The sequence below is a fragment of the Lutzomyia longipalpis genome, chromosome 4 (genome assembly GCF_024334085.1).
Source record: "Lutzomyia longipalpis isolate SR_M1_2022 chromosome 4, ASM2433408v1".
Classification (NCBI taxonomy): domain Eukaryota; kingdom Metazoa; phylum Arthropoda; class Insecta; order Diptera; family Psychodidae; genus Lutzomyia; species Lutzomyia longipalpis.
In genome coordinates, this window is record NC_074710.1 from 8,886,700 (window position 1) to 9,025,744 (window position 139,045).

The 139,045-nt window shown below is 34.8% G+C and overlaps 17 protein-coding genes and 2 long non-coding RNA genes across 27 annotated transcripts in view; 10 read left to right on the forward strand and 9 right to left on the reverse strand.

The window, feature by feature from the left end:
* Positions 1 to 10,601: 10,601 nt before the first annotated feature.
* LOC129796207 (protein C1orf43 homolog) lies at positions 10,602 to 15,679 on the reverse strand. Its single transcript, XM_055837990.1, has 3 exons — positions 15,045 to 15,679; positions 11,281 to 11,367; positions 10,602 to 11,179 (listed from the first exon to the last, which is right to left on the reverse strand). The coding sequence occupies exons 1-3, from the start codon at positions 15,677 to 15,679 to the stop codon at positions 10,909 to 10,911; spliced, it is 993 nt and encodes a 330-aa protein (XP_055693965.1). The 3' UTR covers positions 10,602 to 10,908.
* A 70-nt stretch (positions 15,680 to 15,749) lies between these two features.
* Positions 15,750 to 25,222, forward strand: LOC129796027 (uncharacterized). Its single transcript, XM_055837675.1, has 6 exons — positions 15,750 to 15,919; positions 15,981 to 16,092; positions 16,152 to 17,966; positions 18,050 to 18,184; positions 20,270 to 22,072; positions 24,954 to 25,222. Exons 1-6 carry the CDS (start codon positions 15,750 to 15,752, stop codon positions 25,149 to 25,151), a joined length of 4,233 nt encoding a protein of 1,410 aa, XP_055693650.1. The 3' UTR covers positions 25,152 to 25,222.
* Positions 25,169 to 26,760, reverse strand: LOC129796149 (CAAX prenyl protease 1 homolog). The gene is made up of 2 exons (XM_055837916.1): positions 26,547 to 26,760; positions 25,169 to 26,476 (listed from the first exon to the last, which is right to left on the reverse strand). The coding sequence occupies exons 1-2, from the start codon at positions 26,634 to 26,636 to the stop codon at positions 25,223 to 25,225; spliced, it is 1,344 nt and encodes a 447-aa protein (XP_055693891.1). The 5' UTR covers positions 26,637 to 26,760; the 3' UTR covers positions 25,169 to 25,222.
* A 1,686-nt stretch (positions 26,761 to 28,446) lies between these two features.
* Positions 28,447 to 49,779, forward strand: LOC129796025 (uncharacterized). 4 transcript variants are annotated; one of them, XM_055837670.1, is made up of 10 exons: positions 28,464 to 28,623; positions 28,720 to 28,917; positions 29,388 to 29,478; positions 29,573 to 29,937; positions 30,012 to 30,107; positions 34,067 to 35,866; positions 39,823 to 40,520; positions 45,051 to 45,906; positions 47,632 to 48,204; positions 49,280 to 49,779. In XM_055837670.1, the coding sequence occupies exons 2-10, from the start codon at positions 28,768 to 28,770 to the stop codon at positions 49,364 to 49,366; spliced, it is 4,716 nt and encodes a 1,571-aa protein (XP_055693645.1). In that variant the 5' UTR covers positions 28,464 to 28,623; positions 28,720 to 28,767; the 3' UTR covers positions 49,367 to 49,779. The 4 variants fall into 4 exon arrangements, with proteins under 4 accessions (XP_055693643.1, XP_055693647.1, XP_055693646.1 ...); XM_055837668.1 differs by having other exon boundaries at positions 28,447 to 28,623; positions 47,632 to 49,779; XM_055837672.1 differs by lacking the exon at positions 30,012 to 30,107 and having other exon boundaries at positions 28,447 to 28,623.
* Positions 49,780 to 53,157: 3,378 nt separating this feature from the next.
* Positions 53,158 to 59,832, forward strand: LOC129796098 (protein 5NUC). The gene is made up of 5 exons (XM_055837820.1): positions 53,158 to 53,414; positions 53,519 to 53,829; positions 56,389 to 56,602; positions 56,684 to 57,359; positions 58,849 to 59,832. The coding sequence occupies exons 3-5, from the start codon at positions 56,394 to 56,396 to the stop codon at positions 59,737 to 59,739; spliced, it is 1,776 nt and encodes a 591-aa protein (XP_055693795.1). The 5' UTR covers positions 53,158 to 53,414; positions 53,519 to 53,829; positions 56,389 to 56,393; the 3' UTR covers positions 59,740 to 59,832.
* On the reverse strand, positions 59,802 to 60,558 carry LOC129796256 (peptidyl-prolyl cis-trans isomerase-like 3). The gene is made up of 2 exons (XM_055838046.1): positions 60,468 to 60,558; positions 59,802 to 60,399 (listed from the first exon to the last, which is right to left on the reverse strand). The coding sequence occupies exons 1-2, from the start codon at positions 60,468 to 60,470 to the stop codon at positions 59,917 to 59,919; spliced, it is 486 nt and encodes a 161-aa protein (XP_055694021.1). The 5' UTR covers positions 60,471 to 60,558; the 3' UTR covers positions 59,802 to 59,916.
* Positions 60,559 to 61,353: 795 nt separating this feature from the next.
* On the forward strand, positions 61,354 to 69,895 carry LOC129796056 (7SK snRNA methylphosphate capping enzyme bin3-like). The gene is made up of 4 exons (XM_055837742.1): positions 61,354 to 61,375; positions 64,452 to 66,420; positions 66,499 to 66,645; positions 69,006 to 69,895. Exons 2-4 carry the CDS (start codon positions 64,498 to 64,500, stop codon positions 69,636 to 69,638), a joined length of 2,703 nt encoding a protein of 900 aa, XP_055693717.1. The 5' UTR covers positions 61,354 to 61,375; positions 64,452 to 64,497; the 3' UTR covers positions 69,639 to 69,895.
* Positions 69,896 to 72,328: 2,433 nt separating this feature from the next.
* LOC129796166 (sprouty-related, EVH1 domain-containing protein 1) lies at positions 72,329 to 92,859 on the forward strand. 2 transcript variants are annotated; one of them, XM_055837937.1, is made up of 6 exons: positions 72,329 to 72,669; positions 79,828 to 80,005; positions 80,154 to 80,322; positions 82,914 to 83,069; positions 83,148 to 83,466; positions 89,512 to 92,859. In XM_055837937.1, exons 1-6 carry the CDS (start codon positions 72,653 to 72,655, stop codon positions 89,837 to 89,839), a joined length of 1,167 nt encoding a protein of 388 aa, XP_055693912.1. In that variant the 5' UTR covers positions 72,329 to 72,652; the 3' UTR covers positions 89,840 to 92,859. The 2 variants fall into 2 exon arrangements, with proteins under 2 accessions (XP_055693912.1, XP_055693913.1); XM_055837938.1 differs by having other exon boundaries at positions 72,340 to 72,669; positions 82,983 to 83,069.
* LOC129796171 (putative nuclease HARBI1) lies at positions 87,610 to 89,049 on the reverse strand. Its single transcript, XM_055837946.1, has 3 exons — positions 88,859 to 89,049; positions 88,278 to 88,791; positions 87,610 to 88,200 (listed from the first exon to the last, which is right to left on the reverse strand). The coding sequence occupies exons 1-3, from the start codon at positions 88,915 to 88,917 to the stop codon at positions 87,664 to 87,666; spliced, it is 1,110 nt and encodes a 369-aa protein (XP_055693921.1). The 5' UTR covers positions 88,918 to 89,049; the 3' UTR covers positions 87,610 to 87,663.
* A 6,564-nt stretch (positions 92,860 to 99,423) lies between the features above and the next one.
* On the reverse strand, positions 99,424 to 101,151 carry LOC129796292 (uncharacterized). The gene is made up of 2 exons (XR_008751209.1): positions 100,826 to 101,151; positions 99,424 to 100,754 (listed from the first exon to the last, which is right to left on the reverse strand). It is a non-coding gene; the product is annotated as an uncharacterized LOC129796292 (long non-coding RNA).
* Positions 101,152 to 102,352: 1,201 nt separating this feature from the next.
* On the reverse strand, positions 102,353 to 109,523 carry LOC129796187 (cathepsin L). Its single transcript, XM_055837963.1, has 4 exons — positions 109,104 to 109,523; positions 108,671 to 108,777; positions 105,531 to 105,736; positions 102,353 to 103,260 (listed from the first exon to the last, which is right to left on the reverse strand). The coding sequence occupies exons 2-4, from the start codon at positions 108,767 to 108,769 to the stop codon at positions 102,540 to 102,542; spliced, it is 1,026 nt and encodes a 341-aa protein (XP_055693938.1). The 5' UTR covers positions 108,770 to 108,777; positions 109,104 to 109,523; the 3' UTR covers positions 102,353 to 102,539.
* Positions 109,524 to 109,571: 48 nt separating this feature from the next.
* Positions 109,572 to 110,110, forward strand: LOC129796267 (uncharacterized). The gene is made up of 2 exons (XM_055838061.1): positions 109,572 to 109,745; positions 109,819 to 110,110. Exons 1-2 carry the CDS (start codon positions 109,608 to 109,610, stop codon positions 110,029 to 110,031), a joined length of 351 nt encoding a protein of 116 aa, XP_055694036.1. The 5' UTR covers positions 109,572 to 109,607; the 3' UTR covers positions 110,032 to 110,110.
* Positions 110,045 to 112,302, reverse strand: LOC129796245 (trafficking protein particle complex subunit 5). The gene is made up of 2 exons (XM_055838031.1): positions 110,283 to 112,302; positions 110,045 to 110,217 (listed from the first exon to the last, which is right to left on the reverse strand). The coding sequence occupies exons 1-2, from the start codon at positions 110,880 to 110,882 to the stop codon at positions 110,119 to 110,121; spliced, it is 699 nt and encodes a 232-aa protein (XP_055694006.1). The 5' UTR covers positions 110,883 to 112,302; the 3' UTR covers positions 110,045 to 110,118.
* A 2,889-nt stretch (positions 112,303 to 115,191) lies between these two features.
* LOC129796244 (mpv17-like protein 2) lies at positions 115,192 to 116,355 on the reverse strand. The gene is made up of 2 exons (XM_055838030.1): positions 116,208 to 116,355; positions 115,192 to 116,131 (listed from the first exon to the last, which is right to left on the reverse strand). The coding sequence occupies exon 2, from the start codon at positions 116,105 to 116,107 to the stop codon at positions 115,526 to 115,528; it is 582 nt and encodes a 193-aa protein (XP_055694005.1). The 5' UTR covers positions 116,108 to 116,131; positions 116,208 to 116,355; the 3' UTR covers positions 115,192 to 115,525.
* LOC129796247 (39S ribosomal protein L12, mitochondrial) lies at positions 116,353 to 117,067 on the forward strand. The gene has a single exon (XM_055838033.1). The coding sequence runs from the start codon at positions 116,427 to 116,429 to the stop codon at positions 116,982 to 116,984; it is 558 nt and encodes a 185-aa protein (XP_055694008.1). The 5' UTR covers positions 116,353 to 116,426; the 3' UTR covers positions 116,985 to 117,067.
* An 839-nt stretch (positions 117,068 to 117,906) lies between these two features.
* On the reverse strand, positions 117,907 to 134,785 carry LOC129796060 (macoilin-2). Of its 3 annotated transcripts, none has more exons than XR_008751178.1 (10): positions 134,518 to 134,785; positions 130,902 to 131,046; positions 130,608 to 130,734; positions 130,315 to 130,441; positions 125,393 to 126,583; positions 125,168 to 125,326; positions 123,029 to 123,164; positions 122,762 to 122,933; positions 122,053 to 122,671; positions 117,907 to 120,715 (listed from the first exon to the last, which is right to left on the reverse strand). XR_008751178.1 is itself a non-coding variant. In XM_055837747.1 (9 exons), the coding sequence occupies exons 1-9, from the start codon at positions 134,592 to 134,594 to the stop codon at positions 122,262 to 122,264; spliced, it is 2,547 nt and encodes an 848-aa protein (XP_055693722.1). In that variant the 5' UTR covers positions 134,595 to 134,761; the 3' UTR covers positions 122,117 to 122,261. The 3 variants fall into 3 exon arrangements, 1 of the variants encoding a protein (XP_055693722.1); XR_008751177.1 differs by having other exon boundaries at positions 130,902 to 131,049; positions 134,518 to 134,758; XM_055837747.1 differs by lacking the exon at positions 117,907 to 120,715 and having other exon boundaries at positions 122,117 to 122,671; positions 130,902 to 131,049; positions 134,518 to 134,761.
* Positions 128,746 to 129,657, forward strand: LOC129796289 (uncharacterized). Its single transcript, XR_008751206.1, has 2 exons — positions 128,746 to 129,023; positions 129,094 to 129,657. It is a non-coding gene; the product is annotated as an uncharacterized LOC129796289 (long non-coding RNA).
* A 25-nt stretch (positions 134,786 to 134,810) lies between the features above and the next one.
* Positions 134,811 to 135,729, forward strand: LOC129796235 (probable elongation factor 1-beta). The gene is made up of 2 exons (XM_055838019.1): positions 134,811 to 135,001; positions 135,080 to 135,729. The coding sequence occupies exons 1-2, from the start codon at positions 134,922 to 134,924 to the stop codon at positions 135,660 to 135,662; spliced, it is 663 nt and encodes a 220-aa protein (XP_055693994.1). The 5' UTR covers positions 134,811 to 134,921; the 3' UTR covers positions 135,663 to 135,729.
* Positions 135,730 to 137,036: 1,307 nt separating this feature from the next.
* Positions 137,037 to 139,045, forward strand: part of LOC129796254 (lysozyme 2-like) — a 4,695-nt gene continuing 2,686 nt past the window's right edge. The window contains exons 1-2 of one of the 3 annotated variants that reach the window (XM_055838042.1): positions 137,037 to 137,210; positions 137,281 to 137,405. In XM_055838042.1, the coding sequence (XP_055694017.1) occupies positions 137,324 to 137,405 (82 nt within the window). In that variant the 5' untranslated portion in view covers positions 137,037 to 137,210; positions 137,281 to 137,323. Of the gene's footprint in view, positions 138,570 to 138,645 lie in introns of all 3 variants that reach the window. The other 2 variants (XM_055838043.1, XM_055838044.1) reach the window with 2 other exon arrangements.

Sequence of the window (139,045 nt, forward strand, 5' to 3'; positions counted from 1 at the left end):
AAAGATGGTGAATTTGTATGGTGAAAAAAGAAATGTGGGGAAAATGTAACATTAATGGCGGCAAAAATTAAAGATAAAATAAGGAAGACAAAGCCAAGGGACACAAAGAGATTTTGCTGTGAAAAAAGTGAATTATTAGTATGAAAAAAAGGTAAATTTTTGAACAAAACCTTTGTAAATTCTTCTTGAATTTTTCAAAGATTTTTTTTTAATGTTGAAACAGTTAGAAACTTACTTGCTAACCATTATGCAAACATTCAAATTCCTCTCTAGATGCCTTTGACGGAGATCAGCAATTTCTGATGCATCTTTCCACACTAACTTGTCGAAATATTCAAAAATTTCCCAAATTTTCTCCTTATTCACAATCATAAGACTCAAATAGACCACCATTGATTGGTAGGCAATGAAAAAGTAGATTACAGTGAAGGCAAGATCAAGGAGATCATTGTAGGTTTCAATTTGAACAAATAAATGCCAAAGCACACAAAATGTCCCAAAAAGCAAATGAAGGGGAAAAAGCAGCAATTTAACGTTCACTACACCCCAAAGGGAATTCGGTAAAAAATCACAGCGACAAATTTTAAAGAAATTAAAAACAAACTTCTTCAGTTGATTATGATATTCCGGGAGCATTTTTTTCACATTAACCAGACCTTCCCTCGTCAATGACAATCAACACTATGGGTAGAAAAATCAGCTGGAAGCTTTCTTTTATTCCATTTGAAGAGGAAAAACTTATTAAAAAATTATAAAGGAAACACCAAAAATTTTCTTTTTTTGTCTATTTAATTAAACTTAATTAGAGAAAAGTTGCAGAAGTTGTTTGTGGCACGTGCATTGATTACAAGAGTGTGAATGGCTGATAGACACAAGGTGGGGAAGTTTCAGAATCCTTCATGTCTTCATTATTCGTTGAAAGCAATCCTTCAAAGCTTTTGAGAGCTTTTAAATTAAATTTTCTACAAGAGTAAAAATTCTCCTAAAAGGCACTAAATCTAGTACAGTGATGTCTTACAGGCACGTTCTTCATTTGTTTCTCTTTACATATTTTTAGTTCAGAAAATTGATTAACCAAGGAAGTAGTAAAATTAATTAATTGCCTAATTGCATCAAAGATAAATCAAAAATCGATAGGTATACTTTTTTTTTAGAAAAATTAGAATAAAAAAAACATAATATTGCAATTTGCCTCCACTGTTAAGGAGAACTTCTGGGAAAATTCACAATCAATTTAAAGATTTTCCTTGTTCTTTTCTTAGGAGTACCAAAAAATACTTTTGATTCTTTTCCTTAAAGTAACAAAAAACTTAAAAAAGCTTTCAAATGAAATATTTTTATACACATAGTAGAGAAACATACTTCAACAATTGTCTCAACTCTATTGAACCTTCAGTTTACACACACTTTCAGGGTGTATTGATGGAAAACTTCCACCCACACGCTTTCATTCTAGGGGAGTTTATCTGAATAAAAGTCTTCGGATTTTATCGAAAGATTATCGAAAAATATCGAAAGATTCGCCAGATAAACACTAGGGCATGAATTCTCTAAAAGTGAAAAACTCCCGAGATAAACTCCCGAAGGCTTTTTGCAGGGAAAAAAGTGAGGAAAACTTCACGTGTGCATGATCCTCTAAGAAAAATAATGCATACGTGATAAACTCCCGTAAGATTTTCACGGTTTTTACGTTTTTTTTTTAAAGCGCTAAAGCCTTCGGGAGTTTATCACGAGAGTTTTTCACTCTTATTGAATACAGCCCCAGGGCATGAATTCTCTAAAAGTGAAAAACTCCCGTGATAAACTCCTGAAGGCTTTAGCGCTTTAGAAACGTGAAAATCGGGAAAATCTTACGGGAGTTTATCACGTATACATTATTTTTCTTAGAGGATCATGCACACGTGAAGTTTTCCTCACTTTTTTCCCTGCAAAAAGCCTTCGGGAGTTTATCACGAGAGTTTTTCACTCTTAAAGAATACAGCCCCAGGTGGGGAATTATCCCAAAATTCATTCCTTTTCACTCTAAAATCAACAGGAGAGCCAGAAAACGCAAAAAAACTATTTTAACAACCAATGAACCACAAAAGACATTCCTAGAACATCGCTGTAGAACGGAAATTGAGCGTTTCATAAAAAAAACTGTTTTTAGTCAAAGAAAATTTATGGAAAATCAAAAATTATATATCGAAAGATTCGCCAGATAAACACCCCTTGCTTTCATTGATGCTTAATGCAAACCTACCTGCCCACTCTATAATGCAGATGAATTCATTATGAAATAAGCGTGACGCATATATTGGAAAAGTCAGCAAGAATAGCAAATAAAATTATCCAAAATGTGACCTAATTTTGAATATTTGTCATGAAAATACAAATATATGTACAAGAGGAACTGCACAGGGGCTCAATTTGAATTTTATGTTAACAGTAGGAGAAAATTCAGGGCATTTAGTCACGTTTACATGCGTTTACATATTTTCCACTCATTAATATCTTTTCAAATACTTTTGGAGCTTTAAAAAAGCTTATAGTACATTTTTAAAGAATTTTATTAAACTACAATTTTTTCACAAAATCTTTTTCATTCTATTTTGAAACAAAAATATTTAATTTCGGGGAAACTGGGGTAATTCGGTGAATTTTTGGGAGATAATTTTTCCTGAGTTCCATGGAAATATTTGAGATTTCCCATGAGAACTATCTTATAGGAAATTTTCCGGGCTACAAGTTTGTCTCACACGATTTTTCTCTATCTCAATGGGAAAATGCTTTTTCAGGCCATTTTCCAAACCCTTCCACATTTGCCTGTTCCAAAAATCCTGGGGTAAAACGGTTAATTGCGTTTTTTGTTCGCTAATCTGAATTTAATGAAATTATTTTAGCAAGGCACTATAATATCTATTGAGAATGAGAGATTTGTGTACCAATTAAAACTTTTTTTTAATAAAAAAAATACAAAAAAAATTTAAAAAAAAAAAACGTTAAATTTAAGAAATTGCCTTTTTTTATTTTTTTAGTTTATAAAAATTGGTAATAGTAAGTAATTAAACATCCCAAATTGTATATAATAGTTATACTAATTAAGGGAAATTATTTTTTCAAAAATTTTAAAAGTTATTTTAAAAAAAACACCAAATTCACCATTTTGCCCCAAGCGGTACTTTTTACTATCAGTGTTTTACGGGAAAACTCTGAAATTTTTTCGGAAAATTCAGATTAGATTCGTGTTTTGCAATAGTTACTCTGTCTAAAAATGCATTTGGATCAAAAAAAATTGCAGAGAATTTCGCCAAAACTGAATTTGTAGTTGAGTGGTCAGACTAACTTTGAGGTTCGAAAAATTTGTTTTTCAAATAAAAGCCAAAATATTGGATCAATTATTATGAAACTTTCTAGGCTTAGGCAGGGGTATGAAGTGCAACTACTGACAAAATTAGACAGATTAGCTCTCATTGCTTCTTGAGTTATTAATTTTTATTTTTTTTTTTTTCAAATTCACCATTTTACCCCAGTTACCCCTACCATTTTTTTTATTTTGAAATCCGTGTGGCAGTTAATTGAGGAGGACGCTTCCACGTTAATTCCACGAAAAACACGAAGGTGCAGCCGGTCAGTCCCAGGACAAGGATGAAGAAGGCCGTCTGCATGTCCTCCAAATTGAATGGCTTCAGTGAGTTCTGTCGTCGATCTGTGATTCTTTTGTGCATTAAAATCGCATTTTCCGTACTTTTGTACCACATATTAATAAATCCTGCAAAACAATATTCTCTATTTTTTTTTTAAATATTATTTTATTAAATGGAATAATAAAATGAAAATTAAACTCAACAAATTAATTTTTATTTATTAATTTTTTTTAATTTACCACAAAGGCATGTTTGATTAATGAGTTTTCTCTGTAATATTTATAAAAAAAAAAACTTAACTATGTGTGTATAAAAAATAATTTGCTTTATTTTATGCCAGTTTCAGCTAACGAATTTAATTAAAAAAAGAAAATTTTATTTATGAAAATTAAAAGTTGATTTTTTCACTGTTATAATTGAATTTTTGCATGGGAAAATGTGCATGCAATGTAGATCAATGAATTTTATTATTTCAATTAAATTTAATCACACAAAAAAACTAAAATTAAATTTTAGAAATATATAATTATTTTCCACCAACCTGCTTCCCGAAGACGACTGAGGATGGTATTGAAGAGTGTCGAGAATGCCCATCCACGACGAACAATGTAGGACATGTGGTAGTTTCGAGGACATTCTTTGACAACGTGATAGGCAGGAGTACCATCGGGTTTTGTGTATTCCCTCTCGATATTTAACGTACTATCGGACATTCTGGAGATGAAAACGGGCCTATCATCCGCTATTACTCTATCAAATTCCTCCCTCTCCCTGAATCTCATTTTACTCTTCAACGATTCCAAAACTTTCGATCCTCCATCTCCGAATATATCCATAAATCCTCTTAAAAAAATATGTATGAATAATTATTTTTATCTTTTAAGTTATTGAATTTGTATAACTAACTCTGAGGGCATGAAGATCAACAAGCCAGATTCATCCACTTCCTGCATCGTATTCATATCCTTGTAGCTCGTTGGTGTACTAATTGACGTCACCAGGGAGCCCTGAAACGTACCCGTGAAGATGACATTCATCAGCAGGCAGAAACCCACAAAGGATCTCTCAGCCGATCTCCTTGGGAGCAAAATGGACGGAGAAGACATCATGATGTTCCAAGTTTCAAAGAGAATCCTACTCAGAGGATGCGTCTTCCCTTTCCTCCACCTAAGGAGCTCCTCCCAGCATTTTATCCCATACCTCACAAAGCCACAAATGAGATTAACAACAACAAACAACGACCACACATCAACGGTGAAGCATTTAAATATTGCCAACCATTTTGGCTTTAGTTGAGCTTTCGGGGCAAATAGGCAGAACTGATCCGTCATGATTGCATAGAGAAATTCAACGTCGCTCTTGTACTTCATGACGAATCTATTGTTGAAGGATAAATCCGTTTTCTTGTACACAACATCCCCAAGGGTCCCCGTAACGGTGCCGTTGTCCATTTCAAAACCAAAATCCATCTTAATTACTTTCAGCACAACGGTAAAGTTAAGTTTGTCCGCCAACGTACCCAAAACTAGAGCATCCAAGCCACCGAAATCTAATTTTGATTAATTAAAAGAAAAAAACTAATCAAAAATATTTAAAAATTAATAAATAAAAGAATTATTAAGTCAAAATATTTAATATAATATCCTTAAATAAAAAGCAAAGAGAATTTCAATACAAAAAAACGAGACTACTAGCACTCTTGGGAAAAAATTTGAGAAACCACAAAAGAATAAAAAAAGTATAAGGAAAATTGAGAACAAGCGAAAAATTCAGAAGACACGAAACAATTAAAGAGAAAGTAAAAAAATAGAAGAAAAAGAGTCCCCTTAAAGAAATTGTGAAAATAATAAACAAAACACGAATAAAAATGAAAAAAAAAGAAAGATTTTTTAAAGTAAAAAATTTATTGAGTTATATATATTGCTCATAAACATACGCGAAGAACTTTATGCTTGACTCTATGGCAAAAGAATGCGAAAAGATTAAGCGTCGAAAAAGTAAAGATTTATTTCTCGATTAATTTTTAAAAAATCTTGTTTTTTTTTACAAAACCTAAAGGAAGACCTAAAGGAAAAGAAAAATTACTTAAATAAAAATAATAATAAAAGCATAATGGGCCTAATTCAGCGACCAAGAAACCCTTGAAATCTTTAAATTTTGTACTGAAATTTCAAGATTTCAAGCGAATTTCAAGGGTTTCTTGGTCGCTGAATAAGGCCCAATGTCGATAAATAATTTCAAAGAGCGGAGTTTTTAATTTCTAAATAGCGGAATATTTTTAAGTTTTCTGTATTGTCTAGGTGTCATCAGTAATCATTTATCATCAATGATTTAACTCAAAGATCTTTAAAATAGAATTTTTCTTTCTTGATCTTCAATCTCTTCAACTCATTATAATTATTTTAAAGACATTCAATAGAACCGATTTTTTCTTAATTATTCCGTATTTTTATCTTTATTTCTACTTTTTTCTTTTTACTATATTTTTTTAATTTTTATTTATTTATTTATTTTTGTAATTAATAAATTCTAGTTTTTTCTTCTAGTATAAAAAAAATGCAGAAGAAACAAAATTAAAAAAAAAAAATAGGGAAAAAGTGAAGAGAAACACACAAAACGCTTGACGGAACATTTTACGAAACCTACGAAACGCAGCAAATTCAGAAAAAAAAGATTTAATGAGATTTCTATCCAAATAGAAACAATAAAAATTGTGAAAAATTTGAGAGAAAAAACTGACTCACTCCTGGGTGTTTTGGCACTTTTCTGGACGTAGGATGTGCGGAAAAAAGGTGGCAATTCGTTCTGCTCAATCATTGTTGGGTACTTCATGAAGATCTCACATTTAATGGGATATCCCCGAAAATTCCCATCCCCATGCCAGAGATCGGAATTCTCACTCGGCTGATGCTCCAGCTCATTCTCATGCACCCACTTCATTTGTCCCCATGACTCCCCATTGGCCACAAAGGGATCCAGGAAACCCACCATGCGCGACATATCCTCCAAATGGGCAATACCTTTCAACTGAGCCGAGATCTCTGTACAGGGCATCATGATCATGAGATTGAGAATATTGTGGCGCGTCCAGAGCTTCGTAACGAAGGTCTCTGTGGCATTGCGTGGTGCCTGATTGAGGATGATGAAGAGGAAGTTGGATTTGGAACTTTCAACGAGATCTGTGGGTGTGTGCTGGAAGAAAGTCACCAATTCGGCGAGATTCTCCGCAATAACCAATACCCCAATTGATCTTGAATTTGGGATAATTTTGAAGCCTCTTTTAATGTAGAAATTGAAAAGAATTGTTGGAGATGGAACTAAGAAAAAAAGATTAATTTGTCCGTTAAAATTTTTCCATTCAAATGCACGAAGAAGAATTAAGTTAAAGTAAACCAAACCTGTGTGAAAAAAATTGTTAAAATGATTGGTGGCAGAGTTAAGTTCATCCGCAGCACCGTCTCCGTGAATTGCGGCGACAATGACGATGCCCCCATTGGCAAAGTACCATTTAACCGTGTCCCAGAACCTCCTACCCATCCATCCAATGCAATTACCATCATCTTGAGGCGCGAGAAGAACTTTCCTCCCATCCACGCTAATCGCATTACCACCATCGGCAGTTCCATCATCGACATTTCTTGGCGTTGTGAGATCAAATTTCGTCCCAATGACATGGGGAATCAAGTGCAGGAGCACCACGACGAAAACTTTCACCCTAATGGCCATCGTCGTCGTCGTCTTTGCTAGGATATCTCACACCACTGAAAATTCTTCGGATGCGCCTTTTTTTGTATCCCTCTCACAAAGGGGGTTAATAGCTTAATGGCCTTTGATCTGCCGTTTAATTTAGAATTAAATCAATTTATTGAACTTTCTGGCCCTTGATTCTAATTGAATGATTTTCACTTCAGAACTTTTAAGAAGAAATTAAAAGTCGATATAACTTTAGAACTTCTATGCCTGTATCCCACCGCTGCCACCAATTGTCACATTGGACCCACCTCGGAATTCACGGTAAAATATCACGCCGTGAAAAATGGGAATACAGTCATAGCCCGCATAATCAAGTCGAGGTTATACTCTTCTTACGCATTAAAATTAATGGGTGAGAAGAGTATAATAGGGCTCGGACTTTCGATCTGAACATCGAAGCTTCGGTGATTCGAAGCATCGAAGCGTATTCGAAGCACTGCAAAAGAACTGCTTCGTTTTTAAAATGCTTCGATTATTCGAATAATCGAAGCATTTTAAAAACGAAGCAGTTCTTTTGCAGTGCTTCGATTTTTTCTCAACACTTCGAAGCATCGAAAAGTTCGATTTTTCGGAGCCCTAGAGTATAACCTCGACTTGATTATGCGGGGTATGACTGTAATGGGGTAGAGTTAATTGTTAAAAATTTAATATTTTAAAAGTCTAATCTTTCAAGTTAGCTTGTCTTTCACGAAAAATATATACTTTTTACTAATGAAAACTATATGTAAATAAAGAATTATATATTGAAAAATTTATAATTTATTCAATTTTTTGTGAAAAGTATCATTAAAAATTGAATTGAATGAATTTTATTTTTCCTGAGAAAACTACTTCGTTATTATTTTATTTTTAAAAAGTTTTCCCGCAAAATTACTATGCATTTCTTATTGGAATACTTAAGAAAATTCTTAGTAGAATTTAATTACTATTCAGCAAAAAAGCCCGATTCTTTCGCTCATATCATTTTCGCTTTTTAATTCTATAAAAAAAATCTCAGAAAAAAACATTTCCTATCAGTTCGACTCTTGTTAATTAAGAAGGAGCATGGTCTAATTCGTACCTGTTTAGTGGCTTTTTAAAAATCCACTAAAATCTATTAGGCAGTTGGTTTTATGACGTTATTGTTGGACGAATTTAAAAGTAAAATCTATTAGTTTTAAAATGTAGAAAATTATGAGAATAATTAAGGAGTGAAACGGCCTTTACAATTCTACCAAGTTTAAGGGTAGGGGAGAGCGGGGTTAAAAAAGTCACTTAAGGGTTTAGAAAAAGCTCAAAATATCATATTTCCCAAACAGATAAAGCGAAATGTATAGTCCAATTCTTTAGGATATTTCTTGCCCTACAACTCTTTCTAAGATCATTTTGTTCTATCTAGATAGGAAATATGATATTTTAAGCCTTTTCCAAACCCTTAAGTGACTTTATTACCTTTATTAGCCCCGCTCTCCCCTAAAGATTTTTATTTAATGCTATATTTCTTCCACTCTTAGCGAACCTTTGGCGGTCCGAATTGGGTCACATTCCGTTATACTAAAAAAAAAGTTTAGTCACTGTTTATATGCTAATGCCTCGTTAATATTTTTGACAAGATATGTGGCATATGTGGCATACTTTGAAAGAGACAAAAATCAGAAGAATAACGTCATTTTTTACATTTTAAAGCAAAAATTTGTCTGCTTTTCTCAGATGATCCCTACAGTGTGGATATGGGGAAGTCTCTTTGGTGAGTTTTAATACTCCTTCAATAATTTACAAGATTAACAATAGTTTCCTTATGAATAAGCAATTTTCTCATACATAGATGGTTAAACTCCTATCCACATTGCCCTCGTTCTCCTCTAAATACTAATTTTAATTGAAACTAAAGAATTTTCCCCGGAAAAAGGTAAAAATCTCCTGTAAAATATCTACATTACCACAGGCAAAGACCTCCAAAAAAGTTTTTTCTTTTCATTCCTGCAATCAGTTTAATTAAAAAATAATATGTTGATAAAAAATTAATTTCTATCATTAACCCTTTCGCGTAAATTGGGTCAAACATTTTATTTTCCCAAATTTTACTCAATTTAATTGTTTTTCCAACTTAGTAATGGGTTAAATTAACGTAAATTAGGCTAAAAAAAAGACGAAATAAAAATCGCAATAAAAGTAGCACGCTTCTGTGTTTCACGTGGACGCCCAGGGGGATGCCCAACCCCGAGAAATCAGTACTTTTCGTGAGGCAGCAGATTCTTCCGATCAAAAGAAGGGATCAGTTTGCACAATTCCACTTGCAATCGAAAGTACATTTAATTAGCTTTCGATTGATCCCTACCTCATTATCGAAATAAAATTATTAATATAAAAAAAGTTAAAGTGTTTCTCGGGAATCGGTCGAGATTGAGCGAGATTCGAGAATTCCTCATACATTTTGTTCAACAAAAAGTAACTTTTCTTCACAGAAAATGAAGTTATACCATCCCCTTGTGGACGCCAAAGGGTTAATGCTTTTCTAACGTACAATATATTGAAAAGCTCCCACTTAATTTGCTTTCAATCACTGCATTTTATTCATTCTCGCGAAAATATTTCAATTTAAAGTAAACAAATTAAAATAGAAAAAAATCCTTTTTTGTGGGTGTGAAAAAAAAAGTTGTAGCAATTAGCCCCTTGGTGGTGGGAAAAATTAGCGTACTTTTCACCACATTCGCATGGAAAAATGCAAACGATGATTTTCACAATTTTTTTTTTCACTCGCGGGGGTTGGGAAGCTCGCGCGTCTACTTAGCGTGAACACCTAATTGATTTTGCTCCTTACCACACGGATGCCTCGTGAGGGATCCCACAAGCGGAAATTGTCTGTTTTTTTCTGCTACTGCTGCTACTCACCTTACTTCCTTTCAAATGCTGGTATAGCTGTTGCTGCTATTTTTTTGCGGCGAATAAAGAAAAATTGTATAGAACTGAAGAGGATGTTGTACAAAACCAACGTTAAGGCACAAAAAAAAACTGCTGATGTCGCAGGAGAAAATTGTATAAAGGTTTTCACGTGAAGAGGGAGATTTTCTCTCTAGCCCCATCGGATGGTATTTAACGTTTTCCTCCGCTGATGGTGATTTATATTATTTTCCTCACTTTACTATTAAACTCACGTTTTCATTTGTATAATTTTCCTTGATGAAAATCAAATAAATATTTGCTTAAGTTCTGTATTCCTCAAACTCCACCACATTCTGTGTCTTTGATTAAAGAGTATTTTACTTTATTATAACCCCAACCTCGACATACAGAGAGAATGGGTAATTGAAGGGAAAAAGCAAAAGCAGGAGGCTGGAAGGGTAAATATGTGGGAAAATTTTGCAGGAGGAAATTTTCTGTTGGGCACACACACACCGAAATAATTTTCTATTTACATCCATCGTCTGATTAAATAGAGCGTCCTAATTGCTGCGTACCCAATTGGTGGTGGGGCGGGGAATCCACCAAGCTCACCCATTCATCAATCACCTCCACGGAGGAATGTTGTGAGCCCCCAGAGGGCGCGCCGCTAAGGTTTCTCCTCATGAAATTGCGGCACCGTGAGAATTTCATTCTCACCCAAATCCCCAACTTGATCCAACTGCTGCTGCTGCTGCAGCTGCACCCCCAATGACAAATTTATCCGTGTATTGCTCTCAGTCAGCCCCGATGGTACCATTGGGGGTGGCCTGAGGCGCGATGGATCCAACAAGGATTGCATTTTTGTCTGCTGCTTCTTCACCGGTGTTCGACTTGGGGACGATTTGCGACTATTGCAGAAGTTCTTAAGCGACTTTGCTCTGTTTTTTTTTCGTTCAGAATAAAATAAAATGCGTGAGTGGGGGGAATTTTATTATTTAAAAAAAAAAGAGAGAAAATTCAGTTGAAGAAGAAAACTCACGCGTCAATCAATTTCATTAGCATTCGATGGTAAGCCTCGTATTCCTCATTCCCAAATTCACTTGGATCGTGGCGAGCGTGCTCGTACCTTAAGGAGGAATAAAATGTATCAAAAAGAAGTTTAAAAAATTGATTTTTCCATCAAGAATAAATTTATTTTTGGAGGAAATTAATGAAAAACTTGAAAAGAAACTAATGATTGGAAGTCTTTGGAAAAGAAGCCCAAAAAGAGGGAAGAAAAATTGCAAGAAAAAGTATATTTTCTTAACTTTTTGAATTGATTTTCTTTTGCATTTTCTCACTTTTTCAACAATTTTCATTTAATATTTTTTTCAGCTAAAATTCAGCTAAAAATCTTTGCCAAAATTAACTTTGAAAAAAATCATTATTTTAGTTTGATCCCCCAATAAAACAATTAAACGTTAATTTTCATTTTTAAAAAATTCATAGAATTTTTAAGAATTATAAAATAAAATTAAAATAATTTTTAAAAAAATCAAAAAGGAATTGATGGCGGAATGTATGAAGGATGATCCTCTATCGCAGAACAATTTTAACCCATTCCATCTTGTAGAGGATCAAAAAACATTGAAGAATCGCGAGAGAAACTCCCCAAAATCCACTGGGATCACATCGAAAAGTGCAAATAAAAATTGCCAAAAAATTCAAATATTGCGACGCCATTCGACGTTTTTTTCCCTATAAAAAATGTTTCAAAAGTTTTCTGTAGACTTGTCGCTCATTTTCTGTAGAGTTTTTTTCTAGTCAAAATAAATGTTTATTTTTTCGTTTCTGGAGTGATTTCTACATCTGAATCTGTGAAATCTTCTGCTCCTTGGAAGTCTGTGCATCTAATGATACTCTCAAAGCACTGAGAAAACAAACTAATTGCGAGTTTATTGCTGTGAATAATTTCATGAGACTTCCGGATGTCTTGACATTGCAGCCTCCTCGAGAGTGGATGCAACAAGGAGGAGGACATGGAATTTCTGTTCACTACCCATTGATTCAATTTCAATGTGCCGGAGCAAATCTTTCGCTTCCGGAAGTCCCAATTTCTACAGCAAAACCTCGTGGGCATTCTGCAGAAAAGAACTCTGAGAGGCAAAATGAGAGTTGAGAATCACTTTTGTCAGCTCCAGGAAGTCATTGCTCTTGGGAAAGATGTATGGGAAGACGGTGATGAAGATTTTGTGGACTTCCTCAGTGTTACAATCCGCGGAAGGAGACTTTCCGGAGGAATCCCAGAATAGCTTTGAGGGCAGTTAGTTCTGCGACTCTCAGAAATGTCTTCCGTGCTGGTCATGATTTGCTTGATGACTCCGTCGAATGTTTCCGGATACTGACTACTAAACTGATTTCTACATCTGAATCAGGTATATTGCGCTGGATGGGATTCAACTCGGTAAGATTTGCTTAAATTCTCACTGCCAAAAAGGCCCAAAAAAATGTAAAAATATTTGTTTTGATTTGCAAGGGGCTGGTTCTATCAACCTCCCTCAGCTTCATTTCGCTGTGGATCACTTGATTCAGATGTAGAAATCACTCCAGAAACAAAATAATAAAAATTTATTTTGACTAGAAAAAAACTCTACAGAAAATGAGCGACAAGTCTACAGAAAACTTTTGAAACATTTTTTATAGGGAAAAAAACGTCGAATGGCGTCGCAATATTTGAATTTTTTGGCAATTTTTATTTGCACTTTTCGATGTGATCCCAGTGGATTTTGGGGAGTTTCTCTCGCGATTCTTCAATGTTTTTTGATCCTCTACAAGATGGAATGGGTTAAAATTGTTCTGCGATAGAGGATCATCCTTCATACATTCCGCCATCAATTCCTTTCAAGGGCTGTTTATCTGAATGGAAACATTCGGATAATTCGTAAAAAGAAATCAAAGTATTGGGTAGATAAACCTTAGATTTTAGTCTCAAAAAGACACAGATTAAGTAGCAAAGCCCTAGGTAATAAAGTTCTTAATTCAAGCGTAAAAAGAGTTAAAGTCTAGCTCAAAAGAAGCTAAATTCAAGCCGGAAAGAAGCTAAATTTGAGTTCAAAAACCGTTAAATTTAAGCTTAACCGATTAAGGTTTTTTGGGTCATACGCTGACCCAAACGTGAAACATTTTATTTTTTCAATTATTTATGAATATAATTGTTTTTCCATGTTACAAATGCATCGAATTCACGCATAAGGGGTCAAAGAAGACGTTCTGATTGAGAAAAGTCCTCTAAAAAAATCATACAATAAAAATCGCGATAAAAGAGCGCATGTTTCAATGTTTTTATGTTTCACGTTGGACGTTAAAGGGTTAAAAAGGTGCTAAGTTCACATCTAAGAAGTAGGTACTATAAAATTAAGTTCAAAATGTACTAAATTCAAGCTAAAAACAAATTTAAGTTTTCAGAAAGTGATTAAAAAGGAAATATTCAAATGATTCGCCAAAAACAAACCCCAAAAAATTCGCCAGATAAACATCCGTTGTAAGCTTTTTTGGTGGGAGCTGAGGTGCTCTCTTCGGGGGCGTCAAGGGTGCGTGTCAATCCGAGAAAAACACAATTTTTACCAGAGCTTTCGGCGAAACACCTCGCCTTCTTCTGTGGTCAATTTTTGTCTATTTTTGGATTCCGTCAATTTCTTTTTCTCTTTCAGGCAGTATAATGACCGGATGGCGATATTTTTCCGGGGATTTTTCATGGGGATATTTTTATTTTTTTTATGTTCTGTGCTCTGGGAAAACTTGAGAAAAACCCGGAAAAATATCGCCATCCGGTCATTATACTGCCTGAAAGAGAAAAAGAAATTGACGGAATCCAAAAATAGACAAAAATTGACCACAGAAGAAGGCGAGGTGTTTCGCCGAAAGCTCTGGTAAAAATTGTGTTTTTCTCGGATTGACACGCACCCTTGACGCCCCCGGAGAGAGCACCTCAGCCCCCACCAAAAAAGCTAAATAAACCACGTCAAGAAAACAACCATCAAACAACATCCGTTGTAAATTATTTAAAAATTCTAAAAAAAAATTGTCATATTTAAGGGTACCTACTCAAAATAGCTTTAAAAAATCTTTAAAAAAAAATGTAAGACACATAAAAGTAAAAGTTCAAAAATGAATAAAGTCCTTCTTAGTACGAAAATTTTCCTGCCATAAAATTTCCTTCACATTTCTTCTTTCATTTGCCATGAATTTTGCCTAATACCATTCATCAGAAGCTAAGAAAAATTAAATTTTATGCTAAAATATGAAAGAAGTTAAACAAAAAAAAATTCAAAATGGTGTCAGGAAAATATTTTTTTATTCACGTTTAAATAAATTCTTTTTATTTTCCGAAAAAAAAATTCTAAAAGATAAATAAGATGGTCTTAGTATTGTCAAAGTCAGGCTAAACGATTTGACAGGTAAGGAGAGGAATTAACAGCTCTTTAATCGAATAAAGAACAGCTTCAATGATTTTCCATACTAGATTTAAGCATTTTTAATCCTAATATATAGAAATTTTATAAAATCTTGTCAAAACTGTCAAAATCTTGAAAATCTTGATTTTCTTTATGAAATTCTTGAATTCTTTTATCCAAAATCTAACTTTTTGAATTTTAAATGAAAGGAAATTCTTCAGATTTCTCTTCCAGGTCCTAATTATGACCGTAAAAAGCCAATAAGAACCAAAATGGAAGCCTCTGGATTCTTCCTGATCAATCCCCAAGATAATTTCAAAGATTTCCCCGGAATTTCCCAGCAACGGAAAAAAGAAGAAAATAAACTCACATATCGCAGAATTGATGAATAAGCCTCTGCCCTGATCCATTGAGTGCCACTGCCAGTGTTGTGAGGAGGAATGACCGAAGATTCTCCCTTGGTTGCCGGACACTCCCCTCCTGGCGCGCAATCTCCCTCTCGAGCACTTTAATGTCATCCACTGCCTTCAGGCGATAGTAGAATGGTGGCAGGGTGCAATCTGGCCTGAGGATGTACCGATGATCATCCAGAAGGAGCTGTGGCTCATGGGAGATCTTCTCAATAGCCTCAATCCTGCGCTCAATCTCCCTCTTGAGGGATTTCTCTGCATCATGCCCCACTGGGACATGGGGGCCCCGCCGGGAGCGCAATGTGAAGCGCATTATTTGTCGTTTGGCAAAGATAAAGAGGATAATGAAGGTCAATACACCTCCGCCAATGATGAGAATTGCTCCTGCTGAGGAAATATTTGTTTTCCCCGAGGAATCCGTGGATATTTCCGGCAATACTGGTTCCTGGCGTACAGGAGATATCTTAACCTCCTCGATCTGCAATGGTGTGGTAGCTGAAGTCATTGCTCTTCCGTTTTCCTGGGCAATTTTCACGGAGATTTTATTCACAAAGTTTACAAGCAAAACACTACAAAAGTCTCCAAAGTCATTCATAGAAAAGTCTCCAAAGTCATTTACAGAAAAATGTCTCCAAAAAAATCAGCTGATCGTATAAACAAAAACAATGTCGAGTGATTTTGTGCGGGAAGATTTAGTGGGTGAAAAGGTGACGAAAATCCCTGTAAATTGCCCACAAGATGTTGCAATGGAAGATCTGGAAGGACTCTCAAGTGATTCGGATAATAAATTAACAATTTGCACGAATTTACCTGTGAAAAAGAGACGAATAAAGAGGTGAGGTGAAAGTTCTCCCTCCAAATTTTGTCATTTTTCCATGAAATTTCCATCTTTTCAGTCGGAAAAAGCCACCGGAAGTTGATGCAAAGCCTCAGGAGGAAGTAGCAGATGACACAGAACAGAGTGCAATGAAAAATCTCTCTCCGGGGGAAATTAGAAAGATTCTCAAGGTATGACATAACCTCACTTTATTCCCGGAAAGACGTTTATTTGACCTTTTCTCACACAGAAAGTTGTATCAAATGATCACGTCCTGGCCATGGTGAGACTAAAGGAGGAGGAAACAGAGGAGGAGATAGAAGTTGTGCGGGAATCTGCAGATTTAATGCCAAAATTAACGAGATTGAAGGCAAAGGAACTCAATAAACACCTCCCGTCGATTGTCCCGTTAACCCTGAAGGCTACTCAGGAGGAATCTGAGACAGCAATGCTCATGAAGGATCTGGCGGAAGAGGATGAGGATGATGAGGAGTACAAACCCTCCGAGGAGGACTTTCACTCAGATGACGACACAAATACCTCAATTTCGGACATTGATTCCCAACCATCGACTCCAGTGTGGAATTCAATGGCCACCCCAGATGCCAAGGATGGCGTGGAGTACACAAAAGATGGCCTCTTCAAGATCCCACAGATTTGCGCTACTCCGTCACCGTGCAAAAATGCCCAGGAACCCTTTAGGCCACCTGCCTTGGGCACCAGATCGAAAATTTCCCTCGCAAAGACCCCAATTGAGGATATTGAGGAGACTTTTGTCCCTCCGGACATCACGACGGACATGTATGAGTTTGATTGCGACATGGATAATGTTTGGCAGGAATTTCTCAATCAATTCCGTCGCCCATTGACGCTCAATGAGACCCACGAGGAGGACGAGGAAGCGGATCCGGAATACGTGGCTGTGGATCAAATTCCGCTGGACAAGGAGGAGTTGCGTGAAGTGAAGGTTAGCCGGAAGGAGTTGAGTGATCTAATGACGGAACTCTTTGATGGGATTGACGACGATGTTTCCACACCAATTCTCTGCCCTCTTATCAATGAGGAGGATGAAGCTGGTGGGGCAAGGACAAAGCCAACACCAACAAAGTACCAGAAGAATCGCACGGAAGCCTCTCCGGAACCATCAGAAGCCCTCCAAATGATGACCCATTCCACCCCAATGGCCTACGGGAATGCCCCAGAACTCGATATGTCCAGCGTCCTGGACAATTCTCTGGATATTGAGAGTCAAAAGGCACGAAGTTTCACCTATTGCGAACCTTTCACAGAGATGGCTAATCTCTCCACAATGTCATCACCCAAAGAGATCCTGTACAAGGCGATTGAGCTGAAATACCAGCAGATGGCCAAAGTACAGCCGGTTGAGGTATTTGAGCCACATCATGTGGGCTTTACGGACTTCCAACGGCAGATCTTGGCACAGCAGCTCCGGATGCACGTTCAGCTAAACACTCAGCACTACATTCAAACCTATTCCCATCCCCGGTTGTGGCAGGAAGCGGAGAAACCCAGGAAAATGCTTCAGGAACTCTGGGATGTGGCCAGGAATAACAGGCATTCCACATTCAATGCCATCAACTTGCAGGGAGCCATTGAATTGTGTGATTCCTGGCGCAGGGAGATTGATGTGGTCAATGAGGACAATACCACACTCATGCGAGAGCTGCGGGATCAAATGAGCATTGAGGAGACATCCAGGAATCTTAGGCGGTGGAATAAGGAAACATTCAATAGTCGCATTATGAATCTCATGCTGAATTCCACGGTATTCCTATACCCAAAACTCCTGCCAAACATCCCATTTAGGCTGTATAATTTCCAGTACAACTTCCATCATCACGAGGCGGCGATCATGATGCATTTCTACGATACCATCAAAACAGATCTCGAGGAACAAGCGAAGAACCAAAAGAAGAACATTGAGCTAAGTCGAAGGAAGATTTGTGATAAAATGCATCTCTACATCTGCCCATGGAGGACACCAAAGCAAATTTATACAGTTATCGAAAGACAAAAGAAATCCCCAGTCATGAATCCCATAAAGGTAAGAAGATTTCTGAGAAGGAAGCTTCCGGAATGATTTCCCGGAGAAGACCTTAAAACGAATTTTCATTTTTTTTCCTTCAGTTCTACTTTAAGAACAAACGTCTTCTACCTGTTTGTCATGTGATAGAGAGCATCAATCCAAATCAAGTACTCGCGGATCTGCCCATTAGCTGCCTGCCCAAAAACTGGGAAACGTATTTTTTGGCGCAAAAGAAGGTAAATGTTTAACATAACCTCACTTATTTTGCTGCTGCAAAGGTTTTTTTTTTCATATGGAGTTTTGAGAGTTATACGACAAAAGTAGCAACAAGCGACGATATTTGCAGTGAAGAAATTAATTTTCTCCTTTTTCCTTAATTTTTCACAACCTCTGGAACAAAATTCCAGCAAATTCAATCGATTTTATTTAGACGAATGAATTTTTAGTCAAAGTAGCCTTTGCCGGGCTTCTGCTGCAAACTTCACACATCTCAACGATGAAGAAAATCATTTTTAGATCAATTTTTCTTGAATTTCTGTAATTCTAAGCTTCTTTATTAAAAATTCTGATAAAATTATTAAATTTTCATGGAAAGAAAAATAATTTTCAATACAAAAAAAAGTCAATCATAACGCGTCCAGTTATTAGAGTTGGTATACCACAACGCGGAGGGGTCAGTCTAAGCGTTGTAATTGTAAGTTTATTTTTTTTATGAAATTCATCAAATTAAAAGACAAAAAAGCTCATATCACAACTTCTATTAGACCTACAGAAATTTCGTGACTAATTATGGAAAGGTATTGAAATAAGCTATAATCTGACATATATTTCGATACGAGGTAAATTGTCGCTTCGCTCCAATTTACCTCGCCCCGCTTCGCGGGGATTTGTTGCGCTTCGCGCAAATTTTAGAGGAAAAAAATTGTGATGTTTTGATTCAGGCCACTTATAAATCCCGGAGAAAAATTTCGGAAAGAGAAGAAATCATTTTCATACAAAACTTTAAGCGCCAAATTCAAAAATTCGCAAAAACTGCATGAAATCTCTATGGGGGCTACCTGAAGGGGGGCTTTGGGGGGAAAATGAATACGGCCACTCGAAAGCGCCTGATATAAGGAGCCTCTGTACCAAATTTAATCGCGATCGGATAAACGGTGTGGATTTGTATAAAAAAAAGTCGGAACGACGATTACCAACAAACAGACCTTTCTTTATTATATATAAATATTTCAAGGTCACCTCCAGAACACAAAATTGCGGATTTTTGTTTTACAAAATCAGTTTTATGCATTTTTTTGGCCTGAAGGAATAGTGCTAGAGATTTCTGATGTTTCAGAAAGTTGTAGAGAATTGCAAAACCTTTAATTTGATACTAATTTGAATACAATCGGACAAGCCGTTCAAGAGATATGGCTCTTTAGAACTTTTCAGATTCAAAAATTTTTCAAATGGTTATATTTTCTAAACGGCGTCATAGATTTTCTTCATTTTCGAGCTGGTGAAAGATATGGAGTCTAGCTACTACACATCAAAATTTAAAGAAAAACAATAACAGATGTTCGGAGATATTGGGCCTTATTCAGCGACCAAGAAATCCTTGAAATTCGCTTGAAATCTTGAAATTTCAGTACAAAATTCAAAGATTTCAGGAGTTTCTTGGTCGCTGAATAAGGCCCATTACACCTTAAAATTAGGCAATTTTTGTTTTTGATTTTAGTGCCTTAAGCGGCAATTTTTGAAACTTGGAATGTTCCACGCAGTTGTAGGGCTTTCTAAAACCTTTCATTTGAACCTGAGTTGGTCAAAATCGGTCAAGCCGTTCTCGATTTATATCGAAAAAACACTTTTTGCTTTATGTCGCCATATTTGCTAAACCGCTTGACCGATTTTCAAGTATGAATTGTTGATGAAAATGTCTCACTCAGCTCTACAACATATTAAAATTTCAGGCCTCTAGCTGCAAGGGAACTGGTTGAAGGTATTTCAAAATGGCGGACGGCGGCCATCTTGGATTTTGAAAATGCGAAAAAATGAAATTTTACACTCACATTTCTTTTGAAAATTTCAAACCGAGGTCTCTATCTTTACCGTTCTCGAGCTATAAGGCAAACCACCATTTTCGTATTGTGGGATGTCTAAAACGTGCTCATACCAAGTTTAAGCATGATCTAAGGGGGTCGATTTTTCCAACGATTACAATACTTGGTGTTGGCCACGATTGTGGTATACCAACTAATAATCTGATATGAAGCAAACTTCATACCAAAACATTGTCCAGCTGAGTGTGAAATTTTGTAAACAACCACAATTAATTTTCATAGGAAAAACTAAAAGCCCAAAAAGTCCTCGAAAAAGACAAGGAGTTGTTGACAAAGAAGCGAAAGAGAGTGAAGTTAATTCAGCGAGTGAAGGCACTGAAGAAGAATCCGGGAAACATTAGCAATATCTCGTTGGAATCATCAGAAGACGACGAAGGTGATCCGGAGAAACAGGTGACAATCTTCTCAAATGAATCCCTGGCTGTGAGTATTGGTGAGAAGTCCTTTGAAAAATCCCAAAAGGAAGAGCCCAAAGTCGGGCTAAGGGGGAAGTTTGAGAAATTCCTGCAAGACTATCTTCGGGATTTGGATGTGAAGCTCTCTGCGTTCCAGGATCGAACGATTCTATCGAAAATCTTCACATTTATCTGGGAATTTGATATTTTCCTCCGGATTCTGCATAAAACAATGCAAGCAGATAAGAGGTTGAGTGATTTGATGGAGAATCCCGATGATGGGGATGAGCCGAAGAAGGTGAAAGTGGAAGAAGATGAGAAGCCAGCTGTTGAGCAGAAGCGACACAAACATCGCCTACATGATAGCAATAGGCTGCTTCTCCTTCCGGAACGCAGTGAGGATCTCATGCAGCGTGATTCCGTGTATTCGTGGAATTTCTTCGAGAAGGTTGAATGTACGTTCAAGGCTGCGAGGCAATTTGATAAATTTGAGAGATTCCTCACGATTCTCAATACTTTCAAGCCTGGGAAGGAGGAAGTGGCTGATTTGTACTACAGACTCGAAGATTTATTCCTCCCTGATCATCCGGAATTGGCTGAGCTGTTCCTCACACTCCTCCTACCGGGGCATGCTTCACAAGTTGGGAAGTTCTTTGAGCATTTTATCCTCACAAATATGCACACATTCCTCACGCGGATTAACATCTACCTGGCCAAGCAGCCGCATCAGCTGAAGAAAGTCTATGCGTGCCTCAATGAGTTGACGCGCGAAGAAGGACTCACAATGGATAAGATTAAGGCGAAATTCCTGCCACTCCTCAAGGGGAATCAACTCCTCACCGATTGGTTTTTGCAACTTTTCCCCACTGAACGTCCTCCGGTGAGTGATAATGATGAATTCGAGGTGATTTCCCTGCGAAAACCCGTCACGGAGGAGGAGCAGGCACAAATGCATCTCACGGAGGAAGTGCACGGGGAACGCATGAAGGATCCCTTTGAGAACCCTCCGTGTTCCATTAAATACATGCAGGGACGGATTTACTATGGGAATCGTGTTCTCCTCCCTGCGGAATTATCCTTCATGGCCAGTCAGGAGGTGGACAATCGCCCGCATGACCGTGAGCCGCGCAGCCCAACAAGGTGTGTTCATGAAATTCGCCAAGCGTGGGATTTGAAGATTCAAGAGGGGCTGAAACTCGTTGATGCTGGTGCTGCGATTGCTTCCACATCCACAGATGGCACAAAAGAGGGTCATTCTGGCGAAAGTCCAGCAAAACTCTGTGACTATGCTACGCTTAAAATGCACACATACCGCCTAAATCCACATGCAATCACCACGGAAATGGTGCTGGCGTGTCAGGAGAATGCCGAGGAGGTGGCTCAGGGGAAGCAATCGCCGAAGAAAGCAGCAGGAGGGAAGAAAAATCCCACATCGCCCAAAAGGAGCAGCGGAAAGGGGGCCACGAAGGCGCCAGAAACAAATTCAGCCGTTGAAATGGCTCGGAGGCTAAAGATGTTCCTCACGGCAGAGGAGAAGCCACCCAAGCAGAAGAGGACGAGACAGAAGAAGCCCCCAGAGGAGGAGGAAGGAGAAGAGGAAGAAAAAGGTGAAGAGATCATCCCTGAAAAGGTAGGAAACTTATTAAAACTCTTTATTTCTCATCAAGGGGTGCTTATCTGGAATGCAAAGAATGCATATTCGGGTTTAATGGGGAATTTATTCGGAATCAGGGGCGTAATTAGGAAGGGTGTTTGGGTGTCTAAACAATCATATTTATTTAGGTCAGGCAGTTTTATGCTTTATTAAGAAAAAATTAAAAGAATTTTTTTAAATAAATAAAAAATGTCAAAAACGTTAGAAAAGAAACGTCAATTCATAGCAAAAACGCTAAATGTTTAAACAAATGGCAATCTCTTAAGCAAATCGTGAAATGCTAGAAAAGAAACATCGAACGTTAGAAAATTTTGCATTTTAGAGTAGATACAGAAGCTATGGCTCTTTGAAGAAAGAATTACAACTGAGAGTTTAATATTGAATCTAATAATCTCGAAATTTAGTTTTTTTTTTCTTTTTCATTCGTTTGGAAAAAAAAAGTTGAACGTTAAAATTAATGTATATTTATTAACAACTGTTGGATATTTGTTGAAATTTATTCAATCGGCATCGCAGTCGAGAGGAAATAAGACGCAACAAATGTCCAACAGTCGTTAAGAAATCTATAATACAGAAATTATCCCTCGGCTTTCCCCCTTCAGTTAAAATTAATGTCAAAAGTTAAAATAAACTTCAAACAAACGAACGCTTTACGATTAATAAGGAAATATTAAGTGTTAGATCAGACGCTCAACAGTTTAAATAAATGACAAACTTTAAAAGAAATTTCAAACATTATAGTAAATAAACGTCAGTTGTTAAAGTAAGTGTCAAACGGTAAAATAAATGTCAAGCGTCAAAAAATGCATGTCAAACATCAAGGTACGTTGAACGTCAGAGCACAAGCATAAGGAGAAAAACATTAACACGTCAGAATAATCGTAAAATGTTAGAAAATAAACGTCAATAGTTAAAAAAAAATACAATAGTTAGAATCAGAATTTAAAACGTTAGAATTACACAAATAAATGTTAAAAAAAAGAATCCAATGGCTGATATTCATTATTAAGTACCTTATTAATCGTAATTTTAATAGATTTGGACTCCTAAAGTCATTTTTTTTAATTAATTTTATGGTACTTTGACATTTGGAGTATCGAGATTTCTAACCTGAAAACTTTGATCCTAATTTTTTCACAAAAAGTAATTTTTTTCCCAAGTTTTCCTTAGACGATCTTGTAGTAATTAAAATTCCCTACACACATGTATAATATGTTGAATTTATCACAAAATATTCAATAGATTTTTATTCTGTCTGTAGCGATTGAAAAAAAAAAGTAGAATTGGCCACTATGTCCAGCAAAATCCTCCAAAGGTTAAGTAGAATTTTAAAAAAAATCTTAAACCATCCCTTAGAATACATTCCTAACGACGCTCCTGTTCGAAATATTTCGCAATTCTGGGCCATATTCAGCATAAAAAAGCTGTTACTTTTATTTTATGAACTTTAAAAATCGTCAAAAGAATCTTTTATAAGATAAAAAAATATTTTACGCAGAATTATAATTTTTTACATCATTAACACTCGGAGGACCGGGCAATTTTCACTTACGCGGAGGATGAAATTGGACAGAATGACCAACGGTTTTTTTTCAAATATTTCAAGGAAATATGGAAGATTGCATTTGCAAAATAACTAAGCGTGCATATTTTATTCAATTAATGGGAGGATTTATTGCGCTTCGCGCAAATTTTGGATAAAAAAATATTATAATAGAAGATTGAAATCGATAGACAATCTGAAATATTGGTTTTTATGGGTGCGCTGAAATCACTTATCAATCTCAAAAGAAAACAATTTATGGAGGCTACCTGAAGGGTTTTTTTTAGATTAATCCTTGTATTTGCTTATTTTAAGTATTGAATTTTTCGGAGTTTTTATGTAAAAAAAAAGTAAACAACACTTTGACAATTGTGCAAAAGAGTATTTCGACGTGCCCGAAGATTATGAACCATATTCCTATCTTTTAACACAGGAGTATGGTTCATAATCTTCGGGCGCGTCGATTTTTTTCGAAAAAAAAACCGTTGGTCACGGTGACCATTTTCATCCTCCGCGTATATTTTCGACTTTGACCTTAATTATCTTTTAAAAAGCAAAATATTTTCCGGATTTTCTTTAGCCTAACTTAAAGTAATTGAAATTCCCTACACATAGACGTGGTATTTATCACGATAGGTTCAATACATTTTAATCTATGACGATTTAAAAACTCGAAATGGACACGGTGTCCACATAAATCCTCTAAGTGTTAAACGGCATAAAATAGCTTAAAACGCTCACAGAAGGACCTCCAAAACTCACTTTTATCATAAAAGAAAAAAACAACTCGATAAAAACTTTTACCCTGAATTCCAATTCTATTTTATTTCCTTCTTATTTTTAGAGACTTTATAAAAGTTTGGAGACTAGTTCTTTATGATGAAAACCAAAATTATTTTATCTTTTACGCGGAATACCAAAATGACCTTTTATCATAAAAATAAAAGAATTTTTTTACGCTGAATATGGCCCTTTGATTAATAAATTAAAAGATCTTTTTCTTTCTATTCGATCAAAACTCCCAAAAATGGCAGGAATGACGTCATTATTATGATTTCTGTCTATTTCAATTTATGAAGCTAAAAACTACTGAAAAAAAGAGATTTTCTTGCTAATTAATTAAGAGTTTCTCATTAATTCGGAATACAAAGAAATGTTCGCTTCTAGAACACAAATTATTCGCCAGATAAGACCCCTTTACACCACACGAGGCTTATGAATTATCACAAAGTGATAAAATAAAAATTCCGCAAAGAGAGAGATAAAGAAGACTTTACTGGAAATATTATTAAGGGGATTACTTTTTGCTTTCAGATTGAACGCGAAGAAGACGTAACGTGGACTCGGGATCAGGATAAAATGATTCTGGAAGTGATAAATGGGGAATTGGATTCCGAGGAGGAGGTCATTGAGAGACTTGTGGAGCTAATGGGGGATCGAACGCGCGAACAGATAACAGTGCGCTTCCATTTCCTCCTCAATGTTCTGCGGAAGTTCCAAACAGACGACTAAAGCGGTGCGGCGGAAGATTTATTTTTTAGGAGAGTTTTTTTATTTATTTATTAAATGCTGAAGTACACAGATCACTTGGTTTTCTTGTCTCCGGCAAGACGATCCAGTCGCTGAAGGAGTGTGGGATGGGAGTGATTCCACACGGAGTAGAGCCAATCGTAGATGGGAAAGCCAAGATTGTCCACGTGCAGCTTCACGAGGGCCTTACCGAGTTCCTTTGCAAAGCCGAGTTTTTGGGCAAAGGCGTCGGCTTGGTACTCAAAACGACGCGATAGGATGGTCATGGCGAAGCTGATGATGGCATTGTAGGGTGCCAGGACGTAGGTGAAGACAACAAGGAGGCCAATGAGTATGGGTTGGACACCTTCGGGGAATCCGAGGGCTTGATACAGGACAGGTGTGCGGAAGAGGAAGGCAAAGGCGGCAAAGAGGAGGAAGAGGTGAATTTGCATGATGATGAGGTTCTTCGTGATGTGTCCGAGTTTCCAGTGACCCAATTCGTGCCCGAGAACGGCCAGAACTTCACTATCTTCGCACCCTTTGCCCTTTTCTTCCTCCTTGAGACCCTCATCCGTGGGGGCGCCCTTGTTGAGGAGAAGTGTGTCAAAGAGGACGATTCTCTTGGAGCCCCAGAGCCCGTAGAAGTAGGCATTGCTGTGGGCACTACGTTTGGATCCCTCCACGACGTAGAGTTGCTTCAGGGGGAACTTCAGGGATGCCGCGAGGTCTTCAATGCTCTTCCTCAGGGGGCCCTCATCGAGGGGTTTGTACTTGTCAAATAGGGGAGCAATGACACTGGGGTAGATGGTCATGAGGAGCAGGGTGACGGCACTCGTGAACACCCAGAGCCACACAAAGAAGAATTCCCCACCACTCTGGACAATAGCCACAACAGCTGCAACAATGGGAGCTGCCAAAGCACTGGCCACTGCCAATCCCTTCAGTTGATCCTTCACAAAGAATCCGGGAGTTTGCTTATTGAACCCATGTCGTGCCTCCAGGACGAAGGTTTTGTAGATTTTAAAAGGTAAATCCTTGCAGAAGTTAATCACATTGAGCACAAGGACAAACATGCAGCTGACAAAGACCTCACTCCTGCCATCCAACCCAATGGCATCCGTGAATCTCTCCGAAACAGCCCAAATGTACGCGAAGAAACCCAAATAGAGCTCCAGCGGTACAACAAGCAGCTGCATGATGATTGATTGGAAAACAGAGAATTCCTCCTTGTCCTGCCCATAAACACGAGCTTTGTGGAATGTTTCCTCCGTCAAGACACCCTCCAGCTCCCGTGGGATCTTCTTTGAGGACTTGTACACGCGAATCTGCGGGAAAATAAGCAGGAAAACATTGCATCAGAACTTCCGGACATCTGGAAATGTGAGGTTAGTTCACCTGCCGCAGGCAGAGATAAATCTCAAAAGCATTCTCAATGAGAATTACTCCAAGGATTGAGAACAGGGCTACTTCACTGGACACAGTCATTTTTCTCTTTTTGGTAAAATTTTACTACAATTGAGGCTCTTGTGCCAATAATTTTCTTCCTTTTCTCAAGCAAAACACGACAGCAGCTGTGCTGGAAAAAATTAATACGTTCTGTTTGGTAAATGTGGTAAAACTTGGTAAGATTTATTAGTATGTAAATTAAAAATTTTACCAAAATATTCAGTAAAATTGATTTAATTCTTTTTATAACATCGTTCGTAAAATATTTTTGAAGAAATAAAACACGGAAAGATCTTTTAGTGAGGTCAAAAGTCCTTGCGAATGAGACAAAGTGATCATGTAGGTCTAAACTTCAAGGAAAAAATTGATTTTTTTTGTATTAGAAACTTCCCTTTGGCACATATCGATCGGCCACATTGACGCACCTGTAGGTACGGAATAACCTAAAAATCCATTCAGATTGGCTCCGAAATGAACAGGAAAGCCAGAAAATGCGAAATTCTGTTTTCAGCTAAAATTATGTCTTTCAACTTTCAAGGAAAAAATTGAAAATTCTTATTTTTTGTATTTGAAACTTCCCTTTGGCACATATCGATCAGGCTCATTGATAATAATAGAATTCTCAGATCATGACTGATTATTTAATCTGATAGGTCTGGTACAAGTTTCGTGAAAATTTCATTTTTTTTCCTTAATACCGGAGGACTTTACTGGTACTTGCTACCAATTCGATTCTTAAAATTGCCATAGAATAAAATCTATTGGACTTATCTCGATAAATTTTGCATCTATGTGTAGGGAATTTTAATTAAGGGATGGTCACGTTATTTTGGAAACTCGGGCGAACAAAATCGATCAAAAACTGTTTTTTTCGGTGTTAAATCTTAATTCAGAGTATCAGCAATCGTGGCGCTAGTTGTCAAAAATGTGAACAAAGTGATGTGTCACGTGGTACGGTGACGTCATTGACTACACAGCAAAATGGTATTTTAGCTCGATAGAGTTTCCAAAATAACGTGACCATCCCTTACTTTAAGATAGCAGAAAGAAAATCTCGAGAAGTCTTTTCTTTGGAAGATAATTGAGGTCAAAGTCAAAATCCAACGTGGAGGATCAAATTGGTACTAACTACTAGTCAAAATCCCATACATTTTAGCCATTGTTTTGAGATTATATTTCCCCATCCCAAATAAAGTACTCTTGTTCACTTTTCCTCGGTGAAAATCATTAATATGGACCATATGGACTAATTTTATTGCCGGAAGTGACTAAAATGTTACTTTAAAAATCAAAGTTTGTGATGATTTAGGCGCAATGATAAATTATGTAAAATTGTAGCTAAAAAAGTCGTTTGAATTGGCAATTTTGCATCGATTCTACGCAATTTTTTTTCAGTGACGATGTGACGATTTTCTCAATTAACCCTTTAAGATTTTTTGGGTCATATGCTGACCCAAACGTGAAACATTTTATTCTTTCAATTATTTATGAATGTAATTGTTTTTCCATGTTACAAATGCATCAAATTCACGCAAAAGAGGACAAAGAAGACGTTCTGAGTGAGAAAAGTCCTCTAAAAAAATTGATAGAATAAAAATCGCGATAAAAGAGCGTATGTTTCAATGTTTTTATGTTTCACGTTGGACGTTAAAGGGTTAAATATTTAGTAATTAGGTGTAGGAATGCTTGAAGGAGATCAAGAATTAGTATTATTCGTTGTGCCAGATGTTGGGTCCATCAAGTGTTAATATAAAAAAACGACATTGTGGTAAATACAATAAAATACTGAATTTACTAAATTGGTAAATTGAGTAAACTTGACATTTAATTTACCACATTTTACCAACTATTTATCTGCGAGAAAAATGTTTGTTTTTGTTCGTGTGTGAAATTTATGTTGATCAATTTGCAAGTTTTCAGGTGAAAATTCTTTCCTTATCGTGGAAAATTCTTTGCTACTGTACTCTGTGAATGCTCTGAAAGGTTCTGGAGTTGAAGTTCTCAGGATATTTTTACTGGGAGCGAGGTAATTTTGTGTTGAAAATCGAAGGAATTTTTCATTGCCCACAAAGATGGATTCCATTGATTTTCCTTTTACAATTTCTTTTTTTTTCTTTCATAGATTTGGAAAAGAATTTTCTTCCGGTGTGTGGGAAATTGGGAGTGAAATATGGCTCCGGGTGCGAATACAAACAACAACGGTGGTCAGGGCAACGGAAAGCGACAGACGGGAACGGTGCCAAAGACAAAGGCGAGGAAGAATTCGAGTGTTCCCCAAGAGGTTGTCGTGCCCACTCGTCGCGATCTTCAGCATTTAAACGTGAGATTTTCCTCTCTTAATGCTCTTTCTGCTCTTCTTGCTCCTCCTTGTGCTCCTGGCGTGGTGCTCCAAGGTGTCGTCATTGATTTTTCACACGCGAGAAAATTGATTTTTCCTCTCCCGGAGAGATTTCTATTTTTGCCACTTTTGCACCAAATTCCTCGCATACAGTGATGGTCGTTGAAATGGAGTTTTTTTCCGGAAGTGATTTTTTGGGGGAGTTTTTAGTAAATTTTCTTTATTAGTTTATTTAATTATCAAAAAAATTGTTCTGAAAATATTTTTGGAAGGAAATTATGCGAAAAATGATGAAAGATAAAACTTTGAGTGCATTTGCACGACCCTCACTGTGGGATGGGAGGAATTTGTGTTTCATTTTTCGTGAAAAGTTCTCTTTTAGTCTTCTCTCGATCGCTTTTCCGTGCGGATCGTTACAATTTTCTCCCTTCTTGTCTCTCTCTCTGTGGCAGGATCTTGTGAATAATCTCCAACCGGAGGAGGTGAGCTTGATAAGGAGTCGCAATAGACGAACACCTGGTGAAGGGGGCTGCTACGAATTGGGTGAGTAATGAGGGCAGATTACACAGTAGTGCCCCTCAAAAATTGCGCAAAAATAGATCAAGAAAGTGATCTTCTTCTCTCTTTTCTTGCGTAGAAAATATCTCACTTCAAGAGAATAGTCGCTTCATACCCGTTCGTCCAATTTTGCGTCGTAATCTCCTGCATGATGACCTCACAGATCAGCACCCATTGAGCCACAATCCAGCAAATCCCGCAGCAATTGGTGTGGTCATCCCCACGACCCCGAATACAGTGAACGAAGCTCCGAGATTGGCGCAGGAAGCTCACAGAATAACCGAAGGAAGTTCCCCGCAAATCCCAACGAATCTCCCCGCAAGGCACGCACTCAATGAGCGAAGTCTCTCAGCAATTCGGGGGAATATTGAGGAGCGTCTGAGTCAAATTCAGGACTACATTCAGATCACATCCGGACTCATTACTTCCATTCGCACCGACAAGGTGAGTCACTCCTTTAAGCCCCCTTTTAGAGAGCTTTCTTAACCCTTCATCATTTGGGGGATTATTTCACAAAGTCAGGACACGCGGAGATGGTGAACGTGGACCAAACGCCCGAACCCATTGACTCCACAAACTTGGAGACGATCGCCAACAGTGGCAGTGAGTCAGAGGTGATGAGTGGCTCGCGTTGCGCATCTTTCTTTCCTTCCACCTTCTCTCTTCTTGTCCCATTAACATTTTCCTCAAGCGCGCGTGCTTCCGTGTGTTTAAACTGTGCTGTTTCTTAATGACCTTCCACCTCCCTCTCGGCCTTTAAACAATCTTTTCATGCGGATTAAGGACTCAATAAGGCAGAATTTCAATTTAAAATTACAACATTTTGGGGATTTTAATGATTTTCTGATAATTTATCTTCTGAAAGATTTTTTTATTGAATCATTCACTTCTTGATTCTTTTTTACATTTAAATTCTTTGTTTGTAAAGAGAAATAAAAAAAAAATCTCTTGAAGAGGAAGCAAAAGAATTTGGAAAATAAATTTTTGGAGATTGAATAGGGGAGGACGGGGTAATTTGGCCACTTTCGATTTCTAAAAATGGTATTACCGCTAATGCTAGAAAATCCATTTCTTCACAGTTTATACTCCCTACAGGGATAACCAATTGTACCAAGTTTGGGGAAAATCCGATCATTAGATTTTCTTTTATTTGATAAAAACCATTTTTTCCATTTTCAAGTGCTTTTGGCATTTTGGAAATTCGACTCTTCCGATAATTTTTTAACGCTTAAAAATTAGTTTATACGTCACTAAGGGCCATTGATTCCCCATAAATACGATAGTGACATCCATTTTCCGATATCTCAAACAGATTTTCCTGTGGAAATGGTTTTATCCGGAAAATTGGAGTGGGGTAATTTGGCCACTTGAGTTTTTCCGGCACTATTTTCCGACGCATGTTCATGATATTCACTATGGTTGTGCCTTTTAATGATTTATTTATGATTATAAACAATTTATACCAAAAAATTTTAGCTAAAAAAAGTAAGTTACGAAAATCTGAAAAACGGCTACTTTTAGTTTTTGCTCGTTTATGGTTCAGAAAATGTTAAAGTTTGAGGCTCTGTTAAATATTTTTATCTGGCAAATTACTGGAAATGAATCTTAGATAAATGTCCTATCTTCCAATAAAATAATCGGAAAAATAAAATTATTTTATTGTCCAAAAATTTTCATGTTTAATAATTCATGCGCCAAAGTGTCCAAATTACCCGTGCTCGGGGTAATTTGGCCACTAAGCTAAGGGTCCAGGAAAATGGAAAATTCACCCATTTCTCATAGAGATAGAGAAAAGTGTTATATGGGAAAGTTTTAGGCCGGAAAATTTCCTACAAAATAGGGCTATTTGTTTTTCTTCGTACTACCACACTTGCTTGATATATCCCAAAAACCCCCAAAGTGGCCAAATTACCCCGTCTTCCCCTAATAAGTTTTCTCTTTTGAAAAATATTTTTTCTTATGAAAATTTCAAGGATTTGAATTATAAATTTCAAATTTTTCAGGAAAATTTCAGTCCCTGATAAACTTTTTATAGCAGTAATTGAAAATTTCAAAGAATTTTGTCTTAAATTTCAATGACTAAACGCAAAATTTCAATGTATTGAAAATTTCAAAAATTTAATTCTTAAATTTCAAACCTTAAAAGGCAATTTCAGCTCCTGATTTTTTTTCAATTAAATAATTGAAATCATAATTTTCAATGATTTCAAAAATTTCAATGTCTAAAAAATTTCTCAGATCTAAATTTTATATTTCCAGTCAGAAACAAAATTTTAAATTTCAGCCACACAGAATTTCAAAGAGCAATGTCTTAAATTTAATTGCTTCAATTTATAATTAAACTAACTATAAAATTTCAATATCTAAAATTTCAAATTCTTCAAGATAATTTCAGTCACTTAAGTGCTTTCAATCCTTTCAATGAAATAACCTGAAATTCCAACGATTTAATGTAAATTTTCAATGTCTGCAAAAGTTCCAAGATTTATTTTAAATCTCAGAATTTATTTTATTGCAATATTTGAAAATTTTGAAATTTTCGTAGGTCAATGATAAATTTCAAAGGACTTATTCTTAAATTTCAACGCCAGCAAAATTTCAAGGCAATGACTTGTAAAAAAAAGTCATTAAAATATTTCTGACAAAATTTCGTGTCTTAAATTTCAAAATTTCAGTGTCTGAAAAAATATTTAGTTTTTTTAAATTTTAAAGACTGCACATTACTTTTCCATCTGAAGAATTAATTTCATAACTAAATGTTACATTTCAATATTTAGTAAACTTCAGTGGAGTGATTTGAAAACTTCCAATTTTTCATTTTTAAATTTTAATAATGTAAAAAATTAAGTTTTCAAAGTTTTAAGTTCTATTGCATAATTTCTTTAAGGAGATTTTTAAAAAAAAAAGTTTTTTAATTTTTTTATTACTCTAACGCAATTTTTCAAATATTCGCCAGTCAGGTAATTATATAAAAATATTTTTCTTTACGGTAATATTACAATTCAAACTTTTTCCTTTGAAACATAAAATGATTTTTAATTTAAAAGAAATTTCAAAACAAAAAAAATTTTAATTCTTCAAATAAAAATATCAAGATCATGGGAAGAATGAGGCAGTATGGACCAGCCGGGTTAGCATTTTCTACCTCGATTACCTATTTATTACATATTATTACGTATTATAATATAATATTATTTTTTTTATTACATAGGGGTAACTGGGGTAAAATGGTGAATTTGAAAAAAAATAAAAATTAATAACTCAAGAAGCAGTGAGAGCTAATCTGTCTAATTTTGTCAGTAGTTGCACGTTATACCCCTGCCTAAGCCTAGAAAGTTTCATAATAATTGATCCAATATTTTGGCTTTTATTTGAAAAACAAATATTTCGAACCTCAAAGTTACTCTGACCACTCAATTACAAATTCAGTTTTGGCGAAATTCTCTGCAATTTTTTTGATCCAAATGCATTTTTAGACAGAGTAACTATTGCTAAACACGAATCTAATCTGAATTTTCCGAAAAAATTTTCCGAGTTTTCCCGTAAAACACTGATAGTAAAAAGTACCGCTTGGGGCAAAATGGTGAATCTGGTGTCTTTTTAAAATAACTTTTTAAATTTTTGAAAAAATAATTTCCCTTAATTACTATAACTATTATATACAATTTGGGATGTTTAATCACTGACTACTACCAATTTTCATAAACTAAAAAAATAAAAAAGGCAATTTCTTAAATTTAACGTTTTTTTTAATTTTTTGTATTTTTTTTATTAAAAAAAAGTTTTAATTGGTACACAAATCTCTCATTCTCAATAGATATTATAATGCCTTGCTAAAATAATTTCATTAAATTAAGATTAGCGAATAAAAAACGCAATTAACTGTTTTACCCCAGGATTTTTGGAACAGGCAAATTTGGAAGGGTTTGGAAAATGGCCTGAAAAAGCATTTTCCCATTGCGATAGAGAAAAATCGTCTGAGACAAAGTTGTAGCCCGGAAAATTTCCTATAAGATAGTTCTCATGGGAAATCTCAAATATTTCCACGGAACTCAGGAAAAATTATCTCCCAAAAATTCACCGAATTACCCCAGTTTCCCCCACCCACTTTTAGCTGTGATTCTTTTAAAACGTTGCAAATCGATAAATATCAGTGGATGTTTTTTACATCGAAAAACTACCCGTTCGACGCCCTGAGACTTCCACAGTGGCCTTCAAAGGGTTAACAATACTGCGCATAATTTTCCTTCCATGAACTGTTGATTATAAATAAATTAAAAATAATTTGATTAATCAAGAAGTTGAAAGTTTCAGGAAGTTTCCCGCCCAATTTTCATCATCTCATGGTGTGTGTTTTCTTCCCAAAGAGATTTTCACTTTCCCAAAAATAGATTTCTCCCCACCCACGCATTACTTTATCTGTGTTATGTGTGGCACTAGAAATAGCTTTGTGATTCGTGTTGATCATGTTTTTCTTTCCTCCTCTCGCCGGGAAAATTGCGAGAGAGAGAGAGAGAGAGGGAGGAGAATAAGAAGAAGAAGAGGAGGATGAAGGTGAAAATTCCTTTTGCAGATCAATGGGCCACGACCGCAGTCAGTGACGAGTATTCACTCCACACCGGATACACCGTTGCTGGAGGATCTGCAGCAACGTCTTGGGGTGTCAAGTAGGAATATGCAGAACATTAAGGAGCAACAGCAGCAGTTGATGCGCCTGCAGCAGGTGGCAAAGCAGCAATTGCAGGAAATGGAGCAGATTCGTGTGCAGAATCCTCTGGCACAGACGCAAGGGGGGGGTGGTCAGGGGAATTATGATTCAGTTGAGGCTGTGCAGGATGATGTGTCGAACTTGATGACACGCATGCAGGCATTGACGAATTTTATTCATGGGCAAAATGACATGGCATCCCTACTGGGGGAGGATGCTGCAGTAGCCATGGCGGAGCAGACGATGCTGCAGAAGAAGCTGCAGGAGTTGAAGGAGCGCAAGAGTCAGATGGAGAAGCTCGTGAGTGAGTTGCAGAATATGAATGTTGAAGCAGATCGGGCATTTGGGGATGTGCAGCAGCAGCAGCAGCAACATGTGGCCAATGGGGATGCTGCGAGAGTTGTTCCCATTTCCTTGGAAAGGATTGTTCCGATTGAACTCCTTCCGGGAGCTGTGGGGCAGACAAATGGGGCCCTACAGCCGTCAGATGTTGAGTCTGAGACGGAGAATGCGGAGCTGGAGGGGTTGGATGAGGCAGCAGAGGCAGGGAATAGTGAGATTGGTGATAAAATTGCTGAGATAAATGCAATGAAGGATCAATTGAATCGCCTCAAGGATATGATGGAGACGGTGAAATTGATTGAGATGAAGACAAGCATGGGGGAGGATCCCGATGAGGATGTTCCAATGATGGCACAGAAGCCGGCGCATGTGGAGAATCTAAATAATTTATCCGGAAACTTGCAGGGTGGTGCTAAAGTGACAAATGCAGACTTTGATCGTCCACAGAGGGATGAAAGTGTTCTGAGTGATCGTGTTCAGGCACTTCATGCCATGACACAGGATCTCCGTGCGCAGGCCCTGTCGCTTGTGTCCGAAAGGGAACGCTTGAAGAATATAAAGGATGAAATGGAGCGTCGGAGGGATGATATGTTGGAGAAGACGTCAAATCAGAGCGGAAGCACCATCAGGGAAGTGAGTCCTGCACCACAGGAGCAACATAGGGAGCAACAGCGACAGCAGCAGCGGGAGCAGCAACGTCTCAAGGAGGAGTATGAGTCAAAGAAGAAGGAATATGAGAAGATTGTGGAGAAACTCCAAGCTGAGCAACAACGGCAAGTTACGGGGCAGCACCAACAGCCACCAAGACGTGCAAATCCCAAACAAATGAGCACAGAATCCACCGACAGTACCATCCCAATTGATGCGTCAAGCCTCAAATCCGGCAGTACGAAGAGTCTTCAGCAAATTGGGATGGATCGTAGTGCAGCAAGTGGGGCGAGTGGTGGGGGGGCGTGGAGGAAGATTTCTCGGGAAAATGTGGAAATGTCTCCCGGGAATGCAACTCCACATCCCCTTTCCCTGCCTGCCAATCACTTCTCCCCATGCAACTCCTTCTACGCTACTCCCGCACAGAACTTCTGCCCACAGACGCATGCGGGATTCAATGTGGACCATCAGAGTCCGCAGTGTCATCATCATCATCTCGCAGCAAATGATCCTTTCTGCGGGAGTGTCTACGCAGGGAGTCGCGGAGGGGATTCACTGCTACTGCAGCAGTTTATCCAAACACAGCAGATGCTCATTAATTCAGTGTCGCAGTGCAATCAGCTGCTCTGGTCACAGCAGAGGGAGCTCAATAATCTCAACAATGCCGTTCTCTTGGTGAGTTTATTTTAGCTGTGTTTCTTTCAGACACAGCTTTTGTGTACCGAGCAAAATCGAAAGTCGTCAGATCGGTCTCAAACTTGGGATGAGCACGAATTAGGGTCCCCACATTCCAAAAAACGTATGCGCCAAAAATAAGTTTTTTTCCGGCCGGCCGTCCGTCCGGCCGTCCGTCCGTCCGGCCCTCCGGATTATAAACTTAAATTGCAAGAGAACGGTGATAGATAGAGACTTGCGGTAAACGGCAAAGTTTAAATATCGACATGAAGAAATCCGATTATGAGGTCAAATGCACCCCCCCACCCCCCCATCCGCCATTTTGAATAACCTCAAAATTTTGTTTTCGCTATATCTCAGCCGCTATTATAGCTAGAGGGCTGAAATTTTGATATGTTGTAGGGGCCATCAAGACCTTTCCAACGATGCCTCATTTTCGAAAATCGGTCAAGCCGTTTAGTCAATATGGCCGCCACAATTTTTCATCGAAAATCGACCATAACTCGAAAACGGCTTGACCGATTTTGATCAACCCGGGGTCAAATGAAAGATCTCAACAAACCCTACAACTCTCTAGAACATCCGAAGTTTCAAAAGTGACCGCTAGGGGGCCAAAAATCAAAAACAAAATTTTCGATGAGTTTTCGATGAATATCTCGAAAACGACGACATAAATTTTTTTCATTTTTTGATATGTTGTAGCTGACCATATTATCTAGCTTCATGCCAAAAATGAAGAAAATCTATGGATCCGTTCTCGAGATATAGCCTTCCAAAGTTGGCATGTCATATCTCGGGTTCTACAAGTCCGATCTTGATCAACTCAAGCGCAAATGAAAGGTTTCGAGAAACCCTACAAATGTCTAGAACATTGCAACTTCGAGAAATGACCGCAAGAGGCGCTAAAGTCAAAAACAAAGTTTTCGAAAATTTCGAACTCGAATTTTTCGAAAATGGTGACATAAATTTTTTTCATTTTTCGATATGTTATAGCTGACTTCGAGACCTTTAAAACAAAAGAAAATTTATGAAAATCTATGAATCCGTTCTCGAGATATAGCCTTCTAAAGATTTCTTAGGGTATGACTTTTCTACTTTTCCCGACTTTGCGCGTATTTAAATTAATTCGCGTTCTAGTTTGCTCTCACAAAATTGGTACACTGAAAGAAACACAGCTCCCGTAAGCTTAGTCAGCTTACCAGTACATTTTACTTTTTGTTGTCAATTTGTCCCCAAACTTGGTATGAGCACGAAAAGAATAGTTAAATCACTGTTAAAAATACTTTTGCTATTTTAACAGAAATAATTGTCAAAAATCTTTCATTAAATTCTGTCAAAACTTTGGTAATTTTTGACTAATTCAATTGGTGGAAGATGTCAATTTTATTGAAGTACTTCGATCGTTTTGATTAATTTATATAGTTGAAGCACTTCGCCCAATGTGATTTAACTGAATCATTCTGTCAAGTTTATTGAAGAACTTCTATCTTCTTGACCAATTCAAAAGATGAAAGAACTTAACTGAATCATTCTTTCCATATTTTTCATCAAATGTATTGGTTTGTCCAATATTTACACAGATTTCTAACCTAAGTTATTCACATAAATTCAGTACAATTTTGATTTTCTGTCTCATTCATCCCCATTGAATGTAATGGTAAAAATGTTAGGTTAGAAATCCGGATAAATATTGGACAAACCAATACTTCTGTCTTAACTTCTGTTTTTTTTTTTACTTAACGATTTTTCCAGACACTGAATTACTTTTGTTATTCATGCTTTAAAAAAATTGTCTAAATGACTGAAGTAATCAGTCATTATCTTTCACCATTAGAATTGATCAAAATGATCGAAGTACTTTTAATGGTTGCAGTACTCGCGCAATATGATTTAACTGAATCATTCTGTCAATTTTATTGAAGTACTTCGGTCGTTTTGACTAACTCTAATTACTGGAAGATGATGACTGATTACTTCAGTCATTTAGACAATTTTTTAAAGAAAGATTGTTGTGACCAGTTAAATGGACTGATTCAATTTGCTATAGTATCAATTCACTGAATAACTTTGGGTTCTTTGACTGTTTTTTTTCGTTATTTTAATAAAATAACTTTTGTTGTTTTGACTGTTTCATATTTTTGACTAAATAACTTCAGTCATTATAACTATGGAAGTATTTAAATCTGAGTTTTTGTTCTTTCACCGAATAACTTCTATCAAATAAGCTGCTAAAGTGTCATTTCGCTGATTACTTCAATCATAATCAAAGTTTTTTAACACTCGGAGGACTTTACTGGTAATTGGTACCAATTGAAACCTTAAAATCGTCACAGAATAAAATCTATTGGACTTATCTCGATTAATTTAGCATCTATGTGTAGGGAATTTTAATTACTTTAAGATAGCAGAAAGAAAATCTCGAGAAAAGTCTTTTCTTTGGAAGATAATTGAGGTCAAAGTCAGAATCCAACGTGGAGGATCAAATTGGTAATAACTACCAGTCAAAATCCCATACATTTTTGCCGTGGTTTTGAGGTTATGTTTCCCCATATTTCCCAAATAAAGTACTCTTGTTCACTTTTCCTCGGTAAAAATCATTAATGTGGACTAATTTTATTGCCGGAAGTGACTAAAAAGTTACTTGATGAATCAAAGTTTGTGATGATTTAGGCGCAATAATAAATTATGTAAAATTGTAGCTAAAAAATTCGTTTTAATTGGCAATTTTGCATCGATTCTACGCAATTTTTTTTCAGTGACAATTTTCTAAATTAAATATTTAGTAATTCGGTGTAGGAATGCTTGAAGGAGATTGAAAATTAGTGAAACTTTCGATCCTTGTTCAATAAACTGATTAATAATTAATTATTGAGCATATTTTATCAGCTGGTAGTTATTACCAATTTGATCCTCCGCGTTGTGCCAAATGTTGGGTCCTCCAAGTGTTAAAGGTAAAGTTTAAATACCGACAGGATGTCATTCGATTTTGAGGTTAAATTCAGCATTTGCCATTTTGAAACACTCGCAAAAGTTTGTTTTATCTCAGCCCCTATAAAAGTTAGAGTTTAAAAATTTTGATGTTGCAGCTCTCTTAAAAATAAAATTTTATTAAAATCGCTCAAGTAAAGTGATCAATGAAAAGACATTTTGACGGAATATATCATTTAAGTAATATAACGGATTTTATGAGTGAAAATGATAGAAATATCAATGAAAAGAGAGAAAAAACAATTTGAATGATCAAAAACGCAAAAATTTGGTTAATATTATGAAAGAAGTTATTCAGGTAAAATGACAGAATGAAACACTCAAAATTAAATAATGAAAAAACTAAAAGCACAGAAGTTTTTAAGAGAAAAATTAAAAAGAGCAGATTAAAATAGTTCTAGTTGCGCTTTCTATTATTTGAATTAATCAAAAATACTGAAGTATATTGATGGGAGTTGTAAGATAATACGATTCGGTCAAATTACTTTTTCACCAAAGTTCTTTCCATCTATTGAATTGGTCAATTATCCAATAATTAAATTGGTTAAAAAGACTAAAATTTCATTGAAGTTCTTTGTTGGAAGATATTTAGCAGAATAATTGGTGTTTTTAACTGAAATTTATTTAACAGTGACAGAAGCTTATCAAGGTCCTTCCAACGATAACTTTGATCAAAAATCGGCAAAGCCGCTTAGCCAATATGGCCGCCACACCTTTTCATCGATAATCGGCCATAACTCAAGAACGGTTTGACCGATTTTGATCAATTTAGGCTCAAATGAAAGCTCTTAAAAATCCCTACAGTTTTCTAGAATATCAGAAGTTTCAAAAGGGACCGCTAGGGGGCCTAAGATCAAACACCAATTTTTCGATTAGTTTTCGATAAATATCTCGAAAACGCCACTATCGATTTTATTCAAATTTCTGTTCAAGCTGATCTTTAAGAAAAAATGAAATCTTTCCCACAGCTTCAGGAGCGTCTTCTGAAGCAAGACCCAACGCATGAGGGTGTTGGCATTGGGAATGCATCAATGCGTGCTGAATCCGTACCGCCAAATGTTGCCACAACATCAACTGCTGGCAATCAAATGTCCACCTTCCTGCAACGAGCTCAATCGGAGCAACCAACGTACTTTGCGGGGGCGCAAAATCAATTTCCACCCCCACTTAGTCCGGTACGAATCTACCCGAATTATCAGAATCAGCAAATGCTGCGGAATCAGCCGGGGCCACCGCAGAGTAGCAATAATGCTGTGAATAATCGCATTGCACGTGTTGCTGGGAATGTGCAGCAAGCGCAAGCAAATGGGGGTGGGTTCTATCAGCAGAGCACTGGGAATGGGGATGGGCAGCAGCAGCAGCAGCAATTATTTGGGAATCTCAATCCCTTCACAACGGCCAACAATGCAGCAACGCAGGGCAATCAACAGCCGGTGCTGCTCAACAACAACCCCAATTCCCTGCTGAATGCTCAAACAACATCCACGCCAATCTTCATTCATCACAACAACAACACAAGTGGGGGGAATAATGCGAATCTGCAGCATCATCAGAATGCCACCACTGTGGCCAATACGGCCTTTGCAACGCATGTCCCTCCACCGGCGCTCAATAATCAAGTTGCTCCTGGGAATCGTGCCAACAACTACTGGGACAACTTCCGCAGGTAAGTTCTGCAGTTTCCCCTTTTCCCCCACTCTCTCTCTCGCACACTTTTGTATCTTTCTCTCTCTCTCAGTCACATTTAGTGTTTCCGCCGGCCCGCATCGAAAAAAAAATTAATTTCCGTTTTTAGTTTTACATCGAAATTCTGATTTACAAAAAGAAAGAAAAATTGAATTGACTAAAAGTGACCACCCGGTGGGGAATTTTTCAATGAAAGAAAAAGAAAAGAAAAAAGAAAAAAAAGAGTGAAAAAGGGTAAGCCAAAAATGTTTTGGCGTTGCGCATGTAAGTTCACAAAATGCTTTGTGAGTGACTAAAATAGCGATGATATTTCAACAAGAATTCTTCTCTATCTAAAAAAAAATGTTTTCTCATTTCTATTCTCACTTTCCACATACATTCTCTCCTTTTTCTTCTTTTGCCTAAATGTGGGTTTTCTTAACAAAAAAAAATATAAACAACAAGCTGGGAAAATTTGACGCAGTTTTTTGCTAATTAACAGGAGATATTTTTCTTTGGGAAGGATTTAGAATAGGTACTATGACAAGATTTTTTTTTTTAAATTTCTTGTAAGACAAAGAATTAAGCTTTCGATTTTAGAATGTTATGAAGATAAAAAAAAATTAAAAAAAATATCGTAGAAAAGCAAAAATGATTTTTAGAAAAATGAATTGAAACTTTCAGAGCCTTAAATTGAACAATTCTTAAAGATAATTTAAAAAAAAAATTCAGAGAATAAAATTCAGAGTTCAGAAAATTTAGTGAGAAGCTCACAGAAGATAAACAAAAAAAAGAAACTCAATTTGAAATTTTGGACTAAAAAAAAATGAAAGAACAAAATTTCAAAAGCTGAAATAATAAATTGTGAAAAATTGAAAAAAAAAAACATTTCGGAAATTGAAATAAAATATCAAAAAAACTGAAATTAAAATTTCCTGAAACTTGACTTAATTTTTTTTAGAAAGCTTTCAATAAACTGAAAATGAAGATTCAGAGTTTGAAATAAAATTGTTCAGAATCTTAATTCTAAGAATTCTAAAATTCAAACACCAAATATCAAATTTCAAAACCTGAAATTACAATTTTTTAAAGTCGAAATGACGTTCGGCCCTGTACAAAACCAAAAAAAAAACGAAGAAGTTTAAAAAACTGAAATTTTTCATAAAAATTGAATAATTAGAAGTTGAAATAAAAATTAGGAAACTAACTGAAATAAAAAAAAATCAGAGAATAAATTTTATCTTCGAAAACTGAAAGGAAATATTGAGAAAAAAAATTCAGATAAATCAGAAAAATCTTGAAAAATTTGAAATTTCAAACTTATCAACTACAATTTTAGCTAATACAGCCAATATTTTACCAAATATTGGCCAATGAGATATTCTTATTTTAAACCAATATTTTCTTTATTTGCTTTGTGGCTTATTTTAAATTTCATAACATTTTTGGCTTCTTAACCCCTTAAGGTTTATTGGGTCATACACTGACCCAAAGACTCAATTTAGAAAATATTTCATTTTGTAATAGTTAATTTTTAAAAATTGAGACAAAATTAGTACAAGACCAGGGGCGTAGCCAGAACAAAATTTGAGGGGGGGGGGGAGGGTAGAAATTTCTTCTTCTTCATTTTTAATTGTACGGCTTTTGAACTCCTTCAAGATTCATATAGCCAAAATGGTTACAAACTTTTGATTTCACTTTTTGTAAGAACAAAATGTTCTCACAGTACCGATCATTGGGTGAAATTCATTAGTCATATTGTCTTAAGATCTCTAAGAATTTCATAAATTTTCTTAAAAAACTTTTTTTTTTAAAGAATTTCTCAAGTTTTCTTAAGAAAAATTTGAGTTTTTTTTTTAATGAAAATATAGAATTTCCTTAATTTTCACAATCGAAACTAGAATTTCTTTAATCAGGCTGATTCGGTTCAAATTCATATTTTTCGAAGATCTATTCTGATGGTTTTCAGGCATCTAAATTAGTAAAAATCATCGAAAAACATGCATTTTGCTCGATTCAAACTGAATTAAAAAATCTTAAGATTTTTTGAGAAAACTTGAAAATTCTTAAGAAAAATTAAGATTTTTACTCATTGTTTGAATTTAAATCCTCTCAGCCTTAAAGGTTTCAATTTTAAATCAAATATTACGACATTTTATAAGTTTCCGATTTAAAAAAAAAAAAGGATGACAAGTATTTTTTTTAGATCGATTTGACTATAATATATTTGTGATGATTTTTACGAATTTCAATGCCTCAAGACGATCAGAAAATGTAATCGAAAAATGCATTTTGCTCGATTTACTTTAAAAATCTTAAGTTTCGTTTAAGAAAGCTTAAAAATCTTAAAATTTTTCTTACGATCTTAAGTTTTTCCTTAAGGATTCGTAAGAAATCTTTTGAAAACTTTACACATTCTTAAGAAAACTTTTCAAAAATCTAAGTATTTCTTGAGAAAACTTAAGTCTGTCTGACTAATGCATTTCATCCAATATCAAATGGATTTTGAGTGACTCTTTTCAAAAAAAAAATAATATATAAATAAAATTTTCAAGAAACTTTCTGATCAGTGAAGTAGAAAATAAAAATTTTTGTGGCTATTAACAGTATATTGGTAGCTCTAAATTCTTGTTTTTTTTTTTTTCTTTTAGACATTTATTGATATTAAGTAAAATGTAAATTGTGAATGCTTAGATAAAAGAAAGTGAGAAAAAACGATCCCAAAATCGAAAATTTTAGCGATTTTTCTGATACTTGATCAAACTGTTCTTGAGTTAATTTGGCTCGACTCGAGGGGGGGTTATAACCCCCAAACCCCCCCCCCCCCCCTCTCGCTACGCCCCTGTACAAGACTATGTCTTAACAATCCCTGATCATTTTATGACCACAAAAGGACATCCACAAGGACTCACAGGATCAGGAAGGACGAAAAACCGAAAATTTTTGAGTTAAGATTTTTTGCTAAAAATATCTTATTTAAGCTCAAAGGAACCCATAAAAATTATTTTAATTTCAATCACCTCGCTAGATTGATCGCGGACCTAAAAGGGTTAAAAAAAAAAAGCAAAGAAATTGAATTGAAAATTTTCGGACAACCGTGCAATATTGATAGTCTGTGAGGAAAGAAGGCTAGTCATTCTAGTATGAATCAGTCCCCAAGGAGGTAACCAAATTTTGTTTTTAAATTATCGTAGGGCATTGTCAAAGACTCAAGAAAAGCTAGGTAATTTCCCGGAAAAGCGCTGGGAAATATACGAATTTTCACATTTTATGTCAAATCGGGTGCAAACTTCTTTGATTTTTTTCTTAATATCTAGTTATTCTAGAAAATTCCTTTCTGTGCCATATGAAAGCTATTTAAAGGCCTAACAATATATATTTAAACCATTTTCCTACGGTGGAAAACTCGCGAGATTTTCCGGCATTGAACTTTTCTTTCGCTTCCCATTTCTCCAATATTGAACGTGACCAATTTTAAAATATCTCATTTTGTAGCATTTTTAATTATCTTTTATTTGGTATAACACTTGCAGGGGAAATCCGCTGGGAAAACTCGCTACAGAACGATTTTCCAAAGTTAAGCACGTTTTCACGTTGGAAAAAAAGAGATAGGCAATTTCTCCTCTTTGATGTTTCCAGAATGTTCTAAGAATTCCCCTAGAAAAAAATTGGCCATCTCTTTTCCTCCAACGCGAAAACGTGCTTAACTTTGGAAAATCGTTCTGTAGCGAGTTTTCCCAGCGGATTTCCCCGGCAAGTGTTATACCAAATGAAAGATAATTAAAAATGCTACAAAATGAGATATTTTAAAATTGGTCACGTTCAATATTGGAGAAATGGGAAGCAAAAGAAAAGTTCAATGCCGGAAAATCTCGCGAGTTTTCCACCGTAGGAAAATGGTTTAAATATATATTGTTAGGCCTTTAAATAGCTTTCATATGACACAGAAAAGAATTTTCTAGAATAACTAGAAATTAAGAAAAAAATCAAAGAAGTTTGCACCCGATTTGACATAAAATGTGAAAATTCGTATATTTCCCAGCGCTTTTCCGGGAAATTACCACGATTTTCTTGAGTCCTTAGTAATGCCCTACGATAATTTAAAAACAAAATTTGGTCACCTCCTTGGGGACTGATTCATACTAGAATGACTAGCCTTCTTTCTCAAGGAATTGTGGGAATTTATGCATCAATACAAAATTATGATCAATGGCGCACGCAATGAACCGGAAGTAATGGATCGAAATTTCATTTTAATGCCCACACTGATCGTACAGCAGACAAAAATACTAACATTGAAGTCTTTTGCCGCACTTTTTGGCTTCTTTTTTTAATTTAATTTAATTTATTTCAATTCCGTATTTCTTTATTGTTGTTGTTTTTTTGTTACGTTCTTTCTTTGCGCTGGATTTTCGTTAAATTCGTTGATTTTCTTTTTATTTGTTGTGTCCAAGAAGCTCTAATTAAAGAAGAAAAAGATCGTCAAAAGGTGGGCTCAATAAAGATTCCTTTTCTCTCCACGTTGTTTCAGCTATTCTCGACAGAATTTACTTTCTGGCAATAGTTGCAAGAGCAATGAGGATTCTTGTAGTTCCTCCTCGTCGAATTTCCCCTTCAATACGGACCACAGGGCGCCGCATTTTCGCAATCAACCAAATAATTTGCCCGTGTTGGAGAATAAATTTGAGCATCATCGCTTCCGGAATGAGGTGAATCAGGTGAATTGTGGGGGGATTATGGAGCAACAGCACGTTGAGCAGCAAGTACAGATGATCCCAACAACTGTTGGTGGGGATGTGCTGCAGCAGCAGCATCCGGTGAATCCAATGTCAGACGTTCTGGGCTTCCATACGAATCCCATTAATTTGGGCGTGAGTGAATTCAGTGCAAAATCCAAGACACAAGCAAAGGGAAATGGGAACAAGAAGCGTTCAAGGCGCACAATGGATCGAAATATTTTGACTGTAAATCCCGATTCTGTGGCGAGTGATGATAGAAACCTCGCTAGTGCATCATCGGGGCGAAATACAAAGTCCACATCGAAGTTCTTTGAGGAGCTAAAGGAGAATGTCTACATGGAGGTGTCTGCCCTCATTGCGGCCAATGAGCTACGGCCGTACTTCCTCATACAGCTCTTCCGGGATTTGCAGCTAATGTCATCGGATCCAATGCGACAGCAAACACTTCAATCCATTCAAGAGCTCTACAATCGCTACGTTGAGTCGACAATACACGTTGAGGCTGAAGCTTATGGGTCAGCAGATGCCGCAAATCCCGCAGATGGGGACAATGTCAGCAATGTGCAGGATCAGGAGGAGCAGCAGTTGCAGGAGAATGCAAGGACGGAGCATTTTGACTATCAATCATCCACTCAAAGCACACCAGCTGTAAGTAAATTCTTTAATATTACTTCATTTTTCCTTTTATTTTTTAACTTTTTAGGTTTTTCTTTTAAAAATTTTAATTCATTAAAATAATGTCCTTAGGAAGGTCATGGATTGTCTTGTGACAATTTAAATTCCTATACAAACTTGTTTTCGGACTTTTGAAATTTTTCTTTCAAAAACTTATTTCATTAAGAAAAGGTCCTTAGGAAGGTCATGGATTGTCTTGTGACAATTTTAATTCCTATACAAACTTGTTTTCGGACTTTTGAAATTTTTCTTTCAAAAACTTATTTCATTAAGAAAATGTCCTTAGGAAGGTCATGGATTGTCTTGTGACAATTTATACACCTGCAAACTAGCAATGTTGGAGATTCGGTCAATTTACAAATGTTGTGGGAGTCAAAACGCGGGATCTGACCTTTAGAAAATACTCTTTTATTATTTCTGCGACGTTTCGGAGCTTTATTTCTCCTTCCTCAGGCATTAATAATTGAGGGTATTTTTGTCAAATAAATTTTCACTTTCTGCATCCACTTTACATCAATTACGGTTCTCATCACCATGGCTTTTTGACTTGGACCAAGTCAAAAAGCCAAAAGCCAAAAGTCAAAAGTCCAAGTCAAAAAGCCATGGTGATGAGAACCGTAATTGATGTAAAGTGGATGCAGAAAGTGAAAATTAATTTGACAAAAATACCCTCAATTATTAATGCCTGAGGAAGGAGAAATAAAGCTCCGAAACGTCGCAGAAATAATAAAAGAGTATTTTCTAAAGGTCAGATCCCGCGTTTTTACTCCTGCAAACTAGGTTAGGGAACATTAAGACTTATTTTTTGTGACTTTTTAACAGTAATTCTTTCGCTGTTCAGAATTGAACAAGGCTTTTATTAAATATTTTAGGTAAATCGCAAACTCCAGGCAAAATCAAGCCATAGCGTATAATTTCGGACTGTAATACTTAAAACATATTCTTAAATCTCACTAATTTAAATCTCCTATTCAAACACTTTTTCAAGATAATTCCCCTCCTATATTGGGCTTTGTCTGCCTATCTTTTCTCTATCAATCTTCTAATTTCCCTGAAATTAAATTACAAATTAATCTTCTAATATTGAACTTCAATCCATTTCTCTTGCTTCTAACCTCACTTTTGTCCGTCTCTCTTTTCTTCAACTTTTCTGGGCATTTTCCTTCTTCCTTTGATTTTCTCTGTAATACAGATTCATCTTGCTCTACTAATCATTCTCCTTGTAATTTTCTCTACTTACATTCAATAATAATCAATAAACAATTCTAATCTAACTTGCCTGAAGTATGCGCTATTCAATACAAATTCAAAGGTTTAAATTAAATGAACTAAAACAATCTTCAAAATTCGCTTTACTAGAGATCACATGATCGCAAGTTTTTGTTTACCTAAAATCTTAAAATTCAATTTTCCTGATAAACATCATGCTAAGAAAATGTCATGTAACATTTTGTGACAAAAAAAAAGTCAAAGTTTTGCTATAATAACATCATTTTCCTCATGAGTTTTCTGTCTAAAATAATAAAAACAATTAATTTGTCTGATTTGATTACAAAATGTCAAAGAAAATTACCCCATAAACTCACAAATTCAATAAAATTTTAACTAATTGAAGATAAATAAATCCTATAAAATGTCACGAAACATTTTGTGACACTTAAAATGATTATTAAAAGAATCGTTTTATTGTCACTACAGCGCTCTGCTGAAAATGCCGTCCAACCGGATTATGATATGTTACGAATTGTGGCACAAGAAGTATCTGAATTCCTGCAAACAGTTGAAATTGTCAATGAGGCTGCCCTACAGCGTATTGGGACAATTGTTCTCACCCACCTAAATAATACAATTAATGAGAAGCTAACACTCAGCAAGTACTACATAAATCAGGAGGACTTTATGCATCATCTGTCGACATATAGTCGTTCGGGTGATAAAGAGGAACTCCTTGCGAGTATTGAGAACTACCTCACGGGCCTAATACTCCCAGCAGCGCATGAGGTTGTCCTCCATGAGGGTGCGGAGTGCGTTGAAGGTGCCGTTGGGGGTGATTTAACGTCACATCCGGCCGAAATGGAGGGTTATTTGCAAATTGTAACACCACACAGGGGTAGTCAGGACAATATTGTGGATGTTGGGGGTGTTTTTGGGAGTATTCCCTGCAATGGGGATCTCGCAGAAGCCGATCAAGTGTGCAGCAGTGAGAGTCTTTACGAAGAGGAAGTTCAGACAACTCCACAGGTGGTGCCGCAAAGTGATCAGAGGCGTGAGGTGAGTCCAAAAATTTTGTTTTTTTTTATTTTTTTGCAAATTTTATTGTTTAGTGTGCAAAGGAATCTCATTTTGGGCATCCTTGAAGACCTATTTTTCCTACGGTTTTATTCAATACAAAAATCTGGTGAAAATGAAAGTTAAAATATGATGATTTCCGTAAAATTCCGGATATTTTTGTATTATTTCAAGAATATTTATCGAATGTTTTGAATTTGAGCTCTTCATGAGCTAAATAATGAATTTTCAGTAAAAAAAAATTATCAAAGGGGTCGATTATGATAAAAATATTTTCTTTTCTTTTCCAACAACTTAAAAGTTTTTGGAAGATTTTGCTAGTTAATGTTTTTAAATCATTTTATTGTCGGTATATGATATTGCCTCGACACGATATATATATTGTTGGTCTATAAAAGAAAAACAAAGAATTGGTCGTTCCAGAAAACATTCAGAAAGATCTTTAAAGATTTCTGGAAATGTAATTTTTCTTCAAAAACACGATTAAAGAGAGAAATAAAATGTCGAAATCTTATAAATTTTTTCTCAGAATACCAAAAATCTTACCACTGAGGAATTGCAAGAAAAAAAGAAAAGATTTGTATCAGAATCAACTGATCAGTCATCAATTTTCTTATGTTGAAAAGAAAATCAGAGAAATTGTCATAGAAAAACTTCAGTTTGGATATTTTTAAGGAGAATCTCATTTTGTTTCCATTTTAAAGCTTTTGGGGCTTCCAAAAATGGAGAAAATTATACGAATATTGTATTTTTATAATAATTTTGTTACTTTTAGCTATTCTGCTATTTTTTGACTATTTAACTTGCAAAAAAAGCTACCCACAAGATAACTGATGAATATTACCCTGTTTCGTGACATTCCGGGACGAACGACCTGCTAATGTCCTACGAATTGTCTCGTGCTGTCGTGTGACTATTAATATTTTTTCGCTTCTATTTTATTTAATTTCTTTCGCAAAACTTTAGCTTGACAAAAAACGTTTAAAGTGTTGTTAAAATAAGCCCTAAATTGGAGGCAAAAAAAAATAAAATATTGAATGAAGAAAATCCTTTTCAGGAGGAAACTGTCTGGATATCGGATGAAGAAGTAGAAATTCTCTCAACAAATGGAAATACTTCAAATAGTGCTGAGGGAAAGCATTAAAGGAACTCAATTAAAATTGTCGGACTTTAAATTCAAGAAAAAAAAATTATTTGTTTTAAAGAAATTTTCATTTAATTTACGAGAATGTTGCAAAAGACAGCCTAGTGATGAATCTCTTTTTTCTTTTCTCTTTTAGTCAATAAGTCACTTTTAATTAATTCAATTAGAAATTATTAATACAGTAATACAGCATTTAACAAGAATAATTAGCACCACTCTCCAGAGATTACAAATAATTAATTCTCTTTCCTTTTTTTGATGAAAAATACAAATATTTATCCAATAAAAAATATATAAAAATAAAACATTTGTGTGACAATTTCACAATCTCCTCTAATAAGTATACTGTATAGAGTAATTGTTATAATGAAAATTGGGGATTTGTGAATAAAATTAGCAATGTTTTACAACAATTTGTACGAAGAGTTTTTATCTTTCTCTCTCACTGCAAGTAAACCAGCATTGAAACAAACAGCAGCGTTGGTAATTGAGTTGGCGATAAGGCCACAACGAGGTATCATCAAAAGTTAACATCGTGATGATTTTTTTCTTGCCTCTATGTTCATTTTTATTTATTTATTTATTTTAGCATGCACAATTTATGATTTTTCTTGTTCTGTAAAGAAAGAAAGGTGGGAGAACAAAACGATTCTCAAACTAAAGGCAAAATTTTCTCTTTTTTTCTAAAGTAAAGAAGAGCTTTTGTAACATAGGCACTTAGTGATAAGATTTATTGTCTCACGTGCACAGAAAATAATTATATACCTGGCAGACCTCGTTAAGAGTACCTACCTGTATGAATTATTTGTTTGCCAAAGAGGGGTTTTGTTGTGTGATAAATCCGATAAATAACTTCCGGGTAGATGAGTTTGATTTTTAGACACTTCATTTTCTTTAAAAAAAAATCGCAAAATTCATTGATAATTGAGAGATTTGATACGTCCAAGAAAAATCAGTTCATTTTTAGAACATTTAGCTAAGACACCTTTCGCAAAGGAAAATTTTCTGGCAAGAAATTCGTATTACTTTTGTGGAAAATCTTTCTTGCAATGCAAAGATTTTAAAATTATTTTACAACATTTTTTGAATGATTTGTTACATTTTAGAACTTTATATAAAATGCATTTAGATAGATCGCTTAGCCAAGACACAAATCCCTTTCTAAAAGATAAGGTTTGCTGTAAAAAAAACAATTAGAGTTGATTTTGCAGGACTTTTCATACAATACGTAAAGTTGTAAAGCCTTAATTTTGGAAGATTTTAAAATTTTAGAACATTTTTAGACAACTTATCACAGGCTCATTTTGTATTGAAAATGATTAGTTTTGGTTTTAGTACTCATTCTGATAGATTTTCTTTCGATTAAAGACATAAATTCAAATTTATATTGCAGATTTTCTTTCTTGAAAATTGCTTTAAATTACCTAATAATTCTCATTAAATAACGATATTTTGTGAGATTTGATAGTTCTAAAAAAATTATTACTACATATTAGAACACTTATCCAAGGCACATTTCATCCTATAAAAAAATGTTAAAACATGTTAATTATAGTAGAAATATAGCTAGAAAATAAATTATTTTGAAAATTTTTGGAATTTTCTCCGGTGAGCGCTGGGTAAAATTCGATTCAACAATTAAAACATTTGAATTGCCAGAGCTTTCGACACTCTGCGTGTCATCCTCAGTGGTCAAATAACTTCTGAATTAATTGTGAAGAAGAAGTTATTTGACCACTGAGGATGACACGCAGAGTGTCGAAAGCTCTGGCAATTCAAATGTTTTAATTGCTGAATCGAATTTTACCCAAAGCTCACCGGAGAAAATTCCAAAAATTTTCAAATTGATTCATTTCCTTCACGTCGGTTTACTACAATAGTAAGAAAATATTTTTTCAATCTAAAGAAAACTTTATTCCAAGGTTAATATCTTTTTACTTCTAAAGTTTAAACACCTTTAGACACATACCTTTAAAATATTCATAATTTTCTCATTAATAATTTACATGCAGAATTCTTGCAGAAAATATAATAATTTATAGGGATAGCTAAAAAACGTTTAGCCAAAGTTTTAGAAATGTCTTTGTGCAAAAGAAAATCTTTGTACTAATAAGGTGACTGTTTGATTTTTGCAAAGGTTTTTGCAATATTCGAAAAAGAAATATTTAATTAAAAAATCATATTAAAAGCTCCTTATCAACGAAATAAGAAAATTATACCGAAATTTCCAAAAATTTATATTTTCTTACATATCGTGAAATGTGCCTGAGCTAAAGGTGTACTAAAATAGTTTAAAGGTGTACTAAATTGGTGTAAAAGTGTACTATTTCTGTTCTAAAATTCCTAACGTAATTCTTTTCTACAGAATACGATACAAGATATTGTCTTCAAAATCAAGGCATGAATTAATTGATACCTATATTTTTTAGAAAGTAAAAGAATTAAAATAAAGCCAGGTCATCAATTAAAAAAATTAAATATAGCATGGATGGAACAGTATAAAGCGAAAGAACGGTAAGTAAAACTTACGGGCTGTGATTCTTTCTTTGTCAGTGAAATGTGAAATTGACGGAAAATTGGGGATGGGCAAATTTTGAGGAAGGCTTTCTCGCGTACCGAATCACAGCCAACGCGCAGATAATTTGTGGGAAGCCTTAATCGTGGGCGTTGGCTGTGATTCGGTACGCGAGAAAGCCTTCCTCAAAATTTGCCCATCCTCAATTTTCAGTCAATTTCACATTTCACTGACAAAGAAAGAATCACAGCCCGTAAGTTTTACTTACCGTTCTTTCGCTTTATACTGTTCCATCCATGCTATATTTAATTTTTTTATTTTTGCAGTTTATATATATTTATCTTTGCATTTTTATATGTATATATAATGTATATATCTATGCATTTATATATATTTTATTTAATTTTATATGTGTATATATAAAACGCCCCACTTCGCGGGGCGTTGGACTTATGTAATTCAAGAAATGACATGTTAACTTTAAAACGCAATATCTCCGGAACGGTTACATAGATTTTCTTCATTTTTGGCATGGTGATAGATATTATAGTCAACTATAACATATCAAAATATGAAGCAATTCTATAAACCGGTGCTCGAGATATTCATCGAAAACTCATCGAAAATTTTGTTTTAGATTTTAGCGCCTCTTGCGGTCACTTTCGAAACTTGCAATGTTCCAGAGAGTTGTAGGGCTCGTTAAAATCTTTCATTTGAACCCGAGTTGATCAAAATCGGTCAAGCCGTTCTCGAGTTATGGCCGATTTTCGATGAAAAATTGTGACGGCCATATTGGCTAAACGGCTTGGCCGATTTTCGAAAATGAGGTATCGTTGGAAAGGTCTTGATGGCCCCTATAACATATCAAAATTTCAGATTTTTAGCTATTACAGGGGCTAAGATATAGGCAAAACAAAATTTGGGGGTTATTCAAAATGGCGGACGGGGGGGTGGGGGGTTGGATTTGACATCATAATCGGATGTCTTCCACCCGATATATGAACTTTGCCGTTGACCGCAAGTCTCTATCTATCACCATTCTCTTGTAATTTAGCGAAAGGTTCCGGACGGACGGACGGACGGCCGGAAAGATTTTTGGCGCCACCATTTTTTGGAATGTAGGGACCCTAATTCGTGCTTATCCCAAGTTTGAGCCCGATCTGACGACTTTGCATTTTTGAGTGTACACAGAAGCTGTGCTTCTTTGAAGAAAGAATCACAGCTAAAATCTTCAACATCCAGATCTTTGTGGGGAATTCTTCTCTTTTTTTATGCAAAAGAACTGGAAATCCCAAAGTTTAATATTCATCCAAAGCACGTGCCTGATAATTATGATTTTTTTTGTCTTGCAAGAAAATAGTGCCATTAAACACATAATTGACCCATGTCTCACAGGTAGGTGTAAGTGTTCATTGATGTGAAAGAATAAAATTTTGAGAAGCACTTTTAGAGGCATTTGCCCTTCTAAAAGCACAGAAAAAAAAATCATTTAATTGAAAAACTGCAAAAACAGCAGAATGGCCAAGAAGTTTGGTGAGTTATTTGCAAATATAATTTAATATCTAACTGATAGCTCTGCTAATTGCGCGCTCTCTCTCTTCTCTTCTGTCTCTCACTGTGTATTGTAAATTATGTAGGTCTTGCTGGAGGGAATTCTTCTTCAGGGGGTTTTATCCACGTCTATGCTGCGTGTCGAGGAGTGAGTGTAATATGTGTGAGGCAGAAAGCACAGCGGTTCAACACAATACTTTTAGTCATTCTCGATCACTTGATCGCTTCGGAACTCTCTCCTCTGTTCGTCTTCATCGAGTCTGGTTTTACTAATTCGTGGCCACGACGGGGTTTTGCGAGGAGAAATAAAAAAAAAACTCAACCATTGAATGTCGTGGGGAATTTTTTATGTGTAATACAAAACTTTGGAGGTGATCGTCTGTGAGCAAATATTTAGGTGAGTCTTATGCGGTAGAATCTTCAATATTTGCATGTTTATTTGCAATTTCGCGGTAGTTACAAGAAAAAATAAAAACTCAATCCTCCCTCCCATGCGATTTATTGTGATAAAGTGGATTGAAATCCCATGATATGTGGAAGTAATTTAATTTGTGAGGTGCACATAATGGCAAGAAGTTGATGATTTTCTGTGCATAAAAAACTGATTTCTTTTGCTTTCTCAAGAAAACGATTTAATTGGGAAAAGAATGAGAAATGTCCATGATCTTTGAGATCAAAAATTGCGTGCCAGAGAGTTTCTAACGTCTCTAACAACTCATTAATTTTCTTCTAAATTAATATTTTTGTGTCTCCAACTGGGAGTTTTGCCATAGTTTTTTTTTCTGTTGCCAAAAGAAGTGAAAAGTCACAAATTGACGAGGATGATAATTGATATGATGTTCCCATGTTGGGGTAAAGTAGAGAATGTTCATTTAAAGAGGGATTCACATGATAACCAATGGCAAGTGTGTTGAAATTTAATTACATTGCTTTATGGCAAAATGTTATGAAATTATAGTTTGTGTCGAGACTAATATCAAAAAGATATTTTCATACTATAATGCAACATTTTTGCATAAATTATGCCCGCCTAAAATACAAAAAAAAGCATTTAAGTTTTGCTATAAAAGTTTAACGATTCAGTTAAGAACGATGGGAAAATAAGAAAATTCAGAACTCACTTATAGGAAACCAACCATAAAACATTTAAGATCAATCCTCAATTGCTATAAAATGCTGAACTTTTGAAACTCCCCACCACAGGCGCATACGAAAAGTGAAGGCGCTATTTGTTAATTTTATAGCAAATGTTGTCACCATAAAATTATATTTGATTTTTAGTATGTGTCTAGGCTAGTGGAAAGTCCCATAAAATGTTAAATTTTCAGAATCCAGCACCATTTACAAAAATTTCGCTTGTTTGTCAATTTTATAGCAATTTACTATAAATTCTTTAACATTTATAGTATGTGTCTAGACTGTTCAACCGTCCTCAACTGCTATAAAATTTGCAAACTGCGCTATTATCTTTCCTGGACGCCTATTGCAAAACGAAGTTAGAAAGTTCAATATGTTGTGTCAATTAGCGCTGCTTGTTGATTTTATAGAATTTGTCTTTGTATAAAAATTTAGATAATTTAAATAATAATTTTCATATAAATTACCGTTCTTGAGAACAACTTTCTACTCAAGCAAATTGAAAATAAGCTTTTAGTGAACTGTCATAAAAAAAAACAATGTTTTTCAACAGTTTTATAGCAACTTCAATGTCATCACTTTTTACATTTTCACTAGTTGCTATTGCTACAAAGAATAATAAAATTAATGTGCTCTTGTGTGCGATTCTTTGAATAAAATTATAATCAGATTGAATTAATGAACTGAAGAAACGAATTTATTAGCATAATTTTTATAGCATATAAAATTAAATTTTTAAAAAGAAATGTTTGTTTGTTATCAGTATTCCAATTGGTTTGTTTTCCACTTTTTTTACTGTCTCAATTTATATTATTTTATTAAATAGGTAGGTACATACTTAAATAGCTTTTTATGGCATATTTTCTACGACATTATACAACTACATGCAGAAATGTATATTTTTAGCAATTCTTTAAATTTTCACTGCTGGAAAATATGTGTAGTTCTGGTTTTTGCTTACTTTCCTATTGTCTTATTATTATTATTATTTGTACAAAAGGTTTAGTCGTTTTATTTTTCAATTAATAATTTATTATGTACTCTAAACATAGCCCAAATTTTCTTCTTGAAAATTAATTAATACCTAAAATTTTTAGTTTTCTTCTTCTTTCTTATTTATCTGAATTTTTTAATTAAAGTTTACTACACTATCAGCAATATTTCAATTAATTATGTTTTTTATAGCATCTAGTGCTGTGTCTCTGCTAAAATTCTTTTTGACCAATATTAAAAATGCGGTTTTATTAATTTTTCGATTGTTTTTCTTTCGAAGTAATTTAATTTTAACTTAATACTATGAAATAATTTTTAATATATTGTTTCCTTTTTAATTCATTTATTAATTTGCCTGTTACTTTGTCGTATAATTATAGGTGAGTGTCCTCACTAACTGCTATAAACAATTTTTTATGTTTAAATCGATTTTTAATATTTTCAAAAGTCTTTTTTTATTATTTTCATCAAATTTTCGTCTTAATTTAGTCATTAAATTAAAAGTTAATTCAAATTCTTCCCGAATACAGAAGCAAGTATTTCAATGAAGAATTTCTTTTTTACCGCCAAACAATTTCAAGAGCTGATACAACGAGGAGCCTATCTATTGTAATCTCTCTCTCAGGCCTTATCTCTTTATTATATTACTTCAAATTGAAGTCAATTCATGTACTAAAAGGACTGAAAGCCAATCAATTGGTCGTCTATCCATTCTTCCTCACAAATATTCACTTCTAATCTCCCCTCGTGGGCGAATGATAAGAGATTTGCGCGTGGTTATCAAATCATTTTATTTGAGAATATTTTTTTTGGGGATCTTCTGCAGGTGTGATGTTCCTGGTGAAGTTTTTGGTGCTTCTGTCCAGCGTGGGACTGGCGCATTTTGCACCATTCCAAGAGGGCAACTATGAGATCATCATCCTCCACAATAACGACATGCACGCGCGCTTTGACCAAACCAATGCTGGGAGCAACACGTGCCGGCAACAGGAGGAGCTGGATTCCAAATGCTACGGAGGTTTTGCGAGAGTTTCCACAATGTGAGTTTTTTTTTTGGCTAAATTTAGAAAAATCTCCTTCGCATGAATTTTCTCGTAATTTTCCCGCGCTTTTGCACGCAGAGTGAAGAAGTACCGAAGTGAGAACAACAACGTCCTGTTCCTCAATGCGGGTGACACGTACACAGGAACCCCGTGGTTTACCCTGTACAAGGATACCATTGCCACGGAGATGATGAATATCCTCCATCCGGATGCAATTTCCCTAGGAAATCATGAATTCGACAATGGCGTCGATGGGCTCGTACCATTCCTCAATCATGTCACATTTCCCGTTTTAGCGGCCAACTTGGATCTCTCAAAAGAGCCCACAATGGCCAATGCGACCTCCCTGAAACCCTCAATGGTATTCACAGTGGCTGGGCATAGGATTGGCATCATTGGCTACCTCACGCCCGATACAAAATTCCTTTCAGCCGCCACGAATGTTGAGTACCTCCCTGAGATTAGCGCCATCAACGAGGAAGCTCAGCGGATGCGACGGGAAGACAATGTGGGCATTATCATTGCTCTGGGGCATTCGGGATTGGCAAAAGATCGCGAAATTGCGAGGAATTGCCCCGAAGTGGACATTGTTATTGGAGGGCATTCGCACACATTTCTCTATTCAGGTGATCAACCCGATCGCGAAATCCCCGAAGATGTCTATCCGGTCGTCGTGACGCAGCCCAGTGGAAAGGAAGTGCCCGTTGTTCAAGCATACGCCTACACGAAGTACCTGGGGTACCTCAAAATAATGGTGAGTGGCCTTTTATTGTTTCTTCTTTTTCTATTTAAAATTTTAGAAATTATTCTTTTTTTATTTTTAAATATTTTGGTTTTTAATCAGAAATATTTTTTTCTTAATTATTTTGTTTAATTTTACAAAATTGAAGAATATTTGGAGAGAAGTTTAAAAGATTTGGGGATTTTTTACGTGATCTTACTGTGAGGATCATCTAGTGATCTTCTGTGAAGATCATTCAGAGATCTTCCATAAAGATCATTCAGAGATCTCCCGTAAAGATCATTCAGAAATCTTCTGTAAAGATCATTCAGAGATCTTCTGTAAAGATCATTTAGAGATCTTCCGTAAAGTTCATTCGGAGATCTTCCGTAAAGATCCTTAAACTTTCACTCGTCAACGATCACTAGCGATCTCTTTCAATAAAAATAAAACATGATCTCACAAAAAAAAATCTTCAGAGCACTGGCAAAGATCTTGTAAAGTTTTACAGCAAAGATCATTTAGCGATCTTACAGCAAATAAGTTCTTCTGAAAAAGAAATCATACAAAAATTCAAGCGAATCTCATTAAAAGATCATTTAAAAATTTCTTCACAAAGATTTTTTTAAACCATTTGTGTGTAAAGATCTTTTGAGATTTTTCTCCAGAGATCGCTTAAAGATCCATGTCCAATAAATTCTTAAACAATTCTTTCAAAAATCTTTTGCGATGATCCTAAGAAAATTATACAAGGTGGGCCAAAAGTTAATGTATGTGTTTGATCGTCTATATCTTTTGACTGGGTTGAGATATCTCAATGTGGAAAAAAGCAAAATGTAGAAAAACTCAAAAATTTTCATTTGCTTCCGATTTGAAGGCGATTTCTCAAAAATTGTGGGAGCTAGAGCCAAAAACGTAAAAATGAAATTTTGTATTTCAAGGACTTTTAGCGATCGCTCTCCTAGCTAAGCTCATTAAAAGATCTCTCAATCTCAAAGGATTTTCCTAGGGGATCAGTTATAATTTTAGAAGTGAGATTTTCTTACGATTATCCCAAAGAGATCGCTAAAGATCTTTTGAAAGAATCTTTTAAATTTTTTGGAGAGATCTTTAAAAATTTTTTTTAGTGAAGATCTTTCAACTTTTTAGAAGAATTAGAATTAATAAGAAGAAATCAGAATTTTTTTTTATTTTTTCCAAGGGATCTTTCCTGATCTTCTGAGATCTCACTTTGAGGATTCTTCTACAGTCTCTCACTGCAAAGAATATATTCTTATGATCTAATTAACTGCAAGGCATTTTTTTGTTCTGAATTTATTCATTTTAATTTATTCTTCATTTTCTTTTAATTTAACGCCTTCAACATTAATTAATTTTAAACAAAAAATATGATTTTGATCATCTTCTTCTACCCAAAAATTTTTTTTTATTAAAAAAAACTAACTTTCAGCGATGTTTCGATTCATTTCAATTAAACAAATTTTTAATTAAAAATGATTAATTTTTCTTTTTTTTTTTTCAGATCAACAGCACCGGAAGTATTGTAGACTGGGACGGGCAACCTATTCTCCTGAATTCTTCCATTGCGCAGGATCCGGACGTCCTGGCAGCACTGCAGAAGTACCGAGCTGGCGTGGAGGAGTACGGAAGTCGCGTTGTTGGCATTTCTCGGGTATATCTCGATGGGCATTCCTCGTCGTGTCGCTTCCGGGAATGCAATATGGGTAATCTCATCACGGACGCCTTTGTGTACGGGAATGCAATCCTTACGCCAATGAGTGAGACAGCCTGGACGGATGCGAGTGTTGCACTGTATCAGGGTGGTGGGATTCGTGCTCCGATTGATCCTCGTGCCGCCGCAGGGAACGTCACACGCCTGGAGCTGGACAATGTTCTTCCATTTGGGAATACGCTGTACGTTGTGGAAGTTCCTGGAAGGGTACTACGGGAAGCATTGGAACATTCAGTCCATCGATACTCCAACAGTACAGGATGGGGGGAATTTTTGCAGGTTTCAGGACTTCAGGTGGTGTTCAATGTAGCGAATGATGTGGGAGAGCGTGTGGAGTCGGTTAGAGTTCTCTGCAACGAATGCTCCCATCCAGACTACAGACCACTGAATGATGAGCAAAACTACAACGTTATCATGACTAACTTCTTCAAGGATGGAGGAGATGGGTATGACATGTTCAAACCACTGAAGATCATCAAAACCTTCCAGCAGAGTGATATTGAGATTGTGGACACGTACATTGAGAGGATGAGCCCCATTTTCCCCGCTGTCGAGTGGAGGATCACCGTTCTTGGAGAAGCAGGTAGTGGAGGAGGAACAGCTTCTTCGGCAACTCTTTCCGGAGTTCTCCTAATTACAATGCTAGTCATTCATATCACCTCAAAGATGATCTCCAGTTGATCCTGTTACTGACATTCATCCCCAAAGTCCCTTTTTGGCCAAAAAATGTATTTTTTCACGTCTTTGTGAATGTAAATAAATTTTATCCAAAAATATTATTTTTATTACAAAAAATAATTTAAAAAACATTAAATAAGTTCTTCAATGAGGCTTCGGTGGGGGTTGTTCAACTCTTGGTCATCCTGCCAGAGGATTTGCATGAATCGTGACGGTGTTTATGCGCTTCTCAATCATTGGCCGGTAGGTTTTGGGATTCACGGGGAGCTTCTCAAGCTCATCGAGCACCTCAAACCCATCAATCACCTTGGCAAAGAGGGTGTACTTGAGATCAAGATGCGGATGAGCGGCGTAGGTGAAGAAGAATTGGCTGGCATTCGTTCCCGGACCGGAATTTGCCATTGAAACCATCCCGCGTTCATTGTGCTTGAGGCTCTCACGAAGTTCATCTTCAAACTTCCCCCCGTAGATGGACTCTCCACCTTTCCCCGTACCCGTGGGGTCCCCCGTTTGAACGATGAAGCCCTTTATGTTGCGATGAAAGATGCTCCCGTTGTAGTAATCACTCGCACACAGTGCCAGGAAGTTCTCACATGTTTTCGGGCAGTCCTCCACAAAGAGTTCCAGTTTAATATCACCCAGATCCGTGTGCAGCGTTACAGACTAAAAGATCAAAAGAAATCATTAGAATTCTCTCAAGAATTAGGGGAAAAATAAGAGAAAATACTTACCATGTTTGTAAACAAGTTTAACTTTTTCTAACCTCAAAAAAGTATAATTCAAAACAAACGTTTTCGGGGTTTTTTACGGATTTAGCCGAAATAAGACGAAATGAACCGAATGAGCCGAAGATGGTCAAGCAAAGATACATGGAAGAAACATTAAAGTTTTCTCATGTTTTTCGTTGTTTTTCCAACATTTATCAAAATATCCTGATGAAATTCAATTCATTAGTTTTCCTAAATTTTTCTTAAATTCTTCTATTTCTACTCCAAGAATATTCCAACAGGTGCTTCAATTTCAATAGAAATAGAAATTATTCTCTTGGCGCCAAAATGTTTCTTTGCGTTTCATGACTTGACTCCTTCTATTGAGATGTCCCATATGATGAATCTCATATTTTGCAAATTCACAAGGAAAAATTTTCTTCAATAAATTCAATTTGTTTTCTACAAAATTTTTATGTTATCCATGTTTAATTGTTAGTTTTTTTGCAATAAAAAGTTGCAAATTGATGGAGAAAAAAAAAGTTTTTGATAAAAAAGTGAAAAATGCATGATTTTTTTTGGAATGCCGCAATGTTTCATCACAGTATGCGAGAAGGGGAGGAAACCTAAAGAAAAACTTCAAGGGGCTTTTCCTCAATATCTCAGCATTTTAACATAGTTTTCCTGAATGGTATAAAATAAACATTCCAGTAGAATTCCTTCTATATTTTCAGTTAATTCTTTCATTCAATTAGAAGGGAAAAGGAGTTTCTCTCCGAGACACAATTGTGAGAATTTTCGCGCCCCTTCTGTGCCCGGCACACACACATGCTGCAAACGAACGCACACACCTACACCACATGCTCTTGTACTCAATAATATAACTAAACTACTCGCCCAAAATTGACAGTTTTTCTCAAGCATCCAAAGAGGTAAGTTCGCACTCGCCATGTGCTACAGTTATTTTTTTTCCTCACCAAAAATCCCTTCCCCTCGCAAATAACACGCTTTTCCCACCCCTCACCCCCAAACCTCATGCAATTTCCTTTACTGCCCAAGTGAAAATTCCCTGGAAATCGCCTTCGTTGGCCAGTGAAGATGGTGCTGGTCTCTCCTCTCTTTATTTTTGTGCGCTTCCTGAGTGTGAAGAACGTCTCAACGCCCCCCTCCCTTAGTTTTGAGTTTTCCCTCGTGGCGCCATCTCTCGGTACACAGTGTAAAATACATTTTATTCCCCATCTCTCTCACACACATAGCCGTATCTCACTCTCATGTGGTTAATGTGAAAAAAAATCCGGGGCCCATCCGCGGGGGCGCTTTTTGGGGGGAGCGAAAACGTTTAAAAAAAAGTGCAACACTGAAAATATCACAAACATTTATCAAAGTGACGTCATAAACATATCTCCAGTGTTAGAGGGAGAAAGTATGAGGGATGGAAAAGAGATGGCAAACTACCGCACTGATCTCGCACTCGTTAATTTTTGTCGAGTACTGCAATTCGTTCAACTATGGGAAAAAATTGTGAAATCTCATTTTTTTTAAAAATAATTTGGCATATTGATTGATTTTTTTAGTTATTAATTAATTTTATTTTATTTATTTATTTTATTATAACTAAGCGCCCTGATTCACTATTCAGTGAATGTTAACCTGCTCATAAAGTGATTCTTCTTATTCTACGGTAAATGTAATACAGCTATAACTCCTATCAAAAGTCAGCTATATCCCTAAGAATCCTTAAAGGGTTAAATAGGAAAGAGAATAGGAGACTAAAAGGGTTGTTCAACGCGTTTTTGATAATAGAGTGACGAATAAGTCGTTTTTTCCGTATAAAAATCTTTCAAAAATCGTTAGAAAACGTTCTCAATTTATCAAAGAAATTACGATTTTACCACTACTGGAGGACAAAACTAGTAATCGCTGTCAATTTGATTTTTTTAAACCAACTTTATAACTCGATAAATTTTTCATTCATGTGTTAGCGTGGCGATTTCAATTACTACAAGTTTGTTGAAAGAAAATATGGAAAAACGTTTTCTTTACAATAAAAAATTAAGGTCACAGCTTGAGGCTAGAATTTACGTGTTCTCCAGTCTTAAGAAGGTTTAACCCTTGAAGGGTCGATGATTCTAACCTAAAAATTTTGACTCTTTTTCGAGTTTTCTTTCGACTAACTTAAAGTAATTAAAATTCCGTAAACACGATGTAAAAATTTATCGCCAAATGTTAACCTGCTGGCCGCCAAGACCTTGGAGCTTCCTTAGAGCGCCAAGGTGGGGTCGTTGAACGACCCCAAGAAGGAAGTCGATTTTCTCATAAACTATAAAACCGGGAACTGTCGGGTTACTACCTTTAGACTCCTTATATAGTCCTCTTGCCCCTTGCATCACAAATTCGCCACCCGGAAACACGCTGAAGAAGATATTAGGGAAAAACATTTTTCACTCATTTTTCACACTTTCTTCCTGAGAAATTTGCCACGAAGTTGACCGCAACTGCTATTTTTTTTCACTACTTCCCCACATTCCCCTCACTTCCCGCACCGTGATAAATGGCAATATTTCTCGAATATTCTTTATTGTTTTGCACATTTATATGCCTCTAATTATGTTTTATGTTGTTTATGTTACTTATTCGCGATAATTCTGACACTGAGATGGTAAAGTGAGAAAGTAAACACAACCCTTCAACCCCCTTCAACCATATGATTTATGATGTGACTAACTTCATTCTAAGAAATTTTTCGCAGCATGGCCGTTACACCAATTTTTGAATTCCCTTCTTCTACATTTTCCTTAATAACTTTTCTTGTGGTGGACGGATTGAGCTGAAATTTTTACACAACCTCCTCAGATAACCAAAGAACTTATTTCCAAAAGATGGGAACGCTAACTTTTATATTTATTAAGTTATAGCACGAAATATAGGGCTGGGGTCGTTCAACGACCCCGCTTGGCGGCCTAGAGGTTAAAGTAATTAAAATTCCCTACACATAGATGCTAAATTCATTGAGATAAGTCCAATAGATAATATTCTGTGACGATTTTAAGGTTCAAATTGGTAGCAAGTACCAGTAAAGTCCTCCGAGTGTTAAGCAGGTCTAAGTTACTTAGACCCTTAAGCGGTAACCATACAATTTGCTAAAAAGACGGTGTTCGTTGTTTTTTCTCACTTGCTCCTTGTCAAATTGTATTGCGCTGTCACTGTCAAACAAGAAACGCGGTTAAAAAACAAGGAAATCGCGTTTCTTGTTTGACAGTGACAGCGCAATACAATTTGACAAGGAGCAAGTGAGAAAAAACAACGAACACCGTCTTTTTACGCTGTTGTATGGTTACCACTTTAAGGACCGTAAGGAATCCAGCGGATGGAATGACGCGAAAATAATTTTTAGGGTTTTGTTTTGGCCCGAATAGGGCATTTTTGGCCAAAACTCTACGTCTTGCATGGGTTTTAGCTCAATAAATAAAAATTAACTACCCAAAATTTAACATTTTCAAAAACCAGTTGGACTAAAACGTTCCATTTTGGTAGGACTCTAATCTATTTAGGTTATACGCTAACCCAAATGGGAAACATTCTGTTTTCCCAAATTCAAATAAACTCTTATTATTTTTCAAAGTTGGAAATACGTTTAGATTACGATTAAGGCCAAAAAAAGAGGTTTTGCCTCTAAAATGTCCTTTGATTAATTTTTGTTACATGCGCACGCGAAAGGGTTAAGATCTTACAGTTAATAAACATTTTATTTTGTTGGTTTTTTAGATAATACCTCTAATATACTTAACACCAATGAAATATTTTCTATTTTACATTTTAATAATCGTTTTTAGTTAATTTTTAAAATTAATCAAACATTTTTTAAAGAGTTTTTTACACAAAATCTTTTCCTTTGCAAAATGTTGGGAAAGAATTGATAAGAATAATGGGAATTATGTGTTATCTTTTGCACGTTAGACGAGCATACGGCAAAGTCTAGTGGAAGTCACATTGAAAACCTCGTTTCAGATAAATTTTCTTGCAACGTGCGAGTGAGGCAAGCAGCTGGTAGCTGATGACAGAGAGAGTATCGACGGACAATCCGCCGCAGGAGGCAGCAGCAGCAGCAGTCCGGGAGCAGAACCCAGAGGATGTGCTATCGCCCGAAGTGAAGACAATCGGCACGCAGAGTACCACCTCCCGGAAGGGGGGGAGTCGCAGCAAAAGGAAGCGCCAACAGGCAAATATGATGATGTGGGCGTTTAAGCGGAAGAAAAGTGGGCAGGCGAATCAGGAGAATTGCCAATTGAGCAGGAAGCACTACCAGAAGTCGAGTAATTTCAAGAATCGTCGCCTTCAGGTCTTTCCCACCATCAGTAAATTTTTCCTTCCTGACAAACGTCCGCGCAAGGAATTGATTGTGCCACCGACAAAATTCCTCCTTGGTGGGAATATTTCGGATCCACTTAATCTCAATAGTTTGCAAAATGAGGCAATAAGTGCCAGTATGAATGCAGCAACACCCAAATCATCCCCAATGACAACCCCACCCAAAGTTGAGGTGATTATTCCACCAAATATACGGGATCCGTTGCACCTCCTGGATCCGGTGGATTCCATTGAGTACGAGAAGCAATTGATTTCGCCCATGAAGCGGCGCTCAAAGCATCGGAATCGCAAGAAGAAGAAGCCCAATAAGCGTGATGTAGCTGGTGGTGGGGATGATGCTGCTGGGCAGCCGGCTGCAGTTCAGGGGGCACGAATGGGAAAGGAGGAGCCACCAGCTGAGCGTCCGCCGGAGGAGCAAGTATCGGGGGATGAGAGTAAACGTGCCGCCAATGAGCGCGAAAGGGCCGTGCGTGAGTTGAAGTTGGATCTCAGTGAGTGCGGTGGGAGGAAGAGGAAGACAAGTGAGGGACCAGGTAGTGGGAATGGGAAACCCAAACTCCGACGAATGGACTCAATGGATAAAATTGTGAGTCCCGTCATACCACAGCCGGGAACGTGGAAACGACCACCGCGTCCAATTCCCACGGGCCCTGGGAGGAGTCGCACGCGCACCCATTCACAGTCAACGCAGGCAGATGAGTCAGAGCTACAGAGTCCCTTGGAGGAGAACAAGGAGCCATCATTCAAGGAGGAAGGTGGAGAGGTGAAAGCCGAAGTAGATGCGGGGAAGCAGGATGAGCAGGAAGAAGCTCCAGTTGTGGTGAAGAAGCCTCGTTTCAAGGGGAAAGATGAGAGATTCCAATATGGGAACTACGATCGCTACTATGGCTACAGGAATCTCAATGAGATGATGGATGTACGCCTCAAGGTCTTCTCGCAGCATCCCTTTCTGTTCCAGAAGAAGGATATCCTCGATATTGGTTGCAATGTTGGCCATTTAACCATTGCCGTGGCAAAGAATCTCAATCCAAAGTCCGTAATGGGTATTGATATTGATCCAAAACTCATTGAGCGTGCCCGGAAAAATCTCTCACTCTACGTGCGTATTCCACAGAGTCCCAAAGCAGCCACGGAAACAAAGCCCGAAGACAATGATGCAAAAGGACACACAGAGGGGAAGAAAGAGAAGGAAGCAGGAGGAGAGAAGAGACGCGTGAAATGGACAAAGAAACGTCCAAAACAGGAAAATCGTGGGAAGAAGCCAGAATTCTTCCCGAGCTCCTTTCCCCTTTGCTATGGTTCTGTACCCCAAATAGGTGCCCCCGATGATGCTGGGGCACATGATGCAGATGCATCATCCAAATTCCCAGGGAATGTCTTCTTCCGCACACTCAACTATGTGCTTAAAGATGAAAGTCTCCTTGGGGCGGATGCACAGCAGTATGATCTAATAATGTGCTTGAGCGTGACAAAGTGGATTCATCTGAATTTCGGTGATGCCGGACTCAAGATTGCCTTCAAAAGGATGTTTAGTCAACTACGACCGGGTGGAAAGTTGATTCTTGAAGCACAAAATTGGGCGAGCTACAAGAAAAAGAAGCGACTCACTGTAAGTCTCGGATTTTCTCTTAATCTTTCTCTGTTTTCATTGAAATAATCTTGAAAATTGTCTTTTTATATTTTGCAGGAAACAATTTTCAACAATTACAAAGCAATTGAATTTTTTCCAAATAAATTTCACGAATATCTTCTGAGTCCGGAGGTGGGATTCAGTCACAGCTATGCTCTTGGGGTTCCAAGGCATCTAAGTAAGGGTTTCCGGCGTCCAATTCAGGTAAGAAATGCTTCTTTTTTGTGTTAAATTAAGCAGAAAAATGTGGAGATTCTCAAAGAAAAGAATTATAATTTTCAGAAATATTGAGAAATTTAAATATTTCAACAAATTATTTGAAAAAAAGTAGGAAAATATTCCGAATATTTGAAATATTGATGGGTAATTAAAGAATATTCGAAGTACTTGAAGAATATTCGAAGTACTTAAAGAATATTCGAATTATTAGAAAAAACATTTGAAGTCTTTAAATGATATTAGAAGTATTTGAAAATGTATTCGAAGTATTTGAAGGATATTCGAATTATAAAAAGTGTCGAAGAAATTAAAGAATATTTGAAGTGTTTGAACAATATATGAAGTATTTGAAGAATATTTGAGGTATTTGAAGATTATTCGAAGTATCTGCAGTATTGAAAAATATTCGAAGTATCTGAGAGATATTCCAAGAACATGAATAATATTCGAAATATTTTAAAAGTATTTGATGTACTTGAATAATATTGGAAATGTTCAAAGAATATTGGAATTATTTGAAGATTATTCGAAGTATTTGAAAATTTTTCGAAATATTTTAGGATTATTCAAAGTACTTGAATAATGGGCTTGATTCAGCGACCAAGAAACCCTTGAAATTTTTGAATTTTGTACTGAAATTTCAAGATTTCAAGTGAATTTCAAGGGTTTCTTGGTCGCTGAATAAGGCCCAATATTAGGAATATTTTAAGAATATTTGAATTATTCAATAAATTCTAATTCTATTATAAGAACATTCCAAGTATTTAAAGGATATTAGAAATTTTTAAAAAGTTTTCAAACTATTTAAAGAGTATTCGTATTATTTGAAGATTTTTCAAAATATTTTAGGAATATTCAAAGTACTTGAATAATATTCGAAATATTTGAAAAGTACTCGAATTATTCAAAGAATATTGGAATTATTTGAAGATTATTCGAAGTATTTGAAGATTTTTCGAAATATTTTAGGAATATTCAAAGTACTTGATTAATATTCGAAGTATTTGAAAAGTACTCGAATTATTCAAATAATATTGAAATTATTTGAAGATTATTCGAAGTATTTGAAGATTTTTTGAAATATTTTAGGAATATTCAAAGTACTTGAATAATATTCGAAGTATTTGAAAAGTACTCAAATTATTCAAAGAATATTGGAATTATTTGAAGATTATTCGAATTATTTGAAGATTTTTCGAAATATTTTAGGAATATTCAAAGTACTTGAATAATATTCGAAGTATTTGAAAAGTACTCAAATTATTCAAAGAATATTGGAATTATTTGAAGATTATTCGAAGTATTTGAAGATTTTTCGAAATATTTTAGGAATATTCAAAGTACTTGAATAATATTCGAAGTATTTGAAAAGTACTCAAATTATTCAAAGAATATTGGAATTATTTGAAGATTATTCGAAGTATTTGAAGATTTTTCGAAATATTTTAGGAATATTCAAAGTACTTGAATAATATTCGAAGTATTTGAAAAGTACTCGAATTATTCAAAGAATATTGAAATTATTTGAAGATTATTCGAAGTATTTGAAGATTTTTCGAAATATTTTAGGAATATTCAAAGTACTTGAATAATATTCGAAGTATTTGAAAAGTACTCGAATTATTCAAAGAATATTGGAATTATTTGAAGATTATTCGAAGTATTTGAAGATTTTTCGAAATATTTTAGGAATATTCAAAGTACTTGAATAATATTCGAAGTATTTGAAAAGTACTCGAATTATTCAAAGAATATTGGAATTATTTGAAGATTGGGCCTTATTCAGCGACCAAGAAACCCTTGAAATTCGCTTGAAATCTTGAAATTTCAGTACAAAATTTAAAGATTTCAAGGGTTTCTTGGTCGCTGAATTAGGCCCATTATTCGAAGTATTTGAAGATTTTTCGAAATATTTTAGGAATATTCAAAGTACTTGAATAATATTCGAAGTCTTTGAAAAGTACTCAAATTATTCAAAGAATATTGGAATTATTTGAAAATTATTCGAAGTATTTGAAGGTTTTTCGAAATATTTTAGGATTATTCAAAGCATACGCAGTATTCGAAGAATATTTGAAGTATTTGAAGAAAATTCGAAATATTGAAGAAATTTTCGAAATGTTTTAACGATATTCGAATTATTCGAAGAATATTCCAAGTATTTGAAGATTATTTTTGTAATATTTGAACAATATTCAAAATATTTAAGGAAAATTTTAAATAATTAAATCAAATAATTTTTAAAGATTTTCTTTTTCAAAAAAAAATCCTTAAAAAATATTTCTAAGAAAATATCCATGAAATTAAGTTATTGAATAAAAATAAATTAAAAAAAAAATTTGCAGCTGTACGTGAAAGGAGACTTCACCCCTAGTCAGGTACGATGGAGTGATGCACATCATCCACAGACCCCCTATACCCCCTACCGTGGGATCTATGCGGAAATGATGCTTCCGCCACCACGTCTAAATTCCGTCTACGGCCCCGAGAGTACGCCGTATGCGAATTGCGGGAGCTACAGCTATCGCTACACACCGTCACAGAGTATCTCATCGACGTCACAGTACTACAACCCCCTGGAGACGGATAGCTACCTCCCGAGCTATGATTCCGAAGTACCCGGACGGAGGTATTGCTTTGTGGCGTCGCCCGTGTACAATGGGGTGTGGAGCCCACCAGCAAGTGGGCGCAATTCCACATCTCAGACACCAATCTACAGCAGCGGGAGCAATAGTATGCGGGAATGCGATGGGGAAGAGGGCTACGGCAGTGGAAGGCGGCATGTGTATCCGCCGGGAATGAGTACGCGGAGTGATGAGTGCGAAGGGGTGTCTGGGGATATTCAGCATGTGTACGCTATCAATGAGGATGGCAATAGCTGTGATAACTCCTCATCGCCACAGATAAACAATCAACCATCAGATCCGGAGAATGAAGAGTCCCAGCCACCTTTTGTCACCAATCAATCGCCGCAGTAGATGAGCCGGACTACGACGCGCGGTAAGGTTGTGGAATCTTGTGTACAAATTTTCTATTATATAACTACAAAACATCCTCATACCCCTAAATCTACCCCTATGTCCCCCAAATGATGGCAATTTTGTAGAACTTTGCATTTCACCCCGCGCCCCCGCATTGAGCGAGCATTTTACGCAAAACAACCAACTGTGGATAATGTTAAGCATAGTTTCTCTTTTTTTTGCTGATAAAATAAAAAGCTTCCCAGCTTAATGGATTTAAAAGTCTTTGTAATCTGTGTTAGCGATTGATGGATCACTTATTCAGACTTACAAACAGCCATCTTGATGTTTTTCATTCATCAATATCTTCACTTTCAGAAGTTTCCGGGTGTGATGGATAGAACGGTCAAGTTGTATCTAAAGGATCACCGGTTCGAGTCAAGGTGAGACTCTATTGTACATTTTTTTTAAAGTGTAGGCTTCAATTCAATAGAAGTTCGACACTTTTTTAAAAATCAAGACCAAGACCATCGGTAATCTACTTTACGGCAAACTATTCAAAATAGTAAAATCAAAATTTTGCTTTATCTTACTTGTTAGTTTTGTCATTTTAGCCTCGCGCCTCAATTTTCTTTCGAAATTCAGGTAGATCTTCTATCGCATTCATTTTTTGCATTGTGCCTTTTGGCTCGCTCTTGGACGGCATTTGAAGACTTGATGGGAATTTCTTCCTTGGCCATATACGTCTAGGAGCCTTGATTGTATAATCTCGGCTAATATTTCTCCTCATTATTGTTAGAAGAATGGGAAAAACATTATCGGAGAAATTCATCAAAGTTCAGCCACTGAGGAAGGCCCGAATAAGGGTTGAAAGCTTTGGGAAGTACGTCTTTCATTTTGGACGAAATTTTCTACCCCTGGCGACGACCGGAAAAGCAAATAAAACTGTCTTACGCCAGGTTCAACACAAAATTATCGGAGAAGTGCTTCCTGTTTTCAGATTATGATAATATGGAGGTAACTCTACTCTACTCTCTGGAGGCGCCTAGAAAACTACCTAGTGAGGAGGATGCTGCACTCAAACGAAAAACACAGCAAGCCAGGTCGCCCACCTACTACTTGACTATCCACAGTAAAAAAAATACATATAAAGCATATAAATATAAATGTAAAGTAAAATATAACGGTAAACTATATATAGCAGCATGGTACAGATTAAGGAGAAAAGGGAATATACTGGTAAGTTTCAGTTGTGCCTCAGATAATTGCCAAAGAAAAGTCAGTTTAAGTACAGTGAAAGAAAATCAAAGAAAAAAGAGGATTCCCTTACATGAAAATCCACAGGATCAAAAAAAAAATTCAAATTCATTTATTCATTCCACTACCTAATTACAATCAAATTCTATTTGTTTACAATTATTGGTATTGGAAGATATACACAACACCGAAGTCCGTTGACTTGTTTGGTGCTGGGGATTGCAGAATGCAGATGTCGTCCTTATCAGTGATGGCATCCGCGTTGATTACTCCTCCAGTCGATCAGATCCTCCCCCTTTTGGGGACAGTTAGCGTAGACACAACAGATCGGCATTAGCCAGCACAGACACATTGGGAAGCAGCTCCTCATTCCCAGCCAGATGTCACCGAGGGGGTGCAGAAGGTGGCCATCAAACCACAGAATTTTTCGCCAATTATGGCTCAATCAGACTCCAGAACTTTCAGAAAGGCACAGTTGCCTCAAAATTAGGAAGGATAAATTTTGTAGAGGAGATGGAAAAGAAGGAAAGAAGGAAACACGGGCCAGAACGGCAAGCCGCAGCGGGAATCGAACCCGCAACCTCGGCCGGGAATGGCGTGGTGTTGTGTTTTAACTCACTACACCACCGAGGCATCACAAAATTAAGACGTTCGACGATTCCCAAACAAAGACACAATTGACCACTGAGGAAGACGTACAGTAGCGTCGAAAGCTCTGGCCCCTAAAATTGAAAGGATGCGTTTGGGTTGACCTACCGTCCCTTGGCTGACGCAATCGGAAGGATTAATCCTACAACACCAAAAACATCTAATTCCGTCAGAATCAACTGAAGGTAAGTTTCACTTACGAGCTGTGATTCTTCCTTCAGAGGTCAGTCCAAGTGTCCACGTATGATATTTGATGAAGATTGAGGTGAAATGTGGCAGAAAATTCAAGTGTGTCATAAAATGGGGGTGGCAAAAAAGGACATGAGGTCCAGAAACTTCGAAGAAAAGACGACCCAGGACCGAAGAGCCTGGCGATATTTCACATGAATATGGGATTCTAGTGCAAAATTTTGGGTTTTTTGCCGGATTTGCACTCCTCCTTGCTAATGTTGGAGTGACCTCCATATTGAGAATGTCAAGGATTTCAAAAGATCACTGAATCACGGATCAGATGTTAAAGCCACCATAATGAGATGCCCGGAAAAGCACCTGGTAAGGAAGATGCTGCACCCAAAAAACCAGGGATATAATAATTCGAAGCATTTTCAAAATAAAGCAGTTCTTTTTTTTATACTTCGATGTTACTCCAACTCCAGAAACCTCGAGGAAGAGCCGACCGTACGGTCTCATTTAGACAGAATGAAAACAAAAATCCCCGCTACTATGAGACTACAAGAAAATCAGTTGATAAATTTAAAAAAGTCAATCATCATAGTAAACTTCATATAATGGCGGTGTACCGTCAAAGAATGTCACGTGTGGTAGAAGAAGAAGAATATATTGTAGAGGGTTTATGGAGCGTGCGTACAGGACAATGTAGAGAAGGAAGGAGAGGAGTAAAAGGAAAAAAAGTCCATATCCCGATGTTGAATATTTGTGTAAGAAGGGTATATAAAAATCATCATCGAATGAGAAGGATCAGACGCATTCGACAAGCGGTGGTGATGCAAACTCGTTGCGCGGGTGTCGAAGGAAGAAAAAAGTTGTTGGCTGATGTCTTTTTGCCACAAAAATGGTGAAAATAGTGTTGAAAGGAGTGAAAATTAGGATATTCAGTATATCAGAACATGACGGGACATGAAGAGTAAGTTTTAATGTGCAACTTGTGGGTGTAAAATGAGTCGTGGTGTTCAGCCCATTCAATGGGTTCCTGCCTTGCCTTGCCTGCCTGGCCCATTCATTGATAGGTAGATTTTGTGTGTTTAATGGGTCTAGCCCACCCATTGTTCCAAGGAACATCATCGCAGTTTTCCTTTTACTTATTGGACTTTTCTCTACATCTCTGCATCCTCCGAAAAAGGTTTGATGGTGAAAAATTTTACGGAATATTTATGTGTTGCAAAGGGCAGAGATGTGAGGTGTTGGGTCACATTAGAGGGTACCGTCTGGGTACTTCTTTTTACAAAAGAAAGCATCTCTTTCAAAAAAAGAAATAGCAGCTCCTCATTTTGGGGGGATTTATTGGAAGTTATCTTGTAAAGAAAAAAATATGTATAAGGGGGACTCTTCAATGTAGAAGAAAAGTCGTCGGGCAGAAGAGAGAATGAGAGTGGCAGAGAGCCAAGGGAGATGGTATAGTGATGAGAAAATACGAGTGGGTGGCTTATGGGGCGAATACTCAGTGTGCTTGAATGAGATGGAAGATGGCAAAGTGAACTTGGATGAGAGAATTTGGGAGAAATATGAGAGGCACACCAGACCTTGATGGATAATTTTGCAATGCATAATTTTCCAAATACCATTGACACCACCGCAAATTGACTCCCAATTAATTTTCCAAACCAACCATCGAGAAACTTCATTATAAAACAAATCGATTGAAATGAATTCAATTAGCTAGAAATCCATCTATGTAATGAAGAAGCTTTGACATGATGAGAGACATTCGGTGTACCCAGTGGAGTGACATCAGCGCCATGACACTCACAGAATTTGCCTCTTTCAAACTTCTCACATCTCAACATCCCCTCACAATGAGAATCCGCAGCAACATTTCCAGCTTCACATACAACATTGATATTTTCCATGGAGTCTCATAATTTTCTACAAAAAAAAGTGGAACAATGGTTCATATTTGAAGCAAAAAAATATCCAGAGTTTTCTCAATGAACTCCCCATAGAGGCGAAATGAAGAGAGATATGTGGATGAATTGTACAAATAGTGTGCAATCAATGAATTTTCCTACTCAATTCATCGTTTTCGCACACATTAAAAAAAACGTAATGAAACTCTCAATAAGAGAGGAATAGGGTGACACACTCTTGTGGGTTTTAATGTGTATACAAGTGGACATGAAGAGAGGAGCCAACACACACAAAATGTAACATATTTCTCACAGTGAGATGTACTTTTTCATGCAAAAGTAACTATTAACTCTGTATTTGTAGTACACCTACCCTCAAAAGCATTTAGAGAGAATTGTGGGATGTCCAGTCCATGTATAGAATGTTTCCCAATTCAAGAAACTTTCCGCAAGAATGTCCGAAGACTTTCTTAAACTATAAAAAAGAAAACTTTAATAAAAGGATGAAAATGAGACAAACTTATTGAAAAAGTCATTAGGGTACAGGATCAAAGATTCTAAAAAAGAAAAGATCAGATCTGGGACATTTGTAGGTGTTTAAACTTTTTAACATTTGAAAGACAAAACTAGTAGTGGCAAAGCAGATGGTCCCAGTGTCCGTTTGCTCTGTCCCTGGGTGGGTCGGCGTGTTTGAGACTCGGTGGTGTTCGATAGGCTGTAATGCAGATATGACAAAAAGATCTTATTCGGTCAGGAATATCCTCACTCGTTTCCACCAGTGCAATATTACAACAAGAGGCAACTCTTGAACTTATATTGCTTGTGACAAAAACTTATGAATGAGGAATATTCCTAACACAAAATCACAATGCAACAAAAAATGCCTCTCCGAGGTTGACGTCAGGTCGGCAGCCGGTCATTAAAAATCAAGCCTTTGTGTGTGTGAGAAACCAACCCCAGTAATGGGACCAATAGCTATGTGTGTTGTTGTTGTTTGAAAGACAAAACTGGTAATCGATCCTAATTCGACTTTCTTAAACAGCCATAGATCTAAAATCTAACCAACTTGTCTTGATAAATTCTACATCCTATGTGTAGACTGTGTAAACAATAAACGACTTCAAATATTAGAAGTTTGTCAAAAGGCAATCTGTAAAAACGTTTTCTTTATATGTAATAGAAAATTAAGCCCAAAGTTTGAGGTTAGAAATTCGTGTCATCATAACAAAAACGTTTCAAAATCGAAAAAGATGAAAACTTTCATTTTCAAAACAAAAAATATATAGAAATTACAACAAAAAAAACTAATCTTATCTTCAAAATATCTAAGAACAATTCTTCTAGCTTGATAGATTTGGGATAATCTTTGAGATCTTTAATAATTCATTATTTCAAGAATCTTTAAGAAGAATCTTCCCTGAAAAGGGATAGTAATATCCGGTTCCTAATCAAGACATAATTTCTATTAAGTTAAAGTTATAAAATGAGACAGGCTCAAGAGTTTATGGCCGAAACCTCTAAATCTAGGTCTAGGAAACTTGATAGTCTTGATAGTAATAATCATAAAATTCTTACCGAGCTATAATTGTCATAAAAGATGTGTCTGAAAATTGCATTTACAAGGAATATCCGCCAAACACGAAAGTACAAATAAAGAGTGGAAATTAGAAAATCAAATTAAAAGGAAAATTCTGCTGAAAACTCTAATGAGTGTGTGGAGCATTGAGAGAGGAGTACAATCCCCAAGAAACGACAAACAAGGCCACTGAAGAAGACCCGCTATTAGGGTCGAAAGCTTTGGTTTTAATTGCTCTTTTTTCCTTTGGTGAGCGCGAATTTCCTCTGACGAACACCAAAAGCCGTGAAAATCAAAATCCTTAACGTCAGAAAAGAAAATTAAATATTGCATTTAAAGCTTTGTTGCTAACTTAGGGATTTTTGACTAAATCATCCCTTATCGAATTATGATAACTTAGGGTTCCACTATTAGGTTATATTAACTGTGATGGATAAAGGGAGACTCCAGCACATTTGAATATTTTGAAAAGTTTTCAATCCTTTGCAAATATTTTATTAAAATCATTCTAAGAAAATAATAAAATCAAGGAGGTTTCAGGAACAAGCTTTAACAGACAACTTGGAACTTCCATGGATAAATAGGATTCTTCCCACGGAATTTCGCTTATGATAAGCTTGGAAATTGGGGTTGTTTCTTTGGAAGTCTTATACAATCGAGACACGATACTAACTAAAAAGATAAAATATATATTATGTAGGTATATACCTTTCAGGGGGGAATCATTTCTTAGATGGTGTGTGCCAATTTGAGATGAGAATCAAATGTGAGAGTTACTCTCTCTCTCTCTTCTCAACACGGTGTATACAAAGAAAATTCAATAAATGCTCTCGTTAGTTCATTGATAATTCGCTCCCCCAAAAAAAGTCTCTCTCTCTCGTAGATGCGCGGTCTCTCTTCCAGGATTCCTCGCACATAGTAATGTTGTTGTGTATACCCTATGTGTATATGTTGCGTTCCCGTTGTTTGTGAAGTCATCCCAATTGACCCAATTTCACATCATTTCCCCGCTCCCAGGAGTTCTATGTATATGTATTTTATATATCCCGAGAACGGGGTGTGTTGCTCAATGAATGAGGAAGATGGGAATGAATGAAAATGGGGGAATGAATGCGAATATTTTCTTATGAATGAAAATTTTCACATTTGATAAAACAAAAACAGTTCAATTAGTCATTATTATTATGCTTCAATTTCCCGTCATATGTCTTTTTGTTAAACAACAGGTAAATCCAATGACAATTTTATTGATGAAAGTTTATTAAAATAAAGAAATTCCCTGCAAAAGTCTATGAATAGTTTAATTTTATTATATAAATGGATGCGCGTTGGTGGAAGAAATTCAAAATTAATTTTTAGTAGCTCTAGCAACCAACATACATACAAGGATGGTTTGGCAATCTTTTGTGTTAACAGCGGAGTGGTTTAACTTTGTATTTCAATAACATTTCACAGCAAAATTTCATACTTTGTCCTTTAAAATTGCATCTATTGAGAACTAAAGGAAGGTATGTGTGCGTCCCTCAGTGGAATTTCTGAATGGAAGACAACTTTCATATTGCTTTTCAGTGGGTTTTCAAGGGTAGTTGAAATTATTATTTAAAGTTCATTTTGTTCTAAAAGTGATGACGAAAATCCTGAAAATCATTCGTTGGAAGAGTTTCAATCTTTCAATTATTATTTTATTTATTTATTTAATTTTATTTCATTAGGTGCTTTTTTTCATTTCACACCGTATAATTCTTGGTCAGTTCACTGGTTGAGTTTTTTTTTTAATAGAGAAAAAGAATTATATACATAGAGAAATGATAATATGTACAAAAAAAAATTAGATTTCTTCAATAAGTTCTAGAATTTCCAAGAATTTTATAATTTTCCTAATTTCAATTATTATAATTACAATGTTGCTAAAATAGAGAAGAAATTTAAGTTTAAATCTAAAACATCAAACACATTGAGGAATTTAGAATTTTCTTAAGAGCCCAAAAAATGGTTTTTAGGATGAAAATTACATGAAAGGAATTAAAATTGAAATTTCTAAATGTTATTCCAAACTTCAATTTTTTTAAATTAAATGTAAAATTAAAAAAAAAAAGTGAAAAATAAATTTTAAATTTTACAAAAGAAATATGAATTTTGAGGTACATAGATTCTGATATATAAATCTTTTTCTTTTTTTCTTTCCTTACAATTCGTCAGTTAAAAGATTTTTGGTATATTAGGAAAAATTTTATTGGATTTTGACATTTTATTTCTTTAAACGGATTTTGAATAGAAAATTTATTTTTCAGGGATCTTTGAATGGCTTTCTGACTGTTTTCTGGAACATCGAACTTGTTTTTTTCTTCTTTTATAGAACGATAGTACATCGACTCCACCTGTCAAAATCTAAAAACAAACTTTTAAGTTTTTAGAAACGAAAAGAAAAGATTTTTATTAGAATCTACCCCTTTATTTCGAATTGTTGGTTTCAAAATTAGCTTGAAAATTGCTCTTGAAAGTCCCCGAGTTTCCAAAATAACGTGACCCCCTTCATTTTTTTATGCTTTTTTTGTTTAATTTCAGCCTAATAAATATTTTTTTCTTTCTAAAAAGACTGCGTGAATTTGTTCGAACAAATCAGATTTTAGTGACTTCTTAGTATTCTATGGAGTCTTTCCCATTTCCGAGCAAAAAAAATTTTTTTTATGGAATTTTTCGAATTTTTATAATGTTTTTCAAAGTGTTTCAAAGTTCAAATTTTGGGAGAATTTTTCAGAACATCCTGTGTCAATTTGGAAGAAGTTTTTCATAAATATTCGTATTTTAGCAACACAAAACTCTTATTTTTAATTCTTATGCTTTGAGATTGATTATTAAATTGTAAATTTTTTGTTTATTTTTGTATTGTGTAGGAAAAAGAAATTCATGGAAATTAGAACTAAAAACGAATTGACCGTTACACCAATTTTTGAATTCCCACCTTTAACATTTTTGTTAATAACTTTTCTCGGGGACGGATCAACCTGAAATTTTTACATAATCTTCTCATATAATTATTACTTGGTATACCACAATCGTGGCATACCAAGTATTGTAATCGTCGGAAAAACCGACCATCTCAGATAGGGCTCAAACTTGGTATGAGCACGTTTTAGACATCCCACATTACGAAAATGGTGGTGGAAAATTTTTGATCCGGCCGGCCAAAACTTTGCCTTATATCTCGAGAACGGCAAGAGATAGAGACTTCTGGTTTGAAGTTTTCTATAGAAATGTGGGTGTAAAATTTCATTTTTTCACATTTTCAAAATCCAAGATGGCCGCCGTCCGCCATTTTGAACTACTGTCAACCATTTCCCTTATAGCTAGAGGTCTGAAATTTTAGTATGTTGTAGAGCTCAGTGAAATGTTTTCATCAATAATTCATACTTGACAATCGGTCAAGCGGTTTAGCAAATATGGCGGCCTAAAGCAAAAAGTGTTTTTTCGATATATCTCGAGAACGGCTTGACCGATTTTGACCATCTTGGTATCAAATGAAAGGTATTGCGAAGCCCTACAACTGTCTAGAACATTTCAAGTTTAAAAAACATCCGCAAGAGGCGCTAAAAACAAAAACAAAAATTGCCTAACTTTAAGGGGCAATATCTCCGAACATCTGTTATAGATTTCCTTTAAATTTTGATATGTTGTAGCCTGACTCAATATCTTTCACCAGTCCGAAAATGAAGAAAATCTATGTCGCCGTTTAGAAGATATAACCATTTGAAAATTTCTTGAATTTGAAAAGTTCTAAGAGCCATATCTCTTGAACGGCTTATCCGATATTGCTCAATTTGGTATCTAATTAAAGGTTTTGCAAAACTCTATAACTTTCCGGAACATCAGAAACCTCTAGAACCATTCCTTGAGGACAAAAAGTGCAAAAAACTGTTTTGGTAGAACAAAAATCCGCCATTTTGTGTTCTGGAGGTGACCTTGAAATGTATCGAAATATACATCAGATTATAGCTTATTTCAATACCTTTCCAGAACTAGTCAAGAAATTTCTGTAGGTCTAATAGAACTTAAGATATAAGAATTTTAATTTGTCAAATTACGAAATTTTACAAAAAATCGACTTTGCCTCTACTCACAAATTAAATTGCAACGCATAGACTGACCCATCCGCGTTGTGGTATACCAACTCTAATAACTGGACGCGTTATGATTGACTTTCCAAAAGATTGGTTCTATTATCTCTAAGAAAAATTGAATATTTTACAACAGGTAAATTTTCAATTTGTTTTTAACCTTTTACCCTTTATCATCGTTACGTATAAACCATAATAAACATCTCAATTTGAGATTTTTTTATTAAACTTCTCCATACGTACCTACAACTACGTCAATCTCGCAATGATATTATATTTTTCAATAAAAAATATATTTTCACATATATTTTATAATTGCACACGGAGACCTTTTGCGGAATGTAGGCAAATACGAAAGGTATAAGGATGTTGCAGTTATTTAATTAAATGTGGCTTTGGCAAAACATCCGCAGGCACTAAAAAGGCAAGCGAGGGCTGCAAATATGCAATCACATTTTGCGATGTGAGAGAGATATATTATAAATGTAACATTCGTAACAAATTGTGATGTTTACTCATTTTCACAGTGACTACCTAGTTAGAGTACGTGCGCAGGTGATGACCAGGGATGAGAGTACAGAGGGTTGGGTACCGCTGCCGAGTGGTGGGCTCGCATATGTGTCCATCAGGAAGCGCGCCCGCCTCCCGCCAGAAGTTGGTGGCCATGAATACATCATTTACGGTCAGCGAATTTCCGACCAAACTGTAAGTTGATTTTATGTGTGCATGTGGGTGCATTTTTCCACCAACTCACAATATTTTTAAATTTATTGCCCTTGATGCCTCACTGCAACGATTAATTGAATTCTAATTCTGCGAACTCCTTTTTTCTCTCCAAACTTTTCCCCTTTAGGTCATCCTGAGCTGTGTCATCAACAGGGACCTGCAATACTTCAAAGTCATGCCAACATTTCATCACTGGCGAGCTGGGAAGCAACGCAATGGTCTCACATTTCAAACAGCCGCCGATGCGAGAGCTTTCGACAAGGGCATCATTAGGGCGTATGATGACCTAATTGACGGTAAGAGTTGATCAAAAACTCTCTTCTTTATTTTTTAATTTAAAATAAAATAAATAGATATCAGTAGATAAACCTTTCCTCAAGTTGCATCCTTTAGTTTACCTTTGAAAAAAATATCCCATACTTACCTTTTTTTTTACTCGTTGCTTTGTCTTTTTGAAAGTTCTCTTGTAGAAAGCTCACAAATAAATAAAAAAAAAACTTTGTCCTTTTGTTATTATAGGAATGGAATGAAATTGATCCATTTTGCCATTTTACTACATATACTAACAACAACATAATAAAAATAAAATGTTTATTTCATTAAATATTTACAAATTTTTTCAAGGGCCCACAGATCTGTCTTCAACTTACAATATATAGAAAAAAAGAAAAATTTATAAGCAAAATATAGCATTCTAATAACATAAAGCTTCAATTTTGAAAATAGAAAATTGTTATAGGGGAGGACGGGGTAATTTGGCCACTTTGGCGGTTTTTGGGATATATCAAGCAAGTTTGGTAGTATGAAGAAAATCAAATAGCCCTATTTTGTAGGAAATTTTCCGGCCTACAACTTCCCCATATAACACTTTTCTCTATCTCGATGAGAAATGGGTGAATTTTCCATTTTCCTGGACCCTTAGCTTAGTGTCCAAATTACCCCGAGCACGGGTAATTTGGACACTTTGGCGCACAAATTATTAAACATGAAAATTTTTGGACAATAAAAAAATTTTATTTTTTTTATTATTTTTTTGGAAGATAGGATATTTATCTAAGATTCGTTTCCAGTAATTTGCCAGATAAAAATATTTAACAGAGTCTCAAACTTTAACATTTTCTGAACCATAAACGGGCAAAGTCTAAAAAAGGCCATTTTTCAAATTATCGTAAATTTCTTTTTTTAGATAAAATTTTTTATCCTACTTTGCTTATAATCTGTAAGAAAACATTAAAAGGCACAATCACAATAAATATCTTAAATGTGCGTCGGAAAATGTGCCGGAAAAACTCAAGTGGCCAAATTACCCCACTCCAATTTTCCGGATAAAACCATTTCCACAGGAAAATCTGTTTGCGATATCGGAAAATGGATGTCACTATCGTGTTTATGATGGATCAATGACCCTTAATGGCTTAAAAGTTAATTTTTAAGTGTTAAAAATTTTTCGAAAATGACGAATTTCCAAAATGCCAAAAGCACTTGAAAAAGTGAAAAAATGATTTTTCTTAAACAAAAGAAAATCCAATGATCGGATTTTCCTCAAACTTTTTACGATTGATTATCTCTATGGGGAGTATAAACTGTGGAGAAATGGATTTTCTAGCATTTACCATACTTGAGATATTCCCATTAATGACTTTGCCAAAGTGGCCAAATTACCCCGTCTTCCCCTATTTGTTAAAAAGTTATGGCGTGAAAGTCTGTATTTAATGTTTCTTATTTTTTATTAAAATAAAATAAAATAAATAAAAAAAACAAATCAAACATTTTAGGCTTCGAATAGAAAATAAAAAACTGTCTGTTTTGTTCAATTTTCCACATATAAAAACAGATATCTTCGAATTTAAGTTAATAACTTTATTTTCTTCTTTTTTTCAAAATAAACTTTAGTTTATTTTTTTTTGTTGAAAATTCCGAGAATATTTTTTTAAAGACTTAAAAAAAGAAATTTTATTTGCAATCATTTCAAATGCCAAGATTAGCTCTATTCCGCAGAACATTCCCTTAAAGACGAAACAGTGTTGAATATTACAAAAAATAGACAAATCCAAAGAATTTTTTTAAAATACTTTTTTTTTATTAATTCTTATTCCATTTACTTAGGTGGATATTGAAAGAAAGAAAAAAAAAACTTATAGATTCGATTGATTCTAAGATCATGCAAAAAAATTATATTACGACAATATTCTCCTTTATACTAAAAAAAAAATTACTAAAGTAGTTCCTAAATATTCGTTGTAATTGCCTATGTAGCCTAGCTAAAAGCAAGCATCTATATTCCCCCTAAAAAGCACTTTAATTCCTTCTCAGTTTTTTTGCAATACATTGAAGAAATATAATTTTATTTATTTTAGAAAGTCTAGACTTTTTGCATTTGTAAATAAAAAAAAATCCCTTAAATTGTAAATAAATGATAGATTAAATAAAATGCATAGAATTACCTTTTTAAATTGAAATTGAAAAAATAAAATCTCTAATGTAGTTTTCTGCTCTCTTTCTCCTCTTATTTTTCCACCTTTGGTTGCTTCAAAAATTCCCCCAAAAAATATTGGACAAAAAATATTTTCTTCGATGGTAAGTCTAAATTGAGAAAATAAAAGACAATTTTTTGTTTCTTAAGCTATGCGCACAAATTATCCCTTTGTTTCCATTATATGGTTAATCCTGCCTTTTCACTCCTACACGTTGTATTCTTATCAAGATTCTTATTCTTTCTTGCAGAATTCCTGCATTATTTTCTAGTCCCTAGATATATATATTTTTTTTACTTTCTTATTGTTGAACTTCTTTAACAAATCATTGGTTTTTTGGGAATTTTTAATGGAAGAAAATGAGATTTCTTTGAGTAATTAGGATTTTTGTTTTGTCTTTTATTGAATTGCAGGATTGGATACAACTGATACGAACAAATCATCACCGTGGAAACCATTTTTAAATAAATACGATTCAACAGTGGGTGAAGATGATGTCTTCATGACGCTGGATCTACCCTTGGAGCCATCGGAATCTCGTTCCAATTCCAATTCCGAAGGAAGCCAAAGTTAGTTTCTTCTCTCCTCTCAGCAATGATTTTTGCAATAAACAAGTCGAATTGTTCCACGAATATATTTTTTTGCAGAGAGCGAAAAGCAAAATGTTCACTACATATCGACTGAGAAGCCTCCACCACCGCCACCGCCACTTGAGCAGCTCTCACCAAATCCCAGTTCCAATAATCAGGAGGCACCGGGTGGGATAATGCCCGGCGATAACTATTCCTACGTCCAATTGACGGCAGTCCATGAATACAATTACCCCGTTGTGGATGAACCCAATGTTGGTGCTGTGATTAGCACGAGGCGCGACTCAACGTGTAGCCTCAAAAAAAGGACTGCTCTAGAGGTACCTCAGTCTGCCCTCAAGGATGTCCTGCCAGTTAAAACAAGACTGCGCTGTCGGTGAGTAAAATTCAAATAAACTTTTTTTCACAAAAAGTTCCAATTAACCAATTACTTCTCGCCCCTAGCTCCCCTTGTAATTTTGCTAATGTTTTTTTAGATAGTCAAAGAGGATTCGTTTCCTAGGTCTCAGAACTATTTTTGTATATTTTTTTGGACTTGTTGTTCTCGAGATATTATTTAGCCTCTGGAAAAAAACCTATTTTGACCTCTAAAACGGATGTCCTGGAGAGGATCATGTCTAATTCTTTATGGAATATGAATCTATGAAACATATCGGATCTAAAAAGTACGTTAGAATTTGTAAAGAATTTTATCTAGGTAACTTCAATAAAAATCATCAAAATTACTTAGAAAAGTGAGCTTTGGTCCCTAATGGGTTAAAATCAAAGGCGTCAAGAATAAAAATAAAATATATATTAATAATATTTTTTAATAAATTATATTTAAGGGAGAGCGGGGTTAAAAAAGTCACTTAAGGGTTTAGAAAAAGCTCAAAATATCATATTTCTCAAATGGATAAAGCGAAATGTTTAGCTCATTTCTTTAGGAAATTTACTGCCCTACAACTCTTTCTCAGATCATTTTGTCCTATCTAACTAGGAAATATGATATTTTAAGCATTTTCCAAACCCTTAAGTGACTTTATTAGCCCCGCCCTCCCCTAACGTTTTTTTTAAAATTATTATTTTTATTTAAAAGTACTAATAAAATTTTTGAAATTATAAAAAAATATCGAATTTTACAATAAATATTATACGCTAGAAAAGAAATGTCAAACGTTTCGAAAAATATCAAATGTGTGGAAGAATAAACGTCAAATATTTTTAAAGGTCCGACAGACGTCAGAATGTGCCTCAAACGTAAAAAATGGCATAACAGACGCTAAAAAAGAAATTTGTAACGTTAGTAAACATTTTGAAGTTAAAAATATCAAACGTTTGAAAAATCATTAACTGGAATAAAAAAATTCTAACGTTAATAAAGAATGTTAAACAATTAAATGAAATATACTTACGTTAAATATTACAAAAAATTCAACAAACGTCAAAGTATGCAGTAAACGTTAAAAAACGCAACAAGAAAAAGTACGTTAAATGTTAGAGCAAGAAAATTAAATAAAACTTAAAAAAAACAGGTTAAACAATGGAAAAGAAACATCAAGTTAAGAAAAAAAAGGTTAAACGTTAAAAAAAAATATAGGTATATTTAACTTTAAAATACTCGTCAAATGATAGATAAATAAATACCTATATTAAATGTTATAGAATAATTATCACACACCCTAAAACATCGTAAAATAATATGACTGTAACGTCAAACGTTAGAAAAAATGTGAAGTCAAAAAAAAAAAAGTTAAACGTATAAAAATCGTCAAATGTTATCCCTAAGCACTAGTTTACAAGTTTGCAAAGAGTAATGAAACTTTTTTTTCTATTCTCTTCGTCAAATATTATAAAAGATACGTTAAACGTTAGAACACCAACATTAAACGTTAAAAATACATTTGAGAAGGTTAGATAAAGAACGTGAAACAAACAAAAAGACAGTCTAACATTAAAAATCATGTCAAATATTAAAATATTTGTTAAAAACTAAAAAAGGAAATGTCTAAAGCTTAAAAAAAAGAAAGTCAAACGTTAGAAAAATCGTCAAATCCTAAAAATTATATGTTAAATACTAAAGCTTCCGTCAAGTGTAAGAAATATTTATAATATTTGGAGTATTTTAGGGAATCGTCCGAAACTTTACGAATAACCACTGTTGACAAATAATCCGAATTTTGACAAAGACTACGAATATTCTTGAAGAAAAATCAGAATTTTTATGAACAGTTTGAAAGTTCTTCATGAATAATTCGAATCTTCTTAAGAAATAATCCGAATATTAATGAAAAATTTGAAGAATTTCGTTCAGATAAACACCCTTTGATTATTAAAAATACAGCGTTAAACGTTAGAATTAATAAATCATAATTTGAATGCAACAGCCGTAATTTCAAAATCATCACAAAATTCGACTTTTAAAGAAAGATTTTTGAAATTTAAATTGTATTTTAATTTGAATATTATTCTTTTTTTATTGTTTTGTTTTCGATTATTTTATATTAAAAAAATATTTGTGTTTCACTTAAGTGAGTATTCTCTCAAATATAAATATTTTCTGATAACGTGCGAAGAACATAAGCACGCTATGGTCCCACCGGGTAACATTTCTGGACGCCAGTGACTAATTGTTACATGTCGCGTAAAAAACCTTTGGGAAGTATTTTACCCGTCGTCAGTGTGTTAAGGGGGATCTCTTGAGAAAGCTGTTAAAATTTACTCATTTGTAACCTAATTATTGAAGTGTAAGAAAATCACTTTTCGTCATCTTAAGTGCGTCGCCATCTTGTGATTTTCCTACTTTTCCACAGAACTGCTCTAAAACACAAAAGTAGGTTTTTCTTAGGATCTACTGGATGGATTTTGATGGGGTAAAAAACAAATGAAAGAGGAAGGATTAGCGAAGAATGTACCGGAACAAATTTTTGAATTACGGTTCAGAAGTTGAGAAAAGTCAATTAGAATATTTGTCTACTATTCTCAGCTTCTGAGTCGAAATTCAAAATTCTTTTCCGGTACATTCTTCGCTAATTCTTCCTCTTTCATTTACTTTTTATCCCATCAAAATCCATCCGGTAGATCCTGAGAACCTGATAAAAACCTACTTTTGTGTTTTGAGGAAAATCTTAAGACGGTGTCGCACATAAGATGGTGAAAAGTGATTTTCTTACACTTCAATAATAAGTCTTTAAATGTGGTCAACATTTGAAAATCAAGTTAAAGAAAATCCCCAAGAAAAAACAAAACATTTAGGGAGCAATTTTGGACAAAATAAAATATATTTTGTCTTTTGTAGAGGTACAAAAGAAATTTTAATGCGAGCAATTTTGCACAAAATATATTTTTGGAGACTTTTGACACATTTTGTATTTCCTTTTTTTGTAGAATGGAGAGTTTTTTCAGAGAAAAAAAGAAGAAAACGCTAACTTTTGTGGTTATGTGTATCTCCGATTGTGCGACGAAAGATTTCATTCTTCTTCTTTTTACATTTATCGGGCCGGACGTCATTTTCGTCATTCCAACATTCGATAGCCTGGACGAAGGACGAAAATGGATTATGATGGTAAGGATGAAGTTCTATATTGGAAAAAAATATTATTTTATGTAATAAGTGGTTCTTTTGGCAGAAATTTGCTCGACACTCTCCTCTCACCAATCCACTCAAAGGGACTCTTCTACACCTTCTACACGCCAGAAAGCGAAAAAAACAACAGACAAGCAATTGGAGATTTACATAGATTTTGCAGAGAAATGCCCTGTAATTCTCGATAACAGAAACGCGAATTATGCTGCATAGTGGAAAGAGCTGGTCCTACAGCTAAATAAGTATGGACCAGAGAAGACGTTGGAAGATTGGCAAAAGGCAATGCGAAGTTGGGGATACCATCTTGTTTATGAGAAAAAGCATAGTGGGGGTAAATCACTGAAACCCCTTAAAGAGAGGGCTCTTGCAGTGATTGGGAAAATAAGGGTACATGGTGACGAAGAAGTCGCTGTATTGGATGGTCTAGGGGCCGATGATCACTCACCACCCACACCACCAATGAATGTTCCTCAGGCAATCAGAGATGATTTCGATGAAGCTATGGGGGGACCTTCTCATCCCCCCAAGAGGCGCAGGAACAGAGGAGATGAGATTTTCGAACTTATAAATCTCATAAAGGAGCAAAAGGAAGATAAGGAAGTTCGTGAGCAACAAAAGAAAGAGAGAGAGGAGCAAAAAATCAAAATTGAAAAGGAAAAGACACAAGCGCTGAAGGATTTTGCTCAACATGTTGGAGTAATTGCTGAAACTCTCTCAAAATCAGCTCAGAAATAAAAAGTACATTTGTCCGTATTCATCAGCTTTATTGCAACTCATAATTCACAATTTTTTTTTCACAAAAAATAGAGATGTTAAAATGTACCACTAAGAAGTTTCTATTATCTGTTTATATGAAATAATGCAATATTTTCTCTTTTTTTTCTAAGAATGAAATTTAGTAAGTTTATAGTGAAAAATGACTGCTTTTTTCTTGAATAAATTTTGAACTTCCTATTCTAGTTTTTTTAATTCTTGCTTTGATCCCATCTACTAGTTCTTTGTTTTCTTTTATTCCCTTATGTTCCATTGCGAGTAAAGATTTTGAGCGTATTGGTCACGTACTTCATGTCCTCTTTCTGTGATCATCCGTTGATTTATTATCGCATCATTGCCCACTTCAATGTGACGATTAGGATCGTTTTCCAATAGAGGGATGTCATTGTATTTCATGTAGTTGTACAATATGAAACAAGAGTTTATAATGCGTGCTGCTGATTTCGGTTCATAGTTCAACCGACGGCTGCTGTCAATACACTTAAAAGTGTTTTTCATTATCCCAAATGATCTTTCTATGTTTTTCCGTGTCTCTACTTGCATTTTGTTGTAGTACCTCTGTATATTTGTATTTACGTTTCTGTATGGCGTTAGTAACCATGGTTCGCTGGGGTACCCTGCATCACCTAAGAGGTGCATTTGTTGGTTGCCTTCTAACCATTTCTCTTGCAAAAAATCTCGAACACGGGATGTCATCCAAATACCACTATCGTGGCATGCCCCAGGAAATCTAGCATTTACTGAGAGAAATCGAAGTTCTGAATCGCATATCTGTCATTAAGAAAAAGAAAAAAAAAGAAATCAAAATTTGATATGCGTAGACATTACGAGAGATAGTAAGAACTTACCACTTCTACATTAATACTATAAAACATTTTACGGTTTCTGTAGTGACGAGGATGACGATATGGGTCCGTTTTCTTAGGGGCAATTATTCTAATGTGCGTTCCATCTATAATCCCGAGGATATTGGGAAGACCATGCTTATGCTGGAATCCGGCTTTCAGTTCAGCCAATTCTTCATTGGACCGAGGAAATTTAATATAGTCACTCATATGTGAAACTATCATAGATGATATCTTTTTCACATAAATAGATACCATTGGTTGACTAATATTTATTGCGTTGTTTAGCCCAACTTCTGTTTGAAAACTGCCTTTTGCAAAAAAATTGAGCGCAGCAAGTACTTGAATTGGGAAAGAAATTTCCGATCCATAATCCTGATCATGGGGCTGGAGTTTAGTAATCAACTCACAAACTGCCGCCGGGGAAAGACGAAACTTTCCCATAAAAATTTCATCCGACACAGCAAAAGGATCACATGAGTTTCTCAAGTGTCTTAACACCTCCCTATTCGCACTTCTGTAAAAGAATAATCAGAATAATAAATAAGAATTGTGTTTTTAAAATTGTCTAAATTTGTAATTACACAAACTGTTCTTGTTGAATCAGCTTTATAATCAACACCAAAATTGCACTGTTGTCCATTGCTCTCTCCGGCGGATGAACTTGAACTAAAGGTGACAAAAGATTTTGATTTTACAAAAGCACCTCGACGAGATGCTTATAAAATACAAAATATTTCTTGTATAATGTGCAAAATATTTTGTGCAAAATTACAATTCTTCTATAAAATTCTTTTGTGGAGACATTCTCACAAGATTGTCAAAAGATTGACACAAAAAATCTTTTGTGTTTTGTCTAAAATTGCATTAAACGTCAAAATTTTTCAGTTTTTCAAAATATTTCACCTTTTATTGTACCTAAAATTGCAAAAATTTCTTTTGTGGAGAGATTGACAAAAGTTTTAGAAAAATATTTTGTGCAAAATTATATTTAATGTCAAAATATTTTGTATTTTCAAAATATTTTGTCTTTTATTTTGTCCAAAATTGCTCCCTTAATTTCACCATCTCTCAAAAGAGACCCCCCCCTTAAGTGATTCATTTTAATGCATATTGAACGTCCTTTAAATTTAACAAGAAAAAAACTCTCAAAACACCCCCATTGAATAGATTTCTACCTACGTCAATGGAACTATTAAAATAATAAAAAAAAAAATCCTTTTGAATTGTTCTTCAGGTATTGCCAGGAGTTCTATACGGAAGAATGGAATCGCAAAGGAGCGTGCGAATATGCACCAGATTGCTTTCGCGTGGGTTTGGATAATATGTCGGGGATGGTGTGTGCCCGTGGGATGCTGTATCACTGCATGAGTGATCCAGAGGGGGACATGCCAGCCCATCCGTGTGAATGTGTCAATGATTCCGGATGCACCAAACGCTGGCTCGGCCTGGCTCTGCTGTCACTCCTTGTACCCTGCCTGTGGTGCTATCCACCCTTGCGCGCCTGCCACTGGCTTGGGATGTCCTGTGGCGTCTGCGGTGGGAAGCACAGACCACAGGACTGACGGTGGGACACACTCCAGGCCAAACAACTTCCGGACAGTGACAGACAGCAGTGCTACAATCAGTATCAGACAATTTCCCTGGGCACCCGCGCACCCAGGCATGTGAGATTTGCCGATGAGACACAGAATTGGATTTAAAACAAAGATTTCATGGAGGGAGTTTTCTTGGTGTTGATCAACTCCACCTTTTACTCCTTCCACGGAAAAAAAAAACTGCAAAAGAACTGCAGGCAGAGAAAGGTAAGAGATTCAAATTAAAACTACCACAACATTCCTTACTTTCCTATTCTTTCCAAAGAATATTTAAAAGAAAAATGCAGACAACTTGGAATAATAAAAAAACCATTGCAGAGACATAAAAACAAATTAAAAAATAAATAAAAATTAAATGAAATGGAAGGAAAGGAAAATATATTTAAACTAAATATATATAAATGTCTTCTTATGTCTCAATGATAAAATAACAGAAAGAAAAAAAATGTTTTTTTCTCTGAGAAAGAAAAATAAAACTTTCAAAGAAAAAAAATCAATTATAAAGAGAAAAAAATCCTCAATGTTGGGTATTTTGTAAAAAAAAAAAGAGAAAATTCCACGGAAATTACCTTTCAAGTGACATTTTGCAAATAGTTTTAGGAAAAAAATTTCTTTGAAAAGAAAAATCTCGCTTGGAAAGGAATGTGGCCACACTTATTTCCCAGAATTTTCTCTAGGGGCTCATTTAAAAAATAAATTACATTTTAACCCAAAATTGATGATTTTTTTTTTTCAAATCTACTAAATGGTGTGTTTAAAGACATTTTTTTTTAATTTTGAAGGAAAATAGCTAAAATGGGGGAAAATAAAGGGACGAAAGAGTTCTTTTTTTTCATTGTTATCAATGAAACAATGTTATCAATATCAGAGACGACGATTCAAAGTGAAAATATTTAAAAAATAATATTCGTCTAAAGTATTGAATGTTTTTGAATATTTTTAAATATTTTTCCAGATATTTTGAATATTTTTGAAATATTTAGAATCTTCTAACATTTAGAATATTTGTCAGATATTTTCAAGTATTCCGAATATAATTATTTAAAGGTTTTCATACTTTTCTTTTTAATATCCAAAAGTAATTTTACGTTCTTTTAATTCTTTTTTAGAAAGTATTTTTAAAGTTTAATTTTTATTTATGAAAACAGAGATTTCATACTGAAAGGATTTTTTTTAAATTTGTTTCTCTTGACTATTTTCTAAAAAAAAAAGCCAAGAAAAATTATTCATGAAAAAAAAATATAAAAACCTGAACTTAATTTTGGAAAATTAATTTTTTTTTAAAAATTCTTTTATTTGTCTTCAGTTGATCTAGTTCTATTTAGTTAGTTAGTTTGATTTTTTTAAAATATTGAAAATTGATTAAAATTCGTAATTATTGTTTAAATAAAAATGTTTAGAAATATTCTAAAATATTCAAAAACCTTTAAAAAATATTTTTAAAGTATTCAAAAAAGTTATAAAATGACAAAAAAGCGAAGAATCTCGAAAATAAAACATTTTTGCCCTTTATATTTCCTCTTTAACCAAGAGAACATGTACCCTAAAAATGAGAAAAAATTCTCAAATGAAAAGAAAAACATCTCGAATATTTTGAACTTTATACCTACAAAAAATTTGACACCATCTTGCTTATTTTATAAGCAAAATTTATGGAAGAAAAATTAAAAGAATAAATGTAAGATTTTTTTGTTATTCAAAATTGAAAAAATTACGTTGAAAAAAAACAAAGAAGATGAAAAGCGACAAAAAAACACATTTGATCATCTCTAAAAATATTTTTAAATGAATATTTTAGGGCTCAGGGATGATGGAAATCTGTTTTTTTTTAAATAAACAAAGAATAAATGAAATAAAAGAAAATTGTAAGATTATCATTAAATTATTTTATCATACATTTATATACAAAAGAAAATTAAATAAATAATATATTGTAATGAAAAGAAAAAGAAATATATGGAAGAATGCATGAAAAATAATCACTAAGATAAGGTAAAAAAAATATAAATGAAGAAAAAAATATCTGAGAAAAGGAAATATTTATGATAAATTATTTAAGAATAATTATATTGAAAAGAAGAGAAATTATAGGTCATATGAATATTACAAAAAAATATGTAAATTATTGAGAAAATAAGTATGTATTATCTACATAATATTAATCAAAAAAAAAACAAAGTGAGAAAAGAAAAAAATGTAAAGATGAAAGAAGTGAAAAGAGAAATTTATATACAAAATGTAAAGATCAATGCCAATTTTTTTCTTTAATTAAAATTTTAGCCAGTTTGTAGCAATATTTTTTTTAATTCTTAAAAAAATAAATTTTCATTAATTTATTTTAAGGGAAAAATTTCACAAAGCGCCACAAAAAATTAAAAGAAAAAAAAGAAATCTCTTTTTGATCCAATTAGGTGGATAAAATTCGCCAAAAAAGGAATCTTTAGATTAATTGAATGAAAAAGAAAAGAGAGAATATTTCAATTGCAAAGGAATGCTATTTTTTCTATTTTAATTAGCTTTAAACTACGAAGCCAAGTGAGGGAAATTTCGTGATGGATAAATTGGGGAAGATATTTTAGAGGGGAAAAATTGAAATGATTAACTTTGAAAAGAGCGCACAGTTTGACTAGTTAAATTTCATTAATAAATTATGCATTTTTATCCTTTTTGTTATTCTGCAAAAAAAATATCAAATACACGTTTTATTGCAAAATCTCATTTTTCTAATTTAAAAAAAAAACTTATCGAATTTTTTATACTAAAAAAGGAAGTGGTTTGAAACGATAAAAGGACGTTGGAGAGAAAGAAAAAAATTACAATTCAGTGGAAAAGATGAAGGAAATTATTGGAAAATCGTGACTTTTACTTTCATCATTCATTCATTGTAATGTATTACGTATTATATATTAAAAAAAACCAGATGGATAAAATATTTATTAGATTGTAATAAATGTGTAAAATAAATGAAAAACTATTTGGGAAGATTATTGTTGTTTTTTCTTTTAATTTGAGAAGAAAAAATTGATTTTGTTCTTGTTTGAAAGGATTCTAATTGTATACTTCGTGTGAACATATAAACTTAAAACAAAGTAAAGAGAAAGGAGTTTATTCAGGCCAGTATGAAAGATGATCCTCTATCGCAGAACAATTTTAACCCATTCCATCTTGTAGAGGATCAAAAAACATTGAAGAATCGCGAGAGAAGCTCCCCAAAATCCACTGGGATCACATCGAAAAGTGCAAATAAAAATTGCAAAAAAATTCAAATATTGCGACGCCATTTGACGTTTTTTTCCCTATAAAAAATGTTTGAAAACTTTTTTGTAGACTTGTCGCTCATTTTCCGTGGAGTTTTTTCTAGTCAAAATAATTATTTATTTTTTCGTTTCTGGAGTGATTTCTACATCTGAATCTGTGAAATCTTCTGCTCCGTGGAAGTCTGTGCATCTAATGATACTCTCAAAACACTGAGAACAAACTCATTACGAGTTTATTGCTGTGAATATTTCATGAGACTTCCGGATGTCTTTCTTGACATTGCAGTCTTCTCGAGAGCGGATGCAACAAGGAGGAGGGCATAGAATCTCTGTTCACTGCCCATTGATTCAATTTCAATGCGTCGGAGCAAATCTTTCGCTTCCGGAAGTCCCAATTTCTACAGCAAAACCTCATGGGAAGATCTCTGAGAGGCAAAATGAAAGTTGAGAATCACTTTTGTCAGCTCCAGGAAGTCATTGCTCTTGGGAAAGATGAATGGGAAGACGGTGATGAAGATTTTGTGGACTTGCTCAGTGTTCCAATCTCAGAAGGAGACTTTCAGGAGCAATATCAGAAATGTCTTCCGTGCTGGTCATGATTTGCTTGATGACTCCGTCGAATGTTTCCGGACACTGACTACTATATTGATTTCATACATCTGAATTAGGTATATTGCACTGGATGGGATTCAACTCGGTCAGATTTGCTAAAATTCTCACTGCCGAAGAGGCCCAAAAAAATGTAAAAAGATTTGTTTTGATTTGCAAGGGGCTGGTTCTATCAACCTCCCTCAGCTTCATTTCGCTGTGGATCACCTGATTCAGATGTAGAAATCACTCCAGAAACGAAAAAATAAATAATTATTTTGACTAGAAAAAACTCCACGGAAAATGAGCGACAAGTCTACAAAAAAGTTTTCAAACATTTTTTATAGGGAAAAAAACGTCAAATGGCGTCGCAATATTTGAATTTTTTTGCAATTTTTATTTGCACTTTTCGATGTGATCCCAGTGGATTTTGGGGAGCTTCTCTCGCGATTCTTCAATGTTTTTTGATCCTCTACAAGATGGAATGGGTTAAAATTGTTCTGCGATAGAGGATCATATTTCATACTGGCCTGAATAAACTCCTTTTTTTTTCACAGGTTCATTGCTAAAAGTTATTCAATTGAAAGGTTAACTCTCATTATTACATTAAAGGTAGGGGAGACAGGGGTAAAAAAAGTCAATTTGCATAAATCCTAATTGGCAGGATTCCCCAAGGGCAAGAAAATTTCCTCGATAGGTCATTCTCATAGGAAATTTCCTGGCCTACAATTTTGTCTCAGATCGCTTTTCTCTATCTCGTTGGGAAATATGTGTTTTCTAGCTTTTCCTGAACCCTTCCGCTACGGACTTTTTTTTTTTAAACTCGGCGGGTAAATATAATCACCAGAGTGGGGTAAATAAAGTCAGTCGAATTCTCCGACATTTCCAATGATTTTCCGCCTGAGAGATTGATAGTAGTTGATAGCTAAACTTCTCACCTTTTGATCCGCAACAAGGAATTTCACTTTTAGACCCACAAAAACAGAGAATTTTGCGATTTTCTCAATCACGCCATTTTGCAACAAATGGTTAATTGACTATATTTACCTATTTGACTATATTTATTTATATTTAAAAGTTAGTTAAATATACACCTTGGCAACGTTTTCTACATTAACCCAGCTAGTGAGAAAAATTATCAGATTGGAAAATTGCTCTAGGAAAAGTATCGGAAAAGGATTTTTCTCAATACGCAAAAGTTTGGGAAATGAGCCCAAAATTTTGTTTGTTTTTTAACTCCTGAAGTACAGTCAAATATTGTAGGTTTGTAGGGGGCTACTCACCCTAATTTTTCAGCTGTTGTTTTCCAATTTAGTTCAATTTTTTTCGATTTATAAGTTGGGAAAAATTGGCATTTGAAAATTTTCCACTGACTTTTTTTTTACCCCGATCTCCCCTATAGTTAGGGGAGAAAAGGGGGATGCCCAACCCCGAGAAATCAGTACTTTTCTTGAAACATCCGTCGATACCGATCAGACGAAGGGATTAATTTACAGAATGCAATCAAAACTACAGTTAATTAACTTTCAATTAATCCCTATTTCATCATCCGGATCGACGTATTAATATAAAAAAAGTCAGTGTCTCGGGAATTGGTCGAGATTGTTCGAGATTCGAGAATTCCTCATACATTTTGCTCAACAAAAAGTTAATTTCTTTCGCATAATTGAGGTTAAACTATCCCCTTGGGGGAGAATGGGGTAATAAGAAAAAAAATAGATGATAAGTTTTCCAAGGTTCCGAGAAAATATTTCAGTTTGATGATAAACTGTTTTATAGCTAATTAAAATAAACGCATTTTCAGACAATTCTCTAAACCCTTCTACTTTTAACTTTTTACTCCAAACATGGGGAAAAATAGTAAATTGCTTTTTGTTGATCCCAAATCAAAATTTTATTAAGTTATTCTAGCTAGACACTGTAATAGAACAAGAGATTTGGACCCCAATTTGACCATTTACATGTATTTCAAATAACGAAAAAAAAACAAAATTACTTATTTTTATTTTTTAAATGATAAAATATTAGTAATAGCGTGTAATCAACGTAAAATTGTAAGTAAGTTATCTTGATTAGGAAAAAAAACATTTTTTTAGTTTAATTTAAACCGTGATCTTAAAAAAAAGAAACGTTTTATTTTGCCCCAAGTGCTAAGTAAACACGGATTTTTTTGATTTTGGAAAATTTCATATAAATAATTTTCCAGGCTTGTTTAAGGGTAAAAAGCGTAACTAAGAACTGAAAAAATTAGACAGTTTTTCACCTCTATTGAAGTATTTTTTTGAGACTCTATTTAAAAAAAATCTTCTTCCTTTCACCATTTTACCCCACTTACCACAATTCATTTTTTTCGTGCTCGTGACCTTTCCAAATTCATTCTTCTTTTTTTCTTCACAAAATGTCAATGTTGATAAATATTTACTAAATACTACGCTACATTACAAAGACTATAAATAACGGAATTTTCCATTACGTGCCGGAAATTGATTAAATAAAAATTAACTTCATTTCATTTTCAAATGGGGACAATTTAAAAACCTCCTCAATGCCCCCTCTTCTCCCTTGAAAGAACAATTAAAACAGCTCTGAATGGTTATAATTGAGTTTGTCGATGGAAATTAACACCTAAATCCCGGGAAAAAAATGAATTTTACATGATATTTTTGTATGTAACTCTTTCACGCCCCCAAACTTGGCCCAAATAAGAAAAAAATGTACTGGTAAGCTGACCAAGCTTACGGGAGCTGTGTTTCTTTCAGTGTACCAATTTTGTGAGAGCAAACTAGAACGCGAATCAATTTAAATTCGCGCAAAGTCCGAAAAAGTTGAAAAGTCATCCCCCAAGAAATCTTTAAAACGCCATATCTCGGGAACGGCTCCATAGATTTTCGAGTTTGAGCTATCGTTGGAAAGGTCTTAACCTTAACTATAATATATTAAAATATGAAGTAAATCGATAATGGCATTTTCGAAATATTCGAGTTCGAAATTTTCGAAAATTTTGATTTTGACTTTAGCGCCTCTCGCGGTCATTTTTCGAAGTTGCAATGTTCTAGACATTTGTAGGGCTTCACGAAACCTTTCATTTGCACTTGAGTTGATCAAAATCGGACTTGTAGAACCCGAGATATGACATGCCAACTTTGGAAGGCTATATCTCGAGAACGGCGACATAGATTTTCTTCATTTTTGGCATGGAGCTAGATAATATGGTCAGCTATAACATATCAAAAAATGAAGCAAATCGATAATGGCGTTTTTGAGATATTAATCGAAAACTCATCGAAAATTTTGTTTTTGATTTTTGGCCCCCTAGCGGCCACTTTTGAAACTTCTGATGTTCTAGAGAGTTGTAGGGTTTGTTGAGATCTTTCATTTGAGCCCGGGTTGATCAAAATCGGTCAAGCCGTTTTCGAGAAATGATCGATTTTCGTTGAAAAATTGTGGCGGCCATATTGACTAAACGGCTTGACCGATTTTCGAAAATGAGGTATCGTTGGAAAGCTCTTGATGGCCCCTACAACATATAAAAATTTCAGATTTTTAGCTATTACAGGGGCTGAGATATAGCGAAAACAAAATTTTGAGGTTATTCAAAATGGCGGACGGGGGGGTGGGGGGTAAAATTTGACGTCATAATCGGACGTCTTCCAGTCGATATTTAAACTTTGCCGTTTACCGCAAGTCTCTATCTATTACCGTTCTCTTGCAATTTAAGTTTATAATCCGGACGGACGGACGGACGGCCGGACGGACGGTCGGACGGCCGGACGGCCGGAAAAAATCTTATTTTTGGCGCATACGTTTTTTGGAATGTGGGGACCCTAATTCGTGCTCATACCAAGTTTGAGCCCGATCTGACGACTTTCGATTTTGCTCGGTACACAAAAGCTGTGTCTGAAAGAAACACAGCTAAAAACCTTTCAAAATTGTATAATGAATCCTACAGAGAGAATTTTTTTCATTCAATGGCACTATAAAAGGATTCAGAGATAGTCGAAGGAAAAGCATTCTTTCTCACAATCTTCACAGATATTCAGGGAAGTGATACAAAAATGAATATTTCCAATGAAATGTGTGAAAGTCAGAGATATTTTGACCTTAGTCTCTACTATATTTTCTGCAAATTCATTCGTGATTGCAAATGGGACACACTGAATACCCTGAAATCCCTCATTGCCCCCACAATACTCAGCTTTTACTGTCTCTGTGTGATTCACGAAGTGACAAAGCCGGAAATTCTGGAGAATCAAGTAAAACTCTCCTACCTCATGATGTACATTGGCTCGACATATCAGAGTTTGTGGAAGTATTTTGCATTCCTGCATCACACGAAGGAAATTCAGAGAATTCGGATGTTTATGAGTGAACTTCAGGAATCTGCAGAGATGGCAAATGGTGGGATGGTGTCCACAGCAAGACGAAATGTAATACCAAAAGCACTCCAATTTTCAATTCTCTTTGTCAGGTGAGATTCAAATTCTGAATTTTTTAAGAAAAAAATAAATCAACAATTTGAATATGAAATATTCAATTTAATTCAGCGATCAAGTAATTTCTTGAAATCGTTGAAATTTCATGAGAAATTCTTGAAACATGGGGCGAAATTCACTACTCAGTCGGGCTTAAAATTTTAAGTCGATCAAGTCAGTTTTAAGTCAGTCTAACTTAAAATTTTTAAAATTTAATAAAATAAAGGGCGGAATTTACTATTCAGTCGGGCTTTAAATTTTAAGTCGGTCTTAAGGTTTTAAGTCTGACTTAAAATTTTTAAGTCGGACTTGGATTTTCCTGATTATCTAACCGATTATCTGAATTCAGCAAAATCTTGAATAATAAAGTAAACTTTAAAGAATTCAGCAGATTCTCTGTTTCTTTCTTGAATTGTTGAATTTATTTTGGCAGCTTTTAATAACTTTTATTTTCAGATGTTAAACTTATTCTTAAATTGCTGAATTTATTCTCAATCTGATGAATTTTTTATTACTACATTTTGTTGAAATTGATGCTTCAATTTTTTAAATGAATTTTCTTCAATTTCAGAATTAATAATTTAGACTGAATAATCGATTGAGTTTCAAATTATTTAATCTTTTTTAGGTTCTTGCTGAATTTTTTTTTTCATTTTTGAATTAATTCATTAGCTGCGGAATATATATTTTTATTGTGACGTATTAGTTTTTTTGTTGCTGAATTTATAAGTTAGTGCCCATCATACGTGGATAGATCTAATTTGTTTAATTGCTGAATTTATTCTCAAATTGATGAATTTATTTGTAAATTTTGTTGAAATTGATTCTTCAGTGAATGAATTCACCAATTTTCCGAATTTTAACAAATTCAGCACATTCTTAATTTTTTTCCTTCGACTGCTGAATTTATTTGTTTTTTGAAAAGTTTTTTAATTCTTTTACTTTAAGCTGTTTAAAATTCTTAAATTGCTGAAATTGTCTTATTTTGTGGCTTTTTTCTTCACTGACTGAATAATCCTTTCAGTTTCTAAATAATTTTTCATCAGTTTTTGAATAAAAGTTCATTAGCTGCTGAATTTCTTTTCTTCAGTTTTTGAACTTATTATTTTCAGTTTATTACTGAAAGTTTTTCTTCAGGCTTTTAACTTACTTTACTTTACGCTAAGTGGGGCCCGGAGACTTTTCATCTCCTTGTGCACTGCGGCCCATGTGGGCCTATTGTGCATCCCCTTTATTTTCCTACTCAATTTACAATGTTTCTTATCACAAATTCAATTTGTTTCTAATTACAATGTAGATTTTGTAGGGGGAGAGTCCCGTCGGTGGCGACTGCACGGGAAGTTCCGCAATCATTCAGCACAGACGCTGGGCACTGGTGTTCGTTCGGCAGGCCACACAGTGTAGATCGGTTTTACCAGCGTTGTCCCTCCGCCACCAGGCTGCTCTGTTCATCTTTGGCTCCGACCCATATATATAGGAAGTTCCGCAAACGCAGGCACTCACTGTATGCAGCTGCACATTATCGCTGATTGACCGGCACACGACTATGGGACTCTGTCTACTTGTTGCCCTTCCGTCTCGCAGATGGCGCTGATGTTGATGTTGGCTCCATCCCGTTTGGGGGCAGCAGTCGTCCGAGCAGGAAAGGAATAGCTGTGGAGTAGAAAGGAAAGAAAGGGAAGGAAGCGCCAGGCCAGAAACGGCGAACCGCTGCGGGAATCGAACCCACAACCCCAGTGATGGGTGGTATTGAGTGGCGCTTTAGCTCTCTTTACCACTGGAGCTTCTAGGCTTTTAACTTAATTCATCAGTTTCTTTTTTTTAAATAACCGGAATTCAATTACTTCGTGTCAGTTGCTGAATTATTATCAGAATTTTTTTCTGTCTTTGCTGAATTCTTTTTCATTGCGATATTGATTTTTCAGTTTGTAAATTAATTAAAACATTAGGTATTTTTTTCAATTTTTGAAATAATTTTCTTGAGTTTCTGACTTAATTTTCTTTAGTTTCTGAATTCATTTCCTTCAATTTTCTAAATAAATTTATTACCTGCTGGATTTCTTTTTCAGTTTTTAAATTATTGCTTAACTTTTTTTTGTAACTTTTTTCTTTATATAGGTATTTGTTAAATTTAATTCTTTAGTTTCTGAATGAAATTTCTTTATTAAAATAATTTGCTGAATTTATTAAGACGCTGAATTTGCTTTTTTTTACTGATTTTTTTGCAGATTCGACTTCACTCTGACCGTTCTCACGGTGATAATGATGAGTGCTTACAACACGTACGCGAGTAACTACGTCTCCCCCCTTTTGTACACCCTCCCGTGGCTACCGGAAACGAGCATCCTCTACAGACCACTCAACATTGCTGTGCAACTTGTAACAGTTGTTGTTTTGGGCTCTGTTGTTGTTGGATTGGACTTTGTCTTGACCATCAGTGTTGGGTACCTCTCAGGAGAACTTCGGGCAATTTCTGCGCTAATTTCCCGCATAAATTGCCGCGATGTTGCATGGAATGAGGGCGGAGAGATCCTGAGAAATGCCTATTTTATGCACGTTCGTGTCCTACAGCAAATCAATGGTTTACGTAAAATTCTTTGGCATTTGAGTTTGCACATAATCCTCTCAATTTTCACCTTTCTCTGCCTTTCGCTGTACGTTGCGCGTTTCATTTCAATCTCCATAGGGACGGTCTTTCTCATTTCCAATGTCTTCTTTCAACTACTCGTCTTGTCGTACAACAGTCAAATTCTTCTTGATCACACAGAAGACATCGCGAATGCACTGTGGCAAACTACATGGTATGATCTTCAAGTGAACGATCAGAGAATCTTCAGTATTCTCTTCGCAATGGGTCAGAGGGCAAAAGGAATCTCTGCATGTGGATTAACAACAATTTCCATCAATACTTTAGTTCAGGTTCTTCACGTTTTTTTCTTCTCAGATCTTTCTTACTTAGTTGGTGTTCCACTTCGTGGCCAACACCAAGTATTGTAATCGTCGGAAAAACCAACCACCTCAGATCGGGCTCAAACTTGGTATGAGCACGTGTTAGACATCCCACATTATGAAAATGGTGATGGAAAATTTTTGTTCCGGCCGGTCTGCCGACCTATAGAGACTTTGGGTTTGAAGTTTTCTATAGAAATGTGGGTGTAAAATTTCTTTTTTTTTGCATTTTCAAAATCCAAGATGGCCGCCATCCGCCATACTAAAATACAGTCAACCACTTCCCTTATAGCTAGAGGTCTGAAAATTTAGTTTGTTGTAGAGCTCAGTGAGACGCTTTCATCGATAATTCATACTTGAAAATCGGTCAAGCGGTTTAGCAAATATGGCGGCCTAAAGTAAAAGTGTTTTTTCGATATAACTCGAGAACGGCTTAACCGATTTTAACCAACTCAAGCTCAAATGAAAGGTTTTAAGACGCCCTACGACTGTCTAGAACATTTCAAGTTCCAAAAACATCCGCAAGAGGCGCTAAAATCAAAAACAAAAATTGCCTAACTTTAAGGGGCAATATCTCCGAATCCCCATTATCGATTTCCTTGAATTTTAAATATGTTACAGCCTGACTCAATATCTTTCACCATGCAAAAAATGAGGATAATCTATGGTACCGTTTTGAAGATACAGCTATTTGAAACATTCTTGAATTTGAAAAGTTATAAGAGCCATATCTCTTGAACGGCTTGTCCGATTTTGCTCATCTTAGTATCAAATTAAAGGTTTTGCAATTCTCTACAACTTTCTAGAACATTAGAAACGTCTAGAACCATTTCTTGAGGACTGTTTTGATAAAACAAAAAAGCCGCCATTTTGTATTCTGAACACTATAAAAATTTATCCCACATTATAACCTGGTTTAAGACCTTTTAAAACTAGTCAAAATCATTTTTTAAGGTCTTATACTTAGAACCAGAGATATGACCATTTTATTGAATCAAATATTGCTCACAAATCGCATTACAGTGCATAAACAAACTTCTACACGTTGTGGGACACCAACTCTTATAACTGGACGCGTTATGATTGACTTCTCACTAAAAAATATCCTTTTTGCAGGTTGTTAAAACTGCCGGAACCTTTGGGGCCTATTTATACACCTTACTCAACTAAAAGGACATTCATTCATAAAGAAGATTTTAAAAAATTCAAACTAATTTTCTTACTCCTTTATCTTGTTTTATTTTTAAGTATAAAAACAGACAAAAAAATATTCAAATACTCACTTATTTCTTTTTTTCTTATTAATCGGTAAATAACGTTGGATGATCGCTGAGACAAGGAGGAGGAGGAGGAGGAGGTATAAATTGAAATAAAAATAACAGCAAAGAAGCTCCCTCCTGTCTAGACAAGAGGGTAGGATGAAGCAGTTGCAATTCCGCAGTGATTCTCCTTATTTCTTGCCATCTTCACGTACCCCTTGTCACCCCATGATGTACCCCAGGAATTCTTAACCAACCAATAATCCTCTCCAGTCTCATCTGTGCCATACCCAACAACCAGAACTCCATGATCCAATTGCTCAGGGCTGCATTCGGGTTCGTAGTAAACACCCGATGAGTAGAGTTGGAAGGATTCGTGGCTGGCATCAATGGCAACGGACACGGGGCCAATGGTGGCAACAGCAGCCTTCATCTTTTGCTCATTTCCCGTTGGAATGTCCACAAAACCCCTATCGGTGGCACCACGATTCTTCGGGTTGTACCTGCATGTGTCATCAATGGCCTCATATGGATACGTTTTCTCCGTATCAATGCCCCCATTGTCCTTAATGTAGTGGAAAGCATTATCCATCAAACCCCCATTGCACCCATCATTCCCATATGAGCCCGAACAATCGACGAGATTCTGCTCAGACAGGGAAACAAGGACACCAGTTTTGCGGAAATGTTGCCCCTCGAGGGCACCTGTTGCAGAAAATGACCAGCATGAACCGCAATGCCCTTGATCCTTAACACCCGTCACGGCACCCTTTGTGCGCCAATCCACCGTCTCGGGTACTTCAACATTTGCTGGCTCAATGAATGTTGCTCCAACTTCCACACGGTGCTCTGTAATGCGATTGCTGCAAAGGGAAAGAAAGGAAAACTTGAAAACAATGCAAGAATTTTCGTAAAATTGTAAAAAATAGAAGATAGATAGATAATGAGAGAAGAATAAAAAGATTTTTTTTTCATAAAATAATGAAGGATAATGCAGCTTCAGAGGTTTTTCCCAATCAAAACATCTCCTTTTAACGCTTAAAGAAGTCTTAGTTAACATTTTTAAAGCTAGACTCAAGTTTTTCTAGCTAAAACTAAAGGTAAAATTCACTAGTAAGACAGTCTTAAGTTTTCTTAAGAAATCTAAGAGTTTTAAGAAAAGTTCAGAAAACTTAAGACTCCTTAAGTTTTTTTTTAAGAATGTATATTTTTTGATGATTTTTAAGAATTTCGATGAATTTAAGAATTTCGACGATCTTAAGAAATAGAAAATTGTACTTGTGTATTGTAAAAGCCGATAATTCTCCAGCAATAATTTCCCTAAACTCATGGAAAAAATATTTTCCTTAGTGATTGTTTCCAGTAAATAGTTCTTTTTATTATATCTTAAATTTTTCTTAAGAAAACTTAAGACTGTCTAACTATGTGAATTTCACTCTAAGTTTTGTAAGTCGGGCTTTTAAGATTTCAAGTTTAGATCAGACTAAATAGGACTGCAGTAAATTCTGTAAAAAATCTTTTCTTTTCCTATAATAAAAAAGCTTTTATAAGAGTTTGACAGTTGATGCTTTAAAATCGTTCTATTTTTGTGCAATAAAAGAAAATTAAAATCGAAAATAAAATAATTTCTGTTACAGAAATCTTTAAAAAAAAAAGAATTTAGATTCATAATTAAAAAAAATTTATGAATCTAATCTAGATCTAATCAAAATCTTATAAATTCCGAATATTGAGCTTTATTCAGCTATCAAACAACCCTTTCAATTCGCTTGAAATCTTGAAATTTCAAAGATTTAAAAGGTTTCTTGATCGTTGAAAAAGTCCCATTAAGAAAAGAAAATAAAAGATTTTTGACAAAATTGTGCATTTCTAATGATTTTTACGAATATCAATGAGTAAAGACGATTAAGCTCGTAATATTTCATCTTCGGACATTCGATATTGAAAAAATTCAGTCAAAAATGCATTCAATCCCAATTCAGCCTGACCTAACCTTAAACGACTGATCGTAAAAAAAAATTAAGTCTCTTACGGTTAGACTTTTAAGATTTTAGGAATAAGTCAGGCTAAATCGGGTCTGAGTGCATTTTTTTTAATTTCGATCGAGTTTAAGCATCTAAAATTGTACAAATCATCCAAAAATGCATTCAATTCCGTTTCAGCATAGCCAGACTTTAAAACATTAAAAGACTAATTTAAAGGATCTAAAAAACTTAAGCGCGGCCTAAAAAGCTAATAAAAAAAAATTAAACCTAACTTAGGAAACTGACTAAGCCGAACTTATTAGGGAACTTCATTCGACTTGTATAAAAAGTTCTAGCAAAAGTAAAGGTCTAACAGTTATAATCTGTGACTATGCTAGATGTTATTTTTACTAAATTAATTTCCTAAAATTATTCCTTTATATGTATTTAAATTTAAAAAATAATTTCAAAGAACCTTTTTTACATTAATATTAAATAGCTTTTTGAAATTTTCCATTTATTTTCATAAACAAAGTCTATTTGCTCTAAATCAAATAAAGTCTCATTATCTTTCTAATAGTTTATTTTATCTTTCTCTGACTAATTTTTCCCCACTAACATTCCAAAGCTTCCTAATCAAAAACTCTTTTCTTTTAAGTCACAAACCAGCTGCCAAAATTCCCAAATATATTTATTTAAAACAAACAAACCTTATCATGCTTTTCAATATTATTCATTTTTCACACACATTCCATCTCTCATTTGAATCATTGAGGATGAAAAAAAAGCGATAGTATTTGAGTTTTATCTCTCATCCAGCAAAGCTAATAGCCTCAAAATGAGTTTTTTCATTTCTTTCTTTGTATTAATGAATCATCATAAATGCAAAAATTTTCCCATTATCAGCTTTTAAAATGGACTGAATTCTCATTTCTGAATTTAGAGTTTGAACTGCCCCCTTTTCGTCATCACACACACACGCAGAAATTTGACTCATTTGCATTTTTCTTCACCTCTTTTTGTGAATTTTAAAAATTTCTTTTCTTTCAAATAAAAAAAGGAGACAAAGCAATTTTAGTAAAAAAAATAAAGAGAATAAAATAACACGAAGGGGAGGCCTAAGAAATGGGTCAAAGAAATAAAGTGATTTTGAGGAGGAACAAACTTACTTGAATGCCGTCTTGTTGAAGCCATTCATCTTCCCCACAAATTCATGATGTAGCAAATCGGCATATTTATTCAATCCCAACTTATATGTGACCTTTCCCTCATTAAATCTCTGGTTGTGACGCGCAATTTTGTGTTTGTTGTCTTTGAAAATTTCAAAACGCATCTTATCCTCATGCGCATCCCTGTAAGCTTTGCTATGCTCCGCCTGGAATAAAGAGAGAGAAAGAGAATTAAGAATTAGCAAGAAAGCAAAGAAAAAAAAAAGCCTAAAAGCACAAAGAAAAGAACAAGAAAACAATTCCGCGAAAGATGATGTAATCTGTATGGAGATATTGCTCTCCGCGGTCAATCTCGCGCGATTCCCTTTTGAGCTGCAATCCCACAGTGAATCACATGGTGGACTTCAGAGTCATTTTCTTCTTTATTTTCTTTTTATCAAAAAGACGCCACAACGGAGAGGCGGAAATTGATCATGTTGTGACTATTAATTGTAATTGATTTAAGATTTAATTACTCTTTTTTTCTGCATTCAAAAGTCATGTGAGAAAAATCTGGAGCACGCAATCAATGCTAAAAGTCACATGCGTGACCGAAAAAAGAAAACATAAACTCATCTTCGATCGAGAGTTTATCACTTTAATAGTTTCCTTTATTTTTGTAAGTAGAATATTCTTGCAAGTTTGTAGGAAAGCAATTGAATTACGCGCAATTTGATCTCACCATTTAATTACAATAAAGAATTAATTTGATTGCAATTTTTCTAGTCAGACTTGACTAATTTTTGCAAAAAAAAGGATTTTTAAAAAGATCTTCAACGTAATTTGTAAAATTTAAGGACTAAAGGATAATTTTAATGATATTTCAACTTATAAAAGAAATTGTTAAAAAGCCGAAAAGTAATTTAGAATTTCAATAAAATGAATAAAATTCACGTGACCTGATTTAAATAAGTTTACATCCTCGATTTTTTACGTGAAACATTGAAACAAAAAAACATTAATCTTTTTCAAGAAAATATAAATGATTTTAGAGCCTTTTTCCCTTAATAAACGTTTTATTGACTTCTTTTCATAAAAATTTTAGAAAAACTGTCCAGAAAAAGCACAAAGAATAAATTAATTTCAATAGAAACTCGTAAAAAATGAAATGTTTTATGTTTCAGTAAGATATAGTCCAACAAAGATTAATACAAACAGATTATTCTTTCTATGTTAGACAAATAAAAACTGTCTAATTTTAAGACTAATTATACTAGCAGAGACTTAAAAATTAACTAAATTCCCTCTTCTTGAGTATGTATTATAAATTTTTAACACATTACGCACTTTGTGCTAACTCTAACATGAAACATTATTTTTCTCTGAATTTATTAACCAAAAGTAATGATTTCTTCGTCATTGTCATAGACTAAATTTACGTATTAAGGGTCAATGAAGACCTTTTTCACAGAGAAAAGTCTACTAAAAGGTTTGAAAGCATCCCAAGAACGAATATCATGAAAAATAGGTCAATGTTTCAATGTCCTTTTCATGTTTCATTTCTTTATTGGCAGGAGGGTGACCAATCCCGAGAAATCAGTACTTTTCGTGAAGATTGACTTATTAATATTAACTTGGAGGACCCAACATTTGGCACAACGCGGAGGATCAAATTGGTAATAAGTACCAGCTGATAAAATTTGCTCAATAATTAATTATTAATCAGTTTATTGAACGAGGATCGAAAGTTTCACTAATTCTTAATCTCCTTCAAGCATTCCTGTACCTAATTACTAAATATTTAATTGAGAAAATCGTCACTGAAAAAAAAAATGCGTCGAATCGATGCAAAATTGCCAATTCAAACGACTTTTTTAGCTGCAGTTTTGCTTAATTTATTATTGCGCCTAAATCATCACAAACTTTGATTCTTTAAGTAACTTTTTAGTCACTTCCGGCAATAAAATTAGTCCACATTAATGATTTTCAGTGAGGAAAAGTGAACAAGAGTACTTTATTTGGGAGATATGGGGAAACATAACCTCAAAACACTCTGGCTAAAATGTATGGGGTTTTGACTGGTAGTTATTACCAATTTGATCCTCCGCGTTGGATTCTGACTTTGACCTCAATTATCTTTCAAAGAAAAGACTTTTCTCGAGATTTTCTTTCTGCTATCTGAAAGTAATTAAAATTCCCTACACATAGATGCTTAATTCATCGAAATTAGTCCAATAGATTTTATTTTGTGACGATTTTAAGGTTCAAATTGGTAGGAAGTACCAGTAAAGTCCTCCGGTGCGGTGTTAAAAAAGTTAAAGTGTTTCTCGGGAATCAGTCGAGATTGATCGAGAAATCGAGAAATTCCTCATACATTTTGTTCAACAAAAAGTGACTTTTCTTCACGAAATAGAGGTTATACCATCCCCTTTCTTATTGGATTAACCCTTTTGCGTCCACGTAAAATCATTGAAACACGCGCTCCTTTCATTATGATGAGGCTCTGCGTCTTCTATGACATTTTTGTGTGAATTTCATGTACTTATCACCTTGGAAAAACAAGTAAATCCATAAAAATTTGGAAAATAAAATGTTTCACGTTTGAGTCTATAATGACCCAAAGAGCGTGAAAGGGTTAACCAATTGGAAAATTCTTCTTCTTCTTCATGTTAAAGGTTCTTTCAAGCCTTTCCATGCAAATATGCATAAAATACGTAAAAATAGCAATAAAAACATTAAAAATTAGAAAACAAAATAGTATTTCATGTTTTGAATGAGCCAATAGACGCAAAAAGGTTTATCTCAAGCCTGTAGCCAAGGGTTAATGATAAGAAATATTGTATGTCTGTAGCAAAAGATTGTTTACCTACTTTTTAAAATAAAGAAAACTGATAAGCTGAATGATCTTTGTTGTCTATTTTGCAATTCTTTTCCCGCAACTAACATTTCTTGGCAAATCTCCCAAAATGACCAGCTAAACAAACATTTATCTCTGCCATTACCCTCAGACGACGACAAAGAGTAAATATTTATTTTCAATACAGCAACAGCTTTTATCTAGCCCTAGTCTAATATACATCTGAATATGATTCACGTTTATAGGTGATAACGAGGTGGGTTGATAACGCGTGCAATTTTCACATAAAATACATTTTCCTTACCTTGAAGGCCTTCCATTCCTCGAGGGCTAAATCGAAAAAGGAAACCGCCTGCGCGGTCGCAATCACAGCCAATAAGGCAAATCCCACTAATTTCATCATTATTGTCACTGAAAAGAGATTTTAGAGAATGTTAATTAATTATTAAAAAAAAAGTCTTTATCAGCTAACAAAGAGCATTTGGAGTGAGTAAAAAGTGGGGAAAATTGATTATTTTAGAGGTGCGCGAAGTCAGTTAGGGAAAAAGAGAAAACAGAGAGGAGAAAAACATTGCTGATTAGACAAGTTTTCCCCCCACAAATTGCGATGTAAAATATTGTAAAGAAAAGAATGAAATTTGTGCAAAAACAGCCAAAAATGATGAATAATTCTTCTGAGAACTTGAAGGTGGTTGAAGAGAAAACTTCTAATTACGTCGTAAAAGACTTTTTCTTACCAAGTTAAAATGCCTCCACTTGAGTATATTTTACTAAACTCCCAACACTGGACTTCTCTTCGCACTAATTAGATCTTGACTGTCTGAATGCCACGGAAATAATGCGGGAGCACAACTGAAGGAACTTCCTGGGAATCGGTTGCTTTTAATTGCAAATTTTCTTTGTGTCACAAAATCTGACAGTTATCATGTGACGCACGCGATAACATTCAACGTGCGTCAGCGTTCTGAGTTTTCCCCCAAAAATTCCCAAAATTTTTATCTTTTGGAATTTTATTTTTCAATTTGCAATTTGATAGCCTTTCCGTGGGTCAACAATGGAAATTTGGAGAATTTTCGCAAAGAAAATTGATAAAAAGCGAACAAAAAAAATACAAATTGATTAAAAACAACATGAAGTTGGCTGCAGAAAATACTCACAGCTGAGCGTCAGTTGGAGGGTTTTTCAAAAGCGATTGAAGGATCCGGAGTGGGTAGTTGAAGGGTTTAGTAGTTCGGAAAAAAATGGGGGACAATCAGTACGATGTGGATGCCAAAACACGGGAAAAACTGCTGGAACGGCAGAAATTCCGCATGAATATGCGGCAGGAGTTCCTCAAGCAGCTAACAAATCCCCATAGAGTCGAGGGCGGAGGTCATATTGTGAGTATTTTGTTGTCTTTCCTCTGTTATGTCATCAATGTTTACATTTTTCTTCCCATCTTCCGGAATTCAGTTCGATCAGGGACTCCAGAGATTCCAGGCAGCCCGTGTGACGCAGTACGAACACTTTAAGCCCAACTTCAAGACCACCCGGAAGGGGTTCTTCCTTGTCCTTCTGCCCATCACTCTCTACGGGTGGATGATGAAGAGGGAGCGCGAAGGACGAGAACATCTCTACCGGACTGGTCAAGTTTCCTATCGTGATCGTAAATTCAAATTCATCTAAATGCCCCACACACTCAGTGTCCTCTGTGGAATTTATTATAATTAGTGAATGAGAATAAATATTGGAGAATATTAATAAACGTGGAATTCATTTCTCCTCCAGCTGCTTATCCCTGGCAATTACGTGATCCTCAAATTTGACCATATACGTTGTTCCTTTGTGCCAATGCGCAGACACCTTGCAGGGCTACACACAGATAAAAAGAAACAATCACTCAAGCAATCTAGGAAATCATCATCCGGAAGACTTACAAAGCCACAATTTGTGAGGACAGCTTCAATAATTCCCGCCGTGAAGGTGGCACAGTTCAGGGAACCCTTATCCTTGGGCACACTGATGAATTTATTAACAAGTGGCTCCTTCTCAATGATATAGTACGTCCTCTCATCATCATTGGCATGCTCCAGCTTATCCGCTTCCCGTCCGAAGAGACACTTCCAGCAGGTTGTCTTTATGAACAGCAACACATTGATGAGCTTTGTTTCCCGCTTTGAATTCCTCTCGCGTACAAAGTACAAATCAATTATGCGCACCCCAACATCCTGTCCCAGCTCATGGAGGCGATTCTGGAGTTCAGCCACCGTGTAGACGCGACTCTGGGAGTACTGAACGAGCTCCGAGAAGAGCAGGGCAAAGCAACTCAAGGACACTTCTCCTTTTCCACGTGACAGTGGTTTATCCAGGATACTTGTCCGTGGACGATTGGCTGCTATATTTAAGCTCATTTGGAGGCTCTGGCCAGGAGATTTTGAGGAAGATTTTGTAAACTTTTCCTGTGATTGTGTTTCAAGAGCACAAAATGTTTCTTTGCGAGGTGAAACATAGAAGAAATATCGCGTTACTTGAAACATCAAACCGAGGAGGTTATGGACGCTTTGAAGATTCCGAGAATTCCAGGCAAGGATGATTCTAGCCGTCTGTGAGCCATTTGGAGTCACTAACAGCCGACAAGGAGAGATGATGATGAAAGTAATCCAACCAGCAAACGATGCTTTTCCCCGGAGTAAGAAGAAAAGTTGTGATCCTGAAATCTCAAGCTTTCAAGGGAATTTCAAGGGTTTCTTGGTCGCTGAATAAGGCTCATTATGTCTCCTTTTCGTATTTTGGACTATAGTCTACGACAAGTCCAAGGAAACTCAAAATACTTTTAAAAGAAATCTTTACTAAATATTCCTGAGTAAATACTTCAAATTAGAGACCGAAGTTAGTCGAGTTGAAGTCGCGACTAGTGACTAGTCGATGGATTTTCTTGAGTCGTCGTCGTTGATCAATTTTGTCGACTAGTCGTAAGTCGTCGTAGTCGATCTCAAGTCGACTCAAAGTCGACTAGTGCTCAAAAAATAATAATAATTTGATCATTTTTAGTTTTTTAATTTATGAAAAACCTCAAAATTTCTTATGATTTAAAAATACAATTTAGGGGAGACCGGGGTAAAAATAGTCATTTTGGAATTTTCAAATGCCAATTTCTCCCAAAATATAAATCGGAAAAATCGGAAAAAATTAGGGTGCAAAGCCCTACCAACCTATAATTTTTGACAGTAATTTGGAGGTTATCCGATCAGTACTTTAGGAGTTAAAAATGAAAATAGATTTTTGGCCCATTTCCCAAACTTTTGCGTATTGAGAAAAACGCGTTTTCCGAACATTTCCTTCAGCAGTTTTCCCATCAGATAATTTTTCTCACTACCTGGGTTAGTGCAGAAAACGTTGCCAAGGTGTATTTTTCATTAACTTTTAATGATTTTTCTCTACAATTTTTTGAATCAAAACATACCCCTTGGGGTAGATCTAGTCATCCCATGTAAATCATATGGGAGATCGAAATTTTTGGCATATTTTCCATCCATTTGTTGCAAAATGACGTGATTGAGAAAATCGCAAAATTCTTTGTTTTAGTGCGTATAAAAGTGAAATTCCTTGTCGCGGATCAAAAGGTGAGAAGTTTAGCTATCAACTATTATCAATCTCTCAGGTGGAAAATCATTGGAAATGCCGGAAAATTCAACCGACTTTATTTATCCAACTGGTGACTATATTTACCCGCCGCGTCTAAAAAAAGTCAGAAGCGGAAGGGTTTAGGAAAAGCCCGAAAACTCATATTTCCCGTGAAGATAGAGAAAAGTGGTCTGAGACAAAGTTGTAGGCCAGGAAATTTCCTATAAGAATGACCTATCGAGGAAATTTTCTTGCCCTTGGGGAATCCTGCAGATAAGGATTTACGCAAATTGACTATTTTTACCCCGGTCTCCCCTACCTCTAAAAAAACTTTTTTATAATAAGTTAATTTTAAGCGCAACGTGCACTTTGAAGAGAAAATATTTTTTTTTTCTTTTCAACTTATTTTATAAAAAGTTAATGCCAAACGCGTAACAGTTGAAGAAGAAACAATCTTTCTTAAAATCCTTTTCTAACAAAGAAACGTTACAACTTCTGTAAAATATTAGTTGGTATACCACAATCGTGGCATACCAAGTATTGTAATCGTCGGAAAAACCGACCACCTCAGATCGGGCTCAAACTTGGTATGAGCACGTTTCAGACAACCCACATTCCAAAACTGGTGGTGGAAAATTTTTGATCCGGCCGGCCTGCCATTGGTCCCCATTTTGCCTTATAGCTCGAGAACGGTAATAGATAGAGACTTCCGATTTGAAGTTTTCTATAGAAATGTGGGTGTAAAATTTCATTTTTTCGCATTTTAAAAATTCAAAATGGCCGCCGTCCGCCATTTTGGAATACTGTCAACCACTTCCCTTATAGCTGGAGATCTGAAATTTTAGTATGTTCTAGAGCTCAACGAGACGTTTTCAGCGAGACGCGTCACGCTATGTCGGTATGAAAATATCTTATTATAACCAGGATTTTGTCTGCCGACAAAATCCAGAATATCTTAATATAACCAGGATTTTGTCTGCCGACAAAATCCAGAATATCTTAATATAACCAGGATTTTGTCTGCCGACAAAATCCAGAATATCTTAATATAACCTGGATTTTGTCTGCCGACAAAATCCAGAATATCTTAATATAACCTGGATTTTGTCTGCCGACAAAATCCAGAATATCTTATTATAACCAGGATTTTGTCTGCCAACAAAATCCAGAATATCTTAATATAACCTGGATTTTGTCTGCCGACAAAATCCAGAATATCTTAATATAACCTGGATTTTGTCTGCCGACAAAATCCAGAATATCTTAATATAACCTGGATTTTGTCTGCCGACAAAATCCAGAATATCTTAATATAACCAGGATTTTGTCTGCCGACAAAATCCAGAATATCTTAATATAACCTGGATTTTGTCTGCCGACAAAATCCAGAATATCTTAATATAACCTGGATTTTGTCTGCCGACAAAATCCAGAATATCTTAATATAACCAGGATTTTGTCTGCCGACAAAATCCAGAATATCTTATTATAACCAGGATTTTGTCTGCCGACAAAATCCAGAATATCTTATTATAACCTGGATTTTGTCTGCCGACAAAATCCAGAATATCTTATTATAACCTGGATTTTGTCTGCCGACAAAATCCAGAATATCTTATTATATGATTTTGTCTGCCGACAAAATCCAGAATATCTTAATATAACCTGGATTTTGTCTGCCGACAAAATCCGGAATATCTTAATATAACCTGGATTTTGTCTGCCGACAAAATCCAGAATATCTTAATATAACCTGGATTTTGTCTGCCGACACAATCCAGAAGATCTTATTATAACCTGGATTTTGTCTGCCGACAAAATCCAGAATATCTTATTATAACCTGGATTTTGTCTGCCGACAAAATCCAGAATATCTTATTATAACCTGGATTTTGTCTGCCGACAAAATCCAGAATATCTTAATATAACCTGGATTTTGTCTGCCGACAAAATCCAGAATATCTTATTATAACCTGGATTTTGTCTGCCGACAAAATCCAGAATATCTTATTATATGATTTTGTCTGCCGACAAAATCCAGAATATCTTAATATAACCAGGATTTTGTCTGCCGACAAAATCCAGAATATCTTAATATAACCTGGATTTTGTCTGCCGACAAAATCCAGAATATCTTATTATAACCTGGATTTTGTCTGCCGACAAAATCCAGAATATCTTAATATAACCTGGATTTTGTCTGCCGACAAAATCCAGAATATCTTATTATATGATTTTGTCTGCCGACAAAATCCAGAATATCTTATTATAACCAGGATTTTGTCTGCCGACAAAATCCAGAATATCTTATTATAACCAGGATTTTGTCTGCCGACAAAATCCAGAATATCTTATTATAACCAGGATTTTGTCTGCCGACAAAATCCAGAATATCTTATTATTTTTATTCTTTTTTTTTTAATTATGCGAAATTTGATTGTTTCATCGAATAACTCTTCCCATACAAAATTTGGTACTCCTTAATTTGGCTAAAAGCATATTAAATAAATATTATGATCATACTCATTCTTTCAGAAATATATTTTTTATTAAAAGCTTCCTTATGAGCTTCATTGTAACTCTCTTCGGAGTTTTGTGCAAATTTAAGAAAAACCTATTTCTAGAGCTTTCAGAGCTTCATTATGCCATTCGCTAGGGTAAAAAAAATAGAATCCAAAAAAAGCTCCTGAACATTCCAAAAAAATGTGATAAAAAAAACAAATTAAACATTTAAATTAATTGAAAATTCTTAATACTGCCTCAAAAGTATTGAATTTTTCGCAAAATAAGAAAATTCTTGCCGTGAAATGAGCTCAATAGACCTCTTGATACACTCAAAGAAGTATATATTGACTACTTTAGAACACAAAAATAATGTTTAAAATGAAACTGATGGCCCCTACAACATATCAAAATTTCAGCCCTCTAGCTATAATAGCGGCTGAGATATAGCGAAAACAAAATTTTGAGGTTATTCAAAATGGTGGACGGGGGGGGTGGGGGGGTAAAATTTGACATCATAATCGGATGTCTTCCAGTCGATATTTAAACTTTGCCGTTTACCGCAAGTCTCTATCTATCACCGTTCTCTTGCAATTTAGCGTTAGGTTCCGGCCGGCCGGCCGGACGGACGGACGGACGGACGGCCGGAAAATTTTTTTTTGGCGCATACGTTTTTTGGAATGTGGGGACCCTAATTGTGTCTAAAAGAAACACAGCTAAAATATTTAATTATAAACTTTATGCTCTGTATAAAAAATTTTGTGTAATTTTCCTCTATAAGTCGACTAAGTCGTTGAGTCGTCGTCGACTTATGCTCGACTGACTAACTCGACTTAGTCGTCGAAGTCGATGCAAACTTTGCATCAAGTCGTCGTCGACGAAAAGTCCATCGACTTCGGTCTCTACTTCAAATCTCTGCTGGAGAACACTCATTTCCTTACCATAAGAGCCTTTTTCCGAAGATTAAAAGATAAAAGACGCTCCGGAAGTTCTTCTAGATCTCCTGATGAGATGAAAATTCCTCTCAGAGACTATAGAAGAATACTTCCGCCTGCTAGCTGGTATCATTTGCAACACGAGATGTGTAGACATCGTATCCCAGTGAGATGGTATTGTCGTAGAGGACACGATATTTGGACGGAAGCCACAGGAAATTGATAATTTGTGCCGGTGGCCAAATAATCCATTCTGCCGTATACAGTCTAATGAATTTCTGCTTCATCTCATCCACAATTTCACTCCTAGACTGTCCATCGAGAAGCCCAAGGGTGACAAAGAGCGTTGAAATTACTAAGGGGGATCCAATCATCTGATCCAGAACTACCTTCTTCAAGACAAGTCGCAGCGTTCTTCCGGGCAGGAAGTTATCAATAAAGTTGTACCAGTAGTGACAAACAACCCCCACGGTAATGCCCGTGACTCCCATCCTGAGACTCCTCTGCCTATCCCATCTAGGATGCTGCCCAAACTTCTTCTGATACTGCTGCTCGAGCATATCTCCCGTGGCGGAGAGTGTCATTGAGATTGCCACATTTGTAAAGACAAGATACTTCAAACTGAAGGCTTTGCGATGTCCTGTGATGATTTTTTGCACTACCGGCTTGCGGGAAAGCGCTTTCAATCCTTCCCGGAACATCCTAAAGCACGCGAGGTAACCTCACTTTTACGGCAGATACACAACAATGAGAATTTGTTGTTAAATTCTGAGTGATTATGAATAATAAATGAATAATTACTCAATTATGTTGCGCAGGAATTTACTTATAAAGCAAATTCTCCTTGAAATGCCTGATTTTTGGTGAAAAACTCATGAAAATTGATTGAAAATCCGAGATAAAATAAACACTCGAGAGAGCACCATTGAAACAAACATGAAACATGTTTGTTTCTTGAGAGTCTCAACAAGAAGGCAAGTGGCGTGAAGATTTGAGGAAAATCCAAGAAAATCCGTGAAAATGCAAAGTTCGAGGTGCTTCCTGAGTTTAACTTACTCAAATTGGCGCAGTCTCACCCAAAGATGCCGCATGAACAGTACAGCAGCCACGGGGGCAGCTGTCACGGGGGAAAAACTAAAAATGCCCCCACCGGAAGGAACAGATGCACCGGAAAACCCCAAACTCGTGAAAATTGTCAATGAAATTGCCTCCCTCAATCTCCTTGAGGTGTCAGAGCTGAGTGGATTGCTGAAGAGGAAACTCAACCTCCCAGATGCATCATTCATGCCAATGGCTGGTGTGGGAATGGCAGCAGCACCCAAGGAGGAGGACGAAGAGGAAGCTGCCCCCAAGACCGTACAGACTGCCTTCAAGGTGAAGCTGATGAAGTTCGATGAGAAGCAAAAGGTGGCGCTCATTAAGGAGGTGAAGAATCTCCTGGAGGGCATGAACCTCGTGCAGGCTAAGAAGTTTGTCGAGAGTGCTCCGGCAATTGTCAAGGAGGACATCCCAAAAGATGAGGCAGAGAAGCTCAAGGAGGCCCTGACGAAAGTTGGCGCTGAAATTGTTATTGAGTAAAATTCAGCATTTTCTTCGTTTCCTTTTAGCCTGTAATCCTTGGAATTAGATTGAAATAAAAAAAAATAGGATTTTCTAAAGAACTTTTCTTTTTCGTGAAAAACTAATATCGATTTAGGCAGCAACTTGAATTTTGTACACTTCCTTCCCGGAACGGTTTGATGTGTGCCCGGAAAGGAGCATAAGTGCCTGGAAGTTCAGCAGGATAACTGCCAATCGCATCAGGAAGTTTCTAAGGAATCTTAGGAATTTCTTTTTCAGCACCCGGCTGATCCTTGGTGTCATCTTTGGACCAAAATCTGTCCTTTTAGGAAGTTCCCTTGCAATTGCGTGAAGCATTTTTATAGACTCAGATTTTGACCTAAAGATGACACCAAGGATCAGCCGGGTGTTGAAAAGGAGGTTCTTAAGATTCGTTAAAAACTTCCTCATGCAATAAACAGTCTTCCTGAACAACTTCCACCCACTTATGGCACTTTCCGGGAAGCACATCAAATCGTTCCGGGAAGGAAAAGTGTACTAACACCGGAGGATCAAAGTTTCTAACCTCAAAACTTTGACCTTGATTTTTTCTCAAAAGAAAATGTTTTTCCAAGTTTTCTTTTTGCGATTTGAAGTAATTGAGCTTCCCTACATAAAGACGTAGAATTTATCACAAAATATTAAGTAGATTTTAATTCTGTGGCGCTTGAAAAAAGTCGAATTGGCCACTTTGGCCAGCAAAATCCTCCAAGGGGTGTACGTACAAACTTCAAGTTTTTGATTTAGGCTGCATTTAGTTAGTCAATAATTAATCCGTCCAGAAGAGGGAGTTACTGAAGTTTTTTTTTTCAATATGGATTTTGACGTATCGATCTCCTTTTTGTTACCCCTTCATCAGGCACCAAAAGAACCCTAAAAACATAAGAAAAACAAAGAAAAATCTCTTCTGTTAATTTATTAATATTTTTGTGGCTTTCTCAAATACAATTTGCTTGTATTGATCATTTTCTTGCATTTTTTATCGATTATATTCTGAGGTATTGACACATATAGAGAGCGAACTCACAATATTTTTTTTAACAAAATTACAACCAGCATCACATCACTCTACTATTAGACTTGTTTTTTTACATGTTTTTTTCTCGCAAAATCTTCATTTTTTTCTCATTTTATAAAGAATCTCTCACAAGATGAAATTCTCACTCGTTCAGACAAAATAATTGTTAAAAATTCTGTGAAAACCCATTTTTTTCTTTTTCATTTCAAAACATTTTCCATCGCTATTTTTTCTCTTAATTTTTCATTTTCATTTCTTTTTTTTTAAATCATTTTCACGACATAAAAGGAGGATAGAAGTTTGTGTTTGTTCTTTCTTTTTCCACGAGGAATTCAAACAAAAAAATCTTTTGTGTATTGAAAAAGAAAAATTCATCATTCATAAATCTACTACAGTTTCTCATTTTCATTGCATTTTAATTTACTTAAATATTCTTCATCATTGATAAAAGGATAAAATTTATGTAGTTTTATCTCGGCTAGGACAGCAGGTGCAAATTATCTTTATATTTTGTTTTATTCTTTTCATTTTACTTTTCTTCATCTTATTTTCTTTCCGCCATCATTTTTTTCAAAGATTTTATCTTTCTTCCATTTTTTTTTTACAAAATCTTTTCAATCTTTGAATTAATAAGTTTTTAAATCAAAACTAAAAAGAGATGATTTTTACACAAAAAAATCTTTTTACAAAAAAAAAAAAGCATCGCGTAAGTAACTTGGCAAAAATGCTCAAAAAATGAAAAAAAAATTATAATTAAAAAAAAACTGAAATCTTTAATCTTGTTTTGTAAAAATTAAAAAAAAATCTCAAAATCAATTTTTATTAAGCAAGGGTTTTCTCTCATCATTCTCCTTATCTTGTTCTTTATTCTTTTTTGCTTTTCTTCTTCTCTATAGTGCGTGGAAATTTTTACTTCATACCGTGATGAGAAACTTTGTAAAGGAACTTCTTTTGAAAAAAAAAAAAAAGTTTATTCACTTTGTTTGTTTTAAATAAAAATTATTCTTCTGTTATGGACAAATAGAAAGAATAATTCATGATAAATTTGATTAATTTTATCATCAAAGGAGACTATTCAGGCACACATAAGTTCTAATCTGCAATATATTTTAGAGAATCAAAAAGGAATCACAAAGAAAAATAAACCCAGCAAAGTTTACATACAAAATGCAAGAAAATGAGCGGCAATTACTAATTTTGTTCCTTTTTTTAATGTTTCAAAACATTCACTTTAATATTTCGTAGCGACAACTCATGGGTGAAACATTAACGTGAATGTTTTGAAACATTTATAGATATAAAATTAGCAATGGCAGCCTATATTTTTTTTTGCATTTTGTGGGTAATATTTTAGTGTTTTTTCTATGCATTATAGTTTATATGTTGATTTGTCATTCTTTTTGAATTTCTTAACTGCCTGAAAAGCCTCCTTTTAACCCTTGAAGGATTTTGCTGGCCAATCTGGCTAATTCGACTTTTTTCAATCGCCACAAAATCGAAATCTATTTTATATTTCGTGATAAATTTTATATCTTTATGTAGGGAAGTTAAATTACTTCAAGTTCGTCAAAAGAAAACTTGGAAAAACTTTTCTTTTGAGAGAAAATTAAGGTTAAACTTTTGAGGTTAGGAACCACGATCCTCAAAATGTTAATTTAAAAAAATATATATATTTTTTCCTTTTCACTGAAAATTCCTTTGCAAAGAATCTCCCACAATATGATTTAATATTTTGTTTTACTTTGTTTCCTCTCTCTCAATTATAACTCATCATTGTTTCTTAATTGTGATCGATTCACAAGCAAGACACAATTCTGTAGTACTTGACAGCCCCTAGTACGTTTTAAAAATTCCGACCAAGAGGCGCTGAAGTGTCTTGCCAATAAATCAATGAAGGACGTTTTTTTTATTTCATTATCAAGCGGACGTTTGAAAACGCGCGCATTTTTTCTGGATGTCTCTCATTTTCTCCATTTCATCTTTCTTTTTTTGCAGTAAATTAATAATTAAAAATAATAATAAATAACACTAAACAAAAGTCTGTTTCTTCAGTTTTCTTTTCTTATTTTTCTTGTTTTTTTTTTAGTCTATAATTTATATCACAAAAGTTGTTATATGAAAAAAATAAAATTCATACAATTTCATTTTCTTTTTCTTCACTCTTTCATTTTTTTTAAGAGTGAAATTCTTCACTACTCTGTTCATGTACCATAAATTCAATTAAAAAAAAAATAATAATCCAGAACAGGAACACATATTTTCTGTTTTTTTTTCATTCTCTTCTCTATTTCTTCATGATAAAACAAAATTCATTACAATAAGGACAATATATGTTTTCTTCCCAATTTTTTTTTGAAGAGAAAATTCATATTTTTCGAATATTTTCTTTTTTTTTCAAAATTTCAAATGATGAGTATTTTTTTTTATTTCAATGGACGCCTGAATCCTTGATATGAAGGATTCTTTTTCTCTGCTTTTAATTCTTGTTTTTTTTCTTCATTTATTTTCAAGGAGACTGATTCAATATTTTTTTTAATTAAAAAAATAATCCACAGAAACTATTTGAAAAATTTAAATAAAAAAACTTTTTTTCTCTCTGTGGTATTTTTTCTCACTCTCACACATTTTTTTTTTAATTTCTCGTGTGTTGTGTGGGGATGTTTGTGAGTAAAATTCAATGCGGGATGACACGCTGATGGATGATGGATTGTTACAAAAAAAAAAAAAACAAATATAAAAAGGAATAAAGCTCAAATAAAAAAAATAATAGTAAAAAAATAAATGAAATTACAAATCAGTCGGGAGGTTGTATTGAACGCATGTTTTTTTTTCAGCTTTCAAATGAATTTTGAGAGCTACAGAATAATGTTGTTTGAAAAAGTTTTTCAGTCACCTTTCATTTTTCTTTTCATTTTATGTTTGTATTTGGGATGATTTGAGAATAAAAAAAATTAATATAAATTTAAAAATAAAAAAATGGACGTAGTTTTGAGAACAAATGGCCTTTTTTTGTATTCAAAAAGGACACATTTATTATGGCCAAAAGAATTTGTGCATTTTCCATTGAGATTATGCAAGGAAAAGATTTTTTTAAAACGTTTTATGATGTTTTTTCTTAATTTTTAATTTTTGAAATATTATTTTTAAAGTAAATTCTTCAGACAATGTGCATGATTTAAAAGAATCTAAAAAGGCTTTAAAAAAAAGGAAGGAATTTATTCACATTTGTTTATGATCGGAATTTAATAAAATTTTATAAAAGATGAAAAATAAAACATTTAAGTGTCAAATATTCACAAATTAAAATAAAATCCCCGAAAAAAAATAAAAACCACGCCCCTATCGATTCTCGTTTTCCTTTTTAATGTGAAAAGCATATGCTCTAGTGCTTCACACGATTTTTTAAACATGAATTAAAGCAAAATAGTCTATGTTTTTTTTTTATACATTTTTAAAGTGAACTAATTAGATAAAAAGTCCAATTTTCATGATGCAATCATTTCTTGTTTTCTTTAAAAGGTTTTTATTTGATTTATATTATTATTCCAAATTTGTATCCTTTTTGCATGCAATGTTTTGCAAAACGTATGCTGCAATGTTTCAATTATTATTATCATTAAAAATATTGATTGAAGCACTGAAGCATATGCTTCAAAATTTTTTTTAATGAAAATTCATTATAAATATCCTATTCAATAAAGAGAATTACTTTTTTAATTAAAATAAAATATCAAGAAAAAATAACCTCAAATTCAAATTATATTTTCCTCGATCTTTTTCCCCTAATTCTTCAGTGACTTTTTGGTGAATTTTAACACCTTCATCAGGGAGGAAAACAATAGGAAATCACTTCAAAAATTAATTTCAAATTTACAAAAAAAATTTCAGAAAATTCGTAATATATAAAATAACAATTTTTGTTAAGAAAATACTGTTATAAAATCTCAATGGTGCACAAAATTCATTTTAAAAATAAATGAAAAATAATTCAGTTTTTTTGGTGTGAAAATGAAGAATTTTCGTACATACCTTCATAAAAAATTTAATCCATTTCTCTTATCCATCCCTTAGAGAAAAAAAATTCTTTCTCTTCTTTTTCTCTCTCTCTAAACGCCAAAACGGAGTGGTGTATGTTGTTTTCTTCTTTTTTTTTATCTTTACTTCTTTGTTAGTGTCCAGATGGAAGATTTTGGGGGTTTTTATTGTATTTTATTAACCCTTCAAACAAGACGATCCAGTCATGCCTCCGTACCACCCACAAGTGATGAATTCTTGGGTGTATATGCAGTGGCATTGGGATCAAGTGTTGATGCTGCATTCCCAGTGAGATTGTTGGGATTCTCACGTTGTTGCTGAACACAATTTGTCACTTGACTCATTGCAGCACCCGCAGCAGCCGTCGCCTGGGCTGCTGCTGTCAACTGGCAAATAATTGAGGGTGCCCCAAGACCCATTTGCGCTTGACTCGGGCTCTGCTGTGCCATTATAAGTGGTGGTGTATCATTGAGGCGCAACATTGAGCTACCAGCTGAAGAGTTTGGTGTCAAACTGAAGGATTCCGCCGATGGCATTGCTGGCATAACGGCCAACAGTTGAGCAATCTTACCCTTCAGCTCTAGTATCTCTTTCTCCATATTCCGAATGTGTGCTACAACAACAACAAAAACAATTAACAATAAAAGAAAACTAAAGTTCTTTTCCTTTTCTTTAAGTTTTCTTTTAAATGTTAAATACTTACAATCTTTAATATCCACCTCACGTCGTGCCTCACCGAGTGCAGAAAATAAATCCAATTTAAATCTCGTCTCAGCTGAGAGATTCTTCTCAAGTGTTGAATTTTTATCCTGCATCGCCGCCAAGGCAGACATTAGCATTTCCGTATCTTGCTGTGCATCCTCCATTTTACGAATCTACATTGTTTGAATTAAATAATTTGTTATTTAATCAAACAAAACAAAAATAATTAAAGAGAAACCTAAAAAAAAGAGAAAAAAAGACATTTCACCTCATCTTCGTATCTTCTATTCTGTTGCTCAAAGGATTTCTTTTGCTCATCCGCCAAGGACAATTCACGCCTTAGACGTCCTGCTTCAGATTCCAAATGTCTCTTCTTCATTTTGCAAGATTCGCCACATTCAGCTCTAAAAAAATATTCACAATATTTTGTCTTTTCTTTAGTAACCTTCTTTTTAACCTTTTGAAGGCTAACGGTATTTAAGAGGAGAGTCTATAGTGGTTGTTCCACAAAACTGTAAGTTGCGTACATTTAGCGACGAAGCCAGAGAGTAAGTTAGGTAGTTAGGTATATAAATACATTCAAAGTTAAGACAGTTCTTTACAATATGTTTTGAAATAAAAATAATTTAATTAAAAAAAAATTATTTTGAAAAGAATTTATAGAAAAAAAAACATTTTCAAAAGGTAAAAAGAAACGTCAAACACTAAAATTAAACGTCAAACTTTACAATGAAACAACAATTGATAAAGAAAGAATGTTAGATTAAAAAAATGTCAAATGTTACAGTAAAATGTCAGTCTTTAGTAAAGAAATGTCAAACTTCAAAATAAAATTGTAATTTTTGGAAAATTTTACTTTTCCCCCGGTCAGCGTCGGAAAATCGGAACTCAGTCCAGAATTAAAGGCACAATTCTGCCAGAGCTTTCGGCACAAATCAGTGCCTTCCTCAGTGGCTGTGTGGCTGTGTTTTATTTCCTTCCACAGCCACTGAGGAAGGCACTGATTTGTGCCGAAAGCTCTGGCAGAATTGTGCCTTTAATTCTGGACTGAGTTCCGATTTTCCGACGCTGACCGGGGGAAAAGTAAAATTTTCCAAAAATTACAATTCACGTTTTACGTCGGCTTCTAATACAAATCAAAATAAAACTTCAAATGTTAAAATTAACGTCAAACTTTACAATGAAAGATCAATTGTCGGAGAAGTAATACCAGGGTAAAATAAACGTCAAATGTTCAAGTGAATGTCAAACGTTAAAATTAAACGTCAATCTTAAGAAAAGTAATGCCAAATAAAAAAACTTCAAATGTTAGAATGAACGTCAAACGCTACAATAAAGCGTCAATCGTTTGAAAAGAAAATCAAACTTAAAAATAAAACGTCAAATGTTAGAATAAACGTCAAACTTTACGACAATTGATAAAGAAAGTCAGATTAAAAAATGCCAAATGATAGAAGAAATGTCAAACGTTACAGTAAAATGTCAGTTTTTAGAAAAGAAACGTCAAACGCCAAAATAAAACGTCAAATGTTAGAATAAACGTCAAACTTTACAATGAAAGATCAATTGTAGGAGTAGTAAAACCAGGGTTAAATAAACGTGGAATGTTAAAGCGAATGTCAAACGTTAAAATTAAACGTTAATCTTTAGAAAAGTAATGTCAAACTTTTAGAAAACGTCAAATGTTAGAATGAACGTCAAACTTTACAATGAAACGACAATTTTTAAAGAATGTCAAATGTTATAATGAACGTCAAACATTAAAATGAAATGTCAATCGTTAGAAAAAATATTAAACTTCAAAATAAAACGTCAAATGTTAGAATAAACGTCAAACTTTACAATGAAACGACAATTTTTAAAGAATGTCAGATTAAAAAAAATGTCAGATGTTAGAAGGAATGTCAAACGTTACAAAGCAACGCTAAACTTTAGAATAGAAACGACAAACGTCAAAATAAAACGTCAAATGTTAGAATAAACGTCAAACTTCACAATGAAAGATCTAATGTCGGAACAGTAATACCAAGTTCAAGTGAATGTCAAATGTTAAAATTAAATGTCAATCTTTCGAAGAGTAATGTCAAATTTAAAAAAAATTCAAATATTATAATGAACGTCAATTGTTTCAATTAAACGCCACTTGTTAGAAAAGAAATGTCAAACTTAAAAATAAAACGATAAATGTTAGAATAAATGTCAATAGTTAGAAATAAAATGTAAAATTTAAGAAAACATCAAATATTACATAAGAAAAATATCAAACGTTACGAGAAACGTCAAATTATTAAAGATTAATAATCAAAAAATAATTTCAAGAACTCTCCTTCCAAAATTTTTTTGAGGAATTTCCTCATTTTCTTACAACAATTAAAAACAGTGAGAAAAGTTTTTCTTTTTAACTTACAATTTTGCTGCTTTCTCCTCAATTTTCGCTCGTATTTTCCTCTCGTTTGCCAATTGGGATTCCAACGTGAGTCGCTGTCGTCGCTCCTCGCCGAGTCTCTTTTCTGCATTCAGCAAATTCTGCCTGTCTACGTGCCTCGAGTTGTTGAGGTCTTGAATTCTTTGAAATAAAAAAAAAAACGTATTTAAAAATTTTATTTCAAACAAACAAACAAAAGAAACTAACTTCTTCTCTAGTTCATCATTCTCCTTATGCTTTGCTTGCAGGCAGGATTTAATTGTGGCCGATGATTCCACCTTTTGCCGCAATTCATGCTCAATTTGCTTCATATGCCCCATATCGGAGCGCATTTTCTTCATCTCAGCCTCAAGTCGGAGGCACGACTCACACACTTGGGGAAGTGTCTGTGATGTCTGATTGTGATTTGTCTGGTGCACATTGACACCACCATCGATGCCACCATTAACATGATGATGGTGATTGTCTCGTGCCATCTCCTTTTGTTGCTGCTTCATGCGATTTCGGCGATTTTTCCCACGTTCCGTGGATGACGACACATCGCCAACATCCTGCTGCTGTTGCTGATGCTCACCACTATTGCAATTATTGTAATTAATGCCACCATTGTGTTGTACTTTGTTGTTGCTCTGTGATGACTTTGTCGATGACGGTGAACCGTCGCTCTGCCCATCGTGTGACGCACGCTCAGTCTTGTGCTGCTGCTGCTCCTTTATCTGCGTGCACGTATCACGTTCACGCGATGATCCACCCGAGAGGCTGTCACTCGATGACCTCGTTACATCCTTATCGGCTGCTTTCCCTGCTGTTGTCGTCGTCGTCGTGGTGCCAACGTGCGCCGCGGAAGTTGATGCGGAAGAGCTACTACTGTTGCTGCATGATAGCTGTTGCTGATGATATGATGTGTGATTTATGGATGATTTACTATTACTATGATTGTTAAGATCACATTTGCTGTTGCTGCTGCTGCTACTGCTACCCCCATCGGTGCCACCGCTACTACGTTTCCCATGATGCCCTCGGCCACCGTATCCACTTGACACGGCGCCATTTGACGCCCCCACGGCATGCCCATTGGACGTCGTCGTCGTCGTCGTTGCTGTTGCACCCACGGCGGCTATACTTAATGCTTTCTGGGGCATATTTCTTGTGCTACTTCCACCACCACTTCGCACATCACCATTATTGTGTGTTGCTGTCGTCGCGGCCACACTAATGCTACTACCCTCCGTTAATGCTATCGCATCCTCCGTGGGCTCTTCCTGCGGTAATGCTTGTTGCAGCAATTGCATATAGAATTCATTCTCTTTCGCCACCTCACGTTGCTTTCGCTGGCGCATCCGGAAGCCAACGTAGCTCTTGAAGCCAAAACCCAGAGTCACCACTGGATACCCAATGCTGTGTTTATTTTGTAAAAATCACTTTATTGTTTGTTCTTCAATCATCGAAGGATTGATTTATTTTATTTTATAATTAAAATTAAAAAAAAAACAATGTGGGAATTTTCAAATGGAATGAGAAAGAATTTATAGAGCACAAGAAGGGAAATTTTTCACGAAACGTTTGCTGAAAAAAAAATATAAAAGCCATGTCTTCTCTTTCAATCTTTTGAAAAAGACTAAGAGACGGAACTTTCGTTCCAATCAATAATTTGATCTGAAATTATTTTTATATTAACAATTCCCATTTTAAGGAATTTCTGTAATTTATATTCAAAATCTATCACATTATTCCTTTAAGTCGGGCTTAAAATTTTAAGTTGGTCTTAAGGTTTTAAGTCAGTTTTTTAAGTCGGTCTTAAAATTTTTCTATTAAAAAAAACTGGAATTTGATTAAAAATAAATTTTAAATTGCATTGAATAGAGTAAGAAATTTTTAAAAGTTAAATTAAGACTTTATTATACTATTTATTTATTATTTTTTATTTATTTATTTTTTTTAATTTTGTGTAGCCCTTAAAATTTTATTTTAATATGGATGTAGCCCTTAAAAAAGGACATCATTTTTTTAAGCCCGACTGAGTAGTGAATTCCGCCCGTCATTTCAGGGGCTTAATCTGGGAAATCGGTTTACAGTGAAATTGTGCACATTTCACCGAAAAGTTATGATTTTTCAAAAAAACAAATAAAAAAAATAAAAATAAGATAAATAAATAAAATTAAATAAAAAAAATTAAAAAATATTATAATAAAGTCCTTAACTTAACTTTTATTTTCTTACTCTCTATTCAATGCAATTTATTTTAAAGAAACACCAAATTCACCATTTTGCCCCACGGGGTACTTTTTACTATCATTGTTCTACGGAAAAACTCGGATAATTTTGTTGTTGTTGAAAATTCAGATTAGATTCGTGTTTAGCAATAGTTACTCTATCTAACAATGCATTTGGATAAAAGAAAAATGTAGAGAATTTCGCCAAAACTTAGTTTGTATTTGAGAGGTATAAGAGTACCTACCTAACTTATATTAATTTTGAGCAACGTAAAACTATCTACAAAAACAAGAAGAAACATTTGCTAATAACCCAAGTAATACTCGATTTTAAATGCATGTTTATTTGCCAATTTTTAAATAAAATCTCGTCTCTTTTATCACCCGTTTTAAATTGTGGAAAATACCCCCAAAAGTTGTTTTTTCTCTGTAGTTTTTCAACTAAAAATTTTCCTGCGTTTCACTTAAATTCCAGACTAAATGCTTTTTCCTTCTTAGCTTCAATATTTTTTTTATAATTAAATAGAATAAGAAATAAAACAAAATCATGAAAAATTTAAATAAAAATTTTCGAGATAAGAAGATAAAAAAATTTGTCAATGCATTCAATTCATTCCAAGTATTGAATTTCAATTCCATGAGCACTCGCATAAATGTGCTGCTAATGATTGGAGAGAGAAGTTGTTGAAGTACACGGAGAGATTATACAAAAAAGTGCGTGAAGATTAAAAATAGATCTCAATTTAACATCAACCTCCTTCTTCTTTTTTTCACATCAATGATAGACTTTTTTTCTCCTTCTTATTTTTTATTCTCTTTTGGTGAAGTTCCCGCATGTAAATTGCCCCAGCAGTGTGGATTTGATTTAATTATTCACAAGATATCCATACAATATAGATAATAAAAGACGAAGAGGGGGTGAGAAGAATTGTGAGAAAATTTCGTAGAAAGTATATTATAAAAAAAAATCAATTTCATATTAAGAATTTATAATTAAGGTTAAACAAGCTGGACCCCCTAGCAGCGGTGCTTTGACGAAGAATTTAATCATTGCAAATTACCCTAAAAGTCTTTACAAAATTTTGATGCAATTTTTACTGCTTAAAAGAAATTTTATTAAACCATAAAAAAAGAACGCTATCCAGCAATATATGGGAGTTGCCCTAGGTCGAGAAAACAATTTTGACCCACACGATCTTGTAGACAATCAAAAAAAGCATTAATGTTCCTTTGATGAATTTGTTGCAACGAAACATTAATACGAATGTTTTGAAACATTAAAAAAACGAACAAAACTAGCTCACAGCTCGTTGCACCTGAATTTATAAAATTGTGACTTTCCAGTGCTATTCGGAAAATAAACACATTTCATAACTTGAAATTTTTCAAAATCAACAAAAATACTTAATTTGCTATTCGAAAATTCTTTGGATTTTGAAGCTTAGACCATGTTGAAAATTGTAAAAATTCAAAGCTGGTCTAATGTCAAATTTCATAATTTTGTGTTTGGAAGAAAGTGCGGAGGTGCGTGGTTCAGCAAGAAAAGCCGGAAAATATACGGAAAAACATCCCAATATTCGTTAAAATACACGTTTTTGTGAAAATTTCTCTGGAAGAAAGTGAAGGTAGGTGAAAATATGGCTTTGTGGTACGCGAATTTAAGATGAGTAAACATAACCTATTTCTCTTCTCCAGAAAACTCTTCGGAAGGTATGCCACCCGGAAGAATTTAATCCTTACGGGAGAGACTCGCGTGATCTGTGAGGGATTCACGGGCAGGGCAAGCACGACAGCTTGCATAGCAAGCAGGCCATTGAGTATGGGGCGAAGATGTTTGGCGGAGTGTCGCCAGGAAAAGGAGGAAAGACTCATCTAAATCTTCCCATCTTCAATACGATGAAGGAAGCAAAAGAGGCAACAAATTGCGAAGCAACAGTACCTAATCTATATGCCACCCCCGCATGCCTTAAAGGCAATTTTTGAAGCTCTCGAAGCTGAAATTTCGCTGATAGTCTACATTAAGGAGGGTATCCCGCGGCAGGACATGGTACGCGAGAAGCATTCCCTTCTGCGGCAGGATAAGTCACGACTTGTGGAACCCAATTGTCCAGGGATTTGCCCCTGATCGCTACAAGATTGGTATTATGCTGGGGAACATCCAATTGTAACGGTTGTACCACATTCCGGAACAATCAGAGCTCCAATTTAAAGATTAATCATGTTAAAAATTATTTTAAAAATAAATTAATTGATTATCGATTTGATTGACTCTCGTTTTTGTAAATCATTACAACTGATAATACACGTGAAAAGTAAGGTTTGGGTATTTTAATTCACGTATTTCACTTTCAATAATCAAATCCACAAAATTCAAAGGTCCTCTTGAGCACCTTTGAAATTTTTCATAAATTCAAAGAATTTGACAGCTCAAATTTCAAAATTCAGACAATCCCGAATACGAATTTAGGAAATTTTCTTTAGACCAGTCGAAATTCTTAATTTTGACATTTCACTTTCAAAATTCATAGAATCTCGAATAGCAAAGTTTTGAATTTTGTGGAAAATTACAAAATTCAAAGTGTTTGAAATTTTTCATACATTTTCGAATAGCAGGGTTCATTGAGAAAAATTTTAATATTTAAGATAAAATTTTTGATTATTGAGAGAACTTCATTACAAAATTGAAGTGAAGACTTTTATTTTAATTTTTTGGTCAAGTATTTCAAATAAATTCAATATTTAGATTTTTTTTTTAAAAGCTGAAAATTTTTATTATCAAGATTTTTCAATAAATTAAAAAAAAATCAAAGTTTTCTTTAATATTTGACCGAAAACCTTCAAACAAATCCACAGAAATAACTCAAAATATTCAAAAATTAATAAAATAAAATGATTTAAATGCAATTTTGGACTTACCAATGGGCAGCAAATGGTCGACAGAGATCCAAATGTGGCATATGCCGACTATCTTTCCAGCGAATTGCACCCTCGATGTACAGGAAAAGCATCCACAATACAATTGTTGGTAAGCAAATGCCCTTCTCTGTTGGAACGTTAAAGACAATACACAAACATTGAAAAAAAAAATGAAATAATTTTAAATAAAATTCTTCATGAATACGAAAGTTTACAAAAAAAAATGCTAAAGAGTTGAATTTAAACAGAGAAAAAAAATTGTATTAAAAGAAGGGAAGAATATCTCGTCTCACCTGTGTGCCACACATATTGTACCCAAACATATGTGCTTGCTGCAAAAAACAGCCAATGGACTGGTATAAAAAATAAACATATGAGATCCGATGTGATGGCGATGCACACAAAGAGAACGGAAAAAGCCTGAAGAGGAAGACAACGATGGAATTTATTCATTTTTTTTCACATTTGCTTACTTCACACAAAATAAAAAAAAAACTTCTGTGAGACAATATAATTGCATCTCTTACGGTCATCTGACACTTTGTAATGTGTCTAGTCTAGTCTAACTAATAAAATGTCCTACTCACCAGTCCCTTGAATTTAAAAGAATCATGAACGGAACGGAGAAGCAACCAAAATGGCCAGAGAAATTCAAAACGGAATTCCAACATGAAATCGGCTGTAATCACAATGGCCCACAGTAGCAGGAACTTGATGTACAATATTGTATTGCTGCTGGGAGAAGAAATAGAGAGAGAAATGTTTGTTGTAATTAAATCCACAAGAAAAAATCACAGAGTGGTGGTTTAGTGTGAGATTTATTAAGGGTCCGTTGGTATAGAATTTTTTTTGGTCCGGAAGGAGAAATATGGGGTGTCTCCGTTGATGATTTCACTTCTCTTTAATTTTAACATGTTTAGTACTTTTTCTTTAAAATTAAAGACTTTAAAAATAAACAAAAAAGTTAAAAAAAAAAATTGGAGGCTATGGGTCTCGAACCAACGACCCAATAAATTAACCGATTTACGTGAGTAAACCTATTGCACCACCAAACTAAAAGAAACGACTATAAAATGATTTAATCCTGTGAACGTTTTCTAACCATTTCTGTGCCTAATAAGACCTTGCAAATAACTTCGAATATTTTTTTTTCTTTCCAATTGGAATTTAAACAAGTTTTTCTCAACTTTGATGGAAAACCCAACAAGACAGTTTCAACAAAATTCTTCTTTGAACTGTAACGAGTGCAGCAGATTCTTTGCCATCTCAACTCCACAAATATCCACGAATTTTCCTCCCTTCGAAATCTCATCGGTTATGTGACTTTGATTGCTAATACTCTCTCATCTTTGCTGATTCTCAGTATACGATGAAGGCATTTTTCTTCCTGGCACCATGCCAACGGAAAGGACGCTTTTTTAATCGAACAACAATATCACCCCTCCCCCCCGCCCCTATTCTGCCAAATTGTCTTTAATACAATTTCCCGCAAATCGAAACAAATCCACACGACAAAAAAAATGCACCACAAAGTACTTTCCCATTGCGCTTAATCACACAAAGTTTCTTTCTTATCTTTCACCGCAAGATTTTCATTTTTTTTTTGATTATGTTTATGGTTCTATATTTTATTTTTAATTTTTCTAATCAGTCTCGGAACAAGAGCGTGAGGAATAAGAAAAAAAATGGTGTTATCAGCTGTATTTATAGGTGTGTGAGAATTCACATCTTGGCTTTGTGAATGTCAACAAAATGTAGGTGAATTATGCAATTGGGCTGCAAATTATAAAGTTCTTCTTGTCTTTTCTTTTTTCATTAAAAATTCTTAATTTTTTTTTGAGAACATTTCTTTGGAATGTTCTTTAAGAATATTTGCATTTTAATGTTAAAAATTCTTTTAAATGAACATGTTTTAAAAAAAATTCACAGCTATTGTAATTGAATGAGGATGAAACTACCGCCATTTATGATAGCAAGCGCCATCTACTTGCAAGATTATAGTATCCTCTGTATTTGTAAGGTATCTAAGATCTTATGAAAATTTATCATAAAAAACATTCAAGTTCATGGCTATTAAAAATGACAAAACAAACAAAATAGACTTAAGCAAAAAAGACAAAATAAGACGTTTCATATGTAATTGAGGTGAGAACAAGAAAACAAGGCAATTAAATATGTTTTTCTAAATTTTATTGTTATCCCCAAGTAACTTAAATAGATCTTTTTTGTTTTTAAAAACATTTATTTTAATTATTAAATTAGATTAAAAAGGAATTCAATATGATAAAAAATAACCTACATAAGGTGAATTTCTATGAAATTCTTTTATCACTTTGATGAGCAGAAACTTTTAAGTTTTTTAAGATCTTAAAAAAAAGTTATAAGTAGGGGAAACTGGGGTAAAATGGAGCAAATTTTCTGAGCTACAACTTTGTCTCAGACAATTTGTTTTTTATCCCAACGGAAAAATGCATTTTCAGTCCATTTTCCAAACCCTGGGGTAAAACAGTTAATTGCGTTTTTTATTCGCTAATCTTAATTTAATGAAATTATTTTAGTAAGGCACTATAATATCTATTGAGAATGAGAGATTTATGTAATAATTACAACTTTTTTTAATAAAAAAAAAATACAAAAATAAAAAAAAATGTTTAAATTAAGAAATTTCTTTTCTAAATTTTTCAGTTTATAAAAATTGATAATAGTGAGTGATCAAACATCCTAAACTGTATGTAATAGTTATACTGATTAGGAAAAAATATTTTTTTTAAAAATTTAAAAAGTTATTAAAAAAAAACATAAAATTTACCATTTTACCCCAAGGGGTACTTTTTACTATCAATGTTCTATGGGAAAAATCGGATTTTTTTTTTTGGAAAATTCAGATTAGATTCGTGTTGAGCAATAGTTACTCTATCTAAAAATGCATTTGGATAAAAAAAATTGCAGAATACATATCACCAAAACCTAATTTGTTCGAACACCTTGAGGTTCGAAAAATTTGTTTTTCAAATAAAAGCCAAAACATTGAATCAATTATTATGAAACTTTTTAGGCTTAGGCAGGGGTATAAAGTGCAACTACTGATAAAATTAGACAGATTAGCTCCCCCTGCTTCTTGAGATATTAATATTATTTTTTTTCCGATTCACCATTTAACCCCAGTTACCCCTAAGACATTCTTATAGTTCCTGGTTACTCATTCTGACTGAATCTTGCAAAGTACTTTTTTCAATAATTTTGTATTAATATAAAAAATAGAAATTTCAATAAAATAATTACCTAATTGAAGAATAATTATAAGTGTTTTACAAAAAAAAAATACTTTTCAATACTTTATATCGTCTTGAGCAGGTTAACATTTATTACCTTCGCTTTTGTTTGCAGAGAAATCAATAATTCCTTTTGTTGTTTTAAACCAGATAAAAACAATCAAAAGAATAATGCAATAAAGCTTCAATTTTTGTCACTTCTGTCTAAATGGGGTAAGAGAATTCTCCACAAAGTTCTTTGTGTTCTTTTCCGCACACCAAAAAGACCAAAAATAAACAAAGTTCAATGTTTGCTCTAATTAGGTCGTGTGGTCTACATGAGAATCACAAAAACTCTTAGCCGCAGCTGCTCATTGCGATGAATTCGGATGGACTTTCTTGCACATTTTGCAAGACGGCTATTCCTCTCGCGTTTTGTCGTGCACAAACGCGATGCTGCTGGATTTCCGTTCTCATTCTTCTTCGACCCATCGTGGGTCCCCTCTTGCCGCACAGCAGAGGGGGCCCTCTTGTGAAGGAACGGGCGGGGGGCCAAGGTGCTCGCGAGAGAGGCAAACGGACAGCTGCAGCCAGCTGTTGGGGGAATTGTCCAAAGGGGGCCGAAGAGAGCACTGAGAATGACCCATGAGGGCCCGGTGGTGCACGATGGTGTGCAAAGAAGCCGCTACACGCGGTCGCTGGCGCGGAGGGGGGCCCTAATTTGAACGGGGAGAGAGTTTTGAATGCAAGAAAACAGCCAGCCAGCCATTTTGGTAGGAGAAGAAGCCTCAACAAACCCCCAGCATTGCCTCCCGTGTTGATGTTCTTTGTGCACGCATCTGGCAACCACCCGCAGCGCAAATAGGGTGCCCCCACGGAGTGCACGAAGGCACCTCCGGAATATGCATGGAAATGTCGCGGGGGTCGATCAAAAAAAGAAGTTTTTCCTCACCTTCCGTACATTCCTTCCGTGATTTTATTGCGTTTAATCGGTCGCCTTAGTTTGCAATCGGCATTTCGTCTCTTCATCTCTTTTCCTGGGTTTTTTCACAGTGATTATCCACAGTTTGTATCCTTGAGTGTGCACTGTTGACGCCAAAAAATTCACTACCTTGCGCTTTTCTCACCTTTTTCTTGTTTTTTTCCTCACTCCGCCAAAACTTACTTCGTTTTTCTTGCTCGCTACAAAAACTTTTCTGACAGCTCGTGACAGCGCAGAAAGTTTCGCGCGCGCATCGGTAACTCGCGATGAAACATCACTTTCACGTGAAACATTCTCTTTTCTTTTTTTATTTTGTTGGCTGCGGCTGCATTTGATTTTCTCCGCATTTTCCCGTGAAAATATCAGCACAAACAATGGCATTTGGTGATGTGAAGACACCTAAGGGTCTGGGGGAGCTCAACAAGCACCTGGCTGCCAATAGCTACATCGAGGGGTGAGGAAAAGTTTGAGATTTCTTATTCCATTGAGGTTATGTCCACGTGGACAGGTAGTGAGAAAATCCTTTTTCCAGGTACACCCCGTCGAAGGCTGATTTGTCGGTGTTTGAGGCTGTTGGGAAGAATCCAGGAGAGAAGTTTGTTCACGTTCAGCGCTGGTATCGTCACATTGAGTCCTTCACATCAGCTGAACGCTCCAAATGGACGGGACAGGCTGTCCCACAGGTTTCCGGAGCAAAGCCCACAGTGGCAGCTACCAAGCCTGCTGATGATGACGATGATGTGGATCTCTTTGGATCCGACGAGGAAGAAGATGCCGAAGCTGAGCGCCTCAGGGAGGAGCGTGTAAAGGCATACTCTGAGAAGAAAGCCAAGAAACCAGCTCTCATTGCTAAGAGTTCAGTTCTGTTGGATGTGAAGCCCTGGGATGATGAGACGGATATGGCTAAGATGGAGGAGCTCGTACGTACAGTTCAAATGGATGGACTCCTCTGGGGTGCCTCGAAACTCGTCCCCCTTGCCTATGGGATCAAAAAGTTGCAAATTATGTGTGTCATTGAGGATGAGAAGATCTCCGTGGATCTCCTGGGTGAGAAAATTCAAGAATTCGAGGACTACGTACAGTCCGTGGATGTTGCCGCCTTCAACAAAATCTAAAAACAATCTGCTTAAAATGTTTACCGGTTGAGCTCATTAAAGAGATTCTTCGTGGATTCAAAAAAAATGTGACTTTGAACTTTGCCGGGAAGGGGTCAGGGATGTTCGTTTTTATGTCTTGGGCTTCCGTACGTGTGACAAATGATGAGCAGGTGAGTCTTCTTTGTGAATATTTCTTTTAAATCACGTGCTGATTTTAATTAATTTGATGGGAATTATTTAATTTTTTTTTAAATTTTAAAGTACAATAAATAATTTTTTTTAAGAAAGAATCTTATAAGTGATAAAAATGATTTCTAATCTAATTTGATTTTAGTAGGGTGAATAGAATTAGCTTTTGGGAGATTTAAAAAAAAAATAGTTTTGCTTTAAAAAGAGCTAAGATTGTCTCTTTCTGTCAAATTTAAAAAACCTTAAAAGAAAATTGGAAACCTTAATGGGTCAGAAAAGAAAATTAAAATTTATTAAAGGAGACCTCATTATAATGTGATTTTGCGACTTTTTTTTTTAAAGTAAAGGAATGTCTGAAACGTGATTTGATTCAATTAAAAGAGAACGGAATGATACACTGAAGCATATGCTTCATGATTTTAGAGGGGAAATAAACTACAATGTGGGCGTGGCTTTTGCTAATCTTCTGCGATTTTCACACAGCAGTTTTTAAAATAAAATTCTAAGTCTGACCCTTTCTTTCGAATTTTTTGATTCTCTTGAATCTTTCATTTGATTTATTTCTTTAAGAATTTCTTGAGCACCTTAAAATACATAAACTCCATTCAAAATGAGAGGAAAATGAAATACCTAATTTGACGACTTTTGCAAAATTCTAGGGAAATATAAAATTCACATATTTTTTTCTTTGAAATAGCTCTAAAGAATTTTTTTTTAATAATGTGTGCTTGATACTTCTTAAAATATTCTACTAAAGTTTCTAAATTCTATTAAGTTATCTAAATCCTTAAGAAATAAAGAAAAATATTAAATGGAATCACAAAAATAATTTTTAGAAATTGAGCTTTTGGGAGAAAAAAACTGTCAGGAGCAAATTCAATCCAAGAGTTCAAATAATTAAATATTTTGAGTAGCTTTGAATAGTTTTTATTTTTTATAGAAATTTTTTATGTATTAAAATCTTCAAAACTTGAGTAAAAAATTCAATAAATCAAAAACAATTAAAGAAAATTTCCCTACAAAAGACAGGCTGCTTATAAATTTCTGTCCCACATTGTATTTAATAAAATATAAAAAAGAATTCATCCAATACAATGTGATTCACATAAGATTAAAATATTTAAGGTAGAGAGTCAATGGAGTCCATGGGAAGATCAGGTAGACAATACATAAAAGCGCAAATGATGACGCACATATTAATGTTCTGAAATGAGATTCAGCGAGTGTATCAACACTCCTCGTCGTCTCCTTATCGGCTAAGTCGTTTCTCAGGGGGTCTCTCTTAGTCTCTCTCAAGCTGTATAAGTGGGGAGGAATCTCATATAAATGTTAATCGTTCTGCTGACCACACCGTAGTTGATCATCACTAATCTCACGGTAAACATTTTTGTCGCATTTTTGCTCCGCAGGAGAGTGACTGTTTCTTCATTCTTATTCTTATTCTTAGTTAGAATTTAAGTTTGTGTGCGCGGCCAAGAAACTCCAACGCAATGTGCACAACTCGGTGGATTCTGGGTGGACTTCTTGTGGCCATTGCGATCTCACTGGGAAATGCGGATGTATCCCATGTTGGTGAGTCAAGTTGGCAAAAAAATATATATATCTTCCCGATTCTTTTGGGCAAAGCTCTCAGTGTGGGGGATTTTTTTCTGCCTTAATAAAGTGAAAAATTTACGAGAATTCTTCATAAGGAGGTGGGTTCGGTGTGCTGGCAAAATCTTATGATTTTGCACACCAATTTGCACTCTTGTGATTTTTTTTCTTATAAATCCACGAGAGTTATTAATGCAATTGACATTGGACTTGAGGTGGCAAAGACAGAGTAAGAGCATAAAAATGTGGTCATTTTTTTTTCAAATTAATAAAACCACATCACCAAAAAAGGTGGGAGACACCTTACAGTGAAAAACACATTTTTCTGGCTTCTTTTTTTAACTTCTTAATCTTCCACAAGCCATGGTTGAGCAAGAAACCGGATTTTCTCGAATGTGATTTATTTAATGGTGAAGAAGAAAAATTATGTACAATCGTGGAAGCATCATTGAAAAGATGTTAAAATAGTATTTTATGCGAAAACTAATCACAAAAATATTTCCGAGTATTTTTTTTTGAAGCGTCCTTGTTGTGGCGAGGAGAAATTCCAGTAAAAAAATGGAGATAATGCAAAACAAAATATTTTACTTGAGAGATGACATCGTGTGTGACCTCGGTGACCTTTTTTACCAATTGCATTCATTAATTTTCTCAATATAGCCGGGTGTTGAGTTAAAAATCACAAGACTAAAATTCCGCAGAAATAATAAAAATCTTATGACATCCCAATAAACATTTTGTTGAGGCAAATAATTTTCCAACTCAATTTTTCTTCATTTAATTGAGGGAAAATTGTGCAGCAATTGTGAGGGTTTAGATTTGTTGCTTACGTGGAGATTTTGCATAAAATATTGTTTGTAGCGTCTTCGAGGACCTTTCACAGATTTTTTTTATTAGGTTTTAGAGTTCTGCTAAAATATTCATCAACAAAATTGATCAAATTTGGTTTTATTATTAAGTAAAGAGAGCTATTCACACTTTGGGGGAAGAAATAATAACAATATAAGAGGAGTTTATTAACCTCAATTTAGTAAATTTAAGGAAACTTTTCTTCATTAAATTTTTTTTTAAGTTTTAGAGTTCTACTAAAATATTCATCAACAAGTTTGTGCAAATGTGGCAAAAGAAATAAAATTGATAAGAGTGTAAATTCCTTTAGCTTTAAATATTTTAAAACCTTTTAAAATAAAAAAAATTGTCCTAAATTAACTAAATTGAGGTTATTACTAATTTAGTTAATTTAAGAACATTTTTTTTTTACTTTTAAAAGGTTTTAAAATACTCAAAGCTTTCTTTAAACCTTCCTGTTGTCTAAAACTTTTTGAATATTGAAGGAAACGGCAATGCATTTAATCGATTAAGGCCAACAAAGTTAATGAATTTTCTGGATTTATTTTCATAAAATTAACAAATGTTAGGATGATAAAGAAGGGATAAAATGATTAAATAGGAATCAATTTTAAGGATAAATCCTTAACTATTTTTTCTTCAGGAAATTTTAATTCATAGTGATTCAGGTGGTTAATTTTTTTTATTCTATAGTCCAACCTTAAAAACAAAATAAAGATAAAATTTATTATTGTTTTAGTGAAAATTTTATTACGTTATTAATTGAAAAG

Coding starts and splice junctions, on each gene's coding strand:
- LOC129796025 (XM_055837668.1), top strand. CDS start 28,768: ATGGCTCCGGGTGCGAATACAAACAACAACGGTGGTCAGGGCAACGGA. Junction 29,938..30,011: donor CTTCCATTCGCACCGACAAG/GTGAGTCACTCC, acceptor TATTTCACAAAG/TCAGGACACGCGGAGATGGT. Junction 35,867..39,822: donor TCAACAATGCCGTTCTCTTG/GTGAGTTTATTT, acceptor TCTTTCCCACAG/CTTCAGGAGCGTCTTCTGAA.
- LOC129796098 (XM_055837820.1), top strand. CDS start 56,394: ATGTTCCTGGTGAAGTTTTTGGTGCTTCTGTCCAGCGTGGGACTGGCG. Junction 56,603..56,683: donor TTTGCGAGAGTTTCCACAAT/GTGAGTTTTTTT, acceptor TTTTGCACGCAG/AGTGAAGAAGTACCGAAGTG. Junction 57,360..58,848: donor TGGGGTACCTCAAAATAATG/GTGAGTGGCCTT, acceptor TTTTTTTTTCAG/ATCAACAGCACCGGAAGTAT.
- LOC129796149 (XM_055837916.1), bottom strand. CDS start 26,636: ATGACTGTGTCCAGTGAAGTAGCCCTGTTCTCAATCCTTGGAGTAATT. Junction 26,477..26,546: donor TTTATCTCTGCCTGCGGCAG/GTGAACTAACCT, acceptor ATTTTCCCGCAG/ATTCGCGTGTACAAGTCCTC.
- LOC129796171 (XM_055837946.1), bottom strand. CDS start 88,917: ATGGACAACAGTGCAATTTTGGTGTTGATTATAAAGCTGATTCAACAA. Junction 88,792..88,858: donor ATTCAACAAGAACAGTTTGT/GTAATTACAAAT, acceptor ATTCTTTTACAG/AAGTGCGAATAGGGAGGTGT. Junction 88,201..88,277: donor ATAGTATTAATGTAGAAGTG/GTAAGTTCTTAC, acceptor TCTTAATGACAG/ATATGCGATTCAGAACTTCG.
- LOC129796245 (XM_055838031.1), bottom strand. CDS start 110,882: ATGTTTCAAGTAACGCGATATTTCTTCTATGTTTCACCTCGCAAAGAA. Junction 110,218..110,282: donor TCCTCACAAATTGTGGCTTT/GTAAGTCTTCCG, acceptor ATCTGTGTGTAG/CCCTGCAAGGTGTCTGCGCA.
- LOC129796235 (XM_055838019.1), top strand. CDS start 134,922: ATGGCATTTGGTGATGTGAAGACACCTAAGGGTCTGGGGGAGCTCAAC. Junction 135,002..135,079: donor GCCAATAGCTACATCGAGGG/GTGAGGAAAAGT, acceptor TCCTTTTTCCAG/GTACACCCCGTCGAAGGCTG.
- LOC129796267 (XM_055838061.1), top strand. CDS start 109,608: ATGGGGGACAATCAGTACGATGTGGATGCCAAAACACGGGAAAAACTG. Junction 109,746..109,818: donor TCGAGGGCGGAGGTCATATT/GTGAGTATTTTG, acceptor TCCGGAATTCAG/TTCGATCAGGGACTCCAGAG.
- LOC129796056 (XM_055837742.1), top strand. CDS start 64,498: ATGACAGAGAGAGTATCGACGGACAATCCGCCGCAGGAGGCAGCAGCA. Junction 66,421..66,498: donor AGAAAAAGAAGCGACTCACT/GTAAGTCTCGGA, acceptor TATATTTTGCAG/GAAACAATTTTCAACAATTA. Junction 66,646..69,005: donor GTTTCCGGCGTCCAATTCAG/GTAAGAAATGCT, acceptor AAAAATTTGCAG/CTGTACGTGAAAGGAGACTT.
- LOC129796247 (XM_055838033.1), top strand. CDS start 116,427: ATGCAAAGTTCGAGGTGCTTCCTGAGTTTAACTTACTCAAATTGGCGC.
- LOC129796027 (XM_055837675.1), top strand. CDS start 15,750: ATGTCGAGTGATTTTGTGCGGGAAGATTTAGTGGGTGAAAAGGTGACG. Junction 15,920..15,980: donor AAAAAGAGACGAATAAAGAG/GTGAGGTGAAAG, acceptor CCATCTTTTCAG/TCGGAAAAAGCCACCGGAAG. Junction 17,967..18,049: donor CAGTCATGAATCCCATAAAG/GTAAGAAGATTT, acceptor TTTTTCCTTCAG/TTCTACTTTAAGAACAAACG.
- LOC129796207 (XM_055837990.1), bottom strand. CDS start 15,679: ATGAATGACTTTGGAGACTTTTGTAGTGTTTTGCTTGTAAACTTTGTG. Junction 11,368..15,044: donor ATTCATCAATTCTGCGATAT/GTGAGTTTATTT, acceptor TTCCTCCTTAAG/GTACGAGCACGCTCGCCACG. Junction 11,180..11,280: donor CTAATGAAATTGATTGACGC/GTGAGTTTTCTT, acceptor AAAAAAAAACAG/AGCAAAGTCGCTTAAGAACT.
- LOC129796060 (XM_055837747.1), bottom strand. CDS start 134,594: ATGAAGAGACGAAATGCCGATTGCAAACTAAGGCGACCGATTAAACGC. Junction 126,584..130,314: donor CGACCATTTGCTGCCCATTG/GTAAGTCCAAAA, acceptor AAATAAACACAG/CATTGGGTATCCAGTGGTGA. Junction 123,165..125,167: donor GAGGAGAAAGCAGCAAAATT/GTAAGTTAAAAA, acceptor ATATTTTTTTAG/AGCTGAATGTGGCGAATCTT.
- LOC129796166 (XM_055837937.1), top strand. Junction 83,070..83,147: donor CAATTCCGAAGGAAGCCAAA/GTTAGTTTCTTC, acceptor ATTTTTTTGCAG/AGAGCGAAAAGCAAAATGTT. Junction 83,467..89,511: donor AAAACAAGACTGCGCTGTCG/GTGAGTAAAATT, acceptor ATTGTTCTTCAG/GTATTGCCAGGAGTTCTATA.
- LOC129796244 (XM_055838030.1), bottom strand. CDS start 116,107: ATGTTCCGGGAAGGATTGAAAGCGCTTTCCCGCAAGCCGGTAGTGCAA.
- LOC129796187 (XM_055837963.1), bottom strand. CDS start 108,769: ATGATGAAATTAGTGGGATTTGCCTTATTGGCTGTGATTGCGACCGCG. Junction 105,737..108,670: donor AGGAATGGAAGGCCTTCAAG/GTAAGGAAAATG, acceptor TCTTTATTCCAG/GCGGAGCATAGCAAAGCTTA. Junction 103,261..105,530: donor TTCAACAAGACGGCATTCAA/GTAAGTTTGTTC, acceptor TTCCCTTTGCAG/CAATCGCATTACAGAGCACC.